General features: G+C 32.1%; 11 protein-coding genes and 1 pseudogene across 17 annotated transcripts; 3 read left to right on the top strand and 9 right to left on the bottom strand.

The window, feature by feature from the left end:
- Positions 1-5,204: 5,204 nt before the first annotated feature.
- LOC124847947 (cellulose synthase A catalytic subunit 6 [UDP-forming]-like) lies at positions 5,205-11,661 on the bottom strand. The gene is made up of 14 exons (XM_047325544.2): positions 11,065-11,661; positions 10,187-10,382; positions 9,862-10,094; positions 9,653-9,755; positions 9,387-9,567; positions 8,768-9,034; positions 8,284-8,629; positions 8,051-8,188; positions 7,695-7,820; positions 7,391-7,603; positions 7,026-7,299; positions 6,728-6,924; positions 6,285-6,635; positions 5,205-6,201 (listed from the first exon to the last, which is right to left on the bottom strand). Exons 1-14 carry the CDS (start codon positions 11,143-11,145, stop codon positions 5,614-5,616), a joined length of 3,294 nt encoding a protein of 1,097 aa, XP_047181500.2. The 5' UTR covers positions 11,146-11,661; the 3' UTR covers positions 5,205-5,613.
- A 15,356-nt stretch (positions 11,662-27,017) lies between these two features.
- Positions 27,018-30,589, bottom strand: LOC124847937 (Transducin/WD40 repeat-like superfamily protein). The gene is made up of 8 exons (XM_047325535.2): positions 30,333-30,589; positions 30,011-30,113; positions 29,310-29,417; positions 29,115-29,224; positions 28,850-28,957; positions 28,730-28,775; positions 28,377-28,508; positions 27,018-27,713 (listed from the first exon to the last, which is right to left on the bottom strand). Exons 1-8 carry the CDS (start codon positions 30,539-30,541, stop codon positions 27,630-27,632), a joined length of 900 nt encoding a protein of 299 aa, XP_047181491.1. The 5' UTR covers positions 30,542-30,589; the 3' UTR covers positions 27,018-27,629.
- Positions 30,590-32,809: 2,220 nt separating this feature from the next.
- CAD9 (cinnamyl alcohol dehydrogenase 9) lies at positions 32,810-36,185 on the bottom strand. The gene is made up of 5 exons (XM_047325525.2): positions 35,966-36,185; positions 35,739-35,852; positions 34,170-34,683; positions 33,442-33,595; positions 32,810-33,178 (listed from the first exon to the last, which is right to left on the bottom strand). The coding sequence occupies exons 1-5, from the start codon at positions 36,070-36,072 to the stop codon at positions 32,976-32,978; spliced, it is 1,092 nt and encodes a 363-aa protein (XP_047181481.1). The 5' UTR covers positions 36,073-36,185; the 3' UTR covers positions 32,810-32,975.
- Positions 36,186-53,481: 17,296 nt separating this feature from the next.
- Positions 53,482-56,721, top strand: LOC124841574 (Transcription elongation factor (TFIIS) family protein). 5 transcript variants are annotated; one of them, XR_015783276.1, is made up of 10 exons: positions 53,482-54,070; positions 54,145-54,213; positions 54,294-54,376; positions 54,513-54,583; positions 54,709-54,758; positions 54,861-54,894; positions 54,978-55,075; positions 55,294-55,368; positions 55,507-55,653; positions 56,416-56,721. XR_015783276.1 is itself a non-coding variant. In XM_047317867.2 (10 exons), the coding sequence occupies exons 1-9, from the start codon at positions 53,750-53,752 to the stop codon at positions 55,614-55,616; spliced, it is 921 nt and encodes a 306-aa protein (XP_047173823.1). In that variant the 5' UTR covers positions 53,486-53,749; the 3' UTR covers positions 55,617-55,653; positions 56,416-56,721. The 5 variants fall into 5 exon arrangements, 4 of the variants coding, with proteins under 4 accessions (XP_047173824.1, XP_087959487.1, XP_047173823.1 ...); XM_047317867.2 differs by having other exon boundaries at positions 53,486-54,070; positions 55,294-55,378; XM_047317868.2 differs by lacking the exon at positions 56,416-56,721 and having other exon boundaries at positions 55,507-55,814.
- A 24,673-nt stretch (positions 56,722-81,394) lies between these two features.
- On the top strand, positions 81,395-85,576 carry UMAMIT21 (nodulin MtN21 /EamA-like transporter family protein). Of its 2 annotated transcripts, none has more exons than XM_088111141.1 (7): positions 81,395-81,670; positions 81,773-81,835; positions 82,055-82,171; positions 83,888-84,137; positions 84,226-84,384; positions 84,484-84,635; positions 85,192-85,576. In XM_088111141.1, the coding sequence occupies exons 1-7, from the start codon at positions 81,498-81,500 to the stop codon at positions 85,322-85,324; spliced, it is 1,047 nt and encodes a 348-aa protein (XP_087967267.1). In that variant the 5' UTR covers positions 81,395-81,497; the 3' UTR covers positions 85,325-85,576. The 2 variants fall into 2 exon arrangements, with proteins under 2 accessions (XP_087967267.1, XP_047173833.1); XM_047317877.2 differs by having other exon boundaries at positions 85,184-85,576.
- Positions 85,577-91,430: 5,854 nt separating this feature from the next.
- LOC124841583 (uncharacterized) lies at positions 91,431-95,736 on the bottom strand. The gene is made up of 2 exons (XM_047317878.2): positions 95,341-95,736; positions 91,431-92,779 (listed from the first exon to the last, which is right to left on the bottom strand). The coding sequence occupies exons 1-2, from the start codon at positions 95,527-95,529 to the stop codon at positions 91,814-91,816; spliced, it is 1,155 nt and encodes a 384-aa protein (XP_047173834.2). The 5' UTR covers positions 95,530-95,736; the 3' UTR covers positions 91,431-91,813.
- A 5,380-nt stretch (positions 95,737-101,116) lies between these two features.
- LOC124841578 (Plastid-lipid associated protein PAP / fibrillin family protein) lies at positions 101,117-102,877 on the bottom strand. 2 transcript variants are annotated; one of them, XM_047317872.2, is made up of 7 exons: positions 102,528-102,877; positions 102,309-102,424; positions 101,973-102,095; positions 101,754-101,852; positions 101,623-101,667; positions 101,434-101,507; positions 101,117-101,263 (listed from the first exon to the last, which is right to left on the bottom strand). In XM_047317872.2, the coding sequence occupies exons 1-7, from the start codon at positions 102,787-102,789 to the stop codon at positions 101,176-101,178; spliced, it is 807 nt and encodes a 268-aa protein (XP_047173828.2). In that variant the 5' UTR covers positions 102,790-102,877; the 3' UTR covers positions 101,117-101,175. The 2 variants fall into 2 exon arrangements, with proteins under 2 accessions (XP_047173828.2, XP_087959485.1); XM_088103359.1 differs by having other exon boundaries at positions 101,117-101,507.
- Positions 102,878-103,677: 800 nt separating this feature from the next.
- LOC124841579 (BolA-like family protein) lies at positions 103,678-106,219 on the bottom strand. The gene is made up of 3 exons (XM_047317873.2): positions 106,084-106,219; positions 104,131-104,153; positions 103,678-104,023 (listed from the first exon to the last, which is right to left on the bottom strand). Exons 1-3 carry the CDS (start codon positions 106,144-106,146, stop codon positions 103,828-103,830), a joined length of 282 nt encoding a protein of 93 aa, XP_047173829.1. The 5' UTR covers positions 106,147-106,219; the 3' UTR covers positions 103,678-103,827.
- A 5,545-nt stretch (positions 106,220-111,764) lies between these two features.
- LOC124841576 (carbamoyl phosphate synthase small chain, chloroplastic-like) lies at positions 111,765-114,300 on the top strand. Its single transcript, XM_047317870.2, has 10 exons — positions 111,765-112,014; positions 112,214-112,346; positions 112,440-112,528; positions 112,610-112,670; positions 112,765-112,832; positions 112,940-113,068; positions 113,141-113,247; positions 113,347-113,694; positions 113,769-113,934; positions 114,032-114,300. The coding sequence occupies exons 1-10, from the start codon at positions 111,915-111,917 to the stop codon at positions 114,112-114,114; spliced, it is 1,284 nt and encodes a 427-aa protein (XP_047173826.1). The 5' UTR covers positions 111,765-111,914; the 3' UTR covers positions 114,115-114,300.
- Positions 114,301-114,402: 102 nt separating this feature from the next.
- LOC124841577 (histone H3.2) lies at positions 114,403-115,070 on the bottom strand. Its single transcript, XM_047317871.2, has one exon. It carries the CDS (start codon positions 114,986-114,988, stop codon positions 114,578-114,580), a length of 411 nt encoding a protein of 136 aa, XP_047173827.1. The 5' UTR covers positions 114,989-115,070; the 3' UTR covers positions 114,403-114,577.
- A 6,410-nt stretch (positions 115,071-121,480) lies between these two features.
- Positions 121,481-122,480, bottom strand: PSAN (photosystem I reaction center subunit PSI-N, chloroplast, putative / PSI-N, putative (PSAN)). Its single transcript, XM_047317869.2, has 3 exons — positions 122,055-122,480; positions 121,855-121,980; positions 121,481-121,721 (listed from the first exon to the last, which is right to left on the bottom strand). Exons 1-3 carry the CDS (start codon positions 122,349-122,351, stop codon positions 121,632-121,634), a joined length of 513 nt encoding a protein of 170 aa, XP_047173825.1. The 5' UTR covers positions 122,352-122,480; the 3' UTR covers positions 121,481-121,631.
- Positions 122,481-124,802: 2,322 nt separating this feature from the next.
- Positions 124,803-125,954, bottom strand: LOC124841580 (RING-H2 finger protein ATL78 pseudogene; annotated as a pseudogene).
- Positions 125,955-144,179: the final 18,225 nt, after the last annotated feature.

Here is a 144,179-nt window from a genome sequence, read left to right as displayed (position 1 = left end):
TAGAGGACAAAACAAAACTTCTACTATAAAACTAATAAGTTAATACTTTTTTCTATTCCTACTCCGATATATTTTTTAAGAATAAAATCATGACGAACAAAATTTTAAAGTAGATAATATATTGAATGTGTGATAATTAGCTTTAACAATATTATTCAACCTACTTGATATCAGAACAAAGCAAATGTAAATGTTCAGTATAAGAATTGAGATAAGCAATTTGAAAATGTAATAATGGTAGTGATGGTTTCATAACCATGCAACTATGGCTAGTAATGGTGTGGCCCAGTATGGAGAAATTATAAAAAAAATAGAACAATCACAGAGAAATTTTGAAGAATATCATATTAGAAAGATATAAATAAAATTTAATATGTTGATTTGAAGAACACCTATTAATTCAACAGAAAAGTAAATATAACTGTAAAGTAATGTAAGAAAATTATATAAATTATAAATCACATTAAAGTAATAGGTAAAATTGTAAATAACATACAAATAGTTTGAAAGCAGTGAAATTGTTGAAAAGTAAATAAAAAGAAATATAAATATAAATATAAATCTAGATCTAAATATCATAAAATAAAAGCTATTAAAGATAAACTAAAATAAAGAAATCTAAATGATAGAGTGTACTACTTTAAAATGAAAAATAAAAGCAATAAATAAAAGAACAAAGAAAGATTAAAGTGGTTAGTTATAAAAGGAGGAGTTAAAGAAGTTTATATAGCTTACGTAGAATTAGTATAGTCCTATTTACTTTTATAAGATTATTATTGGGGATTATTAATCCTAGTAGATATAAGATGTGTTCCATTTCAATGTCAAAACTTATAATCTAAATATGTAAATGTTTTATCATTTAAATAATTTATTATTATGAATCTAACTTATGATGGTCGGAGACAGTGTTTGGATTGTGATATAATCTTTTGTATGTGTTTGAGTTATGTCTCGTTATTGTTGAAACTCTGAAACTCATGTGAATCTCCTTCGAAGACGAAGGTGTTAATGAAATTGCAAAAGCTTAAGTGTAAAATGAAGCTTCTAATAATTACACTCAGAGAGCAGGATCAAAGTGTCTATCTCCGTCAACTTTCATCACTATGTATCCACTCTTCATAACCCAAATTTCTAAACCCTTAATTTACATTTTGCAATAACACAACAAACTAATAAATCACTACTACCATGATTTACTTTTTAATATTTTGAATTTATTATAGAAAATTGAACTAGACTTAATATCTATTTCTTTAATTGATATTTTGTGCATAAAACAAAACAAAAAAACAGTTGATTACTATCAGAAGGAGCTACAAAGTTACGTTAAACATTCATGCTAGTGAACCAATGTGATAATATGAAACGCAAGCAAACAGATAGATGAGTACATTATAATATGCACAATCTGACAGAACGCCTTGTTAATAGATTTAGGAGATTTCAGAATGAAGTTGCTAGAGAAGCTTTTCTACAAAGAAAAATCTGGGAATGACCCAGTTGAAAATTATTAAAAAGAAACCATAACTATTTCTCAAGTTCAAATTTTTACTGTCACTTTTTCATCATGCCTTCACCCTTGTGTGATTTGCAGCATTAACATTAACAGGTCTTGTGACCATGTAAATACTCACAAGAGATCGGTATCTTCGTTGCTTCTTCGTTGGAAAAACCTCAATATCATTCCCGAAAATCTCTTGTATTTTCGCCATTATAATATCACTTAAACTTTCATCACCCTTGCTTCTGCTCCGCTTGCTTCCTCTAATGCTGTTGCTCTCCTCTTCACCGCCGAGCTGCATAAGCTTCTGCTCTGCGTCAACCTCAGACTCAGTCATCATCATGTTATGATCCTTCACGCTCGGCAAAGAAGAAGAAGAAGGTGATTCTGCCATTGGATTTTGGTGTCAAACCCTTTGAACTCACTTAACAATTATATACATATGCGTGTGTTTTATGCAGCTCGACAAAACAAATTATATTAGCGTGTTTTGTGGGTACGTGTTGTGTGAGTTTTAATTTAGAAAAAAACGATACCACCTAGACAGAAACCACGAGGTTGGTTCCATGAACCTGGTATTCTTATATTCTTCACTTTAATGCATCTTTGACCGTTCGATTGCTCTCTATCGTCTCATCTTTGACTTATCAGTAGTCGATCCAACGGTTACTAGAATTAGCAAAACTTGGTCTGTAAGGGTTTCGTTTGAATACGTGGAAAGTCCGAAACGGTTTGAGACTTTACTATTTTTTTATCATTGCTCTGTTTGGATTGACCCAAGTCAAGAAATCAGACACACATTAATAATAGTTGCTTCTGTAGAATTTGGAGCAGACTTTGATGGAGATATATGGAATTTATCATTCATATGATTTTGTCCTTTTTTACACAAAAAATGTTTTTATTTTTCTCAGGAAAGAGTCCTCTTGGAAAACTTCAAATCTGTTCAAGTTGTTTTCACAGATAATCCAAATGAAAAATGCCAGATATTGTTGCTTTCTTTATCCAAACTCTTAATTACTTCAATTATGAATAAATCTAAATAAATGAGTATAATGATATTTTCGACCTAAAATCTTAATGTAATAAGTTCTTAGGCTTTTCATGTTTGTATGTTTCTCCTCAGTAATTTATAGTGAGACTTTTACTTTTACTTATGTTTAGAAGAAAAAAAAAACTTTGACGCAATAATTGTTTATGTTCTGGTTTCGATTGTCTGAAACCATTGACTAAGTAAACTTGTTTTCTTTATATAAAAATAATGAAAAGGTTAATTTATGAACAAGCTCTTACAATTTTTCTCTCTCTCTCTCTCTCTCTCTCATTCACTAAACGCGCTTTCATTGGAAACGAAGCCTGTACGCTTATGCAAGTCAGAGAATTTCGAACGTAGAAGCAAAGCAATGGTGTAAAACAATCACGTCACCATTGCTCAGCTCCTTCAAATTCCCTATGATAAGTGTTATACAACACCAAAAATATTTATTTTTGCAAGGAACTTATATCATCGTGTGAATTCAGCATGCCCACAATGTGTTTGCGAAAAGTTTTTTTCCACCATCTCTAAAACTCATCATTCCCCAATTCATACATATAAAAGGTAGTTCGTTTTTTACCTTCATTACATATAAAAATTAACCAGACCGACCAACAATAGTGACAGTATTAGTAGTAATATATAATAACGCTTTCCTCAATATTTATAAAATTATGTAAAATGAAAATGTTATATTTTTGTGATTATTAACTAAAATACTTCAACTGAAAATAAAAATAAAATGGGAATCAAGGGTAAATCAACGTTTAATAAACCAGTTGAACTGATAATTCTTTTATATTTCCACATTTGATCGTTTCAAAATCTCTTCGAATGGCAATCGGTTTGAATTGACTTGAAATTCAAATACGATGAGAAATTGACCTTTTTTTGGAAAATATGCACAATGCACAAGTTTCATTTACCAAACAGCTAAATTGAATAGATTGAATTGCAATGAAGAAAAATTAAAGTAAAAGTTTCGTAATTGAATAGAAAGAAAACAGGAAATTGGGAAGTAAGATTAAGTTGACAACCAGAATGTAAAGAATACCGTTAGAGTTTGTACCTTCGTTAAATACTAAAACTAAAAGAAAGAAGAGTGAATATAGCATTTAGGGAGTGTAAATTGCAAAATGTTTAAATTTTATTCCGGGCTTAACTAGGGTGAGTGTTTTGAGAGAGTTACTCCTTCCACCACCACACAGTGCTATCAACACCTTCTCATTCATCTTTTACTCTTTAATAATATTTAAACGGATATGAATATACGTTAAATTCTTAAACGAATGTCAACATTCGTTAAAGCAGAAACGGATGTCAACATCCGATTCAAAAGCCTTTTTTATTGTATGAATAAGTCACGAGGGAGGGTGCATCAATCTCTAGATATATGCTCAACGAATATCCTGGGAAACATTGGGAATGGTAGCAGCAGTACCAGGAACAGTAATGTCCATCTTTTATTAGTTTTACTTTGTTGACAAGTTTTTCATTAGTTAGTTTTACTTTGTTAATTCCAGTTTAAACACAACTCTTTGTGATACCAAAGAGGAAGAACTCTGCAACGGCTTTCGCTTGCTCATGGACGTGAACAAGGGTCTCGTCACCTTCGAGAGCTTGAAGATCAACAATTACTTGCTAGGTTTGGACGTCAGAGACGATGAGGTCGTGGGCATGCTAATGAAGGGTGATTTGGACGGAGATGGTGCTCTTAGTGAAATGGAGTTATGCATTCTCATGTTTAGGGTCAGTCCTTGTTTGATGGATTCACCTTAAATGTGCAACACTCAAGTTGGTGCAGGATCCATGCTCATGTATAATGTAAAAAAAGTGCTACTTTTACTACTACTATTAGTCTTAACACTCCTTCTTGTTTTCATATTTCTTGAATATGGTTGGACGGATGGCAAGATCCGTGGACCCTCAATTCTTAAATGGAAGTCAACATCCCTGGACGGATATCAACATTTGTTTATCTTTCAACGGATGTTGATATCTGTCTACGGATGTTGACATCCATTTAAGAATCCAATATCCGTCTACGGATGTTGACATCGTTTAAGAATTCAACTCATGTTTACTTCTGTTTAAATATTATTGAAAGACAAAAGAAAGATGAAGAGGTACAAAGAGTAGTATGTGATGATGGAGGGAATAACACCCAATAACAATCGGAGTCATGATTCCACACACATAAATAAAAAGGAATGGATTGTGTTATTTTTCTATTATCCTTTCTCTTTTTACACCCCTTGCTTGCTTATTCTCGTATGATCAGAATTTTATGTTTTGTTTGAAATAAATAAAATAAATAAAAACTTAAGTCTGTTCAGCTAATTGAAGAAGTGATGATAAAATATTTTATATTACTATAATTTTTTTATTCACTTATATATAAAAAAAATATTTGAAAAAAAATGATAGATCCCAAGATGTGGTTGTAATAATTGATTAGGTGATATTTTTAACTTCAAAACTAAAAGAACAAATCATATCAATTATTTTTGTTGAATTGATTATATGAATAAAATCGATTATTTGCTACTCAGTCTCAGTTTTCATGTATCCTTAGGACAATGATCTATTCCTTGGAAGTTATTAATAGGAAATCCAGAAGACAAGCGTGATGAAAAAGACAGGAATGGTGAATGTGGAATGATATAAGAGAAAAAGAAGACATCTGAGGAATAAGAATAAGAATAAGAATATCCATAGTTGACGGTATTACAAATGACGAAAAGGTTTTGAAGAAGAAGAAGCATACCTTAAAATATGACAGGTGATTGTTGAGAGTGCAGATCCCCCATGTTGGAGAGGGAATAATTTATCATTCAATGCCTCTTTCTTATAATACATGAAACTGGAAAGAGAATAACACTAAAAGCCACAGAAAATATAATGAAAGAATAAATGAAAAACCCCTATTACAAGGTAACAATGTGTCAGCCCCCTCTCTCCCCTGCTTCCTCTTTTATCTCTACACACCCGAAAAATAAAAACTTCCATCCCACTGTTTCTTCAACAACACCAGTGTACCTCAAAAATAACTAACACCAACCTTTTTCTTTATTCACGACTCATCACAATTCAATCCACAAATTTCTAACACAGGCCCATCCCTTGACACAAACGGGTTGATTCTGACCCACATCAGAGTCAAGATCGATGCCAGAAGGATTGACCAAACCAATATTATGGTTGGCATTCTGTCTTGTTTCCCAAGCAACCCCTTCAGGAAGGGGTAGAGATGAATGATCACCCACAGAGCAAAGAACAATCTACCAAACAGCGGTCCCCATGAGTCATATCCATTGTTTATGGCATCTGACACTCCAACAACCACCCCGACAATGTTCATTATTAGTAATGTCGTTGGAGGAATCAACAGTGATGTCCACTTGAAGATGTACAGTTCTGAGAATGCTCCATCATCTGCTGCTTTTGATGTCACCGTGAAGTTTGTGTTCACACCGGCCAACACCTTCAGTAAACCCTGAAATAGAGCAAATAGATGGGAAGACACACCTCCTATCACCCAAAACTGTTCGTTCCTCCACCAGTCGTCTATGGAGACACCGCCCCATTGCATCTCCAGGATGCCGGTTGCTGCAATGGATATGAAGAGCCCCATGAACACAAGACTCGCATAATTGCTAATCTGCATTTCAGACGGAACATTTTATGTCAGTAACAAGTTCTATATCTTTCAAGTGCTTGTTATTATAGTATATTGAAGCATACCTCGGGTACAATAAATTTTCCAGTGAGAAGGCATATGGCAGGTAGAGTACAGTAGACAAGCAATGGGAGAGAAGTCCAGGGATATACCACCGAGTTTATGTAGGAAAATCGTTCCAACCATTTCAACCCACCACCATAGCCATACCAGATTGGACAGTGTCTGCTGAAGAAAATCTCGACGGACCCAAGAGCCCACCGAAGAACTTGGTGCAGACGATCCGAAAGGTTGATAGGTGCTGACCCCTTGAATGCAGGGCGCTTCGGGATGCAATACACAGACCGCCAACCATGGCAATGCATTTTAAATCCGGTCAAGATATCCTCTGTCACAGAACCGTAGATCCATCCAACCTGATAATAACCCAACAATTATGAGTACGAGGAAGTTATGCAAGACAAGAACAGTTTTCAAAAACGATTTACCAAAGTTTAATAATACTTACTTCTTTTCCCCAATCGGTTTTGTCTTCATAACCGCAACTGATAACTTGGATGGCTTCTTTTAGAAGTGATGCAGGACTGACGCCCTGTGGAGCACCACCATTTTCCAAAAGTGTTGAGGCTACAAATACTGGAGACTGTCCAAACTTCTTCTCCAACTTTGTTTGAGTCAAATTGGACGTCTTCTCATTATTGGCTCCTAAAGAGAATTCATATGGTATTATTATATTAAGGACATTTCTCACAGTATACATTTTCATTTGTATTTGCAAGGACAACCACATGGTTAAAAATTCTAACCTTCGTTCCCTGCCTCAATATTTTCAAGTGCATGTATCTGCTTTGATGCTTCGCTGTGCTTCACCTTCCTCTTTTTCTCTTTCTTATTGTTGACATTCTTTTTCTTTCTAGAGCCGCAACACAGGCAGCACCACTTTGGCCAACAGTTACAAGTTTTGCTCGGTGGTTTCTTCTTGGCAGGTGCATCGTATCCATACAGTGCATACCTTCTGAAAACACATCCAGTTCCGACATATATTGGACCTTGGATCCCATCCAGTCCTTTCATGTTGATCTGTTTTCAGTTGGTGATTTAGCAATTTTCATACTAAAGGACTGAAAGAAAAACACTTAAACAGGCAAAAATAGGGGAACACAAAACTTACATCGAAAAATACAACGTTTCTGTTTGAGTATCTATCATGTCTATCGATTCCATCAAATCTCTGAGGAAATTGCACATAGCAAACCTTTTTCCCAAGTTGAGGATCCATCATAAAACACATAGCTTCTCTAAGTGCCTTGCTATTGTTTATGTAGTGATCACAATCGACATTCAGAAGATAGGGTGCATTTGTGATAATTGCTGATGCCCGTACCTTCAAATAGTTATTCATCACAACATAAGTTATTAAGGCCAATGGCCCATCGATTGAGAATGAACCAAAATAAAAGTGACTCGATACTTACCAGAGCATTCATTGCCCCAGCCTTTTTGTGGTGATCAAAGCCAGGCCTCTTTTCTCGAGAAACATAGACCAAGCGTGGAAGCTCGTTTCCTTCAACATCACGAACACCATCCTGCCCAAGGAAAACCTGTAAAATAAGAAAGAATGTCAGCATTTCTAACCCAGAAGTTAGTGAAATTTTGGCGACTAGAACTCCAATTCTCTAGCCAAAGCAGGACAGTGGCATAAAGTAAATTAGTTTGAACATCACTCAAAGGAATTTGTTTAAACAAGGAGGACATCATCTCACCAGAAACTCGGCAAACATCATATGCAAAAACTAATTTTGGTCTGTTAAAAACTGATATATCTTCTCACCTGAATCATGCCAGGGTGATCCCTCACATTATTCCCCGGCCAAGGAGTTCCATCTTGCATGGTCCATCCATCCTCAGGAACCTTCTGTGCAGTTGCCACCAAACTGTTAATCCTCACCTTAAATTCTTCATAATCTCTCTGCAAGAACGAAAATAAAAAATGACCATTAGCAGAGTCAAAGGCTTGCATCTTTCAGCACAACAAGCAAATTTCGTAATAGAAAAGGTTGATACCTTCATTGCTCTCCTTTCCCTGACAAATGCTGGATGAACTTTATTTTTCAGATAGTCCATCTTCTGACCAAAATACCACTCTGGTGCCCGTGGCTCAATATTGTATTTCTTAACAAATGGAACCCATCTCCTAGCAAATTCAGATGTCTCAGACAGTGCTTCAAAAGTAAGCATAGCAGCACCATCATCTGACACATAGCATGCCACTTTGTCAACCGGATAATCAACAGCAAGGATAGAAAGAACAGTGTTTGCTGTGATCAATGGAGGTTCTTTCATTGGATCAACAGTACTGACAAAGACATCAATGTTGGACAGCTCAGATGGCTTCCCTTCTTTTTCATACCTGCAGCATTGTTAAAAAGCAATCTTGAGCAACTAGAATTTAAACATGAAAAAATAGAATGCGATATACCTGGGTACAGAATAAATGCAAGTGACGAAATAAAAAAAATCATCAGATGTGGTTGGTAAGCACAATTACCTGAGTGACAAGCGATCAAGATATGTTTCACGCTGTATTGGGTACCACTTTGGAAATTGATCCATTATCCATGATACAGCAAACCATATTTCACAGATGACTGATGTCAACCACAATCCATATGCATCATTAACTGGGTGGAGAATTCTATAATGGAAAAAAAGCCCAAGGATTACAAGACGGAGTACTACAATCATTCTGTAAGGATTTATCTTGCTTGAAGGGATGGGTAGCTTTCGAGAAAGAGGTTGCCTGCCTTCATCCATCCTGGTACAACATATTTATAAAAAATTGTTAACACACAATGCAAAAATATATGTCACAATTAGAGAAATGTAATTATTCTATTCTAGTCAAACTTTCATTCTGTTTCCCCAAGTGAACACACATATACTTTAATACCACACAAATAAAACAAAAGATTGCATGGATATGACGCATGCATGAATCCAGCAACTGCTTATTGAAAGCACATTGATTTCGAGTCTTAATGTCATCCAAATGCAAAACGGATTGGGTTTGATGTTATAAAAAGAGGTGCTCTAGCATCCACTCCATTTATGTAGCATAATAAGAAACTTAGTTAAAGCACATATAAAATGTTGAGTTCAAGAGTTACATGGGCAAATCAGTATCCTCAAAGTCATCGCCAAAACCTCCATCATTGCTCCCTTCATGCTTCACCACCTGAAGTTTGTCACTTTGTCTTTTCTTCCATTCTTCCATGCGGTCTTTCCAAGCCACACTTCCATACCCATACACAGCAATATCTTTCTTGGGAACCATGGGTCTGGGTTGCACTACATAATAAAAGAAACACCAGTTCACAATACGACACACAAGGCAATTTAACAATGCAGAAGTAGACAATTGTAAAGCACTTACATGGAATAGATGGATCGCTATAAGGCATTGGATGGACTCTATTTCCATGATTCATATATGGTGGAACGATTAGCGCATGTCTATCCGAAGATATCTCAGGATCCTATAAATGTAAAACACGGTAATTCATTAGTCAGTTCCCCGGGTGAAGTGATCCCCACTAGAAAGACAATCAGACCCGCCAAGTTGAAAATTCAAAGATAAACTACCTCCTCCCCATAAGTTAGGAGCGGTATTTCAGAATTGAGAGGGGCTGAACCATGCTCCAAGTTTGTAGCAATGCCAGATACATTATTAGAACCTCGTCCAGTGTTAGGACGACCAGAATACAAGGATTCCGACATTGGCTGTGTGCCCAAAGCATCAAAATCCCCATAATCAAACTCATTATCCAAATCATCAGCACCATCTTCATCTTCATCACCTTCAACCCTGGGACTACCTGCAATTCATTCATCGGTAGTTATGTAAAAAAAATTCAACAGCGGAAACAAGATACCAGAGTCAAGGCAAGGAACACAAAACCAATCTCACCTTTGATACGTTTGTATCTAGTCTTGCACTGAGGACAAGCCTGATTTCCTTCGCGCCTTTCGTACTCATAACAAGGCCTGCAAACTGGGAAAGCACACTCATTGCAAGCAACAAAGGGCTCCCCATCCACAGTGACCTCTATCTCATCCCCACAAATCTGACATATCTGTCCACTCAGCTCTCGAACAGACTTAATCTGAGCAGAAACAAACAACGAAAACAAGAGTTCAGTGTCATTAGCGCTTGATTTACAATCCCTTGAGAAACTAAACAACCCGATTGCATTTCACATTGACAAAATCCTACCCAACTAAGGTCGTACAAATCCAAGTCACAGTCGGGGAAAGAGACAAGTTAATTCACATACACGCCATTGATCTTTTCAAAGCGAACCATATCAACATCAAATCTTTAAGTTCAAATAACTGATAAGACAATTGGTAATTGTTCCACCCTCACTAATCAACCAGTCTTCAACTGATATAAGGAGAGAAACTACACACAATAAGTGTAAAAATGTTCACACATTGTGGACACACTCCAGAAGGGTCAACCCTCAAACCGCACCACGATCAATTAAATCTGAGGTTCATCACCCAAAACTCCAATTTTCAATTCACAATTTGTTGATAAAATGAACCCACTCTTCATAAACTAATAGCTTGAAACAAGAACAAGATAACCTCAGACGCGGCATTAAACTGTTGCAAGAGACCACCGACAGTGAGAGATACACGAAAGATGGACACTTTTAGAGGGAGAAAATGAGATCGGGGGGAGAGAGAGAAAAAAACACAAAAAATATAAGGACCAAAAAGTCCTAAAAACCCTATACAGTCCATACGAGATGAATGAAAACAGAGATAGATAGAGATTACCCTTCCATTCTCATCGGCATTGATGAGCACAAACTCGTTCCTGTTGTGGGAACCAGCAACGAGTCTACCTCCGGTGTGCATAACTGTCTCTTGAACTCACAAGTGTTCTCGTCGTTCTTCAAATCCACAGAACCCTCTTCGCTTCAGAAGAAAAAGATTCACTCTTGCATTGCTCAACACCCCCACATCACACCCACTTCCCCCACACAAAACCAAAACCCAAAACCGGATCCAAAATCCCTCCTTTTCCCCCCACAGGTAATTCCCAATTGCGGGCAAAAATACAAAAAGAACACCAAAACACAATTCCTTTTCTTTTAAATAGAGCGAGAAAGAGAGAAAAAGAGAACTGCGTTGGGGTTGTGCGTGCAGTGTGCACTTTGATTCCTTGAGAAGATAGCCACCGTCGGCTGGTCCTAATCCGTGCCAATGCTTTAGAGAGAGAAAGTGGTGAGAAGAGGATATAGAGAGAGAGAGAGAGTGTATGTGTCTGTGTGTGAGTCGAAATGAAGACGCGTAAGAGAGAAGGAGATACAACACAAGCGAAGAGAGATGGAGGGGGGACAGAGAGACAGAGAGATCGAGAGAAAAAGTAATCAAAGCTGGGATTATTAAAAAGAGGAAAAAAAACACACAGACACCGAAATTATAATAAAAAACAAATAATAAATAAAGGAAGAGAAAAAAATGAAAATGAATGAGTTAGGAGTTGGAGTTAGTAAAGAGTGAGGTGGTAGGTGGGGCCAAATTCGGGGTGGTGGTGGCGATGGCTGTGTCCCACCGGAGTTTGGTGAATAACGCTAAAGCCAACAAATTTATTACATTAAAGCGTAATTTGCATTAAAAAAAAAAAATCGTCGGCGAAGGTGTGTTTGGTTTAGAATTGTGGTAAAATTGGAAAATCCAGTCTCTTAATTTTTTAAAAAAATTAATCTTGATATTAATAATATTATTTAATTTTGTAATTGGGGTGAGATCAGAATTGACTGGCATTTGTTAGATTGGAATAGAAAGAGAGAGAAAAGGGTTGGCAAGGAACTGGCAAGTAGGATTATCTCACGCGGTTCTTCTTTACAACTATACACTCCACACAACACAACAAAACAAAACAAAACACTCTCTCTCTCTACACATGATGAAATTGGGTTTGTGTATGTTTCTGGTACGAAGAGTCAAACCATGTTGTTACTACAATTATTTACTTAAAAAATTAATAAACTTCATTTTACATTGTTTATCTTTATATTCTGTCCTTAAATTCAATTCTGGAACGTATCTTATAAGTTAACAAAAATTCAAAAATTCAAACAAGATTTCTCCCTTATGTGTTTCTGATATACCTTTGTCGTAGAACATAGTGTTTTGTCTGTGTTGTGAATGTAAAGGACCTTCTCTGAGCTCAGTCCTTTCACTTCTGATCTTCAGTTCCACATTTTCAGTTTTTCATTCATGCTTTCAACCTTTTCCTACTTATTAATTTATACCTTTGCAAATTAATATTGTTTCTCTTATTAATTTATTATTTACTTTAATGATGTTTATAATATTGTAATTTTTGCATGTTACATTGAACTAAATCTACAAGAATCCCAACCTTCTAATTAATAATAATATTATAAGTATTATGTTTTCCCCACTACCAATAAAAAATAATCGATTCATCAACTATGCACCAGAAAAAAAAATGTAGATTTTTTTTTTCATCCCAACACCTCAACAAAAATCAATGTTTAAAATATTTAATAATCTGAACTCCTGAACCATAGGAATCATTTTTACTTTAATTATTGGCTAATTCTATACGAATGTAACTATTTCATTTTTCTTGCACAAGCTATGGATCGTGCTTCGTATACTTATTATTATTTATCAGTTTGGCAAACTTACATTTACTATATAGTGTGATGTTTGAGATCATAGAAACTATAAAGTATAAAATATATTAATTACATCAAATCGTAGAATGGCAGAGATTAATATAAAATGAAGCATGGCAATAGTTTATTGACCCCTAACATACCATTTGGACAAGAAGAACATGTCAACTCTTTTATTCCATTCAACATGCATGTGCAGTGAGAAGAAAATTAACCTAATTGCTGTCAAAAGAAAAAAATTAATTAGTTAATTAATTAAATTACTGCAACTTGACACAGAAACAATAAGCCTTTAAGTGCGATTAACACAAACCAGAAATGCAACACTCTGTAGTTGACATTTTCGTTTTACTGAAATCAAATACCAACTGCAGCACATTTTAAATTGCAAAGTTATTTAACAAAAACATATACAATGTGCTTTCATTTTATTGCTTTTTTTTTTCTTAAAAAATAATTCCACATTTATTGTCAAAGCTGACTCATGAAGCAAGTGAACACTTGCTTTGGGATCTCAAATATAAGGTTAAAAATGCATTTATTCTTTACATTATTTTCTCGAAAAACCAAATTAAAAGTTCTTACTTTACTTCATAACATTTGTTTAAAATTTTCATTTCTAATTAGCAAATGTTCTATCTTTCAATTTTACCTTTCAATACTTATCGTTATTGATTGAATATACAATATAAGAAATTCGATAAATCACAAGTAAATGTTATCATCAATGTCAGTAATGATTTATTATCAAATAAAAATAATTATGATAATGTACCAGTTCATTTTACGTATCAAAAAGACTAGTTCAAACAAGACTAATAACTTGGTGAATTTCATTGAAAAAAAAAAGAATAACCAAAATGAGTATTCCACAAGGCAATTAATAATTAGACTATAAATTGTTGGTATTTAGATTTTTTTTAACATATAATAATAATAATAATATATATAATAATTTGAGTGTATATCGTGTAGTAGAAGGGTTGGAGTTGTTGGGTTAGATGTATGTATTTGATTGACTTTGGGTCCATTGGCTAAACTTAATTGTTAACTTTTTAGTTATAATTTGTGTTAAATTCTTAACCAGTAACATGGGTTAGCCAACCCATTCATAATTGTCCTTCACAATATTCTCTTTTCAACTTTTCTTATATGACTTCAAATCACACATAATTTCCAGCTGTTCTTCTTCACCAAAAAAAATAAACCATTTATTATTGCTTTTCAATCTCTGGAAGTCTTGGTCATTGTGATTTTTTCTTCTTCTTTCTATCATTGTTCTGTTTTATAATATTATTCTAATTAAAATCGTATCTTAATATATATTTTATAGTGTAAAATTTCTTAGGCAGTTAAATAGTAAGAATTTAACATCGCTTTTTTAGATAGATACTATCAAATTCAATTAACTAATTAATAATAATAATAATTAATGATATCAGATCATTTTAAGCTTTTTTTTTCTTAGAAAAAATACAAGTTAAGAAAATCAAATTAAAACACGATATAAAATTATAATTATTGTCTTCTAAAGATTACACTTATTTTTAACTAGACGGGATCAAGTCGAACAAATATTTGGCATCATCATATATTTATTACATGATTTAGTTGATACAGTTGTATATTTAATATTTAATTTAATATGTTATAATAATAGTGTGTATGTTGATTTGCATGTTGGGTGGCAAACTGTGAGTATAAAAAATTTTGAAAAATAAAAAACAGTAATGTTTTAAAATAGTTACTCAATATAATAAATATTACTTAAGTCTATAATTATATTATCCTAATAGGGTAATCTGATTACCTTAATTATGAAAACTCATATTATCCTAAACCGGTAATGTAATTAATTGTGTTATGGAATAAGGTAATTGAGTAAAACAGTGATCCAATGTGAATGTAATGTAAAACATGTCTTTTTTGGTGGAGCAACTTAATTACTTTCTTTATTTTAATTAATTAAGAAAACACAACAAATTAAATTAATAATTGGCATAACGTCACGGTGGTATCCTCTTATTTTATTTATTTATTTATTTTATTTTTTTACTCTTTTTATTAGAATATTTGTTCCTACTTTTATGCCACATGGGCAGCTTCCCCTGTCGGTGGTGATATTTTAATAGAATGATGAATAAAAGATAAAAAATAAATTAAAAAATGTCGTTTTCCTGATTCATAAAAGGTAGTCCACGTCACGAAAAAACAACTGTGATGGTGATTTTGGTATGATGACTCTCATAATAGTGCCATGAATCAGTATTATCTGCTTTTATTTTATTAAATATTAATTATCAATTGAAAACATGATATTTTTATGTTTTTTTTCCAACTAATTAACAATATTTATTAATTAATAAATCAAGGTTTTGTTAACTGATATAGTAAAGTCAAGTCCTATAGTCGTACCCACTTTAAAGTTAGCGTCACACTCTGCACGAAACCTACATCTATTTAATTTTCCTTTCACCTATCACACTATTATTATTAAATTTATAAATAAATAATGATTTGATAAAAAATTATAGCTGCATTTTTTTTAATATTTATTATTTTAAGGTAAAACAATTTCTGTTCTCAGGTAGTTAAAATTATTTTAGATGTAAGTCTTAAAACTATACTTAAAATATTATGAAAGTATAAAAAACTGATGTTATTGTGATATTCTAAATAAATAAATATATATATATATATATATATATATATATATATAAGGTTTATTACTTTAAATTATTAGCAATTTTTCATTCTTTAAATCTTTTAATAGTACATATGAATCACTCATTATAAATAAAATTTTATTAGGTTGTTACATAAAAGTGATGTGATATATTGTTTCATTACAATGTTAAATGAGCTAGAGTGGTGACATAGACATACTTATAATATTAACTAAAAGCGTTTTTATATAATTTAATGTGATTATGTACATGTTAGGGTCTTTATAGTTCGTCAACATAAAAATTAATTGCAATTTTATGTAGATTTAGTATAAAAATTGTATTAAATTAAATTGTTATTTTTAGCTTTGGCTTGAATACTTTTTGCATAACAAGATTAACATTTTTAATTAAGAAATATACAATTGTGGAAAAAATGATTGGGTTTATTTTGATTTCATTTAGATTGTTAATACAATTTATTGAATTTTGAAAAAATAATGAATAAATCATTAATTATCCATATAATTACATAAATGAGTTTGATATTATCTATTTTTTACCTTTCATAATGCACGAATATGTTTATATATAAATCGAATGATAAATAAATTATTTTTGGTGATTATGCAATGATTTCTTTCAACGAATATAAAATGAAATGCCTTGTTTAGATGAAATACCAATAATAAAGTCATGTGACATAAAAAAAACATGTAAGATAATTCAGTGAGAATTTTATGTTTAAAAAACACTTAAATTTATACTATAACAATTTCTCAAACTAGAAAACATGTTTCCAATTTCTAAATTTACTCTTTTTCTTAAATCTACATTGTATGTATTATTCATTTAAATAATTACATTGTTCTAAACATTTTATTTTGTTTTAAAACAAATCAATTAAAGTAAGTGTTTGTTACAATATATATTGTTTAGACTGTAAATTTAAAGTTGACTACTTATAAAATAATCATAGTAAATGCTATAACAAAGCACCAAACAGAGTATAAAACAATCATAAATTAACCCTTAAAACAGGAGAACACGTGACATTAGTTACTGTATATTCATGTCTTCGATAAATTAATGATTAATGTAACTTCATTACATGTTTCGATTACTAGAATAAGCTGTTGCTCTTTTTAACAAGTTTCATTAAGGTATTCTAAGCATTAAAAAAATAAAGCCAACCCACTTGTTTATCTTAGCTTATCACAGTATAGTTAGAGTGAATCACTTTTTATTTCTATAAAATTTACATAGATTAGTTTAATCTAACATAGGTTGATAAGTGAATTGTGATACTATTCTTCTAAGCTATACTTTTTAATAGATAAAGAATAAAATTATATATATAATTTTTATTTATTTTATTTATTTCACATCTATTTTAATTTTTCAAAAATATTTTTTATGTATGTTTTTTAAGAGTGTAAATATGATAAAACATTTTGATAAAGAATGCATGAGAATAGGTTTATCATAATGATAAAGGTAGGTAAATTATCATTTATTTACTCCGGTAACAAAGTTTTGTCTTCCTCTATTTGGAGATTTGAAATAGAAATGTGCTACCATATCTCATTAAAGTGAGATTTTTATTGTATAGATTAATATTTTTAAAAATATGATTTGTTTTGGTATATATTTAATTTGTTGAAGTTAACAACAATTTAAATTTATCTTACTAATAAAAAAACATTTTAAGTCTCTCAAAATTTAAATATGTATACAAGAAAACAAACTTAAAAAATAGATATTGATATTTTTTAAAATAAAAAATAATTATTTAAGTTTTTTATTCTGAAAACATACTTAAACAATATTTTTAAGTCTGTTCTTGATTATAATACTTAAATAGTTATTTGTGAAATATGTTTGAAGACTAAAAACTTAAATAATTATATTTTAACCTATGTTAAACTTTTAAAAATTTAAATTGATATTTTTAAGTATGTTAGTTTTATAATAGATTAGATGTTTTTTTACCCTTTTTTAAATTTTCACATTCATGATATTCCATACACAAATAATAGATTTATACAACACATTATCAACTACTTTGTATGCATAAGCAGTTGCGAGTTACATTTCCTTCTTAAACGGTGACGTAATGAAGAAATACCAACATGAATATTAGTGTTGTCCTTAACTGTGGATTTGAAATAATTATATTATCATGTTTTTTTAATATGATTACTTTTACATTTTATTGGTATTTTTATTATTGTATTTTTCAATTACTTATTAAATAATTTTAGAAAAAAAAATATTTTATCTTTTATTGATATTTTTATTATATTATGGTTAGATAATTTAGATTTTATTTGATAATTTTGAAAAAGATAAATATTTAAATTTTATTAGTGGAATAAGTGAAAACTTTAGAAGAACGATGAATATATATCAAATATATGAAATTTCATAAGATTAAAAGATATGAATATAAGATATTCAAGTAAAATTCATTTAAGTATAAATTTCATGTCAAATATAATTGAACCAGATTTAGAAAAACATTAAATAGAGTGAGTACATTACAAATTTTGAAAAAAATATTTTGAGAAATATGGAGTTATCCTTAAGGGAGGGACATAAGAAACACATTATGGAGATTGTCATCGTCATTATTTTGACCATCTATCAATTTTTTATTTTTCATAATGTTTATGAGTAACTAATTTTCTTATTCATTAGAATTGGATGTAAATATATCTTTACTTCTGATTTCTATCATTAATATACTTATTTTTCCTACTCTTGTGTTTCATTCTCATTTTTAACTACATGATTATTGATTGCATATTTGTTATATTTAAATTATTGGAAAATAATTTAGAATCCTGGATATGATAGAAAAACTAATTGATTTTGCATCTAGACATAGAGCTTAAAGATTAGTCATTCAAAAAATCCAAACTTAATGGAAATCTTTGGTATAAACACCTAAAGAATTGGGGTTTTTATTAGTAATCTTTAGACTTTTCACTAATGAATTGGGGCTTCTTAACTTGAGGTGTGAATGTTAGAGTTAAATTAAGGCTTAAATGCTTACTTGGTTCCTATGTTAAGTGGGTTTTTCATTTTAGTACCCAGTTTTAAAAGTGCATACATTAAGTCCCTAAGTTTTCAAAATTGTATAACTGAAGTCTTGCCCCTTAAGTTGGTAGTAACGATGTTAAATGTTAATTGATGTGGAAAAATACATATCCAACGTGGAAAAATTTAAATACTTTTATTTATTTACCTTAACCAATTTAATTATTAATTTTTTTTCAATTATGTTATAATTTCCTTGATGCAGTATAGGGTATGGCATCTTTTTCATCAATTGTTACCATAGTTTAGTCAGAGCCTCCTTTTTTCAGACCCACTCCTCCTGCTCCTCCCTTGGCATCCACACCATTTTCATTATCTACGTCACCGGGCCAGTTTAACGACCCCTTAGTGCCTCCTCCTCCTTCCAATTCCCCACATGTTGCTGGACCTTTCCCGCATTTTCTGATTGCACAGTTCCCCTGGTAGATCCAGGTCAAGCCAGATCGATGAGGAACCATGAGAAGCACAGCGAAAGACAGAGAAAATAGACAGTAAACCCTAGATTGAACGTTTATTTGGTGTAATTTCTAGGGTTGAGGATTTGGGATGTTTTAATCGATGCAAAACCCTAAATGAAGCAGAGACCATAAGATGGACCGATTAAATGGTGGGAAGAAGAGATTGATCGGAGGAAAACCTTTAAATGGAGTACAGGAAGATTTAAATGGTGGAAGTGGCTAAAATCTGATTTCAATCGGTGAAATGGAATGTAAATGAGATTCTAATCGGACAGAGATGAAGGAAATAAGATCTAAGGGAAGAATGAGGTGCAAAGTCGAAATCAATCGGTGGATTGATGACAAACCTGATGGAAGAGACTGTCCTTGGCTTGGATTTGTGATGGATTCGAGATTTGGTGAAGGCGAAGCCAACAATGGAGGTCGTCGGGGAGAGAAGGAGCTGGAGAAGGCGATGAAAAAGGTGGACAAGAAGGCGAACCGGGTGTTGATACCCGTGTTGAAGGTGTCGAAGGTGGAGCTAAGGCGAAGACGGGAAGAGGAGCAGGCGGAGGAGGTGAAGAAGCGACAGAGTCGCACTACTGTAGAGGATGAGTACAAGAGAATGGGGATTTATTTCCCAATTAAAAACCCTAAACTTTCAATATACACGTAACATAAACTATGCCTGCCACGTCAACTGAATTTAGGTCAACTACATGCCACGTCAACATTTCTTTCACAGCTCACATCCACAGTCACTTCAACGTTATCAATTTTAACACCATTAAACGGATACGACTGAAGTTAAACAATTTTTATAATATAGGGACCCAATGTCTACACTTTTAAAACCGGGTACTAAACTGAAAAGTGCCACTAAATATAGGGACCAAGTAAACATTTAAGCCTTAAATTAAAGGTATATTATTTGGTGTTTTTACATTGAATTGATGTATGAAATCTAATTTCAGTGAAGTCTCTACCATATAGTTAATTTCATGAATTTAATTGATTTCTAGAATTTAGAATTATTTGATTAAAAATCAATATTTTTCATTATTTCAAAGTTTTTAGCCTTTGTCAATAAATAATCATAGTTTTTCTGAACAAATGTCAGTCTTTTGGAAAAACAATATCTGGAATTTGCACTTTATGATTTATGTGATTTGGTACACTTGCCAATAATTAATAAAAATATGAGAAGAGAAGAAGAAACACAATTTCAAACCTTCAGATCTCACAAAGAACTATCACAATTCTGTTTGGGACTAACATTGAGGTTCCAAGCATGTAGCACAACAATATTGATGGACGATAAGGTTTGCCAAGGAGGTACGATGATTGTGAAGAATAAGCCTCAAGCGAAGAGGAGGTGCCACACATGCTTCTAGAAACTCCAATGACGGTGGCAGTTTGATTATGAAAAGTTAACAACGACAATGAATCAAAGAGGAATAAGGCATTACTTAGTGGTCCAATCTCGTGGAATGAAGAAGAAGAATCTCGTTTATTTTGGGGAAGAAAGTAAATACATGCGCATGAGGAGAAAATAGTAAGCCATATATGAGATTTGCTTTATTTAGAAGACTTACAATTTAAGTTTGTTAGTTAATATACTTAATTTAAGTTTGCTGAATCTAAGCATGTTCTAAAACATACTTAGAAAGCTCAAAATAACAAACTTTAAAAAACATATTTTGTGGTAGTGTTTTTTCTCTCAATCATTTCAATCATATTTTAAAGATAGAATCATGACAAAACTCATAGTTCTTAAAAAAAATAATACCTCAAATACCATTAGTAACGTTTGAATTCAAAGTGTGAGTTTAAGTCTCATATTGCATAAAAATGAGAAAGTAGAGCACCATATAAGGTTGAAGATCCATTAACTCGTTACTTTAAGATTTTGTGTAAAGATTAAAGTTAATGTCTTATGTGGTTGGACTCATATCTCATTGATAACGGTTGAATTTGTCGTTATTTGTGATGCCATTTTGATACAAAATAATCATTTTTTACTTTGAAGCTTGCTTAAGCTCTTGTTTTAGTTGAATTTGGTAAATAAGTGAAGAGAGATTATACTTTATGATTTTGATCACTAATTCCCTCAATTTTGTAGGTTATTGGTATGATTGAAGATGAACAAAAGTATCAAGGACTTGAAACCCAGAAGGGACAACAAAAGCACCGAAAAAGAAGGCTGAAGAAGGCTCATAGGGCGCTTGATTTCCCATTAGGGGCGTTGAGCGCCACTCACCTCGTAAGCATGCATGAGCTCCCTCTTTAGGGGTGTTGAGCGTCAGTTGATTGTCACGCAGGACGCCTGATTGCCCTTAGCGAGAGCACTAAGGGTCAGTCTCTTCAAAGTCAAGCCTGGTTGCCCTTAGTTGGGGTGCTGAGCGCCAGCGATGTTGGCCCATGATGCAATCTTGATCTATTTAAAGGCTTATACACACTAGGGTACACATCTTTGAACGACTGAAGCAAGGAAACACTATTTTCGACCCTTTGAAGGGAGATTGAGCATGCAGAGCTTTCCTTCTCACTTTCTAAGGTTTCCATTTTTTCATTCTTCCATTGTAAGCCAAGGTTCTCCATGACAATGAAGAACTAAACTCATTTGTTGTTGGGGATGGTGTAACCTCTAAACTTTCATGTCTTTGAATATGATTTAAACATTTTATGCTTCTTTCACTGAATGTTAGTGAATTTCTCTTATTCTTAATGCTTGTTATGTTTTGGCCATTCATGACTTGATGTTTGATTTATTTGAGTATTGGAAAATATCTTATGAATCATCATCTAGAGGACTTCACCCAAAGAGAATATTGTATAGGGATATAGATAGGACGTTTGGTTGTCTTAAGCTTGTTTTCTTAATGCGGAATTAATTATTAGGGACTCAAGGAATTGAAGTCTAATAATTAAGACTAGGCTTTTTACGCCGAGGGATCAGGTTCTAAGTAATTTCGTAAGTGACATTAACATTCCAATGAAGAAGATGAATTCTAATATGCATGAAAATGAAGTAGGTGAAATCTAACCCCAACAACATCATCATCTCATATTATCAACTTCATCCATTCATTCTTGTGTCAAGCCTCAATTGATAAATTTGCATTCATGTTTACTTTTGTTGCATTTGCATTTAAACACCAACAAAATAACTTTTAAGTCTTAATTAAGGTATTACACAACTGTTAATTAACATGAGTCTCTTGGGAAACGATATTTGGTCTTACCATTTGATATTACTTGATACGATTTGGTACACTTGAAAATGAGTTAACATAAGTCTAAGTCCTATATTAGATAAAAAATAAAAATGAGAAAGTAGAGCACCATATAAGGCTGAAGATCCATTAACACATTGCCTTAAGATTTTGAGTTGAGATTGGTGTCAATCCCTTACATTATTAGACTCAGGTCTCATTGCCGTTGTATCTCCTTAGTAAACGTCCTCCCTCATTAACGCAACAATTAATCCTAATAATATCATATCTTATTCATTTCTCTATAATTTCTTTAATCTCTTATTGACTTCAACTTTAAAAAATCCATGCAAGTAAATGTGTATGTGTGATACACACAATTGGAGTTTTACTAAGCCAACTTTAAAAAATCCATGCAAGTAAATGTCTATGTGTGATATACACACAAAATTGGAGTTTTACTGCAAAACACATGTTAAAAGGTTTGATATTAACTTAGAGACCAATTCAAAATACTTATTTTGTATTTTTTACCATCAAAACATTTTATTAAGTGGTAATCCACTTTAGATCATTTTAATCTTAACATTGGATCATGGAAACACATAATTTGGTCACTTAAACATTGAGAAAGGAGTTTTCTTGATGTTTATACAACTCAATATATTACACAATAAGTCTTCCTCCTAAAGGTTGTGTTCCTTTTGAGAGATGGATTTGGCAGAGAGAGTGAATGAATTTGAGGGGATTTGAGAGTGAGTTGATTGTTATTTTTTTTTAAGGGATTTAGAGGTGAGTAAGGGTGAATTTGGAAGTAAATTTTGTGAAAATTAGTATATAATTTGACCGATGTGACATATAAAAGAAATTGTTTAGTTGGTAGAAATTGAAGATTATCAAAATATCCTTAATAGTATAAGTAATATAAAATGATAATTAAAAAATAATTTTTAACATGAAAAAGGAATATTATTATTATTATTATCATTATTTATTAACTATTTTGGTTAGTTGATCTTAGCTGAAATTATAATTTTTAGGTGAACATAGAATCAAATAACATATTCCAGGAACTGAATATGCTTTTTGGAATTGAATAAACCACTATATGCAGAATCTTACTGGAATTGAATATGCAAGTAGTGAAATCAAATACACTTCCAATATGTTTCGTTTTGCTTAAATCAAATATATTGTCCCCAAAATTGATTCCACCTACAACTCCACGCTTTAGAACTTCAATTTTTTGAAGTAAATACGAGGGTTATTTGGACATTTCATCCTAAGTCACTGCAAATTTGAGCAAAGTGACAAGATTTCAAATCTCACCCATCTCTCAAATCTTCGTTTTTGTGCACCCTCAAATCACACCAAATGAACACATTAAATCTCGCAATTCCATATTCATGTATCAAGGTGCACAACATCATCTATACAAATGAACAACTTGACACTTTATGTGTTATTATGATCTTTTTGTAGATATATGTCGATGAATTTCTCAATTTTATTGATTAATTATATCCCAAACGTAGAAAGGTTTGTAAATTAAATTATTATAAATAATTATAGTGAAACACCTCGATATAAAAAGCTTAGAATAAATACCAATATACTTCTAATGTGATTTTGTTATAATAACATTTAAGTGGAATTATAAAAGTCAACATAAATGTGATATTAATAACTTATTTTTTGTTATACAAACATTATTACCCGTGACATTTACTTACTACGACAATTCTGAAGATTGAATTTAAGGCATGATGTACACAACATACATTTTTATTTAGAAATTAAACACAAGATCCAATTTAACTAACATTTTACTTCATCCGAAACATTTCTTAAAAACCAAAGTCTCTCTCTATGTATAATGCACATTTCAAAAGAAAAAAAAAACAACCACACAAATAATTGAAATAAAGTGATAGTATATATAATTTTGAAGATCTCCCAATATTAATTTTGTATATAGTTAAAAGTCAATAATTTTTATAATGAATTACTTTAAAGTGAAAGTGACACGTAGAATAACTTACTTTTAATCAAGGACATATAACTCTTTAAACAAAGGCGCGGCAGCAGAAACAACAGAGATTTTGTTTCATAAAACTTGCTCCATCCCACTCTTAATGAATTTGTCATTCGTTTTTTGTTTCAAAATTTTAATTAATGAAACGTTAATTTGGGAAAACGCAAGAGGGCATAAAGGTCATAAAACGGGGTCGTTTTCATGCGTAGAAAAAAAGAAAAAAAAAGTCAAAATTCGAAGGGGCTCCTTTTTTGAATAAAAGAAAGAGTTAATAAAAAGAAGGCGAAGAGGCATTAGTTAATAATAATTGAATTTGAATTTCATTTGTGATTCAAGCATGATACACGATACATGATGATATATTTTTTCACTTCAATCAAACTTTTATGAAACTTTTAATCATTTGTGATGGCTTGAGGATGATATTAAAACAGGTCAATCTTTAAAGGAAGTAGGAAAAAGTTACGAAAGAATTCCATATTTCTACAACAGGATTATGAACATTCGTCCATATTTGACATAAGCTTAATGTGTGGGGAATGGAAAAAATAAGAAAAAGGTGATTAGAATTAGGTTTGGATTAGGGTTAGTGGATGGTGTAGTTTTTTGTAACATAATAAGAAGGCACGTTAAAAAGCATGTGAGGGAGGTGGGGCCAAGACAACCTAGCAAGTTCCAATATCATAATTTAATGTGGGCCCGTGAAGAACAAGAGATTACAGCTGGCGATGTTGTGTTGTGTTGGGTGGAAAGTGAAGTGTGAACCACACGATGCCCTGAACACTGTTCATTAGACACTACCGCACCAAATCTATACCGCTTTAAACAAAAACTGGGGCACTATGTCGGGGCCAACATATTTTACATTTTCAATCTCATCAATCACTCCACCGTAGTAACTTAGCATTCTACATAAATGTTTTTTTTTTTTTTTTTGTACGAACTTTGGCATCAATGCCATGGTACGATGCTTTCTTTCCTATAACTGCAGCCCCTGCTAGAGGTAGCCACTACTGAAATAAGAGTTAAGGCACAAAAACTGGGTATTTTTCTTTATATTTATTTATGAAGGAAATTGATTAATTGTTATTATGGAATGGACCAGGGATTGGATTTCAGCTATATATATATATAGATAATTGGTTGGACGCTGGCTACCTATCAAAACAAAAGTGTCGGTGCCACTTTCTTCTTATTATTCTCTCTCTCTTTTGTTTTATTAAAATATATTTTGCTTTGTTTGTGGATTTTTTATTTTTATTTTTGTTGAGTTGCTTTAAATAAAAATACAAAGGTTCTACACCACAACAAGTAAAGGGTCTTCATTATTATAATTGGACAACTCCATATACAAGTCTACCTGGTTCATTGAAATGTAAAATTGGACACACCACCTACTTTTTAGAGTATCTCAATACTCAATTCAATATATACTACATTAGATCGATTGGTATTACATGTCCATCAAACTCTATTTTATCTCTGTTGACCACCACCAATATAACATGCATCCAAATCAACCCTCCAATGCCTTTCAGCATTTCGCATACGTCATTGTCATTTTTCACCAAATAACTATTCATTTCACCACTCCGATTCCAACTATTCCATATTTTCTTCAGAAAATTAACTAGTATATTACATTTGATACCAAAGCATCGAATACCCATCAGAAAAATATCTTAACGAGATACGGAAATTATACGCACTACATAATTCTATCACCAGCTGCATCAAAACAGTACGGTGGCTCCAGGCATCGGAATAAAACCAGCAGCATAACATAATCGGTTAAAGTTGCCAATATGTACCAAAACGACGATTGCGACTAACTCCTTTTTCTTAACTATTTACGTTCGTGAGAAAGATAAACTTTACCTAAACAAATTGATGTCTAAACCGTGTTCCTTTGACATCTCGATTCTGAAATATGTTTATATTCAATATAAAATTTGATAAATATTTATTTACAAGATGCAATCATGACCATGATAATGACCATAACTGCCTCTATTATCATTATTGTTATAATTGCAGGCCACATGAATAAGAGAATCCTTCTTGCAGGGAAAGTGTGACAGCCAGATTAAAAAAAATTAATCAAAACAAGAACAATACAAGTTTATATCTTTTTTGGCTGGACAAAATTAGGATCACGTTCGCCCAGATGCAAGAGCAACTGTTTTAGCTCTAGCAATTAGAGATTTTTAAGTCCAGAGGTCCAGTATTTTAAGAAAAATTGCATTAGGGACTTCAGCTTCTTTTTTCTTTTCCTTTCTGTAGTAAGACTTGAATCCAAACATGGGGCACAAGTCGCCGAATTCCTTTGCTTTCAAATACGAACACAAAGCACACGTGTTGACTAATACCCACCGTGCCGGTTGATTTATACATAAATTATTAAAAAGAGAGAAGAAAAAATATTGATAAGATTTTAGTGCTTAGATCCATTGTATAGTAAAAGGATTCTGGATGTCTAATCATGTATCGTTTATTTTGTCAAAAACATTGATATTACGAACAAGTTTATTGACTGGAAGAAACATGACAAGCGGAAGAGACAGCTAAGGTTTATCATTGAGTTTAACTAACAGAGCCTTTATAATTATAATTAACAAATATGAAAAATGTTACATGATTGTAAATGAAATAAACAGTCCAAAACGTCTACATCAATAACTTGAGCGAGTGTCTTTTTCCCTAGTTCAAACGAAAAGCCCACAAATAAGAATAACTGTGTGCAAGTCTCATCTATCCGCTTTCACCTTATAAGCTTTGTAAGATCACTGGAAAAATAGAAGCCACCGACTGGCTTGATTCAAAACATAGATTTGTTGCCACGTAACAGCATCGCAGCCTCTTTTGTTCACCGACTATACCACTAAAATCCCAAGACATAACGGATAGAATACAAACTCATTTTCACAACGTAACGGATATAATACAAATTGTTTTACTTTTATGGACACAAGTGAATTATACGATACCCTGTCCCCTTTCAAGACAAAAAAGTCAAAAACTTTGTGCGATATGACCATGTATCAGAGAAGCTGCATTCAACAGCTCACCTTGCTTTTACCATCTTCAACATCAAAAGCACATGTAAGACACATCTGCTGAAATATATATAAATTGAAACGTTGTCTCTGTTGGGCTTCAATTGTAATTGTACATGCAGTCTTCAGTCTTCATTATGCTAATCACGAGGTAAGCTTCGTGATTGCGTTTAGTTATTATGTTTTCCATACTCGAATGGTGCCATCCACTGAAGAAGTTACCATGCAGTTTTCCTTTGGGTGATAACTAACACTGGTTACCTGACAGGAAATACAGATGCATATATCATTCTCACATCCTTAAATAAGTAGTTAAATGAAAAAAAAAAATTATAGACAAGGCTTTGCTCGTCTATAACTAAAACGACAATTATATTATGAAACCAAAATCCTATCTGCCCCAGTAGTAACAGGCAGATATTTTTGAAACAAAATGAATCTCATCCCACAGCATAAGGCAATGATGGCATTATCATCAATCAGACTTGAAACTGACGATGATAATAAAATATAGCATAATTTGCATTATTCAAAGCAATAATAAAGTTCCTGTAAATATAATCAGCGGAAAACCTAAGTATTATTAAGAAACTGCTACAGAAGTTCCGAGAGAGAGAAAGTTTGTTTAGAACAAAGTTACTATAATGTTTTGAAAAAAAGTGAGGAATCACTTAAATCATACTGAACTAGCGTGATAAGTCATATATGGTTTGCATGAAAACCCATTTATCAGACAACATTTTTTAAAGGGTCTCAAGCCAACAGTTTTCCTTGGTTGTGGCTAAAGGAGAAATTGAAAATTTGAAGCATCCATAATCATGAATCCTTTCAAATTGGGAATGAAGAAAGGGTCTAGAATGTTCTTTTAGTATCATACTTTTACAGCTTTCTTCCAGAAACAGTAAACTAGTGAGAAGAAATTACCACTGAGGTATGGGCCCTGAATCTTGAAACAACAGATGCCTCTACGAGATCCCAGAAATAAATGAAGCCATCCTCAGACCCACCAGTTATATGAGCATCGGTATTGGTAAGGCAGCAATCCAATTTGTACGACTGAGTGTAGGTCAATAGAAATTATAAAAATTTCGAAGAAATGAACAGTAAAAACATTAGAAATACACTTAAGAGTGAACAATTACAGTAACCAACTAATAACAAAAAAATGAAAATGCAGATATATGGACCTGGTATCAACCTGTATCGTTAAAACATGCCATGCAGAACATTAGAAAATAGGAAATGATAAAATCAGGTTTAGGCATCTGCAGACTAACCTTATTAGTGTGTCCTTTATATTCTTGTAACAATTCACCAGTGGACCTGTCACAAAAAAGTACTATGAAGCTTGCAAGAATAGAGACCAATAGTGACTTACCAAAATGTAACAAACATACCTGTCCAAAAGACGCAAAGTAGAGTCTAAACTACCTGCTAGAATGCAGTTACCATCATTTGACATTGATACACAGTTGACGGGTTGCCCCAAGTTATCGGAAATTTCTCTGGTAGGTAGAAGAAAAGAGAACGTCAGTAGAATTTCATAGTGCAAATAAATTTTACGGCAGCAACAAACGTGTCCAACGGCAGTGTATTGCTTATCTCATATATTTTATGTTAAAAAAGAATAAATAATGATCTGGAAGTTATGCTGCAAGAAACCTGCCAATTCGAATGTCAAATGTCCGAACAGTTCCATCAACACTTCCTCCAATAATTTCAGTTTTCGTTAAACAAATAGACATAACACTATCTGCAAATGTGTCAATAATCTGCATATCAATGGTGCTATTAATAAGCCAGTAGAAAGAAATAGAGCACAATGCATGTAAGTCGAAAGAATCACACGGAATCCACCTGAATCGGCTCGGTGCTGTGGGATCTGCAGTCCCAAGCACGCAACGATTGATCATAGCCTGCTGAGACTACAACAGATGAATACTCATTGAATTTGACGCCATTTACCTGCAGATAAAATATGAATAACAAAATAAGGTTCAGTCAATATATATCACAATAACAACCATCAATAACTCCAAACCATTTTAACTCTCAGTGATAATAATTTTTTATTTCCATATTAATTTTATCACTACGAAAATTAAAAATGGATGGAGCTTTCCGAGAAAATAAACTTTAATTACGGTGGTTATTTTGTTCAAGGTGTTGACATAGGTCCGAACCGGTGCCCACATTTAGACCATGTGTAGATAAACTTTTGAACCGAAACTAGCAGAAGAAAAAAAAGAAGGAAAAATGAAAATAATTCACTCCCGTAAGCTGAAAGTAACTCATAAAGTTAAAAACTTGTGGAGAAACTAATAAAACAAAGCTTCTACAAATAAATTAAGTAATTCTAACTTATGCAAAAGGTTTATTTTACTCTCCAATGTACATATGAAGAAATTTATCCAATCAGAACCTAGTGTTATGTGTTAGAGTAAAAGACAGAGACGACATTCAAGCAATCAATAGCATAAGAGAAAGATTACAACGAACTAAAGATAAATTGTGGAAAAATGAACATGTCATTACAGAAGGAACGGAATGATACCTACCTCACCATCATGACCACGAAATTTCCTAATTACACGTCCAGTTGCAACATCCCAATAAAATATTTGTCGATCACCACCACAGGAACATAACTTGGAATTGTCCCTACAGTAACAACATGTAAATAATGTATTGTGAACTGGCGTTGAATGCAGTCACATCTCATGACAGTTCAAAGTTCACATTACGAAACCCTACAAATTGAAAGGTGTTTGAATTTTGAATATGCACACATTTCAAATTCAGTAAGAAATCAAATGACATTCTGAATATACAGATATGATAACTGAAGAAATGCAATTGAGAGAGAGAGAGAGAGGGTACGGTGTGACGTGGACATCGCGAACTTCACGGCCGTGGGATTTATAGGTCTTGATATGGATTCCACGGTGAGGATTCCAGAGGCGTATGGTACGGTCTTTTCCGCAACTCAGACAATAATTGCCGTCACCGTTGAACCTCGCGGCCAACACGGCACCCTCGTGACCTTTCAGCACGTTAACCTCTTTCTGCGGAAGATCTTCCACGCTCATCTCTTCTTCTTCGCTTCTCGGGACTGAACCCCCTTCTTCACCACCACCCTGCGTTACTTTAGTCTCACTTTACTCTGAACCTCAGCCCAATCTGAAAGCCCGTTTCTGTTTAGAGCGACTGGGCCAGCTTTTAAACGGACTAGGCCCAATATTTAAAGATAAGAGCAGTCTTTTGTAGGCTTTCACTTCCTGTACCCCTACAATTTCTTCACGCACCCCATCAAATGTTCAAAATAACAATTTTGCTTCTCATAAAACTGGCTTTCGGAATATATGTTCTGAAAATCTTTTAAAACAAGTTTTTTTTTTAAAAAAAAATTAAATAAAATTTTCGAAATAATTTTATTTTTACGCTTAATAGTTTCATATTACCTAAAAATTAAAATGACGTTTAGACTACGTTATGATGAAGATAAAAGGAATTATAATCATAAAAAAACTTAAATTAATAGTAATTTAATTACTTTTGGAATTTGTAACCGTTAATAAAAGTGAATTTATGGGGGATATAGTTTATCTACATATTCCACTGCATTCAGTGTGCAGTGCAGTTACAATTGTAGAAAGACCCTTTGTTTTCTCGAATTAACCGTTGGAAGGGCTTAATTAAAGCAATAGGTTCTATAAATAAAGAAAATGGTTCGAGAAGAAGGGAAGTGACAGAAGGCTGAACTTGATATATCTGATGGCTCTGAAATATGGAATGGTGTTGTTGATAGTCCTTGCATGCTTTGATGCACATGGAACAGCAACCAGGGACAACAACATGGTGAAGTGCTGGAGCAACCTCGTTGAGCTAAAATCATGTTCCAATGAGATCATGCATTTCTTCATCAATGGTGAAGCTGATATTGGCCCCAACTGTTGCTGTGCCATTACTGCCATAACCCACAATTGCTGGCCCTCCATGCTCACTTCATTGGGCTACACTTACCAGGAAGCTCTTCAGATTCTTGCCTACTGTGAGGATGCTGCTCCACCTCCAGCTTTGTCTCCTTCTCATCCAATCTTCTATTAAATAACTATATATCAATCTTCACTACAACCCTTTTCTGTATCTATGGAATAAATTCACCTTCTTCCTCCAATTTCACACGTATAATTATGTCAGCTTATATTCCATGGTTACTGGAATAAATAAACATGTTCTTCTACGATTTTTGTTATGTTTATCGTAGTTTTTATTAAAAAAATTCTCCTTGCTTTACTGTGTAGTTTATATAATGGTGGATGTTTCATTTTGTAAGAAAGAAAGAGGAAAGAAAATGAATGAAAAGTGAAGTAACAGTAGAAGTGTTAGATTTAAGATAAATAGGTAAATTAAAGGAGTATGATTTTGAAGTGATGTGCATGGAAGAAAATTCTAATATCACCAAATGACATCAATAATTTCAATCTAATATCACACTGGCCATTCATACACATCTAACCTAGAATTCAACAACCAAATACATCATAATCACACTTATTCTAATGAAAGAGTTATTAAATAACTAAAATATATTTAGAATAATTATTTTTCTGTTGATATCAACTATATTTTTTATTTATGTCGAAATGAATTATTTTTATTCAAATTGTTATGATTATTTGTTAATGTTGTTTTTATAAACTAGTATTATTTCTCATTCTACGAGTTTCATCAACTAATGTGAAAATCTTAATTGTTGATCGGAAAATTTGTCGGTCAACATTAGCTTAGATTTTTTTTAATACCAATTGAGAGAATTTTTCAGCTAATATTGATCATGAAAACGGCATATAAACTTATCATCGTAAATATTAATGAACTTTGACAAGAAAGATTAACTAAAAAAATTATTTATATTGATATATTAAAATTATTTGCAACGAAATCATATTTAAATATATTTTTTGAGTTTCTGACAATTGAAATATTTTATTCCATCTAAAAGATTAAATTCTAGTAAATTTGCAATGGTCTAATCTAAGCAAACTCAATACTTTTTTAAGAAAATAAAACTAATAATGATAGATTCATAAAGAGTGGTATATAGTTTGTACTTATTATTCTTTTGAAATACAAGTAAAGATAAAATATGTACACCAATATTGAATGACTTTATATACTGTTACTAATTATATATATATATATATATATATATATATATATATATATATATTAGTTAAGAAACTGAGACTAATATTATAAAATTATAAAACCTCGAGTGGCCAATTTTAATTTTTTTTTTTCCAAAAGTGAAACTCGTAGTCTGCTGTTGATAAAGATAATAAAGGAACATAATATAAATTGGAAACCCCAAAAAGGTAATATTATTGAAGAGAGGATGTTCTGGAACAAGGCCAATCTTAACTATTCTTAAGATACCAAAGCCAATGTTAATTATTCTTAAGATACCGAGACAAATCTAAGGTGCCAGACATGTAAGGTGACACGCTTGCGCATGTTCTTCTACAAACTTGAGAAAGAGTTGGCCACATCAATCACAAAGCGATATTTCACATCACCTTTTCCAAGCCTTTCCATGGCAGTGTTGATTTGGTCCATCTTAATCAGCTCGATATTTGCAGTTATGTTGTGCTTTCCGCAGAAATCAAGCATTTCCTGGGTTTCCTTGATCCCTCCAAAGTTGCTCCCCCCTACAAGCTTCCTTCCTACATGCATATGTTACATAACAAAACATTTCTTTCATTAGTCAAATCCATGTACTATTGTTTACTGCGAAAGGTGGCCCTGCTCAAAATTTGGAAAATGTTGACTCTACAATGAATTAAAAAACTCCCTCTTCCATTCAGCATCTTGAGAAAGATTTACAGTCCAAGTATCTTTGACTCTACGCTACTGTGAGGTATATAACTTGTGCCTAATAACATACAAAAACTACATAATACTAGTTTGGAGACGATTGATGGCTCACCTGCGGCTATTTGGAAGATAGGCACCTCAAGAGGCTTGTTAGGCAACCCTACAGTAACTAGCTTCCCATTCAGCTTCAGCAGACCAAGCAGTGGACTCAGCGAATGAACAGCAGAAATTGTGTCTATGATATAGTCCATGGTTCCCATAGCAGCCTGTATAGAGTCCCGGCAAGTTAACAAATACGTCATGAGAAATTGCATGACCAGTCAATCCATTGTTCTACTAATGATTATTATCATGGAGAAGCAGATTAAAAGGTTCGTTATTATATTCTAAAGTGCTTGGATAGTGCGTAACCCACTAACTTGATCAGCAGAGGAGGTGAGGTTTACTCGTCACTTCATGGCTAATATTGACAACAGCTGCAAAGTCGCTCAGAATATTTGTTGTACTCAAACATACTTTATTTTCAATCAATAGGGTAATGATGGTCTCATATCACTCAATTCCACACTTTTTTTACCTCTCTAGGTTAGTTAGCTTTAGATCTTGCAAGTAACTACTATTTGATAAATAACTTTTGAATATGGCAATTATTATAACCTAATTTTTAAACATAACTAAAAAACTATCATTACAAATGAGAAAAATATATCAACGCATCAAGCATATATTAGTCGCTACCCGAGACGCCCAACAGTAGCATAAGAATATCGTTATCATTGCTAGATTACTTAGGAACTGTATTATTCCTTTGAATGCTTTTCAGTCCTGTATCTCAGTTACCTTCATTTTTGCAGGGTCTGAGGAAAGAACGAAAGAATCAGCCCCGAGTGTGTCAACTGCCTCAGCTTCCTTGTTTGGAGATCCACTAATGACAGTAACTTTCAGCCCAAAGGCCTTACCAATTTTGACTGCAACATGGCCTAACCCACCCAGCCCTGCCACTCCCAGATGTTTGCCAGGCTCTGTCATCCCATAATATTTCATAGGGCTATACACAGTTATCCCCGCACACAGCAGTGGAGCACCAGCATCAAGGGGTAAGTTGTCAGGAAATCGAAGCACATAACGCTGGTTGACAACCACAATGTTAGAATAACCACCTTGGGTTCGTGTCCCATCATAATAAGGAGAATTATACGTATACACAGGGCGGGGGCAGTAATTCTCTAAATCCTGTTGGCAACATTCACATTCCTTGCAAGACTCCACCATAACACCAACTCCCACTTTATCACCCGCTTTAAAGTATTTCACATTATTTCCAACTTTTGTCACAACACCAACAATTTCATGCCTGAAAATAAAAAAATACTAAAACGTCAATGCAAGGTGATCTCAGACGTTCTGATTTTACCTTCAAAAGAAAGTATTGCTATCTGCAAGGGTTGGCAATTGCACAAACACGTGCAAGCCTTAAATACTACGTACAACTCACGAAGAGAAACCTAGAAAGGAATAAAGACAATTAATTTACTTAGATATATATGACAAAAGAACATTACATCATCAAAACCAAAAACTGCATTAGTCAGTTTGATTCTCTTCTCAGTCTGATTTTAAAATCTGTTTTCTAAAGCAATTTCACAGCGATCAGCAAGCAATTTCTCATTCAAAAAACATTTGTTTTTAAAATTATTTCCAAAAGTCAGAAAAGGCAAATAAACAATTAGAAGATATATTTCATCTTCTTCACTCTCCATCTTATCCAACCTTCTTTCAACATCACAAGCTGCTCAAAAACCTTATGTAATCTTCGTCCCATTTTGAAATCGGAAAAGTTTTTGTAATTAGAAATAGAAATCAAACACACCCTTAAATTTTAGCAATCATTCATGTTATGTTAGGATTTAAGCAGGATAGCTCAATAATTGGGAGAATTTATAGATTCAAGTATAATATAAAGAATTTATTGGACTTCTAACCATTGTTGCTTGCATAGTTTCCAACATGGTCAAGTTAATATGTACACTGATCACACCAAAATTATGTAACACACGTCCGATGTAAAATGAGATAAATATAATATACAGCCCATGTGAGGTGATGTAAAACAAAACGCGCGTTTTGGATGAGGAGCTTATTTTACTAAAGGTTTGGTTTTTCCTATTATTAAGTCAACCGACAATTGAGATCGAAATTTCAGGCCCCAACTGTGCTCGATTGAAGGATGGAAAACAGCGTTGTTTTTATTTTAAGTGTCCCACCAAATTCAAACTCAATAATGACAGATGACATATTATATAGTTTATATTACGATAATCAAATCTATGTTTGGGGATAAAAAATTACACTGAGGAAAAAGGATTATTTAATTAAAAAGGAAAAACGATTGCAGTTGAAGGAAGGTACCCTGGAACGACAGGGTAAGTGGTGAAACCCCAATCGTTTTTGACAGTGTGAAGATCAGAATGGCAAACCCCGCAAAACAGAATCTGGACGGTGACGTCGTCAACGCCGTTTTCCCTGCAATGATAACGTCAAATGAGGAGGAGATTGGTCTCAACCAGCATTGATCTCGCTGAGAAATGGAGCAAAATGTTAAACTAAATGAGAATAAAAATGGAAAAAAAAAAAACCTTCTGGTAAAATGAAAGGGCGAAAGGGTCCCAGAAGTGTCTGTAGCAGCCCACCCAAAAGCTCTGTGAGGAAGTTCAGTTTGTGGAGATTTTGCAGATTCTGCCATGATTTCTTTTCTTTTTCTTCTACTCTCAAGCTCTTCCTCAACCCTCTTCTTTACTCTTGGACCCTCGTCGCAGTGACGTGACACCTTGCAGAGCAGTGACACCTTGCAGAGTAGTGACACAGTCTATATATATATATATATATATATATATATATATATATAATGATTTTCGAGGTTCGTAAACTTAAAAGTCTTATAAAGTTTCTTATTTATTTTTTATTTAATTAAAAATTATAGGAATTAGATCATTTCATTAGTTCCTTACTAATACTTTAAAAATTTCATTCTAACAGATAAAGAAGGTGTCCCGAGTTAATTAATAGATTTTTTTGAATTTTTAAATATTGTTTGTATTATTTTTATTTTTTATATAATTTTAAATTCTTCTTTTTCTAAATAAAAAAATATTACGTATCGATAAAACGTGACAATTATTACCTCTCTCATTCCATTAGTTTTAGTTTAGTTTTTATATTTTTATTTTGTTTTAATTTAGTTTTTAAAAATTAAATAATTTTTTTTCTTTATATTCAAACAAAATTTAATTTATATAAATTTTAAAATACTTTTATTAAAATTAATATTTTTATATAATTAAGTTTATTTATATTTATATTTAATTAATTATATAAATATTAATTATGTTATTTAAATATTGTGAGACCCTAGAAAATTAGCACTGCAAATCCCTGTTACATCACCATTAATACACGCCACATCACGGCTCAGGGAAATTAAAAACCCACTTTGCACCGCATGCAAGCCTGCCATGTGTCATTTTAGAACCTTAGGAAATCTGTAGTGGGAAACAGGTGGCAGTAAGTGAGAGCAGGACCGTTTGACGTGGGGGGAGAAAATGATTTCTCTAAAAACACTTCCTCTCACTCTCGCCACTCACCTTCTTCCTCACGAAGCTCACCCCTTCATCTTCTCCAACTTCTCTCCAAGAACCTTCACCTCCTCTCTACCATTACTCACTTCTTTCAACTCCAATCAACTTTCTGAAACCGTAGAAACGTTCACGGGCCAGTAAGCTCCATTTTGATCCGAACCTCTTTTGATCCTGTAACCGGTAAGTTACCCAGCCATACCTTAGTTCTGGAGTTACTATGAACGCTGTTTCAGTTGCATGCAAGGATAAAATCTGAGTTTCTGAGTTTTTTTGGTTAGACTTAGTTAAGGAGCGTAAGGAAGAGCTTAACGGGTAGAAAGCCATAGTTGGACAGATTCAAACTATACTGTTAAACGTTCACTGCTATCCAGGTAAGGGAAGCTTATATGTTTAATTTATACTGTATGTTCTATATTCTGATTTGCATGTATGATACCTCTGAAGTTTGAGCTGCTATGGAAATTTACTGATATGAATTCTGGTTGGAATGATCTGTTGTGAACGAACACTGCTCGTATGTATTATATGTTGTTGATTTTGATTTAAATGCATGATTGATTTGATTATGTATGAATGGAATATGATTATTGTATAGTTGGAATTATTAAAATGTTGAAATCTGTATGATGGTGAAGTTGAAGGTGGATTAAATCTGGAATGAAAGTTATAAGGTTTATAAGATGGAAATCTGGAAAATTCTGTTAAGTTTGTGAAATCTGAAATTTTAAATCATCCCCTTTGCTAAATGACGCTCGTCACTGTACGGTCTTAGACCGTTCGGTTTTCATTAAATAACTTAGATTGGAATTCTTTCATTTGGAAAGAATTCTGCTTGAGAACGAGCGTCCCCATTATTAGTAAATGAGCGTTCGGTTCAGCTCAGTATAGATAAATATTTGAAACTTTATAAATACGTGACGTTCGGCCTTAAGTCGAGCGTTCGTCCTCAATGACGTTCGGCCTTAAGTCGAGCGTTCGTCCTCAATGACGTTCGGCCTTAAGTCGAGCGTTCGTCCTTAATGTCGTTCGACCTTGTGTCGAACGTTCGTTCTACAGAGCGTTCGGCCTTATATTGAACGTTCGTCCCAATTGGCGCTCGGTCTTATACCGAAGTGTTCGTTCTGATTTGTGCTCGGTCATTGACCCAGCGTTCGTCCAAGTAGGGTTCGGTTTTATAACTGAACGCTCGTCCTTATTATTGAATTCTGAGCGAACGTATCTGGCGTTCGTCCACGGTTATTTATGGAACGTTCGGTCATTGACAGTAAGTGTTGTTTTCTGATTTACAATTACTCTGATTGTTTATCCAAGTCATTTTGTAAGGTATCTATCCTATTTATTCAACATAAAGTTCTTGTACTCCAAATCTTCTAAGTATTATACTGATCTTCTAAATTCAATTTCATTTAAATATGTTAGGTTTTCTTAACGTCCGTAAATGGAAAAGAGTTTGTTTCTTTTGTTCAGAAACGTGTGGTCAAACAAACTGGAATAATTTCGTTTTAATTGATTAAAGGATGCATGTTGTTAATGTTAAGGGAATGGAGCACTGAATGAAAATGTGAATAAAGAGAACTGGTTATTATGGGCGAATGATATTTTGAATGAATAATTGGAAGTGGATTTTAACGAGCGTTCCAAGGAGGAACGTCTCAGATGTGCTGAATATGAAATATTGAATGGTAAAGTATGAACCTGGATAAGTTAAGCCTCGCAGTCCATCCTGATATTCCGTGATACGCCTCTTCAAGTAGAAGGGGGTATTCATGCGTGGGAATGGCAGGAGACCCTAGTCCATTGAGTACTTCGGGCAGATAGGGTTAACCTCGAGTGGCAGCTGGGAGATTTGATCAGTTACTACACCACTCGGGTGCAAGGACGCTTGTAACTACATGGTTCATACAGTCCGGACGGTCTGTCTTATATTACATTTTTCTATGATTATTATTTGATGAATCACATGCTGTATGTGTGTTTTGAAATGTAAATGTATGTGTTGATTGTATAAATTAAATATTATAAGCTTACCCTTGCATTTCCATTGTGTTGTCTACTGTTCATGTATATCCGTCTTGTCCAAATGCAATGATCATCCGTTGTGGATGTGAGCAGATGGTGGTGCATCCCTTGAGCAAGTGCTGGAAGAAGAAAATTTGGATGAAGCCAATCTGGTAGAGGTTGAAGGGAAGGCCGAGCCTTAGAGGCGCTCGTTAGAATAGGAATTGTAAATGTTAGTGCTTAAAGAACGTTCGGCCAAGTATTTTGTAAGGCCGTTCGTCTTAATCATGTATCCCCCTATTTTGCGTACGTTGTTTTGTGCATATAAGAACGTCCGTTTTGGGTTTCCTTTGTATGCGTTTATAAGCGTTCCCTGTACTGATGCCGTTTGGGCTTTTGGGAATCTGATTTAATACAAAGACTGTTTGTGATTACTGTTAATTGTAATTAATTCTGATTTATGGTGATTACTGTATTTTGGGATGTTACATTAGTGGTATCAGAGCAGTTTTGTTCCTTAAGGAACACTGTAGGTTATGAGCATACTATGTTTGTGCTATGAATAAGGTTATCTAATGATTATTTTCTCTGCTTATCAGAGGGAACAAATGGCACCAAGATCACATCCTCAGCCTGCCGAGAGTGATGCGTTTGGCCACATCAGACTACTGGAATCCGTAATAGAGGCGCTTCAACAGCAGAACGCTGCTTTGATACAGCAAAACACGGTCGCCTTGCAGAGTTTGGAGGCTGCGAGGGCACACTCTGAAGCTACTCAAAGACAGTTGATGGAGATCATAGAAATCACTAGGAATATTATAAATTCAAGGAGGACTAGGAGGACGCCTTACGTTCGTACTAGAGTACCATCTACTTCTAGTGGGTCTCAGGCGCAACCGTTAGCTGCTGCCAATCGGTCTGGACATCAAGGGGCAGTGAAGTGTTTTCAGTGTGGAGGACCACACTACCGATCATCATGTCCTAAGTTGTTGGGAGTGAAGTTATGCACTCGTTGTAGGAGAAACGGTCATCTAGAACGCCAGTGTAATATGGGAGGACGAGCAGTGATGACGCCTCTAGATGCTGAAAGAAATCAACCAAGGGGCGTGGTCGAACAAACAATCGGTCGGGATTAGGCCATGACAGGCGCTGGAACAACAAGTTTAGGTACATTCAACAACCACACTTACTTATTGTATGAACGGTCTTGCCGTACATGGTTTTAAATTGTTGTGATAAGGGAGTCGTTTGATCTAGGGATGAAAGTACTAACAATTGAGTTAGTTGGATATCTAACCTGTGAAATAGTTGTTAATTATTATTTTAGGGAGTGTTGTTTACTGGAATTGACTGATCTAGGATATACTCCATAAAACTGGAGTGTTGACGCTCGTATCTATTAAACTAGATCGTTCGGTAGTAAGGGGGTAACAGAACGGTAATGATAAACATTTGAATCATAGAGTTCTCCGGAAGAGACGCCCAGGCTAGCTAAAAGTTAAATCTCTTTTTGCGCTAATACCATATGTTAGGTTAACATCAGTAATTTATTGCAAAGTAGCAATTGCGGAGTGGATGGAACTCAATAACTAATTTAATTGAAGCGAACATTTCGTTATATAGTACTCTCGTTTTCTTGGTATACAAGATGGATGAGTCAGAGTGAAACAGGTGAGAGCATTGCTAGGAATGTTAGGAACAATAAGAGCTAAGTGTAGAATCGTTCGAAGTATGAATTACTGGATAAACAATGTGCAAACACTAAGACGGGTGTAAGCAGTGATAAATCGAAATTTGGGTCTCGTTGAGAATTTCAGGAATTAATATTATAAGTAAGGATACAAACGTTAGTATAGAGAGTGAAACGTTCGGTAGAACCGATCGGTAATAATTCTAAGATACTACTAGATTTACTGAGAGTAGATTGAACAAGAATTTTCGTTTTATAGTTATCAGTTTGAGAAGTTAATGATAAGGATTGGTTTCACAGGACAGCCGGGAAGTGGTTGGATTGTTTAGAATACAATTTAGTAGCAATCCAGGTAGAGACTTTCATTTCATCTCTTGGATCTGTGCAATCATCTAAGAGTAAGTTGGGTAACCAGTTTAGGATTCGTTCAACTTATTACTTCAGACGAACGGCCAGACGGATAGGACAACCCAAAAACATGAAGACATGGAAGTATGCTCATTTTGAATCGAATAGGGGTCAGAGATGAAGTCTATTTTTCTCCAATAACCACGAAAATCCACTCTCTGCCTAAATCTAAAATGTTTGATACTTCCTTTAAACCACTCGGGAATTCCTTATATTCCCTTCTTCAAACAGTAACTGTCATTTAGGATCAGCCTTATATTTTATTCATTGCGTTTCTTGTGATTAATCGTTCGGTTTTCATCTGACAAACGTTCTCTTTCTTCTAAGCGTTCGGTTATGAACGAACGTTCAGATCTTTTGGCTGCTCGGCTTCGTTCGTTTTTTTAGCACTCGTTATTTATGTCCTTTATTTGGATTAACTATACAAATATATATAGTTCACCTTATCTTGTTTTCATTAATAATTCTATTCCACGATATTCATATTATTCTTTCGGTGTTTCTCTTCTCTGTCTCGCTGTTTCTTCTGTTTCATTGTTTCACACTCGACTACAATAGAAACCAACTCCCATATTAATTCTTTTCCTCTTGAAAGACTTGTAGCTTTTCTTAATAGTGTTTTTCTCGTTCGGTATTTAGGTTACCGATCGATCAACCGTTCAAAGCCATGATTTCCTTATTTAAATGTTATCAACCGTTTACTTACTTCAGAGTTCTTTTGTAGTTCACTCTCTTTCCATAACCATTCAGCCTTACCAAAATTTTTCCGTTCGGTATAGTTGGAACCAGTCAGCCTTGAATATTTACTAAGGACGCGCGCGGGTAGGTAGAGCCGTGTGCCTTAAAAGCTGTTTCTCAAATTCATTAGTATTATCAAATCTTAAATAGAATCTGGCGAGTTGAGTATGAAGATATCATTGCCTCCTCAATTAGCGAATCATCATCTAGTTTTCACGCATCACCACTCTGGAAGTATAATGGAGACTCGTCTAATGTGCTAGAGCTAGAAGATGTTCATATTTAGGGATACCGAATTGTATAGATCCAACCAGTACGTATGGGAGATACCCCAACCAAGTGTTTCAAGAGAAAATCCATCAGATGGGTGAGAGTGGTCTAGAACGAGAAGAATGACGACATTACGAGAGAAGTTGAAGATTTGCAAGCAGAGACAAAATATTCCCGTATACCCTTTAGTATCCCTTAATTTTCGAGGACGTGTGTTCTATATCACATGGGCGTTTGGGATGAAGTCTTACTGTTAGTAGAGTTCACCTACAACAACAACTCCCAGTCCAGCATTGGAATGGCTCCCTTCGAAACTCTGTACGGATGTAAGTGCCGCACACCACTTTGTTGGTTCCAGGAAGGAGAGAATGTGCTAACTGGACCTGAGCTCATCCAGCAAACTACCGAGAAAGTGAAGTTAATTCAAGAAAGGCTGAAGACGTCCCTTAGCAGGCAGAAGTCGTGTGCGGATAGAAGAAGAAGACCTTTGGAGTTCGCTGCAGGAGATCATGTATTTCTTAGACTCAACCTGAGCACTGGAGTAGACCAAACCGTTCGTCCAAAGAAGCTATCTCCCAAGTTTATAGGACCGTACCAGATTTTGAGGAAGATCGGACCAGTGGTGTATGAACTAGCTTTGTCTCCTCAACTATCAAATCTTCATCCAGTCTTCCACGTTTCCCAACTCCGGAAGTACATAGCTAATCCTTCTCATGTGTTGGAGTTGGAGGACATCCAGTTACGTCCAGATCGAACGCTGGAGTTACAGCCAGTCCGTATTGAAGACGTTCGCACAAAGCTACACAAAGGGAAGGACGTTCGGTTAGTGAAGATAGTGTGGGACGCTAAGACTGGTGACTCAACTTGGGAAGTGGAGGATGCTATGAGAGATTTGTATTCCCACTTATTTATGGGTAAGTTTCCAATTTTCGAGGACGAAAATTTTTGTAGTTAGGGAGAATGTGAGACCCTAGAAAATTAGCACTGCAAATCCCTGTTACATCACCATTAATACACGCCACATCACGGCTCAGGGAAATTAAAAACCCACTTTGCACCGCATGCAAGCCTGCCATGTGTCATTTTAGAACCTTAGGAAATCTGTAGTGGGAAACAGGTGGCAGTAAGTGAGAGCAGGACCGTTTGACGTGGGGGGAGAAAATGATTTCTCTAAAAACACTTCCTCTCACTCTCGCCACTCACCTTCTTCCTCACGAAGCTCACCCCTTCATCTTCTCCAACTTCTCTCCAAGAACCTTCACCTCCTCTCTACCATTACTCACTTCTTTCAACTCCAATCAACTTTCTGAAACCGTAGAAACGTTCACGGGCCAGTAAGCTCCATTTTGATCCGAACCTCTTTTGATCCTGTAACCGGTAAGTTACCCAGCCATACCTTAGTTCTGGAGTTACTATGAACGCTGTTTCAGTTGCATGCAAGGATAAAATCTGAGTTTCTGAGTTTTTTTGGTTAGACTTAGTTAAGGAGCGTAAGGAAGAGCTTAACGGGTAGAAAGCCATAGTTGGACAGATTCAAACTATACTGTTAAACGTTCACTGCTATCCAGGTAAGGGAAGCTTATATGTTTAATTTATACTGTATGTTCTATATTCTGATTTGCATGTATGATACCTCTGAAGTTTGAGCTGCTATGGAAATTTACTGATATGAATTCTGGTTGGAATGATCTGTTGTGAACGAACACTGCTCGTATGTATTATATGTTGTTGATTTTGATTTAAATGCATGATTGATTTGATTATGTATGAATGGAATATGATTATTGTATAGTTGGAATTATTAAAATGTTGAAATCTGTATGATGGTGAAGTTGAAGGTGGATTAAATCTGGAATGAAAGTTATAAGGTTTATAAGATGGAAATCTGGAAAATTCTGTTAAGTTTGTGAAATCTGAAATTTTAAATCATCCCCTTTGCTAAATGACGCTCGTCACTGTACGGTCTTAGACCGTTCGGTTTTCATTAAATAACTTAGATTGGAATTCTTTCATTTGGAAAGAATTCTGCTCGAGAACGAGCGTCCCCATTATTAGTAAATGAGCGTTCGGTTCAGCTCAGTATAGATAAATATTTGAAACTTTATAAATACGTGACGTTCGGCCTTAAGTCGAGCGTTCGTCCTCAATGACGTTCGGCCTTAAGTCGAGCGTTCGTCCTCAATGACGTTCGGCCTTAAGTCGAGCGTTCGTCCTTAATGTCGTTCGACCTTGTGTCGAACGTTCGTTCTACAGAGCGTTCGGCCTTATATTGAACGTTCGTCCCAATTGGCGCTCGGTCTTATACCGAAGTGTTCGTTCTGATTTGTGCTCGGTCATTGACCCAGCGTTCGTCCAAGTAGGGTTCGGTTTTATAACTGAACGCTCGTCCTTATTATTGAATTCTGAGCGAACGTATCTGGCGTTCGTCCACGGTTATTTATGGAACGTTCGGTCATTGACAGTAAGTGTTGTTTTCTGATTTACAATTACTCTGATTGTTTATCCAAGTCATTTTGTAAGGTATCTATCCTATTTATTCAACATAAAGTTCTTGTACTCCAAATCTTCTAAGTATTATACTGATCTTCTAAATTCAATTTCATTTAAATATGTTAGGTTTTCTTAACGTCCGTAAATGGAAAAGAGTTTGTTTCTTTTGTTCAGAAACGTGTGGTCAAACAAACTGGAATAATTTCGTTTTAATTGATTAAAGGATGCATGTTGTTAATGTTAAGGGAATGGAGCACTGAATGAAAATGTGAATAAAGAGAACTGGTTATTATGGGCGAATGATATTTTGAATGAATAATTGGAAGTGGATTTTAACGAGCGTTCCAAGGAGGAACGTCTCAGATGTGCTGAATATGAAATATTGAATGGTAAAGTATGAACCTGGATAAGTTAAGCCTCGCAGTCCATCCTGATATTCCGTGATACGCCTCTTCAAGTAGAAGGGGGTATTCATGCGTGGGAATGGCAGGAGACCCTAGTCCATTGAGTACTTCGGGCAGATAGGGTTAACCTCGAGTGGCAGCTGGGAGATTTGATCAGTTACTACACCACTCGGGTGCAAGGACGCTTGTAACTACATGGTTCATACAGTCCGGACGGTCTGTCTTATATTACATTTTTCTATGATTATTATTTGATGAATCACATGCTGTATGTGTGTTTTGAAATGTAAATGTATGTGTTGATTGTATAAATTAAATATTATAAGCTTACCCTTGCATTTCCATTGTGTTGTCTACTGTTCATGTATATCCGTCTTGTCCAAATGCAATGATCATCCGTTGTGGATGTAAGCAGATGGTGGTGCATCCCTTGAGCAAGTGCTGGAAGAAGAAAATTTGGATGAAGCCAATCTGGTAGAGGTTGAAGGGAAGGCCGAGCCTTAGAGGCGCTCGTTAGAATAGGAATTGTAAATGTTAGTGCTTAAAGAACGTTCGGCCAAGTATTTTGTAAGGCCGTTCGTCTTAATCATGTATCCCCCTATTTTGCATACGTTGTTTTGTGCATATAAGAACGTCCGTTTTGGGTTTCCTTTGTATGCGTTTATAAGCGTTCCCTGTACTGATGCCGTTTGGGCTTTTGGGAATCTGATTTAATACAAAGACTGTTTGTGATTACTGTTAATTGTAATTAATTCTGATTTATGGTGATTACTGTATTTTGGGATGTTACAAATATACTTATAAAAGTTAAAAAACTAGTATCATAATATATTGGTGTGAATTTTATTAGTTTGAATTTTTCAATTGATTCAGTGAACAAAATATTAGCGTGAAATTTTACTTTTTTAAAACAAAAAATTTAAGAAAATTTTCGTAAAAATAGTAATTAAATATGATTTCTTCTTTTATGATTTTTAAATCTTTATAAATATATTTAAAAAAGATAATTAACATTTATATATTTAAACCTTTATAAATTTAATTTTGTTAAAAATGTTTAATAAACATATCAATCATAAAACAATTTGTTAAAATTTATATATAAATTAAATTTTGTTTGAATTTGAAGAGGAACAAAATTGTTTAACTTTTAAAATTAAGATTAAATTGAGATATGATGTATACCAAAATATATTAAAAGAAATTATTTCATAAATATAATTACTTTTAAAATTACTATTTATTAATTATGAACAATAATTATAAAAAATTAAATGATATAAATTAATTGTGCAATCATAGATGTCAACAAACTACCCGGAATCATAAGAAGTTCAATAAATTGTGACCATAAACATGGTATGCATTGAAAAGAAGGATGGAAATGTAGTTGAAACTATAAGTATTGGCTTCAATAGCCTCCACCGATCACCGCTTCCCACTATTTCTTCCATCAATGCTTCGCAGGAGCCATTAATTCAATCAACCTAATAAAGTTTTGCGAAACAAAGTTTTCACTTAATAGTATTTTTGTTCATAATGATTCAACGCTTTCTTTTTATTTATTTATTTAATTATTATTTTGGTCTTATATTTTGAATTTTTATTAGGTTTCTTTCCTCTGTTTTTTTCAATAAAGTATAATTAAATTGATTCAATGTAATTCAATTTAAATTAAAGTTTATAATTATTTAAAAAGTAATCACATGCAAATTTAATAAAAAGATTTAATTATTTGATTTTTATATATATATTTTTTATTTTTATATTGTTTAAATATAACACTATAATATCTTTCTTGAAATTAATATTAAGGTGATCATATATAAGTTAAAACCTTCATATTTTTTTAAAAATATTTTTATCCAGTGACCAACCCAACCAAATTTGTCTTAATTTAAATTTAATATTGGCTCCTCCAGATCCAAGATCACAGATTCAGTATTTTGTGTATGATGTCTTTCAAGATGGATATATAATCCAATTGTGATTTTTGGATTCGTTTATATAATTTTTTGAGGAGATCACTGACAATATGTAAAATATAAAGGAACTCATCAATTAAATTACAAGAAAAATATAAAAATCAAACTACTAACTAAGTCTTTTGTTAGATTAATATGCGATTATTTTTCAAACGAATTAAATTAATTTAATATATAACAAAACTTAATTGAATAAATAACAAATATTATGATTAAAACAAATTAAAATCCATAATACATTAACTAAGTTGTAATTAAATCTTTTCTTTTCTAATCAATATTTTTTATTTATTTATTTTTAACTTAATGTAGTCTTTCTATTTTTTTATTTTAAGAAAACACAATTTGCTCCTTCCTTTCTATTTCAATTGTGTTAATATGATTTTTTCATGTTTATGTATATATTATATAACAAACATATAAAATTAGTGAGTTATTATTGTGAACTCATCATCTTCTAAATCACATTAATATAGGAAAGAAACCAATTGGACTCTTTAAAAAGTTTAAGGACATGACTATTTTTTTTTTTAAGTTGAACCAATACGAAAAAAACAATGCATTACAAATAATGTATTTAAACTAATATTTAGAATATTATAATTTTAATCTTTATTTAGATTCACTTATTTGTTGTAGACACTAGTGTAGAAAGGGTTTTAGACGTCCGTTCTTTTAGCCTTTTGACGTCCGACGTTTCCTCGACGTCTTTGTGGGTGACGTTACTCAGACGTCGGGGGTTCACATCGGACGTCTATATAGACGTCCGTTGTGTCAGGCCGGACGTCTATATAGACCTCCATTGTGTTAGGTCGGACGTCTATATAGACGTCCGCTGTGTTAGGCCAGACGTCTATATAGACGTCCGACTCCTCCCTCCCCCCGATGTCTACCTGGCTGAAGGTTGGACGTCCGTTTGTGCACTACCAGACGTCTATAGATGTCCGACTGTGCACTAACCGACGTCTACTGGGCGTTTTTTTTTAAATTAATTTATTTTTTCAATAAAACCATACCTGAAAAGCAAAAAAATGTCCCAGAACAATTTTGCAATAATATAAATATGTGTTTCATATAAACAAAGTTCTACTTAATGTGGAGTTCAATCCACTACCAAAACTATCAACATAAAACTTAAACTAAAACTAAAACTAAACAACGTTCAACAAGAAATAAAACTATTCCTAACTCCATCTTTGCAGAAGATAAGCGGTCCACTCCTGCCTTATCTGTTTAATTGTGTCCTCTAAAATAGGCGATGCATTCTTGAAGCGCTGCAAAATTCAAGAAAGATTCATTATGATTTCATATATGTTGAAGATGAATTTGATTTGTAATGTATTGAATGTCTACATCATTACCTCATTCCAGTCATCTGTAATGACAGCTCGAATGATGGTCTTAATCCAACACATCACATAGAAGCCACATTCACATGAATCTAGCTGCTGGTTACACTAAAATCACAAACTAAATAGTTAAGAATTTAGATCATTCAATAACATAAAAAATGAATTAGAAACTATAAATGACTTACAACCTTTGGATACAAAATTTGAACCAGTTGACCACGAGATTTACCAATAACTCTGTACAGATTAAAACCACAAAGTATAATTAATATGATTATTTTATCATAAAAGTTGAAGGTGAACATCAAATTCAAAGTCATTTTTGGAGAAACACTTACCCTTGAAGCATGGTTCTCAACTCATTTTTCATCCTCCTGTGCAACGAACAAAACCATATAATTTTACATTGTTTGGGAACGGCCTAAAACCTCGCCCAAAAACAGTCAAAGAAGCCGCCCAAGAACACGCAAGAGACTGCACAAAAACGAACCGAAAACAATTTTTAATCGGTTCAAATCAAAGATATTTCATCACAGAGCAATGTAATCGGATTGAAAGTCAATTTAAACGGTCCAAAAGAGAGAAAACGCACCTGGTAAATCAATGGCGCAGACAGCGTTCGCGGGGAAGACGATGAATAGTGAGCGTACTGCTCGCGGGTTCGCGTTTCGCATATTAATACTGTTAGACGTCCGGTACTCTGGGGCCCCGACGTTTATAATAGTATAGACGTCCGGCCCGTCACTAATATGACGTCTTTGGGGATTTAAAATTGATATTCGCGGGGGGTTTTAGACGTCCGTGGTGGGGGGACGGACGTCTATAATATTATAGACGTCCGTGGGAGGGGGACGGACGTCTACTAGGCTGAACAACTGAACGTTTCAACTCCCCATGTCAGCCCCTTAAACGTCCGCCCTGGGAGGGGCCGGACGTCTATAATATTATAGACGTCCGGGCCCTCCCCAACGGACGTTTAGGGTGCTGACAGGGTGGTTGGAGCATTAATTCTACAACCACCCTGTCAGCACCCTAAACGTCTGTTGGGGAGGGCCCAGACGTCTATAATATTATAGACGTCCGCCCCCCTCTCAGGACGGACGTTTAAGGAGCTGAAAACAATTAATTCTCCAACCACCCTGTCAGCACCCTAAACATCTGTTTGGGAGGGGGCGGACGTCTATAATATTATAGACGTCCGGGCCCTCCCAAGACGGACGTTTAAGGACTGACATGGGGAGTTGAAGCGTTGATTTGTTCAGCCTTGTAGACATCCGTCCCCCTCCCACGGACGTCTATAATATTATAGACGTCCGTCCCCCCCCCCCCCCCCCCCCCCCGACAACGGACGTCTAGAGTTTCACTTATTTACGAATATGCCACCGGTCAATTACTTGCGTTGGGGCTTTTGTAGGCGGACGTCTATGGGGAGACGTTAAAAGCTAATTTTGCACTAGTGAGAACCTTAGAAGGTAGCAAAGATATAAGTTATTACTTATATTTGATCATGTAGATTTATGTAAAAGATAAAGGTTTAAACCCTCCCTTGGTCCTCAAGTTTGTATGGAAATCTCAGTTTGGTCATCATCTTTTTTTCTGTCTCAATTGGATCATATTTTTTGTAAAAATGAGCACATTGTACCATAACCGTTAAGTGGTGTGAGACGGCGTTACAATTTAACGGTTAGGGTAAAATGTGCTCATTTTTACAAAAAATATGATCCAATTGAGACAGAAAAAAAGATGATGACCAAACTGAGATTTCCATACAAACTTGAGGACCAAGGGAGGGTTTAAACCAAAGATAAAAAAGAGGGAGAAGAGAGAAGGGAGAGATATTTGAGGGTGTGTTCACTTGGAGTAATGAATTTTGGGAAGTGAGAGTGGATTAATTTAAGAATATTTAAAAGAAAAATGAGTGTTATTTATTTGAAAAGATTTGAAAGTGAATGAAAATAGATTTGGATGTAAAATTTATGAAAGTTTATGTTGGATTTGACTAGGGATGGAAACGGGGCGCGTTGGGCACGGGTAGTGCCTATCCGCAACTCGACCCGTCGGATAAAATTGTATCCGTTACCCGACCCGTTACTCGTGCGGGTACCCGTTTAAAAATACCCGCGAGTATTTTAAAACCCGCGGATACCCGCAAAAGAAAATATTTAATACATTTTTAAAATAAAATTACAAAAAAAATATATAATATAATATAAATATAAATTAAATTTTAATTTTAATTAAATTTAACATAATAAAATATTATTTTATTTTATTTTTAATTAAATTTAATTAAAAGATATATAAATTATTAAACTTTTTTAATTTTTTGCAGGTAATGGGTAGTATACTACCCGTATCCAACCCGTTTAGAAGCGGGTATTAAAATACCCATTATCCGTTACCCGCGGGTAGTAAATACTCGCGGATAGTAACTATCTGCCGCGGATTTTACCCGCTGATACCTGTGCCTCCAGTTAAAATTGTCATCCTATATTTGAGTCACGTGATTAATAAGAAAAATGTTTTAATAAATAGAAAATAAAAATTACTAAAATATTTTTAATGATAAAAATAATATAAAGTGACATTTATTAATATAATTATCTGTAAAAGAAAGAAAAAATATAAAAAGTAATTTAAAATAAATAAATAAATCTGTATTAAAATAAAATGAAATAATTGTGTGATATTTAATTATTGCTATTAACGAGATGTTTAATTAAATGAAAATAAATTCCCGTAATTCGTAATTATATATTTCATGTCTTCAATTAATTATTCACTCAATCCTAATAAATGAAATATTAATTTAGAATAATATTTGAACGCATTTAAAATATAAATTAAAATTTATTATTTTCCTTATAAAGTACTTCTTGAATGAATGAAATCTACTCAGTGTTGGTAAAAAACCTAGGCACGTGGCATAACAACAAAGCCAGGGTTTTTCTTTCACCGTCCAATCTTACATGGCACTCTATAGTCATGCAAACAAGACACTGCCTCCTCCACCACATCATTTTAACAGTTTCCGAATAATTTAAACGCGATACCGAAAACCTCAGGACGACACACTATGATTTTAACAGCTTCTACTCTTTAGGCACGCTTTCCTTGCCATCTCCTACCGTCGTCTTTTCGTCACACACCAAGGCTCTCGAAATCGAGTTTTTCACTTGAGGACCTTGTCTTTGTGTCTACGTCTCCACCCGCGACGGTGTCGTGGCTTCCGGCTTGCGAGTCTGTGAGACATTGCACATGGTGGCGGTGGGGGTGTCGCGACGGCGTGGTTTTGAAGGAGGGGGAGGAGGAGGTGAGAGTGACATGGAACACAGTGCTAAAAAGGCGGGGAGGAGTTTTCATGGCAGTGAAATACAAGGGGAAGGTGAGGCTGGTGGGTGATGGAAAGGGGTGGTTTTGGGTGGACCAAGTTCGAATCAATTATTTCAACATTTGGAATCGATTCTACATCTTCTTTGTAGTACAAAATGAAATGGATAACGTTATATTTGGCTTGAATGACAGTGAGTAAATATAACATTTTGACATAATTCATTGGGTTAGAAAAAAAGAATGCATCTCGCAATTCCTCGTTCTCCCTTTATTGTATATTTGAACATCACAATTCTTATAAATCTGTCATGAGTCTTCCTAAACAGGAAAATCACCCATACAAACACTATCTAAATGAGAAGAGAAAAATAAAATATTATTAGATGGCAACATAATTGATTATATGATGAGATATAATTATTCACAATCAATTATGTCTGTTTTTTGTAAAGAAAATATGTATCATTTAGTTTCATTTTGATCAAATTTAAAAACATAAAATTATTCTATTTGTTTATAATAAATTTTTATCACTGTTTTTTTTATAAATTAGATGAAGTTATTCAATAAAAAAGAATTGTTATATAGTATTTGAAACAACAACACCTCATCTACATTTAAAATCTTATAAATAAATTAATTTAACACCTCAAAATATTTATTATCATTTAAAAACAAATCTTAATAACATATGTCTAATAATATTTTAATCAATTTGTTTAAATTAGATCATGAATTTGAAGGAGTGAAAAAAATATAAATTTGAAAAGAAAAATGTAAAAATGATGTGTTTGGATTAAAAAAATAAAAAATAATGAAAAAAAATATTTATGATAATTTTTGAATTTAAATTGATATAGATGATAAAAAAAGTTGTTTTTATTATTATTTTTAATAATATTAATTTTTATTATTATAATATAATACTTTTATATTATTTATATTAATAAAAATACATACACGGACAATTTTCCCTCTTTTTTTAATTAGTTTTGTCATAACACCAACTCCTCTAGTTAATTGCTCATCCTTTTCAAATATGATTTATATGTTATTTATGACATTGTCTAATAGCATGGTGGTGAAATAGAATCTTCTTTTTTATCAATTAAAATCTTTTTTCAAATTGTACAAACTTTTTACGAAAGCATTCAACTTTCTGAATGTAGACAATATCTATATAGATTAATTTATATATATATATATATATATATATATATATATATATATATTTTCATGATAATAAAAAATAATAAAATTATTATTACTATTATTATGGTTGGTTTTATCATTATTATAAAATTAAATATAAATAATTTTTATAATTCTTTATAAATAGTGTTTATTTATTCTATAAGTAGTTTTATAATTAAAAAATAGTTAAGCTTAAAAACCACCAAATTAAAAAAAAAACAGTTAAATTTGAAGAAGGGACAAAATAATTTTTTAATTGAAAAACAGTTAAACTTTTAATTCCTCTCCTTTATTCTTATATCCTCTGTTGCTTCCCTTTCCATCATCCCTACCCCATCCGAATAACAAAACATTATAATGAAGAACTTGACAAAGAAGAACCCAAGGCATATGAGAGACTAGATAGGGTGAAGAATTAAATATAGTTATTTTTTTTATTTTATGAAATTTGAAGTGAATATGATTTCTGAAATTAAAAACATTAAATTTAAGAAAATGACATCTTCATCCCACAGTATCTTCAAATATCTCACATTTGAGAATGCGATAATTGAATGCGAGGGACCCATGTAATAAAATATAAATTGTTCAACAGATTAAAGAAAATTAATATTTTTTAACACTTGAGGTCATATTATCTCAATTCTCAAATTCATTCCCTCCTTGTACCTTTATCTCTCTCCCACGGCCACACAACAAACAAACAACCCACGCATGAAAATAATAATTAATTTTTCCCAAAATAAAAAAATAAAAGATTTATTGTGGAATATACTTTATAATTTTATTTTTGTTGTTTTGTTAAGTTTCCCTTGTAAAAAAACGAGAAAGAATAGATGCATTGGTTTTGTCTGTTTCTGTGGTGGATCTGAGTAGTTACATAAAAGAAATTGGTTAGGTTGATTTTGTTTTTTGGCTGGAAGATGGATTCTAACGATTTTCGATCCATATTGGAGAGCGCGGGCATCGACATTTGGATGTTGATGGATGTCGCCATCGCAGTGGCGTCTGCTGACCACAGTGATGAATTGAGGCGTCGAAGAGACGGAATCGTTGAGCGCCTCTACGCGACGAGTTTCTTGTCATCGTCGCGGTGTCCAAATTGTAACATCGACGACGTTAGAGAAACCGAGATGCAAAGCAATCCCTCCGCGGAGGAGGAAAAGGATACTTGCGAAGTTTTATTTGACGATGAACAAAAGAAGATTCTAGAGATTAAAGAGCAACTTGAAGATCCTCACCAGGTCTTTGTACTTTCATTTTTCAATTTACGACCTTTTATTAGATTAGTATCTGATAAAAATATTTATTTCTGTAGTCCAAAGATTCGTTGTTGGAGTTGTTGCAGAATCTAGCAGACATGGATATTACATTCCGAGCCTTACAAGTAACTCATTTTATCACACTCAGTTTGTTAATTGTTTTTGTTTTTTTATATTTTAATTTCATGTAAAGCTGATTCTGTAGGAGACTGATATTGGGAGGCATGTGAATCGGTTGCGGAAGCATTCGTCTAATGACGTTAAGAAATTGGTGAAGTTGCTAGTCAGGTTTTGAATCTTTCTACTTTCTGTTTGTTTTTTAAAATGTGAATTACAAGTGTCAATTGATATTTGTGTGCATTGCAACATTTTAATGGATGAACTTTCCCGAACATTTGTTTTGTTACTTTATGCGTTTATGCAGGAAATGGAAGGAGATTATAGATGAGTGGGTGAAGTTGAAGACGCCAGGAGAAGCGAGTACTACTGTCATGGGTAAAACTAGTCTTTGTTTGGGAAAATTCATTAGTGGAAATGAAAATGTGTAATGAAGGACTCTGTCTTTTATTAAGTTGAAAATGTCGAAATTCGTTTATTTATACATCTTGTCGGCATGTCAGCTGACGAGGACTCGCCACAAGATAAAATCCAACAAAATGAACATCGTCAGGTTATAGAAATCATTTTGACCATTCAGTGTTTTTCCATGAAAAGAAGATGAGGTTTTTCTTTCTTAAAAAATTGTCTTTCTAATGTTCTATTCCTTCCATAGATTCCTGATTTTGCAGACTCGCCAAATCTACACAGTGAGTACAGTATTAGATTTAAAGCTTCATTTGTATCTCGTTTGGATTTGTTTGATATCGTAATATGATTCCTACTCACACAGATGAAAGTTTTGGGTCAGAGCACAACAACATTGAAACACAACAACGAAAACCAAAAGCAATTCCTCACAAAGAATCTCCCCTAAAACCATCGGCATCAGTTACTACTCCTATTCTTGCACCTCAAAACGCATAGATATGAATTTATAACCTTTCTGGAGTATCTGTTCTGATCCTAAATGTGGCTACTAAATGTTGGAGGTCGTTGCTTCAAAATCACGCAACAAGTTTAAAACCAGACTATAATAATAAAAGCTCCATTATGCAGTGCCTGTACAAGATCATATTGAGTAGTCCTGACTTGTTGAATGATTGCAGAGACAAAGGGAGAGCAATTTTGAGTTGGATAAACTTGCTTCAGCGAGAAAGCGACTCCAAGAGAACTACAAAGAGGTTGCAAATGGTGAAAACTTTACTTGATTTAATTTTCATTTTCGTATTATTACGTATTGTTTCTTCCGCCAGTTAGTTTGAAAGCCTACTAAGAAGTTATATACTTACTACCATCTTGTCTGTCTGTTGTGTGTCTAGCCAAAAAGCAAAGAACGATCCAGGTGATGGATCTCCATGAGTTGCCAAAACCCAAGAATGCCTACTTCGGAAAAGGCAAAGGTGGCACCAGTCAGGGAAGACACTGGTGACTACGTGCCCAGTTGCGTTTGAAAAGGCTTTTAGTGGGTGAGTGATGTGGCATTATCCGAAAATCGATCCCAGCACAAAACGATGATAATCATTCAGCTATATCTTCATTTAATATACATCTATTAACTATATATTGTTTTATCTCTACTTGTCTTATTATTATATTATGTATATCTAATAAATCTATTTGTCCTCTATGTCTAGGCATGCGCCCTCCCCCCCCGCGCATATATATATATATATATATATATATATATATATATATATATATATATATATATATATATATATATATATATATATATATAGGGTTAAATATGTTTTTAGTCCCTAAACTATTGGCCGTTTCTGGTTTTCGTCCCTCTTTCAAAGTAAGGTACAATTTGGTCCTCATTCTTTTCGAAACGTTCGTTTTAGTCCTCGAAAACTAAATACTGTTTAAAAATTTGGTTCTCATTCAGCAAAAATTGAGGACTAAAACTAAAATTCCGAGGACTAAAACGAACGTTTCGAAAAGAATGAGGACCAAATTGTACCTTACTTTGAAAGAGGGACGAAAACCAAAAACGACCAATAGTTTAGGGACTAAAAACATATTTAACCCTATATATATATATATATATATATATATATATATATATATATATATATATATATATATATATATATATATATATATATATATACCTTGACGTGCATAAAATATTTTTCATATAAAATTTGTTTTTTTTTTCTTTTACTTATTTAACATTAACACTGAAAAAATATATCATAATCTTATAATATTTGTTGTCCCAGACAATTATTATATGTAATGCTGGTTAGGTGCGGAGCACATGATGCTTTTAGCTTCTGAATGAAGAGGAGGGAGCTGGTTTATTTATTTATGTATTTATTTAAACCCTTTGTCTTTTGTGTTGGAGCCTTATGTAACTGTTTGCTTCGGTGTTTTTTATTTCTCTTATCTTAATTCAGCATTCAACAATTCTAGCCAGCCGAATTCAAGAGTTGAATATTTTCCACAAACATTATTGTAGCTATAACTTACAACATTAATTGTTGATTACTGGATTTAATGGGTTATATAGTTTTAATTAGATTTTATTTGAATACATAAATCTAGTTGTTTTTCGTATGTATACAAATTATGAATAAATTTTAAGAAGAATTGATTGAACCCACTTTCATTTGGTTAAAGGTTCTGCTAGATAACAAAATGACATCACTAATAAATTTCAAGTTCAATTTTTTTATATTCCTATTTAAACATTTGTTTTCGAACAATTCAGTCTTGCCATGAAGCACAGTAAAGAGCATGATGGAAAGTAATGTTTTCACATTTTTTGTTTTTTTCTTTGCATATCTGTAAAGATTATTATCTCCCATAAAAAAAAAAAAGTTGTAATGTTAAGAGAAAAAAAATAGAATCCTAATGTCAGCTATTTATAGCAAATTACATATTTAAATTCATCAATTTCTCTAAGCCTTCGTATGAACGAAATATAAGCAATTATATACTAGCAATTAAATGGCCATTTAGCGTGAGTTTAAGATGAATTTGTTTTTTTAATTGAATCTTAGAAAAATATGCTATCCATACTGTCACAACTGAAAATTAGTTTAAATGTTATCCTCTGTAACATAAATCTAGAAGAGAGGGGGGTTCATTTTTGGCATGGTATGTGCTGCAGTGAGGAGAGGGAAATGCGTGATTTCTGGTTGGAGGCTATCAAACCTTACTGATTATTACAATTCACAGGTAACCATAACTATGTTTACAAAATATGAAATGTAAAGAAAATCTTTATTTAAATCTTGTTTTAACATACTTTTTTCCAATTACAAAATTATTGATCAAAACTTTACAATAAAGTATTTATAATATTTCATTATCAATATATAAAACGAAAAATTCATTTACATACTTCTAAAGTCATGTTATACATTATTATTTAATACGAACTAAAACTTCAAAAAATGGTATTTTATAAGTGATGATAGATTAAAAATAGTGAGATTCAGTTATTTTAATACTAAATGATTTAGTTATAAATAGTTTTGTTATAAAGGAGTTTCATTATTTTAAAACTTACCATCTTTTTAGAAACTCTTTTTCTGGAGTTTTCTACTTTATTTCTAAGACTTTTAACTCCTTAGTTATTTCTTTGACGATCAGGAGATGTCTAGTTGATCAAGGCGACAAGTTTACATTTCTAACAAATCAATTTTCGTCATAGAGCAAGTAAGTTTCTTCCCCTATTTCTGTTAAATTTCAATATGTGATTATGTCCAAGAATCCTTCCTTGCATGTGGCTTTTATGTTTCCCCTTCTATTCTTGGTTAAATTGAGGTCCTAAGGACTTTGTCCGACCATCATTCGATGTTTTGTAGGTTCGTCTATAGTTTTCTTGCATTTCAAGCGATCGGCAAAATGTCCTTGAGTTTAGCAGTGGTCTTGTGAGGTAAGGAAAGTTAGAACCTTGTTTTAGATTGTGCTTGTACTATAAAATTAGTATCTATATGAGTAATAAATGAATTTTTAGAAAATTGTTATGTTTGAATGTATGATAGTTATGAAATTGATGATTTTGGTAGTATGAGGTTGGTATGTTTGGAATGGTGTGTTTGTGATGCTTAAAATTGTCTTAACTATGTATAATGAGGTTTTTTTGGTGTTTAAAACTGAATGTACAGTTGTTGGAGTAAAGATGAATCAATGTCTTTATTCCACAATTTTATGTCATTTTTCAACTTTTTCAAATTTTCTTTCATTACTACCACAAGATTCCCAATATCTTTGTACTTTTTCCACCATTGACTTACCATATCCTTAAACCCTGACATTATATTCCAAACATTTAGGGATCTAAACAGTTTGGGTCCCTAATCAATTGATGTCGTCTTTAATACCATGGCACCATGTTCAGACACTTGTCTGTTCTTAACATATTGTTTACAATCCGACCACGGCTCCAACCATTCTAAGAATACTTCGCGCCCAACGCCTTGAAGCTCTATGAAATTAAATTTTCAGATAGTAGTATACTTAACTAATGCCAATGCTTAAGACCACTAGATCTCTTTGTAACTTAAATTCCAGATAACATCCTATGGTCTCCTACTACCACCCACCAATTATGAGATTCTGCTCACTATCATATTAGATTTCCAAGTTTCAAGAATGTGCATCAAATTTATTTATTGATCTATATATTTGAGTTATTTTTACTCTTTCTAAGCATTAAAATGGATATATTTTGGCTTTAAACATTCTAACAAGTGCCAATTAATCAATTTGATATCCATATAACTCAAATTCAAACATTTCACAATTTTAGGTTTTCAAAAACTAACAAATCATTATTTACCCAAACATTTAAAAATTTCCCACACCAATCCAACAATTTCACCAAATCCATTCTACTTCAAACCATAAACAAAAATCTAATGATTATAATTTACCTATACCTTAGTAACAGAGTTTACACTAATAATGGCTCCACTCCATTCAATCCTCACATGTAATTCTAATTATACAAAAGATAGATGAGACAAATAATTTGAACAAATCCTCGTAACAAAAAAAAAACAAAGATTCATATGAAACTACACATGCAACCAGAAATGATAAAACGACTTAAATTTAACAAGTTAGCCCATCCAAAATAGGATGGGAAGGGTTGAAAATTTCAACTCGTAGTTGATTTTTTTTTAAATAAAAAATAAAAAATTTAATTTTTTATACTTTTTAAAATTGCACAAGTATTATAATTTAAATCATTAACACTTATAAATTAAGTTTCAATTATTAGTTATAACATAATAATTTAACATATAAATGTAATAATAATTTATTTTATCTAACTAAAAACATTAACTAATTAATTAAAAGTATAGAAAATATTTTATATGATCAATGCTTTTAATAATAAAAATTGAAAACAAATTAAAAAAGGTTAAAAAAAAAGTGGTAGCCTAGTTCGACACAGCCTGTTACCCAAACATGGTCCGCTAGCCTGTCCTATGCGATACAGGTTATCACTAGTGACTCCTTTTGTCCATACATGTAACTTAGCACAACAAACTCAATAAAGAAATGAACTTATTTTATTCACAAAATTAACGAGTTGGTTGTGTTTTCTTCTATACCAAGAGTATTATGATAAACATGAATATTTAAAAAGATAAAGAATGAGATGAGAATATTAGAGAGTTTATAAGAATCATTTAGAGAAAGAAATTTATAAAGATAAATGTTTTTTTACAAAATAAAACTCATTTTCATAAAAAAATTATTTATAATTTGATTTTTTTCATAATAAAATATTCTAGTAACGTTTATAAAATCATATATAATATTAATCAATTTTCTAAATCTTTACATGCTGTATCATCTCCTTTGACAAGAGTTATCACATTCAGTTTTAATTTATTTCTCTTGGTTTCATTCTAAGTTTTAATGGTTGTACTTAATGGTTTCCTTATAACTAAAGATTTTAAATTTTGTTTCACATAGTTTTAATTTTGGTTCTACTGTAGAAATGTCCTTCGTAAAATATGAAAGTGCTCAATTACATTCAAGTCCAATTGTTTTATTCAAAATTATACTGTTTTTAACTTACTTTTTAGATATTTTGTTCTTATTTTATGTGTTGAAATAAAAATATTTATTATCTTAATTTAATTTTGTCACGTCTCATTAATTCGGTGATGATTCACCTCTCTGCTTCCATAAATGCACCTCGCCACACGTGCACCTCCATTAAAACGCACTCACACTCACTCTGCATGCAACGGCCAGATGTCATTTTTGGAATGTTCTAAAACGTTAATGGAAGACATGTGGCAGCAGAGGAATGGACGCGAGTCCTGCTTGGGAAGAGAAAAATGAATTCTGGAAAACTCTTCCCATTTCTCTGCACACTTCATCTTCTTCCCCAGAATTTCTGAATCCCAAATTCTCTATCTTCTCTCTAGAAACCATTCTCCTTCTCTCTTCTGCAACTCACCATTCTCTACTCCGTTCACGTTTCAGCGCCGTGAGAACAACCACTGCGACGTGAGCTCATTTTGGACCGAACCACTTCCAGTTCTGGTAAGTTTCCTTGGGCGATCGTTTCTGGATTTACTACAAACCCTGATCCAGCTGCATGCATGGGTGTAAACTCAATTCTTTCGTTTTCTTTTTGTTAATTTTTAGTTGAAGAGTTTAAGAGGAACATTGAGAATAGAAAGCCACCTTTGGACGAGTAGAAACAACTCACTTTTAGAACGTTCACTACTGAATCCGGGTAAGGGAAGCTTATTAGATTTAATTAATGTGATTTTCTGTACTGTATGTGCGTTTATATGCTGCTTGAAATATGATTCATGATATTGGACTGTTTGTATATGAAAATGATTTTGAAATGATGTATGAAAATGATGCAATGTTATATGGTTTGATTTAATTGGAAAATGAGTTGTATGATGAGATGATGTGTGAAAATTCATGGATTTGTATAATGATTTGAGTAAATTGATGTATGAAAGCTTATACTGGAAAATTTTGTATACTGTAAGATGAGTTTGATTAATTAAGTTTATGAAAATAAACGTTCATTATCGATTCGGTCATTGACCGTTCGGTATTCATAGTGAATTACTTGAAATAGTCGAACCCTTTTATTTGGAAAGGATTTCCCTTTGAGGACGAACGCCCTCTTATACATAATTTACGTTTGAGCGTTCGGCCAAACGTAGATCTCATGAGTGTTGTGTGAGGAATTGAGAAGCTTGAAAATCTACCATTTTACACTTAGTCAAATTGTTAAAGCATGAACTTTAAGTATCCCATATTATGAAAATTCCAAATTTCTATGATTTTGAATCAGCAACTAAGTTTAGACTCAAAAGCGTACGTCCTAAGTAGCGCTCGGTCTTATACCGAACGCTCGTCCAAATGCGTATGTGGTAAACGAACGCTCGGTCATATACCGAACGTTCGTTCCTTCCTTAATTATCAACGAACGGTAATAGTGTTCGTCCTGAATTGAAATAGCGTTCGTCCATAAATCTAAATAGCATTCGTCCAATAGATCTGGTAACGTTCGTCCAATACCTCAGTGACGTTCGTTCAAGAATTTCATAAAACGTCTATTTTCGCCCTCGGTCATTGACTGGTGGGTTGTCTCCTGAATTAAATCTTGCCCAGTTTATTTATCCAAACAACTTGTGATTTTACCTATCCATTGGATTCGCACAAGTGTTACTGAACTTAGATTTTTCTAGGTATTATTTGGATCGTACTAGAATCAGTTCATTTAACTGATTCAAAGGAGTCTTTCTTGATCTCACTCTTGACGTTCGTCCTCGTTATGAAGAGGATTGAGCGTTCGTCTTTTTATGCAAGTGGAACAAAGAATGAAAGTGTTAATAAGAGGTTGAATTAAGATGTGCGAACACTATGAGAAATGAGATTGTGATTGTGGAATTTGAACGAGCGCTCCAGGGAGGAACAACTCTTGGTTGAAATTGGAGATTTGTAAAGTATGAATGTGGTAAGCTTAGCTGGCGGTTCATCCTGATATTCCGTGAGTGTTTGTTCTCAAGTAGAGAGGAGCATGTCATGTGTGGGAATGACAGGAAGTCTTAGTCCATAACTGTAACTTGGACAGAACGGACTAACCTCAGGTGGCAGCTGACGAGTATTCCAGCTCTTCCACCTGGGTGCACGGACGTCGTAGCTACACAAAATTCATACAAGTCCGGACGGTCGGTCTAGTTCCAGGAATTTGATTGATTTAATGGTTGAATTGAATGTATGTGTTGTGACTTATTTGATTGTGTATTTGATATGTATGAAAAGTATGTTTGACTTGAATTAAATTCAATAAGCTTACCCTTGCATTTTCCATTGTGTTGTCTGTATATGTATATTCGTCTTGTCCTTGCAATGATCATCCGTGTGGATGTGAGCAGAAGGTGATACTTCCCTGGAGCAAACACTTGAAGAGGAAATCCTAGCTGAGGAGAATCTCGTTGAAGTGGAAGTGAAGGCCGAGCATTAAAGACGTTCGGTTTTAGTTAGTAAAATTAGAATAGCAGGTCGCTTATGAGCGAGTGCCTTTTTGTTGGTTGTAAATAGTTGGACGTTCGATCATTGTTTTGTAAACCGTTCGTCCTCATGCTTTTGTGAACGCTCGTTATTTTGTGTGTATATGTAAGGCCGTTCGGCCATTTTTGCACACTGCTCTATTTAATTGTAAAACTGTTTTATCATATTAATACATGTTAATATTCTATTATATAGTTGCTGACTGTATAATTTTGGGATGTTACAAATTTTCAATAAGTTTAAATTCATAAATTATAATACTAACTTTTGTGATAATGTTTTTTTATTTAATCTAAAATTTAAAAGAACATAATTAGAAAAATTAAAGTATAAAATGAGTTAGAAAAATATAATTTCAAGGAAATATAAAGTATAGTTTATAGTGTAAATTAAAAGAGAAATGGAATATTTTTTAAAAATTCGATATAAAATAGTCTTTCATTTTTTAAGCACTACGTATGAAAATTATGGCTTACAATTTTTTAAATGTAATTAATTTACGAAGTTATAATTTTAAATAAGTTCATGGATTTTCAGAAAGACATTAAAAACTACAATAATCAATTAAACGCGCTTTAAAATTTGGATTAAGAAAAATAAAATCAATATATTTTTTAAAATATTTCAATAGCCAATTAATTTAATTTCATATAATTTTTAGTCGTCCTTTTACTTTCGAGTTTGAATAATAAGTTTAAAACTATGGTTTTTATTATCTATGAATAAATAAAAAATGAATTTTATTTATTGGTTCAACTGAGAATTCATAATGATAATATCATTAAAAAAAAGTTACCAAATTGCATATGAACGTTTACATGACCTTTAATAAAGAGATAAGATATTATATGTGATTAGAAAAAGAATTCTTTTAACAAACAATAGAAATAGAAGAAAAGAGATAACTAAAAAAAGTCTCAATATAAATGGTTGGAAGAGATTTCTTCATCTTATTAGAAAGACATATCTTACAACAAATACAAGTAGAAACTATAGCTGTCAAAAGCGGGTTATTTGGCCGACCCAGCTCGATCCGGCCTGACCCATCAGTGTTTAATTAATTTTAAAAATAAAAAACTTAAATAAATTTTTCAAACAAAAATAAAATAATAGATTTTTTTTATAAAATTAAAATTAAATTTTTATAAAATAAAATTAGGTAGATGGGTTGGTGGACCAACTCGGCCCATCACAGATTCAACCTGCATGAGTCGAATTTAAATGAACCAGATTAAAATCTAACCCGCATAAAAAGATATAATTTTTTCAAATCTAACCTGATACAAACCCGTACTAAGTCAGATTAACCCGCGGATTGTAACCCATCTTGCAAGCTCGAGTAGAAACCATCAAAATCCCTCTTTGAAAATAATTTAATCAAATTTGCATGTTTGGATATCGACAAATTTTTTTATGCGAACCTTCACACCAGTCGAAATTTTTATTTCCATTTCAGAATTATTATTTTGAAATTTTCATTCAATAATTTAATATATTAATGAAATAATTTAATTTAACATTTTATTATTATTTATAGAATGAATGTAATGAACAATGTCAAAAAATATTTTTTCATTTTTTATCTGGTCGGAAAGATTAAAGTTTTGGTCTTTTTGGACCACAATGGGTAGCATCTCTTTGTATATCTATTTCTTTTTGGTCAAATTAAAAAAAGTTATAAAAGTGACTTTGGGTTCAAAAAGTTTTAACATATAAGATGAAATTATCCACAGTCCACTTTCCACGTTCTGTAATTTCCATATCCAACACGTGTCCGTTTCAAGTCTGTTTATACATATTAACATTTATTCAAAATATTATTTCTTTAATATTATTACTAGGTTACTGTTTCCGATGAAGTTTTTAGATGAAAATAAATATTTAATGTAAACAATTCATATGAACTTTTAATATAATAAAATAAAACAAATATTCGTATACATATATTCTTATTATTTATATTTAGACTAACAATCTTAAAGAATTTCGACTTTAAATATAGTATATTCCTGTATATAAAGTATAAATATGCAACTATTAATTTCAACATTTTATTAAACCATTGTAGATATGTTAGTTATTAAATCATTATTCATTGTCATAAAACAATTTAATTTCACAACATCATGTTTAGAAGACATCCAATAAAATAACTTCTAAAGGAGAGGTTACTCTTTTCTTCACTTTGAGAAAGTAAAACTTCAATAAAAGTATTTTTGTTAAAAGGTAAGGTATAAATTAAAGAAATTAAACTTAAAATATTAAAATAAATTTAAATGAAAAAAGATGAAAGTTAAATGTAGAAAAATAAATAAAAAATGAATGAAATAAAATTATCAGCAAGGAAGTAAAAAATATGAAAATTAAATGTGCTATCAGTTACTAAATTCCTGAAATATAACCTACATTATGAGTGTCATTCCATTCACTTGTTACGTTTTTTCTAATAATTAGTATCACTTTATGACCTGTTAAATTATGAATTACATATTCATAATTAATGAGCAACTAAACTTTCTCATAAAATAAAACAATTCTTAATTTTTTTCAGAATAAAAAAAATAAAAATGTATTAGAAGGATTGAACATTGAGAAGAGCATAGACTGATAGCCGATATTTCTTTTACAGAGCTCCTTAGGTTTGCGGTCAATTTTCTTTTTTGATAAAAATGAAGAGAAATAAACTTATGATTATGCTTAGAGATAAGATCATGATTTCTTTAATGTATATTTTTCAATTATTTTTTTTAAGTTTTAATATTTTAATTTGATCTCTCAACCAATTAATGATATCTATACAATAAATCTTTTATGACGTATGTAACATCTCAAAAATACAGTATAAAACGATATAAGAGAATAATCACATATTAACAATATCACATATCCGTTCTACACTTAACGAGATACGATTAGGGCCGAACGACCTTACATAACCGTAGAGAAATTAAAACTGTACGCTAGCTACCACTAGACCGAACGATTTACAAAATACACTATTACCGTACGATCTTACAAAAGATAAAGCCAACATCATACCGAACGTTCCTAAGGTTCGACCTTCACTTCCGCCTCTTCCAATACTTCTTCTAGCAACTATTCTCCTTCTGCTCACATCCACACGAATGATCATTACAACAGGACAACAACCGAACGCACAACACGGACACAATGATAAACAGGGTAAGCTTATGTAATTTAATTAATTCAATAACAACATACAACGTTCATGATTTAATCAACACCACCCAAATCATCATTCATATATCATGGCATGCAAAGAACGACCACTTGACTCTGACTGTCCGGACTGTATGAATCCTGTGTAGCTACGACGTTCATGCACTCGGGTGATGTAGTAACTAGGATACCCTCAAATGCTGCCACCCGAGGTTGATCCGTTCCGTCCAAGTTAACCTTATGGACTAGGACCTCTTGTCATTCCCATACATGACTTACTCCTCTTTACTTGAGAATGAGTAATCATGGAATATCAGGATAAATGTCCGTTAAGCTTTGCCCACATTCATACTTTACCAATCAATAACCACTTTCTGAGATATTCCTCCCTGGAATACTCGTTCATAATCAAACTATTTCATTCACATCACATTTCAAATTCTCTTACACTTCATCATTAATACATTCAACTGAACTACGATCACTCTCTCTCATCATCTTAGAAACTAACATGACTGAGCGCTACTTATCCACTTCAATAAACAAACCCCTAAGAGTTAAAACCGGACGCCACGAAGCCTAGGCCGAACACCTTTTAAAGACCAACACTGTTTGACACCCAATACTAATACTGATGAGAAATTATGAAATAACGAACACTATCGAATTTGGCTGAAGACTCTTATTCTAAAAAACGGTAATAATAGATTACTGAAAATGAGACCCAACGCTTGGTTTAAGACCGAGCCCTGTAGAAACCGTACACTATTGAACGAGTGCTGGTCCAAGACTGATAACAGTTGAAAAACTGTTATTTTCATGCTTAAAATTGATACTAAAAGCAACCTTTAACACTTAGAAACTAGCTTGAAATCATGCTTTTGGTCATATTTTTAGAAATAAGAGAGCTGGACAGGTTATGCTTTATTTCAGTGTTTTTGTGCAGGTTTTAAGGTGAATTTGGTGAAAGAAGTGAAGAAGGATAGAGATGGAATCAGAAAAGACATCAAAAAGTGCAAAAGGAGAAGCCGCAACTGCCGCTGAGCGGCAGTTTACCGCTGAGCGGCACTCAGGCAGTCACGTTGGATCGCTGAGGGGTGAAAAGGCCGCTGAGGGGAGAAAAACAACTCCCGCACTTACCGCTGAGCGACACTATTTTGGGGCTTGGGCCTAATTTTCTGTATTTTTAGAATAATATATAAGCTTTAGGACGTCCTAGGGTTTGTATCTTTGGCAGAGACGAAACAAACACTCTCTTTTCCACCCCTTGAAGGAAGATCTTGGATGCTCAGGCTACCTCCTCCTCTTTCTAGGGTTCTATCTTTCATTCTTTCATTATTGTTCATCTAGTTTCACCATGAATATGGTGAACTAAACCTTGTATTGTTGTTGGGGAATCAATGTAGTCTTGTGAAACTCTCATATATGGAATTTGATTTAATGTCTTATATTAAGATATATGCTTTCTTTCATCTTTAGTTAGGGTTTTTCCTCTTTGCTTATTGCTTGCTTTTTTTAACTCATTCATTGCCATGATTATTGATTTTATCAATACGGGAACGTACGTGGAAGTCTAGATCCGGGGAATTTCTCCCAATAGCATATTGGTTGCCTTTAAGCTCTTGCACTTTAAGAACTAATTACTAGGAATGCTAGGAATTGTATGAACTCGTAATTAAGGATAGGCCTTCTTGCAAGGTGATTTAGAGAGTGACATTAGCATTGATGATAAGAATGATGAATTCCTAAAAGTATATGAGAGTGGATAAGATGAAATTGATAACCCCAACAACATACTCATCCATCTAATTCATTGAAGTGTTTGTATTATGTTTTTCTCCATTGATCAAATTCATGCATACATATTTAATTACTGTCTCTTGCATTAAAACCTACAATCAACTTGTTCTTAAGTCTTAAATAATCAACAAATCATATAGCTAAACTAGGCCGTGAGTCCTCTGGAAAAAGATACTTGGTCTTACCAAGTTTATTACTTGATACGATTCGGTCGCACTTGCCGATTGTTAAAACAAGTTTGTGGCGCCGTTTTTCGGTGTTCATAAATTTGTCATCAAAGACCAAGTACTTATCAGGAACGAACGCTACTGAGATCGAACGCTTGGTCCAAGATCGAACACTAATAAACTTACATAAAACGAATGAATATATATATATATATATATAATTACGCCACACTTATTTTTAATGAAAAATAACGATAACGTCTACGACTTTAAGTAGTATAGAATACGTTAACTAAACTGTTTAGGAAACCTAAAGAAGGACTACACTTAGGCCGAACACTCATTTACATATATCTAATAATATAAAACGATCTTCATTAACGACATCCTTTCAGACAGACGCTCAAAGGGAAACTGAACGGTTAATACTAACTCTTGGTCACAGTTTACCTAATCCTACAGAGTATTACAGGCCAACTCTTAGAAAATATCCCTAAAGCATGAGAAATCAGTTACGACCATGCACATCCATGAAGAATCGAACGCTCACTAATGATGCTCGACCATATTATCACCTTTACTCAGAATACTACAGTTTGAAGATCAAAACCAATCTCAACTCAGTTCACACAATTTATCAATCATCCATCCACACATCCAAACAAGCAGTAACACACATATTTCATACTCATCAAATAATCAAACATCGTATCATGCACACATACAAACGTTCAAAACAAGAATTTTAATCAAATTATATGAGCTTCCCTTACCTCTATACGTAACCGAAAGCTCAACGATGCAAAATAGAGCTCCCTACTACCAAAGACTTTACGTTTGACAGTCACATTTTAGGAATACTGAACCAAACAGAAAACCAGAAACACTCAGAATAATACGACTCGCTCAGGCGACCAGGAATAGAGGTTTGCATGCGAGAATAAACGAACGTGCTAAAGAGAAAGGAACTCACCGACTTAGAACCACCAACCGATTGGTTCAAACGAAAGCTCTTGATGCCGGGAGTGTTCAAACGGTGCCTGAGAGGTGATCGGAAGAAGAAAATGTGAGATTTTCTTAGAGAGAAGGTGGAGATTTTAGAGAGAAGGAGGAGAAAACGTTTTCAGCAATTTGGAGAAGAAGGAAAACATACAGAGAAATGACACGACATTTAAAATTTGGCATTAAGTATTGCCGTCACCCAAAATCGAACGACCACTCTCCTGTAGCCACCTGTTTTCCACTAACTGAAACGCTCACTCACTCCTTGGCACATGGATCCAACTACTTGGGGTTTTTAGTGGGTTTTTTAATGGGTCGTTCTTAATCACAATTAATTAATTAAATTATTTTATAAAATTAACTAATAAAATATAATAATTCTAATATATTTAAAAATTTTAATGATTTGTTATATATATATATATATATATATATATATATATATATATATATATATATATATATATATATATATATATATATATATATATATAAACGATCCAAATTATTAACATAATATCCATTTTGTTTCTCGATTTTCATACACTCTTTTTCCCTGATACAACATTTAAATCTAGAAAGCCATATTTAAAGACTCTTTTTCATACATTAAATAAGCAACGACTCTTATAGTAATTTCTACGATTGAAATTGATTTCCTTGATATAACATTTAAGATTTATCGCACTAAACTTGCTAATTAGAGAATTAATTATTGGAGTGAGTGGATAAAGTAGAGAATTAAGAAAAAAAAACAATGAAGAATGAAATATTTAATTTCTATCTACATTTTTCTCAAATAAATTTTTATTTATTCTCCATTTATTTAAAAACCCTTTTCTTTCAATTCTATAAAAGATGGTTCTTTGCAAAAAGATTGTAAGATGTCCTTTTATAATTATTATGATATTTACTATTTTAAATTAAATTGATTATTATTTTTTTCACTATATATTTATATATTAACATCAAACTTTTTTATACATAAAGAAATAACCTAATTTATCATTTTTATTTTGACATCAGTCTATAAAACGTAAAAAACACCTGGATTTCACGTCGTGTAGATTACCAATGGCTTGAGAAATAATTTTAAATCATTTTAATCAATTCTATTGAACTGTATCAACAAAAATATATTTTCAATCATTTTTTCTTTTATGTTCTTTTACTTGAATCTTTAAAGTATATATAATAGATCAAATTTTTTATTGGGTTAATTTTGTGCATGACTATTAATTAATATTGACTGACAGATATTCTTATAGTTTATCACAAATCATCCCGTTGATTTTGGGTTAATAGTTAACACAATGAGAACATCAAAGTGAACTTTAAAAAAATCAATTAAGATACCAAATTAAAATAAATAAACAAAAGATAAAACAAATGCATTTTTTCTACTATAAAAATTGTTTGTCTTTTATCAACCAGTGTAAATAAAATCATATCTATTTTTTTATTTTATTCAAGTAAAACTTTATTTGTATCATAAATGTGTTTTGTTTCACTGTCTTAGTTGGGAATGAGTTTATTTTTCTTACTATTGACTTCATGCAAAGACCCTCTTAATGTGAATGGATTATATAATAATTGAAGTGTGGGTTTTAGATTATGGAGTTGTTACACTAATTCTCGTAGCCGCAAAGGTATATAAAGAAAAAGCATATACCATAAATCGTAATTTAAAACCCTACTTACTATATATAGAGCAAATTGTTGATTTATAATTAATTTGAAAAGGAAGTGCAAAAACTTTAGCTTAAACAATAGGTCAGTGGAGTTAGTTTGTGGAGAAAAGTGGTTTTTGAGTTGAAAGAATTAGTTTTAAAAAGAGGATGTTCATTGTAGTTGCTATCGTGCTCAATTTTTATGTATTTGATGTTAACGGGTGACAAGGCTACTTAATAATTGGACTTGCACGTAGTTTTGCTTCGATTTTTAATTGTGTTGAGAAGGATAGTAGGACCAGGAAAATAACGAATATTAGAGTCTAACTCAACCCACACAACTGATTTGTAAGGTGAAATTTACACTTCACTTATATATTATAAATTGATTTTATCTCTACTTGATGTAAGACTTTCAACATCATATCATGTGTTATTATCAATGTTGATAATCATTATTTTAATCTTAATTTGGTCTATACTGTTGGTTTGATTTATTTTGATCCCTTATTGTTTTTGGATTAATTTAGTTTTTCATTTTTTTTTAAAAAAAGGTTTAATTTAGTTTTTTGTTATGAAATTGACATTAACATCTTGTCCATATATAATACAGCAATTTGTGAACTTTTTTTAAATTTTTAAAATTTTTGTAATTTAGAAAAAAAAAAACATAATCTGTGACGTGTGAACCTAACCCTCCTAACTAGTAGATTATTAAGCCTTAAACCAGAAATTAACATGATAGACATATTAACATGTTTGTTTGGTTGAAAAGGGTTGTGAACTCAACTAAAAAGTATGATTTGTCATGTGTTCCATGTGCTTATATGTGGCTTTGTCCTTTTTATTAGAACTTGAACGAATGGCTTAAAATTAACAACTGAGTATTAAATCGGTTTAATCCTTTTCGATATCCCTATTTGTGTATGAATGTCTGAGATAGGTCCTCGTTTTCTAAAGTGTATCAAAATGGTCCTTAATTTTGAAAATTGATATCAATTGAGTCCTTTCCGTTAAGTTGGCTGGACGGCGTTAAAAAAATTGATGAGTGGGATGCTGAGATGACGAACGAACGTTCGTTCGCTGGTGGACGAGCGTTCGTTCAGAGGTCGACGAGCGTTCGTTCGCTGTTCGTTCGTCATCTCAGCATCCCACTCATCAATTTTTTTAACGCCGTCCAGCCAACTTAACGGGAATGACTCAATTGATATCAATTTTCAAAATTAAGGACCATTTTGATACACTTTAGAAAACGAGGACCTATCTCAGACATTCGTATACAAATAGGGATGTCGAAAAGGATTAAACCTATTAAATCTAAAGTTTTTGTTTAAAAGGTTTTCCACAATTGTCACATATGTATAAAGGTTTTTCACATGTACCATAATTCGCTTAAAGCGAGCGTGATATGAATAAAGGAACATAACAGGAATCCTAAGCTTTGTTTCTGTTCTAATCATTTCACATGAAACCGACATACAATGAAACAAGTTTTGTTTCTTTGATTGAGGGAGGAAAAAAAATCCATTTTTATCTTCATTTCAAATGAAGTTATCTTATCCTTAAAGCTTAAAATTTATGGGTAATAACCTTATTAATAGCTTTTAATCTAGTTTTCTTTATTTAACTATAAACTAGAAGTTGTAATTCAAATTGAAAAATAATATTTCACCAACATCTAACAAGTTGGAGTCGATTTTAGACTTAGGTTCCAAAAATAAAATTTGTATTTTTAAATCCCTTGGATGGAAAATTACATTAAAAAAATTCAAAGGATTTCCCTAAAAGTTAAAAATAGATAATTAATTTTTCATCATATATTAATCATTGACGAAAATTAATAAATATTTTCTCATATATATATATATATATATATATATACACACTTACGAAACTTAGATGTTAAACATATTCTAATTTTAATTAAATATTTTTTTTCTATTCATTTACACTACTTTTACATTAATAGCGTTGTTAACAAGTTATCACAATAGAAGTAACATCTATATATTGAATATTCACAAATATATATATATATATATATATATATATATATATATATAATTCTAAATAAAACTATTTAAATATAAATCTTATAAAATCACGTAAAAATTATTTTTAAAACATAATTTAAATTAAAATATTATAACAAAATATCAGTACAAATAAACTTACTCTTTTTTAAAAATAAATTTATACAAGTTTTATAGAAAAAATAAATTTTAAAAATTAATCTTTTTAAATATTACAAATTTGGATAAAAAATATAAATATATAAAATTAAATGCTAAACAATTTTAAAATAGTTAATATTTTTTCACCAATAATTTTATTTTAATCATTTATTTTTTTCAAAATATTTAAAGTTTCACATACTTGAAAAGAAAATCATTTTGCATATAAATTTAATGAATTCGGTGAGATATAGAGAGTAGTATCAATGATATAATGTCATGCCTACAATAGGTTTCATCTATCTATATTTCATGAAATATACTATCTATATTTCATGAAATATAGGATATTTTTTGTTTTATCATGAGTTTGATGTACTTTTCCATGTTTTGTATTCTTTAATTATTTAAAATTTTTATTGATAACAAATTATTGATATACTTTGGGATATCTACTTGATGTAAATGTGGAAAGTGATAACTATCATAAATAGGATAGAAAAATGGATCAACCCGATTCGACTTTGCTCCATCAAAATCTGGCCAGGTTGGACTAGAATGACTTGCCACTTAATAATGTATTGACTTTTACAACCCAGCTCCCGAGCAGCCAGCCTGCAGGATTGGCTGGGCTGTCGGATTGAAACAGGTTCATGTCGGGCTATCGAGCAAGATGCCATGTAGGTTGCTAGGTTATTGTTCGACTCCCAAGTTGCATTTAAATAATTTATCACTTATTTGAATATAACATCCCTACTTATGTTTGAATTTTCTATAGTATATAAAAACATGTTCATATATTAAATAATTTTTGTTCACACAATTGTTCGATTACTAAAATACTAAAAAATTAAAAATTAGTTCCATCATCATTTCTTCGTTCAATGCTCATCATTTTCCTTTCTAGGGTTATTAGATGAAACATTAGAAGAACCCCCCTCCTCCATTCTTCCATCTTCATCAACATCATCATCTAAATTACGAAACTCATACTTTTAGGTGGATGTACTAATTATTCCTTCAACATTTTTTGATAATAAAAGACTTCTATACTTATTCAAAATCTTTGAATCAATGTTGAAAGCATATTCAAAAAGAAATGTACTAATTGGGATACTTAGCAAGTCTTTAGCCATGATTAACAAATATGAAAAATGTTGACAATAATTACTCTTTCACCATTCAAGAACATTAATAATTGGGCTGACTTGCCAGACTGGACTGGATGAAAGCGAGCTCCTTATATTTAGTTTTTTTTTAATGATAGATTGTCGGGTTGGTTGGGATGAGCGATGACAAGTTCTTTACATTCGGTTTGTTTAATGATGTTAAGTTGTCAGACTGGTCAAGCTGACCTGTTGGATTGTCTAACTGGCCTACTAGACTGTCGAGCTGAGTGAAATATATTATACCAAACTGTTGAGTTGAAAATATGTCTTGACTCACTTTTTTTGACCAAATTGCCACTGATCCATTTTTTCACCACTAATTATTAATTTATTTTGAAATAATTAATATAGCTCTCGTCTTGCAAACATCCTTTACAAATTTCTATTTGGTATCGAATTTTTCAAACTAAATTTTCTTATATGAAAGTTGGTTTAGCATGTTTTGAAGATTGTCATATATTGTAGGTAATAAAATGATTTAGATATCTTATCTTATTGTTTTATTTTTCTCTTTTTATCATATTACATACTATATAAACTTATCATTTTGTTTTCTCTCTAAATATATCTTAAGTGTAAATATAGCGAATGAATTATTATTCATGGTGGGTAGCATTGATAGAAAAAGTAGCCAATCTGGCTATGGTTAGAATCTGTGTATAGATTGGTACAGATTTAAGCAATTTTGGGAATATCCGTTTCAAATGAAGAGAAATGGTCCCGTAAGATGCGCATTGAAGCTTTTTCTGGTATAAAATTGTGTCATTTGATAAATTAATTAATTTTATCATAAATAATATTTTGACATACACAAATTTTTTATATTTATTTAATATTAATTTTAATATAAAATTATAAAAAGTAAATTTTTAATAATATTTTATTTTTTATAGTGTAGGTAAAATAAATGTAAATATAATTTATGTTATATTACTTTAATTTTATATATCTGCATTGAAAGCAACTAGGCAGTTATGACGTATCACCATCTGTTGCTTTTGTTCTAAGTCCAAAAGCTACTTCACAAACGTGTCAAAAACACCCAATAGCAACCTAGTTTACACTCGTGGCTGAATTTGCAAGAACTAAAGTAGCTACGTCCTCTGTCTTTTTCCCTTTCTTTTTTCCTGCAGGATTTACGACCCAGCAGTGTCTTTGTGGGGGCTTTTCATAAACTATTGGACCTAAAATCAATTAAGCTTAGACCTTGTTGTTTTTCAGTGGATTTGAGAAAAATGAATTTGAGAGAATATTTTTGAGTGAATCTGAGGAAGTAGATTTAAAGAGATTGGAGAGGATTTAATAAAAATTTAATGATTCGACATCTAATTTAATGATTATGTCCGGTGGTTAAGTTATGCGAAATCACTTTATGATGTTTTTTTCGATAAAAAAAACTTAATGAGTTTTAAGAGGGATTTTGTTTTCTCACAATGATATCAGAATCACCTGTTATGTCGCAAATGCTTGTTAGAGAATCTAACCTACCATCTTTAATGATTTTTTCTATATTTGAAGACAAATTTCAGACTACATTATTTCCAAGAAATTGTACAACTCTTTAACTATATTATTGTTCTAGTGCATGGATGCACATTTTACTCGTTGAGTGACTAATTGCCAACTTTTGTTCTTTCAAAAAAGTTGGTGCTGATTTACTCATTTAAAAAAGTTGGTAGTTTATATAATAACTTTTCTGACACGTTCTTGTCGAAGATAATAAAATTAAATATTTTTTACGACTTTAAATTAATCGAGGCATTAGTTAATTCGAATAATCTTTTATTTATCTTTCTTATAACTACTTGTTTAGATAAAAAATTTCAAAATTTTTAAGAAGTTTAAATATAATAAATTTGAATTGTTTTTAACTTAAAATCGACTATTTTTGAAATCTTTTAATTTGATCAACAACTCAAATTTGTTGAATTTTATTTTTTTATTAAGGTATTTGTCAGGACTCATTAAAAACCCATTAAAAACTCCAAGTAGTGGGAGCCAAGTGTCAAGGAGTGAGTTAGCGTTTCAGTTAGTGGAAAACAGGTGGCTGCAGAAGAGTGACAGTTCGGTTTTGGGTGACGACAGTATCTTATGCCAAATTTCAAATGTCGTGCCACTTCTCTGCATGCTTTCTTTCTTCTCCAAACTGCTGAAAACGTTTCATCCTCCTTCTCTCTAAAATCTCCACCTTCTCTCTAAGAAAATCTCATTTTCTCTTCTTTCGATCACCTCTCAGGCACCGTTTGAACACTCCCGACGTCAAGAGTTTTCGTTTAAATCGATCGGTTTGTGGTTCTAAGCCGGTGAGTTTCTTTCTCTTTAGCACGATCGTTTATTCTCGCATGCAAACCCCTATTTCTGGTCGGATGAGCGAATCGTATTATTCTGAGTGTTCTGGTTTTCTGTTTGGTTCAGTATTCCTAAAACGTGACTGTCGAACGTAAAGTCTTTGGTAGTGGTGAACTCTATTCTGCATCTGTAAGCGTTCGGTTACGGTTAGAGGTAAGGAAAACTTATATAATTTGATTAAGATTCTTGTTTTGCACGTTTTTATGTTTGCATGATATATTGTTTGATTTTTGATGGGTATGAAATATGTGTGTTATTGCTTGTTTGGATGTGTGAATGGACGAGTGATAAATGGTGTGAACTGAGTTGAGATAGGTTTTGATCTTCAAATTGTAGTATTCTGAATAAATGCTATAATATGGTCGAGCATCATTAGTGATCGTTCGATTCTTCCTGAAAGTACATGGTCTTAACTGATTTCTCATGTTTTAGGGATATTGTCTAAGGGTCACTTTGTAATACTATGTAGAATTAGGTAAATTGTAACCGAGAGTCAGTATTGACCGTTCAGTTTTCCTTTGAGCGTCCGTCTAAACTAAATTCTTCTTCTAGAGAGAATTTAGTTACTGATGATCGTTTTATAATATTAGATATATGTAAATGAGCGTTCGACCTAAGTGGAGTTCTCCTTTAGGTTTCCTAAACAGTTTAGTTAATGTATACTATACTACTTAAAGTCGTAGATGTTATTGTTATTTTTCATTAAAAATAAGTGTGGCGCAAGTGTGTATATATATATATATATATATATATATATATATATATATATATATATATATATATATATATATACATTCATTTTATAAGTTTAGTAGTGCTCGGTCTTGGACTAAGCGTTCGGTCTCAGTAGCGCTCGTTCTTGATAAGTACTTGGTCTTGGACCAACGCTCGTTCAATAGTGTTTGGTTTCTACAGGGCTCGGTCTTAAACCAAGCATTAGGTCTCGTTTCAGTAATATATTATTACGGTTTTTAGAATAAGAGTCTTTAGCCAAACTCGACAGCGTTCGTTACTTCGTAGTTTCTCATCAGTATTAGTATTGGGTGTCAAACAGTGTTGGTCTTTAAAAGGTGTCCGGCCTAGAGTCTTAGTATTCGGCCTAGGCTTCGTGGCATCCGGTTTGAACTCTTAGGGGTCTTTTTATTGAAGTGGATAAATTCGTAAATAGCGCTCGGTCATGTTAGTTTCTAAGAAGTGTTATTCCAGTCGTACTTGTGCTATGATGAGAAAGTGTGATCTTATTTCAGTTGAATATATTGATGATGAAGTATAAGAGAATTTGAAATGTGACGTGAATGAAATAGTTTGGTTATGAAAGAGTATTACAGGGAGGAATATCTCAGAAAGTGGTTATTGATTGGTAAAGTATGAATGTGGGCAAAGCTTAGCAGGCGTTTATCCTGATATTCCATGATTACTCATTCTCACGTAGAGAGGAGTAAGTCATGTGTGGGAATGGCAGGAGGTCCTAGTCCATAAGGTTAACTTGGACGGAACTGATTAATCTCGGGTGGCAGCTGTTGAGGGTATCCCAGTTACTACATCACCCGGGTGCACAAACGTCGTAGCTACACAGGATTCATACAGTCCGGACAGTCAGAGTCAAGTGGTCGGTCTTTATATGCCCTTATGCATGAATTATGACTTGGTGTTGTAAATTTAGTTATGAACGTTGTATGTTGTTATTGAATTAATTAAATTACATAAGCTTACCATGTTTATCATTTTGTCTGTGTTGTGCGTTCGGTTGTTGTTCTGTTGCAATGATCATCCGTGTGGATGTGAGCAAAAGGAGAAGAGCTGCTGGAAGAAGCATTGGAAGGCGGAAGTGAAGGCCAAACCTTAGGAACGTTCAGTCAGTTGTTGGCTTCACCTTTTGTAAGACCGTTCGATAATAGTTTATTTTGTAAACCGTTCGGTCTAGTTGTAGCTAGCGTGCGGTTTTAATTCCATACTATTATGTAAGGCCGTTCGGCCGTAATAATATCTCGTTATGTGTAGAACTGATCTGTAGTATTATTAATATGTGATGATTCTCGTATATGGTTTTATACTGTATTTTTGGGATGTTACAGTATTCTTTATTAAATATGAAAATTTATTTAAAAAATATTATTTTATAATTAAAAAAAAATAGTAACTGATGTTTTTCTATCAATATTATTCTTTAATCAAATTTCACAATATTTTTTAACTCATAGTAAGAATTATTTTATTGACATTGGTGAATATTATTTTTAAGTGACAATGTCTTAGCGAGAGAATCCAATATTAATTTGCGTTTTAAATTTTTAAAATAGTGCCAAAGCCTTCACTTTTTTTTTTGTGTGTGAAATTTATCATTACAAAAGTTAAATAACGATGACATTAAACTCTTATGAAATATCATTCCATGTTAATGTTATGGTGCTTATTTGAAGTTAAACTTTTATTCCTTTTTATTGCATTTCGTATTAAGATTAGTGTTATTGTTGTGTATCCTAAAGTTTATCTTTTTATATTTTTGTAAAATTCATTAAAAATAGTTAGATTATTTTTGACTCAAATTATTTTTGTGTTTTATTAGGTTGTATTTGAATGTAGAGTGTTCAATTATTAGATATTGGTAACAAACTTAAAGTTGTGAAGAATTGGTAGTGAAAATTTTCAAATGATTATACCTCGTATAAAGACACTTCAAAAATGAAAGTTGTTCAAAATTGGATGACAAACATGCTAGCTAATTTTTGAAGGGGATCGAAGTTCTAAAATTTTCAAATATCCATCGATGCTATTTTTTTCTTAGTATTTTTAACGTCTATTAAAGGACAACACACTTAATTTGACATCTCTATATATGACATTAGACTTTTAATAAATGTTAAAATCCCAAAATAACAAATTTTTTTATGTTAATGACAACACCTATATCTTATTAGTTAAAGAGAATTAAGATAGAAAAAAAAAAGAATATGGAGAGAAAATTGATGTTTGGTAAAGTATATAAAACTTTTTAAATTTTTACATTTTAAGTGAAATTTGAAATTCTATCATTTTAATCAATCAAATTACTTTTATAATTTATAATATTTTTAAAAGCTAAATATTTTAAAATTTCTATGAAAGTAGAATACTTTTTATTCAACCACCTTATTGTCAAATTAACATTTAAGTCGGTCTATTTAATTACTACAATATCTTCTGGTCTTGTGTCATGGTTCAAGAAATATACCAACAAGAATAGTTTTACAGGAAGTACTTTACTCACCCAATTAGGAAGTAATATTGTTTAACAAGACACACTTTGTAAGTTAGTGCAAGACCTAGGTCAATATATATAGTCATACTTATAGCCAAGACAAACTTTTTCTGCTTCAAGTTATGAAACTCGGATTTAATAAACTGTTTAGGAAAAGAAAAGTAGGTAGTGACTGATTTTACATTCAAGTATGTGAAAAACATGATTTTAGATTCACTTTCACTGTAATTGACAGATGTGCTGTCGTAAAAACAGTAAAACTTTCAGCTATGATCCTTCTGTATTTACAATTAAAATGTCTATATCTATATCTATGTATAATTATATGTGTAAATAAGAAGTGATTGACGACCACTAACAATTAATTATCATTATGCAGATGTTTATAAAGGGAAAGTCTATCTGTTCTAAAGTTAAAGTTGCACTAGTTGAATTGAATGATTGATCACTGTGATCAGTGACATAAACCGGATAAATTCACAAAACTAAGAAAATCATAAACTCAAAAATAATTTGTTACAGGTAGTCTCGTAGATCAGTAATGTTTAATCTCTTGCAAGGAACTAAAGGGTCGTGTGCTGATTATTTAATAATAGAAACATTCTGATGTTATTTAAACAGGAGAAATACACTAATGCCTATATAAACACCATTGAAGACATGTATCACCACATTTAGCAACGTGAATGTTCATGTATGTTCATAACGGAATGAACACTCAATATATATATTTGATAACATCTGAAAAAAATATCGATTAAATGTTTAAAAGCTGTGAATTGCTCATTTTATAAATGTTTAAAAACGGAAATATCATAGGTTAAGAAATGAATTTTAAATTTAAACATATTTTATAAAACTAACTTATTAAGGTTTAAACACATTTATGTTTTGTAAACTAGTCTGTCGAGACTTTCATGGCAAAATCCTCTTATATGATGCAGCTTGCAGTCTACTGGAATCCAAATTTTGGCAAACCTTGTGTGTTTCAACACACCATACCAGCCATTGCTGGGACTGCAGTTTTACCAATTCCATTCCTACTGCTAATTTTTTTTCCTGTGAATATCAATTCTGTGTTTAATAAATTAATACTGTATTTGATTATTTATATCTCATTGATAAGTTTTCTTTTTTTCGTGTGTATGTATCTCAAAAATATTCTCTTAACATAGAAGTGGATGACGAAATCACAGCAGTGATATGTTTTATACCCTGTCAGTTGATCTGTAAGAAAGAAGTGTAAATTACCCTTTAAGAAAAGGTGAGAAAAAAGTGTATATTATTATTTGATTTGGGTAAGAAATTGAAAAGAAAACAAGAGTTAAAGAGCGTGAGTCCAAACTTAGTCCACTCTTGTGTATCCAATCCAGCCAAGAAAATTCAAAGAAAGTGACCACATACAGCTTTTGTTTTCCGTTCGTGCCCTTCTGAGAGACAACAAGAAATTGACGCTGTAGAATTACATGAGTTAAAAATGATGTCTGAAAACACACACGCACACACAATTTCATTCAATTTCTATATCTCACGTTAAATCAATTACTTTACCAGTTTAACAGAATTACTATATATTTTACCTCATGAGATACTGTTATTGTTGAAAGCAAACAATCTTTAGTGCTACAGAAAAAAGTAATGAATTAGAGTTACTATAGATGGAAAGAGAAGTGGCACGTGACTGAAAACAGACAAAAAAATATGAGACTAATTAAATTCTGCTGATACTACGAGGTGTAGCAGTAAGTACGAAATTAAATGCATGAAGGTTTGGCAGTGTAATAGTAGAGAGAAAGGGTGGTCCCCAGACATGTAAAGAAGCTTATGATATTCACCACACAAGTCCCATAATAGAGAGACAAAAGCCAATGGCAGTGTGCGTGCTCCTCACTACTTTGAGCAATATCTTGATTGACCATAAAAGGTGGAACTTGTGCTCAAACATCTGTGTCATCAACTGTGAAGCATATCTTCATTCTCATCGTCACTTCCATTTGGACCCTAAATTAGGTCACAGATCGTAACAGAAAACACCATGAAAGGAAACAAGCCTTATCTAGTTGTCATCCTCATACAAGCCATCTACGCTGCTATGTTTCTGCTCTCAAAAGCAGCATTTGACCATGGCATGAACAATTTCATCTTTGTCTTCTACAGACAGACCGCAGCCACCATATTCCTCATCCCTTTCGCTTTCTTCTTTGAATGGTATGCACAAGACAGCTTATCACATATGGATATATATCTAACTACCCGAGTTCAATCTCTTTTTCTCAATTTAGTGATGCGTTTTTTTGTTATTGAAACCAGGAAAACTGCACCTCCTTTGTCTTTCGTGGCCTTCTGCAAGATCTTTTTACTTTCTTTTCTGGGGTATGTACCCTCTCAATATTCAGTATTTCAATTAAACAATATTCAATCGATGCTATTATGATTAGATCCTATAAAAGTTGAAGAGTACTGATACGTATATAAAGCTAGCTAGGTTTAAGCTTTACGTTATATATTCAATTGAAATATGATTCACGTGATGTTATTGCCTGGATTTTCTTTTTTGAATTGATTAAAACTGTCGGTGATTATAAATTTCAGGATCACTGCCAGCTTGGACATATATGGTATTGCCCTTGTTTATACTTCTGCTACTTTGGCTGCTGCTATCACAAACTGTCTCCCAGCCATCACCTTTTTCTTAGCGTTACTGCTCAGGTAGAATATTACTCATGGAGTTAGCCGTTTTCGGTGATTATGGTATTGGTTCAGATTAACTATGGCTGAAAGCAATAAGTATTGTCTTTTGTAGGATCTAGCTCATCATATAACACCATTTACTTTGTATTTCATTCAATTCAACTAAAGTTAGTTTTCTCACCAAGTTCAACCTTAAATCGGACTTTAAGTCTCTCAGAAAACCGAAATTTATCAAAATGGGTGAGTTTTTGCTGATAAAATCCTAAAAAACCTGATAGTATTCGATCACTGGTGGAGATTTTCCTGGTGATTAAGATTCACGGGTTCTTTATGATCAACACACTTGAAGCACCTAAAAGCACCTCTTATTTATTTTTTTCTCTTGTTCAGATAGTTAAAGCAGTAGTAACCAAATTTGTCGTATGCAGGTGACTATATTTAACAGATCTAGAAGGTATATCTTGTATAATAACCAAAAACTAGCGATAAGAAAATAAGTTATAATCCTTAGCTAAAAGGAAGTATAATCGGAAGATTAATGATGATAGATGAACCCCTCTTTATTTAAACACAACAAAAACAGTCATTGTTTTTTTAAATCTTTCTTCTTGTCACATATCACACTTATTATATTTACATTTTCCCTTTCTTGTTGTTAGGTGTTGAATAGAGTTTGATATTTTCTAAACTTTTCCTAATGCTGGAATGGAATTCCAATGAATTTCAATAATCTCTTTTAAATGTGTCAAAACAATGAGAAATAGGTGTGGGTGGTGATTAAAATATTCTGGGTGAGAAAAACAGTTTAGAAAATGCCAAGCATAGGGAGAACACATGTACTCTCTCTGATTAAAAATATCTGTGTTGTCTGCTAAAAAGAAAGAAGCCCAATGTTTTGGTGAGGAGATTTTTTCCCTAGCAAAATAATGCATTATTATGTACTTGTCGTGAAAAACAAAGGGAAGGAACAGGTAGGGGTTAAAAATTACGCTTTCTTTAAAGTACCTTCATGTCGGATGATGAAAACTTCAAGGACAAACGACCCTTCAAACTGTACGACATTTTTCATTGAATGCATGGGCCTTTTTCCATTTCTGAAATAAGAAGTTTGGTGGTCTTATTTCTCCGAGAAAACTTTTGTTGTGCTTGGTAGGTCATATATCAAAGGAAGAAGGATGGATTCACAATAAAGTTAGTGTCATAAAAGAAAAAATAACAATTTTAAAGCAAGAAAATATACTTTTTTTTAAACTTTATTTCTTATTATATTACCATTGATCCTTTTCTTTTCATCGGCATACTACAGTTTGTGACCTGTTCTGACAAGGTCTCAAGCATTTCCAACTGGAAAAGTGGAGTTGCACTTATTTTCATAGTTTAGCTTTTGGAATGTATTGCATGAAAGTGGGTAACTTTCAGATTGGACCAGTCAGTAGCAGCAAAAAAACAAGGACCATATTTGTGATCAGGTTTTGTAGCCACAGTATCCTTTAATGCATAGCTGTCCAATTATATATGTGCCTTTTTGTTTTGAAGAGAAACAACACTTTCACAAAAGAAAAAGTCTATGTTATACATGAGCACGTGCGTATATAAACATATCTATGTCCATGCAATACGGGGTATACATGATAAAGTGGCTGAGCGTGAACCATGGAAAAATGGTTGAATTTGAGCTGGGAAAACTTTGTTAGGCACTAAACATCTCTCACATAAGAGTTTGGTTTGTTTCAGGATAGAAGTTTTGAAGGTAAAGAGTGCTCCTGGCGTTGCTAAGTTGGTTGGAGTAGTGGCATGCTTAACTGGAGCAGCAATCCTTGCTTTCTATAAAGGTCCTCATTTGGAGCTTTTAAGCCATTATAACCTTTTAGGGTACCATAAAAGCCACCAACACCTGGGTCATGTTGCATCTCGTTCATGGATAAAGGGTTGCTTCCTCATGCTCCTCTCCAGCACCTTTTGGGGAATGTGGCTTGTGCTACAGGTAAATTTTCTTCCCTCTCAATTAATATTCTTCTTATGATCATAATTATTCATATTATTCTTCAATATTTTTGTTGGTAATTGACCAGACTTTTGTCATAAAAGACTACCCTTCAAAGCTGCTCCTCACAACTCTTCAGTGTTTCTTAAGCTCCATTCAGTCTTTGGGCATTGCCTTGGCAGTAGAAAGAGACATTGAGCAATGGAAATTAGGGTGGAATGTCAGACTCCTTGCTGTTGCTTACTGTGTAATCCTCTAAATCTTCACAGAATTAAATTGATGACATGTTTAATTAGTTGTTGTTTCTCAGCTGATGACTAATTATGGAATTAACTTATTGTGGTAGGGAATTATGGTGACTGGTGTAACATATTACTTACAAGCATGGGTTATAGAGAAGAAAGGACCAGTGTTTCTGGCCATGGCAACACCACTGTCTCTCGTAATGACCATCATCTCCTCCACGTTTATCTTGGGCGAAATAATAACTTTGGGAAGGTTATTCATCAATCACCATCCTCATCCCAACTTTTACTTCTCTTTTCCTTTCTTATGTGTTTCACACATTCACCAAAATCATAGTTTCACACTCCAATACATACTCCCAATAACGAAGAAATCGAAAAATTGGAAAACAAACAGAAAAGTATGTGAGAAAAAAGGGAAAGAGAAGGCTAAATATTTAGTTTAATAAACTTTAAAAACTCCAACTTTTACCTCAAGTGAACAATTTAAGAAACATAGATGAACTTCATACTGTTATTTTTTAAAATATATTCACAAAAAGAAGCAAAAGGTTATAGGTAGAAGAAGCTCTTCAATGGACAACGGTATTGCTTCTGTAAAATTATCTGAACAATGCTAGCTTAATACTTAAGAGCACCCGTGTTTGAGAAGGTCTAAAAAGAATGTATAAAAGACATGCTCAAGTATAGCTAGTATTATCTTTCAAGTGCAGAAACTTTAATTTTGCTTCTTCTTTAATTGCACTTTGTTAAGTAGCTATTAATTAATTAATTATGTGGATGCTTTTGATGTTTGAGAAGCATTTTAGGCAGCATCGCTTTGGTTATTGGACTTTACTGTGTGCTGTGGGGAAAGAGCAGAGAGCAAATGCCAAAAGCTTCCTCGGATTTGGAGGAGGCATCATCGACTTAGAGTCATTCACAAATCACAAACTTCTATGACACGTGATATGTACTACTTACAGCAGCAACACTTTCTTCAGTAACCTTTTTCCAATACTTTTTTATGAGAATCATAAAGCAGTATTAGAGAAAAAAATATGTGAGAGAGTGTTATCATATATACTTGAATAGTATATTGCTTGGTAGTATTAATTTCTATAATGTATGGTTGTAAAGTCGTGTATTAACTGTATGTAGTTTGGAATAGTGCCCAAATTCTGTTTATAATTAACACGTTTTTATTATAAAGGAGCTTCCAGCGTGCAACATTGTATTAATGGTTTCCAAAGAACTTGTATGAGACAATTTTGGTGATCCTTTCCTACGTAGAAGATTCATAGCAATATTCATATATTTGACTTTATCTAGATCTAATATATATGTTTAACCTTAAATAGACTTAATAATTCATATATAATTTTAAAACACCAAACTTGACTCTATTCACAATCTATTGAGGTTCTGAACGCCACACTAGGGCAAGGTATTTTGTTTTCTAGGAAATTCTAAATTTTAAATTAATGCATTTTTTTATGCCAATTGCTAAATGTGAGATAATTATAAACAATCTACTACCATGAGATATTATACCTTCTTATAAACTCTCTAATGTCATTAAGACTTTGTTCACTTGAATGGATTTGGGAAAGAGTGATTGAATGGATTTGAATGTAAATTTTTTTTATTGTTTATTTGAATGGATTTAGAGGTAACTGATAGTGAATTTGGAAGTAAAATTTGTGAGAATTAGTTTAGGATTTGATTGATGTGACAGATTAAAACAATTTATTTCAAATCCACTCTCACTTACCTCAAAATCCACTCAAATAAACAACAAAAAATTTACTTTCAAATCCTCTCAAATCTCCTCAATCATCTCCTCCAAATTCATTCAAGTGAACAAAGCCTAAAAGACAACAAACAAGAGTGTTTTAATGTATTTGGTAGAATCAAGATGAAAAGCTATGACAAAAGATGAAACACATTTAATTAAATTGTCATTTTTACAAGAGAGATAGTTAGTTAAAGCATTATTATGTTAATACATGTCAACATGAAATTCCAACTTGTTTTGACTTACTCATCAAAGCTCTTTCACAATGTTATTACAAAATTATTGGCTAAGAACTTATGATCAATAAGTAACTTTTTCTTTTGCAATTATATTTGGTTACATATTTATTTGTTTATCTATATCTATATATATTCTTATTAATGCTCAAGTAACTAAAAAAGTTTTGAATTTTTAAAGAACTTTTATATATTAAAAAAAGGATACGAGAGAGAATTGTGTGTATTTATTAATGAAATAATATGTGTATTTATTAATGAAATAATATGTGTATTTATAGGGTTTTAAAATCTCATAAAACCTGTTGTGTAAAAACTGATAAAATCAAGAAAATATTAAATAATATCAAGAAATATAATTATTTAATATAAATATATATATATATATATATATATGATAATTAACATAATAATAATAATAATACAATATTTTATCTGATATATTTTGTAAATATATGATATTAAAAAGTATCATAATATAATCAAAGAGATTTAGTCACATTTATAATATATGAATATTTGCATAAAAAATATATATCAAAATATGTTCGAACCATTTTAGGCCAAAGTTGAACGAACCTTGACTACATCACTTAATCTATTTGTTGGATTATATATATATATATATATATATATATATATATATATATATATATATATATATATATATATTAAAAAATAAAAGAAACTTTTATCTTTCTTTTTGGTGGAATGTGATGTATAAATAATATGATATATAAAAGTAATTTACGATAGATATAGTGTGATTCTTAACTTTTTCTCTCGTATAATGGTGTTGATATATGACAAAATTAGTAACGGTGTAGTAACTATAATAACAAAGATTTATATACGTATTAGAAATAGACTTATAGAATTCCAATTATGAACTTATGTATTTTTTTTCTTGAATATTTTCTTTTCTTTTATTGTTCATTTTTCAATTTATTCCCATTATTTTTAAAGGTCTTGATTTGATTCCAACTTTATTTGAAAAAAAAATAAAGAATGTGATATATTTTGTTAAATCTGTGTTGATGTTGCACACTAAGTAAACAAAATAACAATTGATATTGAATTTTAGAATGTCAAAGTATGAACAAGGCATAGTTAGAAGTAAGGAGGAGTCTTGTCAATATAGAATGTTGAAATTATCGCTTACTATATGCTTTTAAGTGTTTTTCTCCCGTAACACACCTAAAGAGCCACTCAAATATATATCGGCCAAAATATTTCAATCAACCCTTAAGAATTTGTTGCTAACTAAGTGAGTAAATGAGAATGATGTAAGTTGGGGAAAACAACTTTGGTAATTTATTGCTTGAACCTGGTAAATGCCTTTTTCTTTTTCCATGCATATACAAGTGTCAATATTTGTGAAGTCTTAAAGAATCGATTGAGAATAGAAAATGATTTTATAATTGATACATGTATAAATTTATTATTAAAAAAAACAATTTGTCAATAATTATAATTTTCAATATTATTTAAACGAGTTTATTTTTTAAAAAAATATTCATTTCTCTAAATTTGTTAAATTTTCTCTTTAAGATTTTACCTCTCATTTCATCTCCTTAAATATTCGAGTCCATTGTAAAATTTTTACAAGAGCAACAAATCTATTTGATGATGTTTACTTATAGAGTAAGTTTTCTTTTCTATCTTTTCTTGAGTCCATTCTAGTTTTTATTGGATGTAACCTTTGAGGGGGTTGTGTATGACTTTAGGTAACTCTAATTGATTATTTACTCTTTTATGGTCATAAAGGTGTGTTAAGATTATTAATTTAATTTTTTTTTGTAGTTAGAGTTACCTAAGAGTTTTGGTTTGTGTGGACTTAGTGAGCAAAGACTCTTTATATGAGATAATGGAAACTAGTTTATTTATAATGATTATATTGTTTTTAAATTGATGTATTGAGTATCATTATGAAATTAAATTGGGGTTTTAACTGTTAGATCTGTTGTTTTTGGAATTATATTCGTCTGTGAAGCTGATATGATTTGGTTAGGATTGTCCAATTTGCTCTATCTAAAACAAGGTATGTTAAACTAAAAAAGAGCTAAAGTTTCAGATAGACAAGTTAGACAACCTATCCTAGTCAAATTAAAAGTTGAAACTTTAATACAACGTCTGACGATACCACTAAATCATTGGGTGTCACTCATAAGAATTAAGTTAGTGAGCTCTAGTGGTCCAGGGCACTAGACATAACTCTGGTACTGTTGGGCTCTCACAAGTAAGTGAGTTCTAGGGGCTCAGGACACTCACTTTGGGATTGTTGGACGCTCACTTGACAGTAAGTCCCATGGATTTTAGCACTAAGTGACGTTGAAGGCCTCTCATTGGGAACCACTTGGAATTCAATTCCAAGGGCCCTTAGAAAACATGGTGTTGGGTGCCTCTATTTTTTCCTAGGTACCCACACTTTCTGCATGTTGGAATAAATTTTTCACACACACATACACAAGCACACACACGCACGCATGCACACACACATACACATACACACACACACACATATATATATATACACACACACACACACATATATATACTATGAATGATGGATGAATTTAAAATGAAATTTAATACATTTGATTGTATGGATGAGGATAGTGTAGAGATTTCCATGGAGAAAATGCTACATTAATCTTATGGTATTGAATGTTGATTATGTAAAGGAATTATCTTGACTCTGCTAGAATCCTACTCACATAGTGAAAGATGTCTAGTTGTGAGACCCGAAGGAGGTTCATATTTGGAGTTTGGGAGTAGGATGAACTTGCAAATATAGAATTTACCATGTCATGTTATGTGGAAGGTGGATTGCCCGACTATTGATATATAGGTATAGTCCTTGTGAGGCTAGGGTGGAAGATGACAAATGCATGACATCTAAGTCTACCTAATATATGTTTTTCGAAAGTATAGTCAAATGTCAGTATTGTATGAGTCATTGTGGGCATGTTGTGTGGACATTTGATTAATGATTTGTTTGATATCATGATGACTGAGTTGAAGAAAAAAGAATTGATTGTGCTTTGTTTTAATTTGTGTGATATGGATTATTATAATTACATTAGCTTACTCTATTTTTGTTGTTGGTTTGTGGTTTATCCACTTGCTATGATCATATGGTATACGTGAGAAAATGATGTTGTATGAAGGGAAGATTGACAACAATGGGACTGATAGAGAGTCGTGGTAGGATAATATTATATATGTATATATATTTTGAAGAACACTTATACATATTTGGTTTTATTTACTTCATATGTTTTAAAGATAATGTATGTATATATTTGATTTGATTTGATTGTGCTTTATATATTAAATGTTGATTCATATATTATTAGTTCTTTGTATGCTAATTTAAAGTGTTAAATTTTGTATATCAGAGCAAAGTCAAACTTTATGTGATATGTGGGAAGTAGGGTTATTAGAATTGTAGAATTGTTCTTAGTTTATAATAGCGAGGAGTTGTTTATGGTTTAATAGTTTGTTCTAAGTTTGTCTTTTGTGTTGCATCAGAAATGACTCTTAGATTGCCCTCTTATTCTCAACCTTATCCAGATTTTTATGCAATAATAAAGTATGAAGATAGCTCATGCTCATGAATATACAACAATAGGAGACGTTTAAAATAACAACCACAAATATTATAGATTCTTTTTGTCAAACTTAGGAGTAGCCAAACTGAGTTTATGAGATACAATCCTCCTAAATTCAGTTATTATTCTACTTCTAAATAGATTTATGCGTAAATAAGGAAGTTGAGTAAGATATTTTAGGTAACCAACTATCATAAAAATAAGTTGTTGAAGTGAAATATGAAATTAAATTAAAAATTTGAAAATTTAGGAAAAAGAAATTCTCCAATAAATGTTGAAAAATGCATAACTTGAAACTATAATAAATTGTGTTGAGTATGCATAAAGTGTTACTTTTTATTATAATAAAATAAATCATTTATATAATATTATTAAAATAAAAATAAAAAATAAAAGATATTTTGTTCCCTCATACCTTTTATCAAAGATATTCATTTTTAGCATACGTATGTTATATTTGTTAGTAATATATTCTTTTAGCTGTGTGTTGATTTTGTGTAGTTGAAAATGCACTTTGATTTACATTTTTATAATTAACAATTAATCGTGAGAATTTAACCTCCGATTCAGTTGACTATCGTGGATTAGTACAGATTATTCCTCGTTCTAATACACAAGGGACAATATTTCATTATCTTTAATTATTCCTTAATTTGTATATTATTAATGTTGGAAGTCCCACAAGATAAGGTCAAATTATAATATATAAGTGAGGTGCAAACCTCACTTTACAAACCGGTTTTGTGGGGTTCAGTTAGGCTTAAAAACTCTCTTTCTAATAATTAAGTTTTGAAAATTAGATTTTCACAAAGATTCAGTCTTAATTAACCGTCTAGATCACCATTTTTGAAATAATTCACAGCATTATATCTCTACAACCACAAAAAGCATTCTGAAAATGCTGGTAAATGACAAGGAACGATTAAATTTCGGAATGCTTAGTGCATCTGCCTTCGTCTATGCATACAATCACTAACACATAAAACAAAGTCTTTGCAACTGTTTTTTCCTAATTATGTATATTCAAAAAGTAGTATCTTCTTCCCAAAATCATATCTACATAATACTAATATATTCCTATTATATTATTCTTAATGATCACGCAAAGGCTACAATTAAGAAAAAGCTAATAAACTTGTCAATTTAATAATTTCAATCCCATAATATATATTCCCTCTCTTTTTTTCAATCATTGCTTGTTACACTTAATACATTACCTCCCCCTCCTCCTTCAAGTAGAATTTTTGTCTTCTCAATATTTTCAAATTATATTATTATTTTTCTCTATTTACATATATATCTTTCAAGACATCATAATTAAAATCATTTATTATAATTACGAAATTAATTTATAGATTGATTTAAATATATACTTATTGATTTTAATTATATAAAAAGAAACATTTGTCATAAACAGTGTATAAAGTAATATACTAAACCCTTAGATTTATAAACCAAAAATAACTAGTTTGTTCAGCTTGATTCATGTAACATTTGTACACTACTTGTAGTATTGCACAAAGTTCCACGGGATTCCCACTTGCAGATCACAACAAAATTACAATTTACATTGTTGAACTTGACCTATCGATACAGATAAGAAATGATAGAATAGAAAAAACAAAAAAAAGTGGATTGACAAGAACAAAAATTGGTTCTTCAAACTATATATATGGAAAAAAAAACCACAATGAAAATGTAGTTGGAAAATCTCACACAATGATTCGGTTGGGATGAAACAAAGAACAACCTGAAACTCTGCCATGTTTCTAGTTGTTGATGATTCTCATTCAGATTTCAGGTTTCAGGGGTTTTCAGTGTCAGCATCAGCAACCTTAGTTACGTTCTCCACAGACTTGGCATCGGTTGGAACAACTTCAATTACTTTCTCCTCAGGAAGAGCTGCTTCCGTGTTTATGCTCTCTTTTAAAGGGGTCTCGGGCTTTTCAGCTTCTGAAGCATTCGTCTTTGATTTCCCACTTGGCTTTTCTGTTTCTGATGGTTCGATGATAAGCTTCTCGTTGTGTTTGATGGGTTCATTGCTTCGTGGTTCCTCTGAAGATGTCTCTTTAGTCTCTATATGTTCTCCCTTCACTAGCTCGCTGCTTTGATTCTTTTCCTCCGAATCTTTCTCGGCTTTTGGTTCTGGTTGCACTGTTTCCTTAGCAGGTTCATTGGGAAGAGTTTCCCCTGAAGGTTTCTCAGCTTCTGATTCCAGTTTCACTGTTTCCTTGGCTGGTTCACTTACAATAGTTACCTGTGCAGGTTTCTCGGTTTCTGATTCTAGTTTCACTGTTTCCTTGGCTGGTTCACTTATACCAGTTACCTGTGAAGGTTTCTCAGCTTCTGATCCTAGTTTCACTGTTTCCTTGGTTGCTTCACTAACACTAGTTACCTCTAAAGGTTTCTCAGATTCTGATTTTAGTCTAACTGTTTCCTTGGCTGGTTCACTTATACCAGTTACCTCTGAAGGTTTCTCAGCTTCTGACTCTAGTTTCACTATCTCCTTAGCTGCTTCATCGATAAGAATTCCTTCTGAAGGTTTCTCAGTTTCTGATGTTTCTATCTTCACAGTCTTAAATTCTTGTTTTGGGGATTCGTTACTTTGACTTTCCTCGGACAGCTTCTGCTCTGGTTTTGGAGATTCTGGTTTAACTGTTGGCTCATTGCTTTTAGCATCCTCAGCAGGTTTTTTGCCGTCTAAGGCTTCTTTCACAGTCTCCTCCACTGTGGTTTTCTCATTTTCTGTGGAATCCTCAGAATCTTTATTCTGCAAAACACACAAAGTTATAAACTTGAAAAGATAAGAAAGAGCTAAGGAATGACAGTGTGGATAAGCTGCTTGCAAGAGTTAAAAATAGTCTGTTTAGAATGGTTAGATAACGATCAAGTACGAACTGATGCAGAAATTTTATTACATTCCTTGTTTTCTTCCGTCTTTTTCATTTATTGCAAATCAAAACATAAGTTAGGCACTTGCTCTATAAGGATATTATAAAACAAAAATTGATTTATGATGTTAAATTTGAAACTTAGTGGGATAAATTCAATGTTCTTACTGGCTTTTGTTTAAGGTTGGTGATAATTTCTTTTAGTAATGCAGTTCTAAGAATTGGTTCTGATAATTATGCTTGAATTCAGGGAGTGGTGTTGGGTAACTGAAAATGTAGAAGAGTTGAAGGGTATATAGGAAGATGTGCTTCCAAATTTCACCTTTGTTTATTGAAACAGTATGTACTCAAATTTTGAACAATGCATTAATTAAATTTACTAGCAATGATACATAAACAAAGCATGGTTCAGGACATGAATAATTGGATATGTAGTATTTCATCCCTGGCATCAACACTTCAACCAAGTTTCACAATGAAGTGGTCATTTTTAACCAATATAAAACAAAAATACTCAAAACAAATTAAAGAGAGAAAAATGTCACATTTACAGTAAACAAAATACATATTTTAGATTTTCTAAGTTTGTGATAATGAGTAATACCACACTTCTATTTATATTTTTTGTGGGTGAAAAATATAGGTGCAGACACTTTTCATAGTTCAGTGTCTTACTTTGTTTGGTTCTAGATTCTGTGTACTGCAAATTAAATAAAAGCAAGGCCAACGCAGTAAGGGCGTGATTAATTTATGAAAGAAAGTGAAAAAAACATAAAAACAAAGATAAGTCTACAGAGTAATATATATTAATTTTGTGGATAAATATAAATGCTCTAGAGTAACAATCTAAGCCATAACTTAGAATTTTATATTGGAAAGAAACATTTTTTTTATTCAGAATTTATTTTCAAAACACACATAAATAAAAGTTATTATAAAGCTTTATTATTTTAAAAATACTTCATAGCCCACACTTTACTTTTCATCTTTTTTTTTTCTCACTTCCTAAACAACCTTAAAAATCAATTTACTTTCATTTCCACTTTTTTCTTTTCCAAAAAAGTAAAACAATAGTATTGGCCATTGGGCCTTGATTAAATAAATACCCCCAAATGAGTTTGGGAAATTCAAGACACCAAATTTAGGCGCAAAACATGCTAAAAACTGACTTAAGGAAACCCATACTCTAATTATATTACCAAATACGACATGCTACAAAACAAAACAAGTTTAGATCCATGGTTTACACCAGGCATTATTTGTACGACATCCACACCGCCAATCATGCACAGATATACACGGACATTACAACATTTCTAGGTCCATTTGTTTTCCGAGGCTCCACTTCTGTAATAGTCAAACTTTTGACCTTCTATTATTTTGTTCTTCTTCAAAAAGCAAGACAGATAAATTCATCACAACATTTCAAAATTAAAAAGAAAGTTGTGTACTTTCTTACTTATTTTGTTCTCAATCATAAAACTTCACTTTATTTATTGTTTCAAATTATAACAGTTAGTTGTAAAATATCTTTTTTTTTCTGCTTTATTGACAACATTAAGAAATATAAAATATAGTTTCTGAATCCTAATTTTTATTGTTTCAAACAAATACAATCATAATGTGTGCTAGGAGACTCTGTCCCAGTTTTTTTGTTTGCAATCATTGATGTTCTGTTGAAAATAGACACACCAATTAATTACTATAATGAAAGCATGAGAACGATGATAGCGGGTAAACGTGATCAATTCGATCCAAAGGGATGGCACGTTTCTTTGTCATGTATTCTGTGTCTGACTTCTACATTTGAAATTTAGTATGATTAATTTCAAAAAGTTTAGTTTAATGCGTAATTAAGACGTGTTCTTAAATTAATGTTGATCATTACAGTCCGTTAAAACACGAATTGATTAATTTAAAAGTCAGTATCATGATTTTTTTCATTTGGGATTCCTTAAATTTTATTCTTTTTCACAGAAATATTAAAGCATTTAATTTTAACTGGGAAAGTTTGTAAACGAATGAGAAGAGGAGTAGGTGATGAAAAGAAAAGAAAGGTTAATAAATAATTATGAAAAAATTGCATGATTGGAATAGCTACTACCCTAAAATTTTTGCCATTGAACCGAGAAAACGGTGATTTTGTTAGGCAAAGGAGCAAAGTGGACCAAGAATGAGTACGATAAAGTAGCAGTGCATGAGTTAAAAGGTGTAAGTAAGTGAGCATTTCCGAATGGAATTACACGACAAAATCTGTTTACCCAGAAAAAGAGCAAACAACCAAAACAATTAATTCTGCCACTATTCTCCATTTCATCATTTGTTTGAAAAATTCAATGAAAATATTTCATACAACATTTTGGGGAAATTTGACCAGGTCTTTCTTTTAGACATAAAATAATCAGAAATTCGTAAAAGAGGTGTTGGTTTGTGTGCGTACCTCCTTGAACAACAAGCTGAGAGAGCGTCGTTTGTTTGCTTGGTCTTCGTCGACGATGTCGTTGACATTAAGGTTGTCTTGGGTAGGAGGTTTGGTTTGGAGAATTTCAGGTTCAGGTTGAGGTTCGGGTGGGGGAGTTTTTGAGTTATCTTCCAAGGAAACCTTGGGCTTGGTCGCACATCCTCCCATTGGTGTGGTTTGTGAGAGTTATTCGTTTTGTTCGTAGGTTTGGAAAGAAAGAATGGAAAAAAGAAGAGGAGAGGAAGGTGCGGGGAAATGAATGGCAGTGAGAGAGAAATAAAAGAGAAAGAAAAGAGAAAGAGAATTGAAGATCATGCGGTGGCTGAAAAAGTTGAAGCAATTTAAAACCATAGTCTCTCTCTGTTTCTCTTCTCTGTTATGTTCTGTTCTGTCCCCACAGACCAACCACGCACCCAGTAACAAAACCCTGCAAATATAATAATCATAAAAATAATAAGCAAGGTCTCTTTCATTTTTTTCTTTCGTTAAGACCACATTATTATATTTTTTTATAAATATTACCTAAAAATAGAAGATAAATAAAATCACAATTTAAATTTAATTAGTTTTACATTTAAATTAAAAATCACTTTCTATCTCTTCTTTCTTTAAATGAAATTATTTTTCTGATATTTTTTCTTTCCATACATCATTAATATTAGTGGTGAGAATGAGAAAAGAGAAATTCTATTAAATTCAGCGACTTAAAAACGTATCAGATAAATTAAACATTTATTAAATAGCTCTAAGTTTTTAACTATAGATGTCAGATCACGTTAAATCATTAATGTTTCGAGACTTTAATTAATTAACAGTATTTTGAATCTTTTAATGGGAAACTATCATTTTAGTGAAATTTCACTGAAGTTGTTAAATATTAAGAAATTCTAACAAAGAGAAGTGCGACAAAACAATAACAACGAAATGATTTTTTTTTTATTTAATTTTAGGTTTAAGCATATTTTAAATACTAAATCATTAATTTATCGATTTAATTTTTATTTTAATATTTAAAAATTGTAAAAAGTGATTTCAAGGTACAGAGAATGATTCAAATCGTGCCACGTTTTAATGCAAAAATAAAAAAAATGAAATAATTAACTATACCTAATTAAATTAAAAAGTTAGTTGAATGTATTGCCAGTACTCAATAGGTATGACTTTACATTAATTGATTCCTATCTAAAAAAATAATTTTAAGATAGATGTTTTGAAAAGTTTCTATAGCATAAATTTTATAAAAAAATAAAATAAAATAATTTGATATATAAAGTAATGTATAAAGAAATTTGAATATATATTTTTGCTTAATTAAGTTTGTGGAAGACGTAAAGCAAAATTTGTATATATTTTGTAGAGAGTGAAAGTGATTCCAGCTAGATGGGAGTTGGAATGACAGGTATGAGGTGGAGGCTTTTGTATTGGTTAGTTGGTGTCACGTATTGGTATTGCTTCCCACTCCACAAATTAATGAACATAATACTAAACATTTTCATATGTATGCAGAGCCTAGTTATTATAATCATATTGGTGACATCTCAGTGTTAAATCTTACTTCAATTACATCACACAACCCATATGCTTCAAACACTTCTTAATCATCTGAACTTCACTTCACTATCATTGCAAATGTGATTAGTTTCTGATGAGACATCTTCAATATCTTCTCCACAACATTGTCCATCTTTCTTCACACACAGTTCCACAAAACATCTTCAACACATTATTCTTTTAATTCATACCAATTTCAAATTTTACCCAATTAATCAAACTTTTTAATTGTTGGACAATTTTTTTATTCACTTATATATATATATAATATGATATAATAACATAAGCCTCATTATACAAATGAAATTTCATATTTTTAAGTAAAAATATTTATTATATAATTATAATGTTAACTTTTTTATACATAATTAAATTCTAAATTTACATGATAATGTAATCTTTATTAACTAGCAATCAACACAAATATTCTACTCTAGAAAAAACACAAGCAATATTGATAAAATAATCATTCTAGACTTAATACAGGAATTATGCATTGAATTAGACATAATAGGTCTTGCACTTGTCATAAAACCTCTTAAGTGATTATAATAAAGGTCCTATAACTCCACTTATCATAACAAGATGATCAAACTCCTCCTGAAAGGATAAGTTACTTATGGCTTCACCAGAATACGAGTCTCACCCCAAATCACGCCATAAGAACCTTTTCAAGTCTCCCTATAAATATTACATTACTTTGTGTGAGTTTGTAAGCTTATTAGATTTTAGGATTACTTTTGACCAACATTTATCCCTAGTCAATGCATAACACTAGCAATCAAGTATTTGCACTTCACCCTTAGAAGCATAAACCTCATACAATTAAATAATTTTCATTTTTCCATTCCATTCCATTCACTTTCAATATCTCAAAACCATTACACTTCCATAGAATAATGTTTTCTTAACATATTCTCCATGATATCAAACCACAAATAGGTACCTAACATCCAACCACATCAAAGTAATGATTTTCTTCAAAATTGAGAAACCAAGAGAAAAGTAAATATAGAGCAATCACGAGTGATTAAGTGGTCTAACTATAGACCTTAAATCACATATTTAACGGTCAAAGTGAAGAATCACATGTTTAAGGCCATCTATAAATTTTCCTAAGATGACTCGGCCTAGAAAAACAGGGTGTCACCTAGTCAAGTAAATGGCCCTTGGTCAAGTAAATTTGAGTTTCAAGTGGCGCCTGATAGTGCTAAGCCGATGACTATCAATTTTAATGAGTGGAGACCACAACAAGGGCACGCCTCTAGTGAATTTCAATGTCAAAGGCATGTACCGAATAATTAAGTTTAGTGTCAATTGTTTTGTGCATGTATATTCATTATATTTTATCCATGCTTAGTTTGTATTTTATATGATTTATTTGATATTAGATAACTCTTTTATACACTAGTTTATCTTTTTGTGTGTTTTGTATTTGGTTTTCTTTTACAATGATTACTTACCAGTATAGGTGAGAAAATAGGTGGTGAGGTGTCTTTGGAAGAAAGTAGTGATACTAGGAAGTAGTTTTATAACGTGTAATGGTTCCTATTGTTTTTAGTTTTTAAAAGTTTCACATTCTCTTTAGTTTCTTTGTATATATTCTACCGTTGTGCTTATTATTTTAAAATAACTCTATTAATACTATATGTGACACCCGGGCACTGATAAGAGGGCGGGGAGTGACGCCGGTGCAGGGAGCATGGTGCAGGGGGCACAGACAAGGAGCGGCTCCTGGCAAGGCTTCCGGTGGAAGGGACACATGGATGAATCGAACATACACCGGAATGAGAGGGATCTGGAGACTGTGTAGGTATGGGACTATACAGTTGAAGGATAGCTTAAAGGAATTGATTTGACTACTCATATCACCAAAAATGCATTTACTTTTCGGTAGCCTGACTCATAAGAACTCCATGTATACATATTCTAGTTATATATTTTATTTTATCCATCTTATAATGTCATTAGTTTTGTATTATTAAATAAAATGTTACACTATCTTATATAATATATATTTTATCAATTTATAATAATAAAATCAGTTTACATATAAAAAAGATGAAAAATAGCGTTAAAAGAAAAATAATTAAGAAAGAAAATTAGAAGAAAAAAAACATAGAAAATGATGAGAATAAAAACAGTAAGAAAGAGAGAAAAACAAATGCAACTATCTAACTTTTATTTAATATTATATATTAATTAATACAATTGATTGATTGATTTTTGAAGTATTATGTTATAATGTATTAATGTTAATATAATTAAAGTCATAATATATGATGGTAGCAATATTAATATGTGAAGGGAAATTATTCCAGGCTAAATTATATAAACTAACAATTGGTTTTGCTAAAGATAAAGAAAGAACTTTAATAATTGAAGATTAGCATTAAGTATTTGGTTGTATTACTATGTTATTTCTGCCATTAGACTTGTTTTCGTCATTTTCTTATTTAGTTGGAGTTATGATAAAATCTTTTCAAAATGTCTCTTCTAATTTGGATTTTTTCTTATTCATTAGAAGAGGTTGGGTTGTCAAATCATTTGACTTAATGTTTCGTGCAGGTAGGCGTTACATGCTTTTTATTTCATCATTTTTTTCTATTTAAACAGAATCTTAAGCAAATTTATAAAGAAACTCAGTTTACACTTTTTTCCATTCAGGCCACATAAATTAAACTTTATTCAATTCTAAATATAGTAGTGATCGTACAAATCCTTAATAAGTATAATCCAATAGTAATTATCTTTTAATCAACCCCAATTAACAAAATTAATAAAAATTAAAAATAAATAACCAATATCTCGTACAAAATCAACGTGATATGATTTATATGTCTTTTTGTCTGACCTAATTTTTTTGTGTTGAATTGCAGTTGCTTGACCCATTCAAGCCGTCTTTGATATAGTTGAATCTTCTTTTTTATAACTAAAAAATTAGACGGCATAAAAAAATATATGTGATCTATGAGGAATATAGTATATTGAGTTGAGTTGAGTTTTAGATTCCTTCAAGGAGTAATTTAAAAATAAAATGTTTTATTAAAAAACTTAATATAAATATTTTTAATATTTCTTAATAATTACAAGACAATGACATTATTTACAATCCATGTATGAACGTACTCATATAATAAAATATAAATTTATTTTTATGATAACATTATTAGATAAATAAGATTTTGTTATATTTTTACTACAAAACAAGATTGAGTTAGCTCGAATATAATTCATTGAGTCTGAAATTCACAAACGTGTTACCCAATCAATTTTAATTAAATGTACTAAATAAAATCAACTTAATTCATCTAAAAAAAGGCAACTTGGATTTAAATGATTATAAAAAATAATATTAGTGTGTCTGTAAGTTTTATTTCTACATAATTTTAAAAAATAAATATAAAGCAAAAATAATAAAATCACGTGATTATAAAAAGTTTGTCATTTGATGACAAATATAGTAATTTATGCTCTTTAAAATTCCGACAAATATTTATACAAAGATAACGCTTAAAAACACATTTAAATATTTTTTCCAAAAGGAGAACACAATTATTTCCATAATAAAGTATATAATTTCATCATATTTATATTATGTTTTAAAAAATAATAAAAAATTTATAAAAAATTAACTGTTATTATTTTAATATTAAAGAATAACACACATTGAAAAATTAATTTATGGGAGAAATACCTACTCCTCGTAGTAAATTCGTTCTTGTTCAAAGAAAAAGTAATTAATTTTTTCTATTCATTAAATTTTAACAAATACTTCTTCGTTACTAGGTCTCTCTAAACTATACAAATAGTATATAAATGCTTCCAAAGTTAAAGTAAGCTATCAATAAACCATCATTAGATACTTGGATTAATGTAAGAAAAATGTTAATTTTTTGCTGCTATCTGCACCCCTCTTTTAACTTTTCACACTCCACTTTTTTTTTTCAATTTGTTTTCTCCTTTTATCCTTATCTTATTAAAGATTTAATTATGACTTCTTCAAAGGTGATAAATTTCCGAAATCTTTTTTCTATATTTTGCAAAATTCAAGATCCGATCATTTACTTTTTTTTATTAAAATGGGTTCTTGTTATCGAGAGAAGGATCTCTTTGCCTTCACGAGTGTACAGTAATCACTAATATAACATTTTAATGAAAATGTGCTTCGAAAAGCTAAAAGGGATGAATAAAATTGTACAAGTACAAAAATGGCTGGCATAGTATTAATTTCGAACATCAAAGAGGAAGAGCAATAAATAGTTAGGAGTTTTTACTATCATCAAATTTTTCCAGTACAAAGATATTGCTTTTGTCGTCCCTTCCTATTCTCATCGAATCATCAAGATATCTATGTCATGGTAGACTTCAGAAACAACAACAAATTTCATCAATTAATAGCAAGAAACCATAGCTGTTTGATTTTAGAAAACTGAAACATCAAATAGGAGTGAGTGAAGACTTTTATAGGATACGAAAAAATAGAAAAAGAAAATGAAAATCTTGAAAGAATTAGGATACGTGATTTCCAGCCATCCCTCTGGGTTGAAGATGCTGAGCAGAAGATCATAATTTTTCCGGAACACATTCATCAACTGCCACGCAGGGAGGAAAAATGATTTAACTATGCAAAAGAATATTTTCATTTAAACATTTAATATATTGTTTTCATTCGACGAAAGGTAAGATAATAATGTATGGATAACATACCTGATCAGGAGTGATAGTTGAATTTTCGAAATTAATGTCAACTCTCTGTGAATTTGAAGCAGTAACTAATTAGGAAGCTATTTGGTAATGTTTTAAAGAAAAAGTGAACAAATAAGGAGTGGAGTTTTAACTGTTGTGGAAGCAATCTTGAAAGAGGCTTGAATACTGAGCTGTCCAGACAGTAAACTCAATCCCCTTGCACTGAACTTGATCATGTTAACTGCTTTGCTCTCCATTTTCAGATCACATTACCAAAGTTTAAACTCAGTACATTAGAAAGTAAAATTGAAATAGTGGATTAATTGAAAAGCCACATGATACATTAATTGAGAACTTCGTTGTCTTTTTACCTTGGATATATCAATAGTCTGAAAAAATTCATCCAGTGAGATAAAGTCTCTGAGGCCTAACTTTGTCCGCTTTGATCCCAAAATTGAGATTGTACTGTAAACAAGCCTCCAACACCCAGATACCTGCCCATGATAAAAGCATAAAAAATGTTTCAGGACACTCGTGCTAGAAGAGAGAAAAAGATTAAAGTGTGTGTGACGTGATGAGAAAAGAAAAGAAAAGAAAAATAGAGAGAAATTAGTTGTCAAATGAAGCGTTTGGTCTGTCTAAATATAAGAACTATGAAAACATACTATGTTAGCTTGTACATGTCAATGAGAAAGGATTGGTGTTACCATCTCAAGTTCTTGAGTTGGGTATGGAGTAGGATTCAGAGATTCTAGCTGCTGTACCAGACTTTCGATTTCAGACTTCTTGGCAGATGGCATTCCGAATATTCCCCTATTGATTCCTTGAAACACATTTGTTTGCAACCCGCTTCAATCGTATTACTCTTTTTTTCGAGTCCGAAATTTACAATAACAGAGGGAGATGAAAATAATACAAGTGTGTACCTTCCATCGCCTGGTAAAGCTCTCTTTTCTTCTGAGCAAGTGTTTCAAGCTCAACTAAGCCTGACCCAGAATTGTGTTCTGCAACTTTAAGGATTGTAACGGGTTTAAACCATAATGGTCTCTCACCAAATCTTGAGGTGCTTATTCTTGAATGATTTCTGGGTGGGCCAAAATTTCGAAGCTTCATGGCATTCATGGTTCTACAACTGAGAGGACTGACATGGGAATCTGTCATTGGAGGATGGACTGGGTTAGTGACCATTGAATCTTCATGTGGACAGAGTGGTTGCTCTATCTCTTTTGGTGATAAGGAGTAACTAGGCAGAAATTTTCGACAGAAGGGAAACTATGACACGTTTGCATTTCTTTTGTATAAAGGCTGTGCTGTGTGGATAGGTCTATCGAGACATGTGGCTTAGAAGTTCCCATTCCAAGGACTCGAGATCCAGTTGATAGATACCTTATTATTCGGTGGTTTTCTACGCAACCCATTGTCCCAACAGCAAAAATTTCAGCCGGGAAAGTGGTTTTCAACCATTATTCTGTTAAGTTTCTATAAAAATATACTGAACATTTACGAATTGGCTTTGGCCTTTCGCGCTGCATACGACATTCGTCTTCTTTTAGGAATTGATTGAGTTGGCATGCGACTTAGTTATAAAGAAAGTGCATATGTGCAAATACGTCTCTGAAGCTTGTGTGTGTATACCTGCTAGTGAGATAAGCAGGCACAAATATGAAACATTGGAAAACTGCAGCGAAAAAGATATCCAATTATATAACCTCAAGTGTCTCTAATACACAAGAGCTGGCAACAATTCGTTACACCTTGAGTTAAAACTCATGTGGCAAGTACTTCAATTGAACTAAATTTTGCAAGTGGACAATTTTCATAGAAAGAATGAGGTAAGAAATAAAATCTTATAAGAAACAAAAACGATTGTCTCCAGACACCAAAAAAGTATCATTGATTCATCCTTGTTAAAATAACAAAAAAGTTAGAAGTCATGATCACTGGTGGCATGAAAGGTGGGTGTTTTACGACTACAATTGATTTCAAAGTTTCTACTTGAAGGGGGTCGCTCAACAAAGTGTAGTTGATGTAAAAGTTTCTACCCAAAGAGGGTCACGTTACTTTATAACTAGGGGAAAGGAAGAAATTTTGTAAACTTGACTTTAGTACTACAGCTACAAATTTGAGTGTCGATAAAAGTACAGAGAGCTAAAATCCATAAACATTGTCAAAAGTCAGTAACACTGGATTTCTTATTTATAAATGACTATAACCGAAACATATGATCTAGGCAGCAGCATTTGATTGGTTGGCTTCTTGCTGTTGTTTCCACTGCTCTGGGGTAACAGTTTTCTTTATCGAGAGAGCATGAATCTCTTTCAGTTCCTCCTCTAAGGCAGCATTCACCATTCGATGCCTCTCCAGTAGCCTTTTTCCTTCAAATTGTTCTGATACAATCTCCACTACAAAACTAGCGCCGCACCTAATAGCCACAACACGGAAATTACAAGATTGTAAGATAAAAAAACGGAGGAAGTAAGCAGTGCTATAAGTAGAGGACACGAGGTCTGTAAGTGGAAAGAAACCTACCCTCCAGATGTATCAACCACTTCCTGAAACACAAATATAATACAATTAGAACGGAAATATTCAAGAAAAGTGAGTGTCAAACTCAGTACACCCGTGAAATAGACTCATTATCTATGGTGCATAAAATTTGTTCTGTTAGACGTAACTCCTATGAACTTAGACAAACTATGGCATTATTAAAAGAAGCTAGAATTAACAGACAATCCCTAAACCCTTATAAATAACCCCTTGAAGTTTAACAAATTTTCACGTTAATGCACAACAAGTTCCATATTACAGACCGCATGTGACACGCAAGGGGAAAGCTCTCCGTTGACGTACTGAAAGAAGATTTTGTAATAAAGCAAACCATAATGTTGGCAAAAGTAAATTTTTGTAACAATAAGATTGGACATGTGCGAAAGCTTCAAGATTCAACACTAAATCCAAGGTCACTGCATAAGTCATTCAGACTGTCAATATCTAAGGAAATTCCAAAATTGTTATATGGATTTCTGATAGCCATAGATAATAACAGGTAGCCTGTAGAACATGAAATTTTTAGATTGCATAAAATTTCAATGCATTATCTAAACAACCAAGATCCAACAGATAAGTAGAAGCACCATGAATCATCTACTCTTACGGAATTAAAATAAATATCAAAGTTAATAAACTTAGTAGGAGAAGAAAGTGTATATGTCAATGACTCTTTGATATGTAGAAAAGGTTGCAGTCAGATAAGAAAATGACTACCCTGCATGAGACAGCCTAGTTGGCGAGGGAGATAGTTTGCACAAGATCATTCCGCCTTTGTGCAACAAAAAATTGGAATGTGGATATAACTCGGGAAAAAATGTTACTAATGTTCATTAAAAGGAACAACGAACAAGAACAAAGCAGTATAACTCTATGGAAAAGAAATCACACAGCCAAAGATATATATATTCTGGCGGTACATGTTAAAGATTTGGATATGCTGCATGCCACTTTGCCAAGGACGTGAGCATATAATTGCTAGTTGCGGTACGCTTTTATACTTGCCTTGTGATGCAAGGGTTTCCTTCCCTTCCACACCCATCAAAGAGAAATACACAAAGATACAAAGAAATTGAAGAATTATTAGACACACTGACGTAACGATCCACAATCATCATCATTTGTAGAGTGCAATTGGAGTTCTTTGGGCATTTCCATTCCCACTCCCTCCCAATACTGCTGCAAACCCATTCTCCAGTTGGGCTGCTCCATTTCTCCCCTTCCCATTCCATCTTCATCAACTCCAAATTCCACCCATTACCCATCTTGACTACACTGTCATTTTCTTGACTCTGCAAGAATGGAACTGACACAATTCGCAGGTTAACCACAAATTGCTACCCACAAACCAATCCATTGGTTCTCTAGATAAACCAATCCATTCGGTATTTATGGCTATATAGAAAGTAAGAACCAGATTGGAGAAATTTCTCCACACCACTTTTAAGAGAAGAAATCAAAATTAGTTTCTCCACAAGCTCACAAAATTTTTAGAAATTAACTTATACCTGTATTAATATTAACTTAAACAAAAACTTATTTTAATTTCTATTTTATTTTATTTTTTACTAGAAATGCTTTATAGAAAAGTTGATCCAAACAAGTCTTCAAATTTCTAGGCTCCCTACCAATGCTACGAAAGAAACAATGTTCATAGAGCGAAACCATTCCTGGGATTTGGGTAAAAACAAGAAAGGAGAGCTCAATCGAATGCAGAACTTAAAGAACGGTGAATTTGGACAACTCTTGATAAAGATTAATTAGAACCCAGTAAAGAAAAGGGGACGATCAGCAAACTACAACCTTATTATGTGGCATAGCATGCAAAAAGGTTGAAATGCTTCTTAATTTGATAACTCAAAAGAACAAACAGAGAGATTGGGTTTGAGTGAGCGAAGAGCAGAGTAAGAAGAGGAAAGAGAAGGAAAGGCTTACAAGATGAGAAGGGTTGAGTTTGGCCTTCAAGGATGCTTCAACGTTTTCCTTCGTCACACCCATCTCTCTTCTCTTCTTTTTCGCCCTTCAAATTATTTTCTCTCTTCTTTCACTTTCTCCTTCAAGGAATCAATATATATATATATATATATATATATATATATATATATATATATATATCGCTTCTCTTCTTGCGTTCTCAGTACGCTTATAAAATGAAAGCAGTGATTAAAGTATTAATTTTTTTAAAATGTTCATAAAAGGTAATAATTTTGTGTTTTAGGCAAGACTTTCATTTTCTCCTTTTGAAGCATTTTTAATTAAATTTTGTTGACTAGGTATATTATAATAAATTAATTTTGTCCTTCATATTTTTTCTTGGCGCACATTAATATTATTTTATTCATAGCTTTGCTGGCTGCAGGAGAGTTTACATTTTCCCAACTGTTTTTTAATGTTTTCTCGTTCATAAAAAAATAGATAATTTGTAATAACTAGAATTTACACGTATTCAATTGTTTGTATTTGAAGATCGATTCATACGAATGAAAATAAAAGAGAAGTAAAATGAATGTTATATCTCGTACTCATCTTTAAAGAAAAAATTTATTATTGTTTTTATATTTAAATTGGGTACGAAATCTTTTATCGAATGAACATATAGAAATCTGATGGTTCTATAGAAAGACACAAGATTTGTCTAGTTGGAAAGGACTACACTCATTCATAAATTTCTTTGATACTTTATTTAGTATGACAACTAATAAGTTGTCAAATAGCTCGAAATCTCACTTTCTACGAGAAAACGAAACACATTGAAATTGATTCTTATGTGGTTTGTCAACAACTGCAACAAGGGCTTTTCTGTTAGGGTTCTTAATCCATATAAGCATATAGGTTTTCCCCTTTTTGTAATTAGACATACAAAATCAACAATAAATAATATTTTACTTACGTCTTCTTCCTTCTTTTTATGTTCAAAACTTTTCCTCTTCTAGTGTCACCATGGTTGAGTTGGAGGGAGGTTTCCTTCCAGAGTCTTGCGAAACCCATACGAATCAAACCAATGACAACTACCCAGTTTCCAATTGCACCACACGAACCCAACTTCACAAACTTAAAACCAACATTGTCTTTCAAAAGGACGACAAATCACAACCAAATGCACAACAAAGTTGAACTTTGCAACTTAAATACACCATCAACCACTTATTTACGTATTTGATATGAGTTCAAAACTTTAGCTACCATGACTTGGTTAATGCATGCAGGGAATCTCCATTGTCCATCACTATGGCTTCAAGAATCTCTTCAAGCATCTCTGCATGCTACAGATTCATGCCATGTACAATCCAAAAGTAACAAAATCGCACGTCATGCAGAGTACAAAAGTGAAGGCCAAAATTGTAATATCATATTATGTGATGTGGTTTTTTCCTCTATTCCTCCATACAAGCAAAGAGAACTCTTTTCTCGATCTCGCAAATCCTTCTTTGCACTTTTCTTTAAATCATTATATTTTAATCACAAAACGCATATTAAATCATTATATCTTAATCACAAAACGCATATGTTCTTCCATCCTTCACTATAGTATTAAACCCGAAACAAACGTAAACTTAAAAATTATATGATAGATTTAAATGTTTAAAATTATTATATGAAGTTATCTAGTAAATATGTAGAAATATTTGAAAGTAAATTCATTTAAATTCTTATATTGAAAAACTTCTTTATATAACTTTTATAATATTTTTACTTTTTTTTATCAAAGAAAATCTTGAAACATAATTTGAAGATCTAAAATATTGGTGAAGTGTAGCAAGGAGAGATTGTAAGAAAACCCACATATCTTGATTTAATGTTTACCACACTCTTTAAAATTATTATTGCATTTTAGTAGTAAAAAACTTATCATAAATGTGGTTTATGTAAAAAAAATTTTATCAAGGAATTATATAGTTTATAAAATGAGTAAATATTTTGAAAATACATAGTAATCAGTAGATAGTTTAATGTATAAACGTTTAGATTTAAAAAAATAAATAAATAACATTTTTTTTAATTCATCGTGCATATAAGTTGTGATTCAAGTAACTCTTAAAATGGTTTATTATAATCAAACTTTATTACAATAAAGTGTTTAATAGAAAAATTTAATGTTTTCCGATGGTTTTTTACTTTGAGTTGGTTATCATTGTTATGAGTTGATTTGGACGTTTTTGAAGTGCCCTAAGAGACATACTAGACCTATTACCAGATTGTATGGGATGCTTTAGATGGCATCAAAAAGGTATAATTCACAATCGATGATGGAACACTACACATTTAATTTCGTTCAAAAAGTTAAACCACTAATAAACACAAGATTAAGTGCACTTTAGAAAAGCTTTTTAAAAGATAAATTCACTTGATAATTTTTGTAATAGTGTCAAAATTCCAAATAAAGTATCGCGGGAATGTTTAAGACATCCGCAATATATAGTATATATTATATTCAAAATCATGTTCACAACAATTAAACTTGTGAAGAATTTAAATTTGAGAGTTGTTTCGGTAGATATTTTGTAGGAACGAGAGACTAACCTTTCTGACGTGTCTTCCTTCCTTTCGAAAGCTGGGATCACCTGAGTTGTTTGTCTTTCTTCTGTTTGAGCGTTGTTCGGTTGCCTTCTTGCTCCAAGGGGGAGGTACCTGCAAAAGATACTCGGACGCTCAAGTTAGGCGTGAATTTGAAGAACCTTGGTTCTTAGTTGAGTATTTAGTGAAGGATTATCATTATTGAATGTTTGGATGTTATGAAGTGTGAGTTGAACGTAAGTGGAACGTACTTGGCTTTTAGCCTTGGCCCTGTATTTATAGGTTATCACAAGCCTAATAAAATATAAACAGACTTACCTTAAAATACGGGCGGTTGCTCATAAACAGCTTTATGAATATCTTTAATCAGATATCTTTGATTATTTTAATTTATGATGGGCCTTTGGCCCAATAACAACTAAAGCGTTGGTCCAAACACCATTTGAAGCAGTTGATTAGCGTTGTGGGCTCAATTACGGCCCAATGCCCTTGAAAACCATTTGACCAGGTTAACTATAGCGGATGAACCGAACAGTCCTGAGTGGATGGACCGAACGGTGCTGAATGTTAACCGTTCGATCTCCACTAGGTACGATACATTATGCCCCCAAGTCCGAGTTAAGCGTTCGGCTTTAGCTTAGTTAACTATGAGACTTATGAGTTTGAGGGAGGCTGTTTTTAGTCGTTGTTCACTGCTGTCGAAATGGTGGACTTTATAACTTCTCTTTTGAACTTTTCAATAGGCCGAGCGGCTTATGATGGAAGTTTTTTTTAGAACTTGTTTTTCTTTTCCAAAGAAAAATAATGATCGAATTTGAAATGTCAAAAGAATGTAAATAATTAGACTAACCCATTTTATAAGGTTGAATGGCCAAGCAGGCGAGAGTGCTTTATTAAAGACGCTCAATTGAGAATGATTATTCCTCAGCTCTTGGTGTTCGACCTAGGAGTTCCTGCAGAACTTCCTAGTGAAAGGGCTTTACCTCTCGGCTTTGTGACTTTGACCTATGAGTTCTTCCTAGAGAACGGGCTTCACCATTCGGCTTTATACTAGGATTTCCTGGAAAACTTCCTAATGAGAGGGCTTTACCTCTCTACCGAGAGAGATTTATCTCTCGATCTTCAACATCCTCGAGAGGGATTTACCTCTTGGGCGAGAGGTATTTACCTCTTGGTCTTTGAGCTAGGAGATCTTCTTAGTAAGCGGGCTTTATCGTTCGACTTTATACTAGGAGTTCCTGGAAACATCATAATGGGAGGGTTTTACCTCTCTGCCGAGAGGGATTTACCTCTCGGTCTTCAACATATTCAAGAGGGATTTACCTCTCGGCCGAGAGGTATTTACCTCTCGATCTTTGAGCTAGGAGTTCTTCCTAGTAAACGGGCTTTATCGTTCGACTTTACACTAGAAGTTCCTGGAGAACTTCCTAATGGGAGGGCTTTACCTCTCTGCCGAGAAGGATTTACCTCTCTGCCGAGAGGGATATACCTCTCGGTCTTCAACATCCTCGAGAGGGATTTACCTCTCGGCCGAGAGGTATTTACCTCTCAGTCTTTGGTCTAGGAGTTCTTCCTAGTGAATGGACTTTAACGTTCGGCTTTACACTAGGAGTTCCTGGGGAACTTCCTAATGGGAGGGTTTTACCTCTCTGTCGAGAGGGATTTATTTCTCAGTCTTCAACATCCTCGAGAGGGATTTACCTCTCGACCGAGAGGTATTTACCTCTCGGTCTTTGAGCTAGGAGTTCTTCTTAGTGAACGGGTTTTACCGTTCGACTTTGGGACGTTGACCTAGGAGTTCTTCCTAGGGAACGGACTTTACCGTTCGGCTTTGCACTAGGAGTTCCTGGAGAACTTTCTAGTGAGAGGGCTTTACCTCTCGATGTTATGACTTTGACCTAGGAGTTCTTCCTAGGGAACGAGCTTTATCGTTCGACTTTGCACTAGGAGTTCCTGAAGAACTTCCTAGTGATAGGACTTTACCTCTTGGCGTTGTGATTTGCAGGATCCTATCACCTGCACTGAAGAAATATAACAACTCGAATTTTACATGGTGAGAAAAATAGTAGCCTAACAAACTATTGCATTAATGTCAAAATAAGTTGTTATAAGGTTGGTCGGCCAAGCAAAGAAGAGCGTTCGGTCTTTTGTTGAATGTTTAACGGTCAACGACGAGGAATTCATATTAAGATGTCTTGAATGAACTGTGGGTGCATTATGCTTTGTGACTGAACGGGAGAGAGAGAAAGACCAAGGTCTACTCGAGCTATACCCTAAGGCCATGGAAGGTCGAGCGGTTATGAGGCCGAATGGCCGAGTGACCTGATGCTTGAACACTCGAGGTCATGAAGGCCGAGCAGTTGAGGCCGAAGGGCCGAATACTTGTATGGCCGAATGGCCGAATACATGTGAGGTCGAATGGCCGAGGACCTTTAAGGTTGAATGGCCGAATACGTGCGAGGCCGAATGACTAAATACTTGAGATCGAATGACCGATTACCGATTACCTGTATGGCTAAATGGTCGAGTACGTGCGAGGTCGAATGGCCAAATACCTGAAATCGAATTACTGATTACCTGTATGGCTGAATGACCGAATGTCTATGAAATCGAATGATTGTAAATTCGTAAAAGCTTGTTGACGTTGATGGTTTCTTCTATAGTATCAATATGTAGGAGTGTGGTTGACATGACGATGATGAGAGTGTGCCCTCATTTGGTTCCTTGTAATTTTAAAGAATGTCCCTCGAGCCCACGTTACTAGATATTGCAGTAGACGTTAAATTTGTTAATTTTATAATAATTATAGTGAAGCTAATGAAATTGAGAGAATATTTTTTATACTGAATATAATGAAAACATAAGCTTATTTTTTAAAACTGAGAAGAGATTAACTAGAGAAATACTGTGTATAATTAATACGGAGTACTTGAAAAGTAGAAAAAAAAAATATTCTTTCAACTTGTTTGGACATTTATGGTGCAAAAAGATCATAGTCGCAGAAGTGCTCGGTGAACCACGCAAGTGGAATTTACCTTTTTCAGAAACCAAAGAAGAAAAGGAGAGGCAGACGGAACAAAAACATCAAAAATTAAAAACAGAAAAAAAAAGATGTGTATGAAAATGAGTGGTATCTGTTCTCAAAACGACAGAACAAGAAACATAAAAAGGACAGCTTTGATGGAAAGAAAAAAGAAAAAACCATAATCCGAACCTGAACAGAAGTGATTTCAGAACGGTTCGAAGTGGCAATGGCAGCAAAATCTTTGGGCGTCGGTGTGTCTCTGAGTCACCTCGTCGGTTCCAAGTCGCCACCTAGGCTTTGCGTCTTATCTATCAGATGCTTTGCTAGTAACCCTTCTTCATTTCTCTTCCATTTTCTTTACCGATAAACCAATTTCTTGTGCCATGATTTTTATTCGAAGCCATTTTTCCTTTTGGTAGTTTATGATTTGGTTGCACTTGAAAGTGAACACACTTTTTGCGTATACATGGGGCTTGAAGAAATTGATCAATTTTATTAATTTTTTTTTGGGGGATTGAAATGTAGAGAATGGCGAAAGACCTTGGAAAACTTCGGATGCTAGGCTTGTGTTAGAAGATGGATCAATCTGGAAAGCAAAGTCGTTTGGTGCTTCTGGAACCCAAGTGGGTGAAGTGGTTTTTAATACATCATTGACTGGGTGAGATGAGATGAATTATTGATCATACATCCATTAGGCCTGAATATGGATATATATGGATGTTTAAAGTTAACTTTTTTAAATATACTGCAGGTATCAAGAAATTCTAACAGATCCTAGTTATGCTGGTCAATTTGTGCTGATGACAAACCCGCATATTGGTAATACCGGTGTAAATTTTGGTGAGTATTTAAATTCAAGTCTCTTGAATCTTGGTTCTTGGAAGTTGTCTAAAACTTTCCTTTTGATGCTCTGACTGCCAGATGATGAGGAATCAAGAAAGTGCTTCCTTGCTGGTCTAGTAATTAGAAGTTTAAGTATCAGGTTAATTTACATGGTCCAGAAAAGATTTTCACTGATTGAACTTCACTTTTTACTATGCTTACTTCTTGTTTGTCCTTGTAATAAATCTATGTAGTACCTCAAGCTGGAGATGTGTAGAAACACTAGGTGATTACTTATCAGAAAGGAATATCATGGGAATTTGTAAGTAATCTATACGAATGTATAAACCCTGCAAGTGTTACTTCGATAAATTCCTTTGTAGCTTAAGGTTTTGGCTTTAACTTTGGTGATACTTTGTGATGCAACAGATGATGTTGACACACGGGCTATCACACGCAGATTACGGCAAGATGGCAGCCTCATTGGTGTGTTGAGTACTGACAATTCTATAACAGATGAGGAACTACTTAAGATGTCTCGTTCTTGGGACATTGTTGGTAAGAATATGAATCTGAGACTCTAAAAACATCTTAGATGTGGAAGCGTGTGACTGTTGTTTCATTTTTCAGGTATTGATTTAATAAGTGGAGTATCATGTGAAACTGTGCATGAATGGGTTGATAAAACAAAGCAAGAATGGGATTTTAGTTCAAGAGGGAGTGGAGAGACTTTCCATGTAAGTGTTAGAAAGAAGCATTCTTTAGGCACTTTCTCATTCCTTTTGCTACCCCAAAGCATGCATTGATTTATATATAATGTGGTGAATGAATCACAGGTTGTTGCTTATGATTTTGGAATCAAGCATAATATACTTAAGCGCTTGGCGTCTTATGGCTGTAAAATCACTGTTGTACCATCGACTTGGCCAGCAACAGAAACTTTGAAGATGAATCCTGATGGGGTGCTCTTCAGCAATGGCCCTGGAGATCCATCTGCTGTTCCTTATGCGGTGGAGACAGTAAAGAAAATTCTGGGAAAGGTGCCTGTATTTGGAATTTGCATGGGCCATCAATTGCTAGGTCAGGCTTTAGGAGGAAAAACCTTTAAGATGAAATTCGGTCATCATGGAGGGAATCATCCTGTTCGTAACCTTCGAACAGGTCATGTTGAAATTAGTGCTCAGGTATGCGATCTAATGAACTTTCTACCCTAATTCCGTGAACCTTATAGTAACATTTGATCTGAAAAAAATGGCAGAACCACAACTATGCCGTTGACCCTGCCACATTGCCAGAAGGAGTGGAAGTTACACATGTTAATCTTAATGACGGAAGTTGCGCAGGCCTTGCTTTCCCTGCTCAAAGACTAATGTCTCTTCAATACCATCCAGAAGCCTCCCCAGGACCCCATGATTCTGATTACGGTATGAAACATAAACTGCTGCTATTATTATTTCACTTACATTCGTTACAAATCTTATGAAATATCAAACACTGCTATTATTGTTGTTCATCATGCAGCTTTCAGGGAGTTTACGGAATTAATGAAGCAGCAGAAGACCAAGAAATCTGAACCCAAACCATCTACAGTATCTGATGCATAACCATTAAAGACAATTGATAATCAGCTCTCAAGAAACAAGTTTTAGTATATTAGTTAAGGTATGTTCAATTATTTACCCTCTAGGAGGGTGAATTAGCTTTCATGTACTCTGCTTCTGATTCAAGACCGAAGATTGTGTAATTATTTTAAACCAATAAAACAATGAGAAACAATTTTTACTCTGCCATCGACTGATAGCATAGAGAGAACCAGCAATTTGTTTTAATTCTTGCGACAAAAATTACTCAGAACAGAGAATTATACTTGGAATAAAACTAAAATTCGAAAATGCAAGAGACAAATATTTGAAAATCAAAATTATCTGACATGATTAAGTACACAAGGGTGTGTCATTGGAAGAAGTCACCAACTCCAGATTCTAAGATGCACACATAAAAACTACGAAGGACTGAAGAAAAACACACAAACCCTAAAACCAAAAAAAAAAACCGCGAGGTTTAAAACTAAGCCCTTTCGCCTCTGATTCTTCGAGCAAGTTGAATGTCCTTAGGCATGATGGTGACCCTCTTAGCATGAATAGCGCAGAGGTTAGTGTCTTCAAAGAGTCCGACCAGGTAAGCCTCAGCCGCTTCCTGAAGAGCCGAAACCGCACTGCTCTGGAACCTCAGATCAGTTTTGAAGTCCTGAGCGATTTCACGAACTAAACGCTGAAAGGGGAGCTTTCGGATCAGAAGCTCTGTGCTCTTCTGGTACTTCCTGATTTCCCTCAGAGCCACGGTTCCTGGCCTGAACCTGTGGGGCTTCTTCACTCCGCCGGTTGCCGGGGCAGACTTCCGAGCAGCCTTTGTGGCTAGCTGCTTCCGGGGAGCCTTGCCGCCGGTGGACTTGCGAGCCGTTTGCTTGGTACGGGCCATTTGGAAGTTCTGGAAGGGTTATGTATTGGTTAGTAGAAGAGCTGAGAAGCTTGCAAACGACTCTGATATGAATGAAGAAGCAGAGGGGGTTCAATTATATAGCTGAGACTCTCAAATTTTGGAGGGAGGAATTTTGCATTTAAGCGCTTTGGATTTGTAGTGATCCGTGTGCGACTGGATCCAACGGTCAACATTCCGTCTTGACGTATCACGCGGATTCATGATTTCCATTTTTTAGCTTTCCTTTTAGGCTTTTTTGCTCGAGAAGTATTATCGAGTTTTCGGGTTCCTTGGGAATATCGGTCCCTTTACTTTGGTAAAAAGGATTTTACTTTAGCCCGTAAAATTATTGAAATCATAACTTTAAGCTGGTTTAAATAAAATTCTCGAGTATTTTAATTTGTCTATGGTATAGGATACATATTTTTCTACATAACGGGCAGATATTTGAAATATTATATTAAATATATAATAATTAATTTCAATTAGACTATAAAGTTTTTTGTTAATTAATAATCTATTTAGTTTAATGTTTTTATATGTAAACAATATATCAAAAGGATAAATGGTTAAGAAAACAAAAGATAGATAATAATAAATAAAAATTGGTTTCAAAGGACTGTAAGAATAAAAAATTACTGAGTTTCAAAAGAAAAAATATTAAAAAATACAAAAACTTTATATTATGTTATATATATATATATATATATATATATATATAGTTAACTACAGAATGTTTGACAGAAGAGAGAAAAAATTATATTCAAAATTCTTAAAAATCGTAAATCCCCAAATTTTAATACTTCTAAAAGACAAAGTTATGTACTATTATTACAAAAATATTTATGTTACTGTTATTACGGAATTTTTATTTTGTTTTTAATTTTAATTATTTTATAAAAGTAAACTCGTATTTTGTTCATGGGAACTTTTATTCGAACTAGACAAGATTAATTTTCTAAATATTAAGCTTTTGACGAAACTTAATCAAAATTTACTCTAGAAAAAATATTGATTACTGATAAATGTTTAAAATAATTTTTGTATTCAAGACATTTTTTTTTGTTGGCATGAGTGATTAATCTCATAAAATTAGGAACATTTATTGTAATTGTTGTCAAATCGCGTATATTAAAGGATACACTTATGTTTAGCCAGGAGCATAATGAATGGGCTAGAAAAGCTCCTAAAATTCCTCTTCCCTATATATATTTATACTCTGTAAATGAGTCAATAAAAATACTAAGGTGAATAAAATACCTTCTGTTTTAACATGGTATCAAGAGCATAATCTTGAGACCCAAACAGCTCTAAATAGATGGGTGATTCATCCGAAATGGAGATTCTTCAGCGAATGGCGATTCCACGGTGCGGCCATCAAACGCTTCTGCTGCCGAGTCCATTTGGGAAAATTTTACGGCCAAAATGACGGAGGCTTTATCAAAAGCACAACTCACATCACAATCGTCAATCTCTGATTCTTCAACAATACTGATCAACATCAAGTTGGATGGTTCCAACTATGCCCTATGGTCTCAGGTGGCTGAGATGTAGATCTCAGGCAAAGACAAACTGGGATATATTGATGGATCTTTTCCTCCGCCATCGAAAACTGATTTCGCATTCCGTAAATGGCGAACTGAGAAGCAATAGTGAAAGGATGGTTGATCAACTCAATGGATCCTTCACTGGTGGGGAATTTCATCCACTTTCCAACCGCTAAAGAGGTGTGGGATGACATTGGTATGACATACTTTGATGGATCTAATACATTACAAGTTTATAACCTTCGACGGAAGGTAACCCGGATGTGGCAGAAGGGGGGATTGATTGAAAAATATTATAATGATCTATAAGGGTTGTGGCGTGAGATAGATTTTCGACGTCCTAATCCCATGGAATGCGCGAGAGATATACAAAAATACAATGCTTTGCTACAGGAGGAAAGAGTTTATATCTTTCTCGATGGATTGGACGACCGACTTGATAAGATTCGAAGTGACATACTCCAACTGAAGCCATTTCCCACGATCGAGCAGGCTTATGCATATGTTCGAAGAGAGGACACTCGTCAGATCGTGATGACATATGGGGTAGAGAATATAACAAGTGGTGAGGTTATGGCCACTAAAGGCTCAAAAGTTGGTCAACAGCCAACACTAGTGGCTGGGAAACACAACTTCATCTTGAAGTCAAAAGGTCCATTTGATGGAGGAAAGTGTACACATTGTGGAAACGCTAGACACGCTCGTGATACTTGTTTCAAGTTACATGAGTATCCAGAATGGTGGCATGAGTTGCAAGCTAAGAAGAAAAAAGAAACCACTTCACTAGAGGAAGGCACTGGTAAAGTTGCGGTAGTCACTGCCGAGTCTTAATTGTCGCTTATTCTTATGACCAGCTCCTCCGTCTCAATGGAACTAGGTAACTGCGGTCAAGTTTTTTGTAGTTCTAAGTCTCAGGATGCAAGTGCATGGATTATTGACTCTGGGGCAACAGACCATATAACTTTTGATCCCACGGGCTTCTCCCATGCAACCCCACCACGTAGGACTTGCATTGCAAATACAAATGGAGTTACATACCCGGTCACAAGTGGAGTTATATGATGCCATTTATATACAAATTCATGCCCAAGGAACCATATTTAGTAAAACTCATGGTAGAAAAACAACATTAGTAACAAAGGCAAAATAAGTGGATACTTCAGGTAAAATTTTTGCACAGACAGGTCAACTACGAAGATGACACTCATTTTGGAGTGCCTAATTAATTTCATATTATTTTTTGAACTTCTAGGTGATGTGGACATAATTATGATGCCATTTAAATAAAATTTCATGGCCAAGGAACCATATTTAGTAAAACTCATGGCAGAGAAACAACAGTGGTAGTAAAGACAAAATAAGTGGGTACTTCAAGTAAAGTTTTTGCACAGATGGGTCAACTACGAAGATGACACTCATTTTGGAGTGACTAATTAATTTCATATCATTTTTTAAACTTCTAGGTGATGTGGACATAATTATGATGTCATTTTTATATAATTCCATGGCCAAGGAACCATATTCAGTAAAACTCATGGTGCAGAAACAACACTGGTAGCAAAGACAAAATAAGTGGGCACTTCAGGCAAAGTTTTTGCAAAGACAGGTCAACTACGAAGATGACACTCATTTTGGAGTGCCTAATTAATTTCTCATAATTTTTTCAACTTATAAGTGATGTGGAAACAATTATGATGCCATTTTTATAGAATTTCATGGCCAAGGAACCATATTTAGTAAAACTCATGGTGCAGAAACAACACTGGTAGCAAAGGCAAAATAAGTGGGTACTTCAGGCAAAGTTTTTGCACAAACAGGTCAACTATGAATATGACACTCATTTTGGACTGCCTAATTAATTTCTCATAATTTTTTCAACTTATAAGTGATGTGGAAACAATTATGATGTCATTTTTATAGAATTTCATGGCCAAGGAACCATATTTAGTAAAACTCATGGTGTAGAAACAACACTGGTAGCAAAGGCATAATAAGTAGGTACTTCAGGCAAAGCTTTTGCACAAACAGGTCAACTACGAAGATGACACTCATTTTGGAGTGCCTAATTTATTTCTCATCATTTTTTCAACTTATAAGTGATGTGAAAACAATTATTATTTTAGGCAAATGTATTTTCTTTAAACTTAATGGACATTCAACTCATGTTGACGCATTCATTGCCCATTAACCCAATTTTTTTTCATCATTCTTTCTACATAGAACCTTATACGTACAAGATTTCATAAATAATTGCATCCAAATTTAGTAGGAAATGCAGTGCAAACATTTTAAACATTGATCATTCTGATCTTCAAACACCCCTTACAAAGTTTTTGTGACAATTTTTTCTCTAATATTAATTTTATATTTTCAGGTATAACAAGTTGAAAGAGCACTATATCAAATCCAATTTTTAAACAATTTAAGATAGGATATTTTAAATCTATTTAAATTGATAATAAAAAACTATAATTACAAATTGTAAGTTTTTAAACAAAAGTAAAAACACTTTTGAAAAAAAAAATTGGTTAAGGTTAAGTTACAACAAATTTAAAAATTTGTATCCAGATTTGATAATTATAACTACTATGAAAACAAAATTTGAATATAATATATTAGATAACTAAGAAAATTCAATATTTTACCAAAATAGAAAAGATAAACAAGACGTATAAGAAGTGTCCATACAGTGTATTTTAGATATTTAAGATATTTTAGTGAGTAAATAAAAAAATCAAAAATTTTTATATAATTCCACAAAGCCTCAACGCTTAATGATAATTAATTATTACACATTACTTTGTAGTCCATTACATATATAAATATATGTACCCACAAAAACTAATCACTAAAAGGACAAAGATTGTAAGCTATATCAAGAACATGGTACATCTATAGTTGAAAATTTCTACTACAAAAATGATTCTAAGACCTCATTTATTAGATTAATTTTTGCTGCAACAGGACTGTAATACGAGTGTTGATCCATGAAACAAAGAATTCAGTGCCTGACAATCATTAATTAACCAGCACTGGCTCAGTTCTTCTCAGCCTCATTCTGAAGCACTTTGAACAGCTCGTTATATGGCAGGTGTAGTTTTCAAAACTCTGATTAATAATCTGAGATTCAGAGAGCAATACTTAAGATTACCAATAACAGAAGAACCCACAATAATATGAGCACACAATATTGGTAGAGTTTCCTACATAAAGTTCGCAATAAAACTACTTACCAAGCATGAGAGACAACGTCAAATCAAAACATTGATAAATTCAGTAGGACTTGAGTTTCAAACTTGATTTATTGGTAGAGTTCAGAGAAAAAATAAATAAAATAAATAATAAGCCAAGTGAATAAATAAACAAAGCCAATATCCTGAGAACAATGACTGCTTGATGAAGTTAAAGAAGTTAAAGAAGTTAAAGAAGACATTGCATCTCTATTAAATCATTATGGGCACTGTTGATAATAAATCCAGTATGACCACTGGGTTAATTTTCTATATCTTATATCATATACAAGCAACCTTCATAATCCAATAAATCATGTTTGTATTCATGATTAATTACCAATTATGTTTTCAGGCAAAATATCTAGAAGAAATATTTTTCAATAACATATTATACCAATAGCAACATGTAACCTTCAAATAGAATATCAACAGAGAAAAAAAATGCCTTCATAGCAATATACAAATTATTATCATAAACATTTTCACTAAAAACGTTCAAAGCTTATTAAGTTTTTACAACAAATCAGTACCTGATTGTACCTCTCTTTTTTAAGTTTTTACAACAAATCAGTACCTGATTGTACCTCTCTTTTTTCCTTTCGGCCTGCGCAATAAAATCTTTAGTAAGAGATTAGAGGGTAAAAATACATAATAAACTCTAAAGCTAAAAAGCCTAATGGACAACAAAAAATGAGACACACAAAAGTGACGCTACAAACTACCGGCGACACTCTGGCGGACTGCAAATTATGACAACGGAAAGCGACGCTTCTGGGAAGAGGCACGAAAATGGTTGGGTGGGAGGAAGGCGCACGAACGTTGATACTGCGGAACAGCAAAAACGCGTCTTTTTCAGTGGCCGTTGCAATCAAAGCTTTGAACGATGTCGGTCACCGGAACAGACAATACTTCCTCAGGCGGCACTCCGGCGAACAACGAAAATGGGTGGATGGGAGGAAGTGGCACTCTCTCTAGGAACGACGACACTCCCGACAATGGGTGACTAGATGGGAGGAAGCGACACTCTCTCTACGAACGACGGCACTACAACGACACTTCGATATCAGTGGGTGGAGAAAAGATGGTACTTTCTTTAGGTTTCGCGCGCTCTCTCTAAGCTTCGGTTCTCTCTCTAACCAAGTCTCATATTCAAAATCTAAATTGTGAAAATGAACCCCAAATGAACCAAACCTCATATTCAAAAGTCTGCCCCAAATTTGTTTCCATGTCATTATTCTTTTTAGATATTGATTTCATGGGCACTGCTCACATTTAAACACTGTGTCCCATATCTAAATATTGTTAAAAAGTTGTTGTTCAAGTATCATTTTCCAAACAAATATTCCTCGTAAATATTGTAGAGATAAAACGTCTATTCTCAGTATGTGTCATACGCTTCCCATGTAAACTGTAGCATCTTGCACCATCAAAGGCAAAATTAGCGTCTGATTATGCTCTGTAAACGAGTTTTCAGCAATGAATGTAACTTGTTCTTTAATCGGGGAGGTTTTAAAGTATGATTCAGTATAATGTATATTTTTAAATTATATCCAAGAACACAAGGTGAACAACATACTGCAAAATGAAAAAAAAAGAAAGATAAGTTTTGATATCTGTCCCTGGAGTTCTGATTTGGAAACAAGAGAACAAAATAATCAGTAAAGTTATGAATTTCAAAAAGAAACAAAGAAGGCATTTGGAGTGGCTTCATGTAAACGAAAGAGGCGAGTAAGATTTAGTTTCTAATATTTTTACAACAAACAGAGATTATCATAAACTGCAGCAATGATAATATTAAGAATAATACAGAAAATTATGGGGCATTGTCAAGGAGAAGCTTGACACGGGAAAATGTTGTCCATTTCACCATTTCCAGAAAACATTAGAACCACACTTGTATTTGTCCTTTCCTTCACATTCTAGCTCCAAATCATCAGAAAGAAAAGGCACTTTCTGCGTTCATCAAAGGAAACCAGAGTAAAATTTTGAATCAGTGTTTGATAAAGATCACAGTAAAAGAAAAAAGTTAAAAATTGTTTTCTATATATACTGTTTAAAAGCTTACGAAAAGAAAGTTTAAAAGTACCTTTTGCTTAGCTAGATCTTGGCAACCGGTGAAGTTCTCAGGGAACTTGCAAGTGCCAAATTCCACAGTGTATGCTCTTGCAAAGTTGGCTCCAGTGGTGGCTAACCTTTTCTTGTCATTAAGTTCCTGTAGCAATTATCCATTAGAAACTAGTTGAATTCCGATGGCATGAAAAAGAGAAATTAAGGGTTTGAAAAGACCTTGTTGGTCTTGCTCTTTTCAAGGTATTCTTCAATTATTCCTGCATTGGCTGAAGAGTTGGAAGCAGCAGCTGCAGCAGTGAAAAGGGTAGCTGCTAAGTAGACAAGGGAACTTCTTCTTCCTTGGTTTGATTCAGATTCCGTAACCTTTGCTTGATGAGCCTTGATCACAGGCAACTTGAGAGCCGAAGCCTGTGGAGATGCAACAGAAGGCATGGAGGTGAGCTTGGCATTGAGGTCGGAGCATCCTGATCTGGCATAGTTACAGGCCAAGACACTGGAGTTCATGGCAGACATCGTGATGCAATTACTTTTCTGGTTTTGATCAAACTTCAAAAGAAAACCAGGTTGATTTGCAAGACCAAAAGCCAACTCAAATTGTGTGCTTCTTAATCCTAGTGGCTCTATTTTTTTGGTTTTTTTATTTTACTTTTGTTGTGTTGTTTGAGGCTGAGGATTTGTGATAAGGAGTGGATACGATAAGTGTAACGTAATTTAAGGTTGTGGTTGGAGTGTGGATAAGGTGCGATTGCCTCACTCCTTATTGGCATATCTTGCTTTTGTGACACTTCAGCTTCTCGTGGTTGGTATCTCTGGCCCCACTTCAAAATTCTCACCTCTTATCTAGTCTTCATGTATTTCAATTACTTTTATATATATATATATATATATATATATATAAATTAACTTACATAAATTAATTTTAAAATCTGAATATTATTTAAAAAACGTTTAAGAAGTTGTTTATATAGCAGATGTATAAAGAAGTGATTTGTTTTGTTAGGTTCCACAAAGTAATGGGGTTCTTCTATATTTTTAAACAGTATTGGGCTTAAAATCATGCCAGAAGCCCAAGACGAGCCCAAAGCAATTTATGATGTGGACAAACAAAAAGTTCCCCGGCCCATTTGTGCCTGCAAGAACCTCCATTATCATTTAACAGAAAGAAAGAGAAAGTGGGATTTTTGAAACCTATTGGGTGAAAAGAGTAATCCCGGTCACTGATACTCAAATTTATAAATAAGTTATATTTTTTATTTATGATAAAAAACTATTTTAGATAGTAATAAATTTTAGTTTATAAAATTATATCCTGGTTTATATATAATGATTAATTATTTGGATCTCTAAAATTATTAATTATTTAATAATATTTTTATAGTGATAGTATTACATCACTTATATTTGTTTACATAAATCTTTGTTTACTGGTTATCTCTTTCGAAGATTAAAGAGAGTTAGTATAAAACTTAACCCTTTTAATTGAATGAATTTTAAAACACTTTCAATTAACAACTTTACATCAGCGTAATCCGAATCAGGAATAGATAACATATTTTCAGCCCTAATAATTACTATTACTCATATATAAAGTGAAATAAAACAAAATGTTAAAAGGAAACATAATCCTAAACAATATCTATTTTAAAAACTTCTCTGAACCCATTTTTCAAAAAGCAAAAAGTTAAAGTATATTCACCAATTTAAATTAAACCCATTGCGATCTTAACCAATCAATTTGATCTGGCCGTGATTGCTTTAGACAATTAATCTCACTCATAGAACAAGTGGGATACATGCATAGAAACATACCTTACGAAAATAAATCTTACTTAATTAGTGAATTATTGTCATATTTAACTTGAACTTGCTTTTTCTTTATTTCTCTCTCTCTCTTCTATTTTATTTGTATGAATTTATTTTTGGCTTTCCCGGTTTTCTGGTTTTCTTACCCTCTGATTTGTTCTTACATAGTTCATAGCAAGAACATTCAATATATAACATATTACCCTAAAAATTTGCTACAACGCTGTAAAATGCTATGATCAAAGCATATGTCATGCGTTGAACTTCAACAGCAAATCAAAATCCAGCCACTTAGATGGTATATATGTATGTATGAGTTTTATGATACACCATTTCCCTTTTAGTGCATTTATTTGATTGGAACTTGATTAGTGGTTTCTGCATCAGCTTCCATTTATTTATCATTCATGCTCTATGAACTGGATAAAGTATGCAGCTTTCTGTTTTTCTTTACTTAGTTGTTAACAGCAACAGGACGTTTTCTTATTCACTTGTAGCATTTTGCAATCAAATCTAAATCCAAAGTGATTCTTAGATTACTGCCGCTAATTGAAGAACTGAGATTAAAGCAAGATCAATCGAATCTTGGTGGTTTAACTGTTTCTGAAATTTAAAAAGCATTGGTGTGAGCAGCAATGCCACTGGCAATAATCTTCTTGTGATTGTCCTACAAATTTTGTTGGCTGAGACAGATTAACGTGATGTTTAATCACCGTTTTATATGAATTTCAAATGAAACCCTTCCATTAAATAATGGACTAGAAATATTTGGTAGGTTGCTTTACGCACTAAAATATTGATATCAAATACTCTTTTCCACTTAATGTGTATTTTTTAATTGTATAAAAATGAAGTGGTGGAATGCATCTGCAAAATATTGCCGATCTGGTTCATTGGATTAAGCAATTATTGGTGAACTTCAGACTGAGAAAGAGTGTTCCATTTGTTTCATTCAACTTGGTTTTAGTTTATTAAACACTCGGTGTTTTAGTTAAGTGGAAATAATAATGATGAAAAAAGTTGGTGACCATAAAAAGTAAACACACGTGTTTTCTCTTATCTTGGTCTACAGTAATTCACTTTTACCTTTGAATTAAATTGCGTGAAAACACTAGAAATAAGAACTTGATAATATCATTGAAAAGAATGCAGTAACAAAAAATTAACTAGTATATCTTACATTTGAGGTCAAAACAAAGCAACAGAAAGTTTCAAAACATTATATCTGAGGATTGATTATGGTTGATCGGTTCTAATACTAGAGTAATTAGCTAGCATAGTTCCCTATAGTTACGCTCCAAAGCTTCATGTTCCAGTGGTTGGATCCTTACAATGGTCTGTGGCACTGGTGGCTGGGATCCAACAATTTTCTTACAAGTCTCAATGAGGCACTGTCTGCACTTGGGGCATGATGAGTGAGAGCTAAGCCATCTGTCAATGCAGCGAACGTGGAAACCATGGTTGCATTTTGGCAGAATGCGTAGCTTATCACCAGTGACAAACTCTGAGAGGCATATCACACACTCGGTGTCCAAACCTGGGAGTTTGAACTCTGTTGAGTAGCTGACGGTGGGAAAAGTCTTGAGGGCTTTCTTCTTGATTCCTGTGTTGGCCAAACGTGATGAAGAGTTGGTGACAGTTGAAGGGTCGTTGATGACTATGTTTGAGCATCTCAAGACACACTTTATGATAGAGTTCAAGCCGAGTGAGCAAATGACAGCACACAAGAGCACAGCGAGTATCATGACAACATTTGCATCGAAGTCACGACCTTTGAAATAGGAGTCTGTTGAGTTGTAAGTGATGGAATCTGAGGATTTGGGCAAGTCAGCTACGTTGATTGATTGATGAACTGGGTTTTGAAGGAGTAACTTTCTTGAGCTTGAGTCCATGAGAAGGTCATGAAGCAAATGTGAAGTAAAGGAAGCTGAAGCATACATGTTTGATGGTATCTTCAAGAAGAGTTAGTTTTTGGAGCTTGAGGTTGGTTATAGGTCTTAGGCAATTATAGCTATATATATAGAGAGAGACAGGGGAAGTTGGCACAGTAGGGTATAACATATGATTATGATATATCTAAGTAGTAGCTTTGTTTGATTAGAAAATGAAAGTATTTTTGTTGTTTGATGAGTGGGGATGGGTTTAGAATATTCCTAAGGGTTTTTGACAAGGAGTGAAAATTAGACTTTTTATCTTGGTTGTTAGAGATGATAGACTAGAAGCATATGATGATATATGGAACATCCACTGAGAGAGCCTTTTGTATATTATTTTATTTCCACTTTAGACCAAGTAAGATATGCCAAGTGTAACAGTGAGTCCATGAATGAGTTGTGAAGCTTGGTGAAGATGAATTGAAATAAGGTATCCTTCAAGATTTGATTCAATGTTCATATTTTAGGTCCTGAGAGAAAAAAGTGGCTAGCATATAAAAGAAGTTCAGTATATGGTTTTGTTTTCACTGGTCGATTTTCTTTGAACCAAATCTTGTTCAAAACTGATCTGAAAAAAGTTAAAAAATCTCTATTTATTTTATTACAAAACTTTAATTAAATTTTACAATATAAAATTTTAATTAATTTTTAAAAATGATATTTTCAAACACATGAAAAGAAGCATGGAGTTTAGTTAAAATATTATTAGATTAATTATAATAAAATTCACACTAATTCTTTTATAATTACTAAATATTATATATATATATATATATATATATAATTAAAGAGAAATAAATAATTGATATAATTTAAATCATAAATTAGAAAAAAGAAAATAAATAAACAATATATAATAAAAAAATTCATAAACTTATTTTTTATAAGTTTATTACTTTATGTCTGAAATTTTTACATAATAAAATTAAATAACTATTTTATATATTTTAAAATTATATTTAACTAATAAGAAAAATTAAATATGTTTAGCTGCTAAGAAAAAATAAATATTTTAGTCTAGTTAAGAATTCAACCTCCTATTATTACTTAATTGTCCTAAATAAACCACTAAATTTATTAAAAGAATTTATAAAATCTATGTTAATTGTGATATATTAATTGTTAATTGCATTTTTTATAATAAAATGAATAGTTTCTTTAAAAAGAAATTCATAGATTGATTTGGCTCTACGGAGATATTTTGGTCAAGTGAATTTTTTTAATTGAAAACTTTTTTATTTATAAATTTTTCTGACATTTAGACGAAGCCAAATCAAAACGAAATTGACAAGTCTAATCTATATTTTCCTTCAAAATTTAACCGACAAAATATCTAATAAACTAATCTTATTATGTTTAACATAGATGCTCCATGTGGAACTGACAGCTGATTTAATTTAATGCTGTCATTGTGGATGTGGCAGATGTTGGAGAAACCTCGTGTCTGGCTGGTCCTTTTAAGTTACACCATAACCCAAAAAGTGCAATATCTAAAGGGGATTGATTTTAGATATGATTATATGATACACAACATTTTATATACACTCCTCCACTCTGTAGGGCAAATATTAATGTCGGATTTCTGTCTACATTATACTCAATTATAGACACATGGAAAGGATACAAAGAAATAAGAACCAAATTTGATTTCAAACATGAAAACTAGTTTTGTCACCCAAACTTCCCAATTAAGAAAAGTGAAATATTTTTTCAAATTTTACCAATATAGAACTTGTATAGTTTCTAAAACAGCTGCACATTTTTTTCAAACTTTTCAAATATACATAGTTGTCTAATTTTATTTTTTTTTACTAAAAAACTAATCACTTCCACCATATCCTTTTTTCAGACTTTAAAACTTTCAAAGAGATTAAAAATATATATTTTATCTTTTATCTAATTTTCACTCTGTTTTCCGTATATATTTTTAAAAAAAGAAAATCTTTATTCTTTTGCTTTATTTCTTATTTATTCTTTCTTTAATTTCTACTTATTTATTATCTCTCTATTTTCGTCTCCTCTTTTTAAAATATCTCTACTTATAGTCTAAGTTTCATGATATGGTTAATATATGCAATTTGGTCATACTATCAACTAATTAAAACTCATTCTTAATACGCCTTTTAAAGAGCTCTGTTTATAACGTAGTCCATAAACTACCATATATAACATTTATAATTTGATAAAAAAAAAGCAAAAAAAATATTTACATTATACTATTCACTTTCAATTTATATATTTGAAAATTTTGGGTGCAATAAAAAGATGAGCAAAATACAAAAAATAAAGGTTAAATATTTTCTACGTGTATGAAGATATATAAATGGAATGATAAGAGAAAATATACGAGAAATAAGTTCAATATTGCTTAAATTATTTTAACCCTTTTCTATAATAAAAAAATTTTATATTTTCTCTTCCTATTAGTTATTTCGCAATCAATAAACCATAAATGATATAATTGCATAAAAATTTAGAATTTATCCCAAGGAGATATTTATAAAAATAGAAAAATAACATAAAGAAAGACATTGAAACGTGTAACATATAGAGCTATTTTAAGAAATGATGAATTATATCACTTTTGCTAAAGTTTATACTGATGGCAATATTTTCCTGTAAAAAGAAAATCACACGACACACTTGTAAAGCATTTTGATATAAAAGTCTTAAAGTAAATAAAATAAAACGAAAAGAAATTGTAATGAAATTATTATATAACCTCTTTCCTTCAAAAGCAAATCTATTTGGTACAGAATGAAAGTAGTTCTGAAAGTTACTGTAATATTGTTTTCTCACACCTCTTTACCCGACAGATAGCGATAGTGGCATTTACATTTTATCAAAGAATAATGCTACTTACCACCACATTTCAATCATAACAATAGCTGGTTCCTTTGCATGCGTGTGTTTCTGTTTCTGTTTCAATAACAACATTGTTAAATAATTTCGGGTTTTACTATGATAAAAGTTTCCATTTCGAATCCATAACAGTTAAAATTTTGATCTTGCGACTTGCAGAAACTTTATACTATATATATAACTTCATCTGTGTATATTCTGGTACATCTCTGATGCGTCATTCTTGTACATATATAATTATACGATGTTTGCGATATGTTAATAGTTATTTGGCTGTCGTATATGATACATATGTTTGGATAGAAAAATGGTCCCAATATTGTTTTAGAATCTTGAGAGATGCAAGTAGATATAGATCACAATCTGGTGGATTTAACAAGATGTGGCTCCTGATTAAAGAAGCTGGTTAATGATAACAAGTGATCAAATTGGCAACATGTTTAAGCTAAATTTGATCTCCAATCTGATTTTATTTGTCGACAAGCTGTACTTTTTAGGAGGAAAGTGGTTGATTAAGGGTTGGGGGTATTATTATAAATTTTTTAATGAGGTAACGTACGAGGAGAAAAGTGGTTTATTTTTTACTGTTTTTTTATTAACTTAGCCGTGTACTGTTTGTAGTGATTAAGAAATTAGAGTCGTGTACAGTAAATAAGCAGCGAAGAGAGATCACTGGGCTTGGGAATTTTTAAAGGAAGTGCTTTTGCTTTTGCTCTGGCAGTACTACAAGTACCACTACTTTGATCTGTATCTTGGTGGGTTGGATCTCACTACTCCTTTATTGTTTCTTTGGTCCCACATCGAGAGAGACAAGGGAATTACCGACAAAGGCAATGCTCTTTGGAAGAATATACATGGAGCACATCGTAATATATGTATAACATACTATTTAACAGGATATTAGATTATGTTGTGTCCATTTTGCTGTCCCATAATAATGCCCAAAAATTTTATGAACATGCGCTGTCGCACATGCCATGTCTTCATCAAGGATTACACATATATTTGTGCTGGGGTTCCACCCACCCTATCTGATGTTTAATATTCATCAATAATAATAGAGTATTTTTTAAAATATGTTTTTAATTTTTAAATTTACTTTGATACAAAATTGAAATTTATTTTTGTTCAAATTAAACTATATTTCAATCTCCAAACTTAAATTTAATTGTGTTAAATTTTTTATGTATCATTTTTCAATTGAATTAAAACATGTTAAATGATATAAACACTTTAAATTTTAGCATGAAAAATGTTTAATATATTAAAAAAATTTAATGTAATCAAATTAAAAGGACTATACACTGTAGTGCAAAAAATATTTTTTATAGCGATTTTTTATACCAATTGAAATTTACTAGATATAAAAAGTGGTAGTGACTAAAATATAATAAATTACAAATATTTCTATACTTATTTCACTCAAAATCGATATAGATAGTCGTTTTGTTGTACTAGTTAAACTTAAAACTACTATAAAAAGTAGTGCGATGGAAAAAATACAATATTGGAGAACACTTTCTACATGGGTTAGTCACAATAAGCATTGTAGAACGTTTGATATTCTTCCCTAACTTTTCTTTCGCTCTTCACTTTTTCTCTTTTGCATGCTTCTTCTCATTTCTTCTCGTTCTTGTTTTACTTCATTGTCTCTGTGCTTCACTTTATTTTGTTCCTTGCTTGTCTCATTCACTCTTTGCCCTGTTCTTTGCTTATGTTCTTTGTCATCACTGGTGGGTGATTGTTGTCATCGTGGTTGAAGCTCTAGTCTATAGTAGGTAAATCTCACGCCATGGTTGTTCCTCTAGTATGTCGCTGGTGTGGTGGGTTTGTAAGTTGCAGCATGGTGTGTGTTTGGACATTCTCAAGTGCGTGGTGTGCATTTGGTCGTTCTCCAGTGCCTTTGGTCGTTCTCCAGTGCCTTTGGTCATTGTTATGTGGTGTGATGCGTGTTATATTCTCTGCAAGGCTAACATTTCAACCTAATGTTTACGTTTTTGTGATGTTGATGAATCATGAATGTACATTTCAATATGAAATGTATGTTTGTGTGTTGCATTTTTGGATAAAGAAGTTTCAAGCTTCACCGTGGACATTGAAAATTAAAGAGTTTTAGAAAAAAAATTTAGAAATAGATTATTAATGTGTTAGTTTAAGGGTTCGTTTGATAAAAAATTATCATTCCTCTTTATTTGACCTCCTTAATTATATTGTATCTATATTTGACAATTGCATTTTGTTATTGGCTTCTTGAGGTAACACACAAGTTGTGGTGAAATTATGTTGTCGTTAATACCACTATCATCAAATTTCATGTTGAGCGTTAGGCTTCCAACAAGGCATTAAGCTTGTAGCTATCTATTCGTTGTGCTTACAATAAGAAACTGAAAGCACTAAAGCAAATATTTTAGTTTGGTAAGTTTGTGAATACAACTTAGTTGATGTGCATTCTATATGATCAGTTTTCTATCTCACATGCATTATGTGAATGCTTTGTTATGATTTCGAGGTAAGTCTTAAACTTTAATGAGCTTATGATCTTAAGTAGATATGAAATGAGTGAAGTCGTTCTTTTTAATGAAACATAATTTGTTATGATCAAACCAGATAGGTTTTCCAACAAATTGGAAACCTTTAATTGTGTCTTTAATTGTTTCCTAGCTCCACCTAAAAGTAAAGGTGTTGGTTTTTAGCGTTAATAATGGATCGGAGTTGAATAAAATTGATACGGACAACAAATGAATATGAGAGTGGTGTAGAAAATTTTATTGAATTTGCAAATATAGATGTTTCAGAAAATAATGGGAGATTTTATTATCGGTGTGTTACTTGTTTGAATAAGTAAAAACTAGAAACTGAAGTTATTCGAGAACATGTTTTTTATGATCGATTTCTAAAAAGCTACACAAAATTGATATGACATGGTGAATCGATAGACATGTAAAGTGTAATGGAGTCTCAATTAGAAACATAAAAAGTTGATTTAGAGATGAGTGATTGGTCAGAGGTCAAAATATGTGATGTTGGCCATTATTTTTTTTTTCAATACACTCTCATGTGTATGACAACTTGTATAGTGATGAAAAAAAACCTTTTGTTTCCATAATATATATACACACTTGTGAAGATCTTGCTGGTTTTCATCCTATCCATCACGGTTCCAGACACACTCAGAAGTCACAAGTGGTTGATTTAACAAGTGCAAAACTGAAAGGTTGCTTAACTTGTGTGTCCGTGTGTGTATGTATATATATATATATATATATATATATATATATATATATATATATATACCCCAACATGCATTAATATAGGGTTTTGCAATTGCGGCTACCAGCTCCATAATCGCAACGGATAATCCTTAATCTGTTACTGCTGTCTTTAATTCTTGGTCTTTTTTTTCTCCCACTTATTTATGGTGCTTCACACACCATGACTGGGACTTCCCAGCCACATGTCTACATTTTAAACGCCAGTTCTACTTTCTTCGTTCATACTAAACCCTAAACAGTGTGCCATTTATACATCCTCTAACATAAAATTGCAAAGTATATGTGTGATGTTAACAGAAGATGAGAAGGAGAATAGTAGTTAATGCATACCTGAGTTAACGATCTGGTCCAAAGATCTCATGTTTGATTTTTATGAAGCTTTTCAGTATTGAATTAGTATTTGAATGATCGCTTTTTGGCTTTGCTACCTTTCTTTTTTCTTCTTTTTGTTTCTGTGGTTTGGTCATTGTTGTTCGCCTTTATTAGATCATCCCACTTGATGTATCATATATAGTTTTATTTTACCATCCATGGATGGATAAACCTTTCATTTTCTTTAACATATTATTCTCATGCACACCGCATTTCAAATAAAAATGCTCATACAACCATTCGCTATATCCAACCTATCATTTTGCATTCTTTTTTCAAACCATCAAGAGTCGACCATTAAAAAATGTGGAAAGATGCTCATCACACTCATTTGCATTTTCTTTATTCAGAAATTATTCACCAACTAATAATACATAGCTAATATATACACTGACCTAAGTAACTTACCTACTACCAACTCATTTGTCTACAACTAAGTTATCTATAAATTGATCCATAAATAAGAATGAAAAAGTTATAAAACATTTTACATATATGATTATAGTTATACAAAAATATACTGATATCATAACATGCAATATATATTAACAACATATTAATCATTCTGTATCTCCCAACGTATTATTTTTATATTTACTATTTAAGCAAAATAAATATAACATGTCCAATTGACCACCTTATCCAAAATTATATTAGAACTAAGATATAAAAAGTCGTAAATAATGAACTTAGTCTTTAATACATTTGCCAACACATATCATTCTTCTTTAACTAAGAAGCTATTAAAATAAAATTATATTTTATAAAAAACGAAGAATTATTTAGTCTTCATCGCTTGTAAATTGTTGTTTCTTCATTAATATCGCCATCATCCATTAGCAGAATAAATCGAATCTCTAACAAGCATGTAATATTTATATACAACTTTTTCTATGATAATATTACAAAAATATTTCATTAAGTTTTTTTTTACAAGTAAGTTAAATCTGGTTAAAATTGCCTTGTATATTTTAATTATTTATATTAATAAATGAAATTTATTTAGAAAAAAGAATCTCAATATAAGAAAACGTAATATTGATAGAATATTTAAGTTATGATAATAAAATTTATCATTTTATGCGTTTGGAGGTTGTTTTTTACTTACATTACCACTAATCACATATTTATTCCGTGGATATTTATCCAAATGAAAATTTAACAAATTTATTGTAATATGAGTTTATGTAAGTTTACATGTCCTTTAACTTTAATAGATGACATGGACTACACGTAATGATGGAGTTAATATATATGCAAGTAGTAAGATCGTAATCTCGTACTCGGATTCCAATAGCAACCAATCTACTTCGTAAGAACATCTCTTTCAACAAAGATGCTAAAATCAAATCTTCTTGTCACCATGTTTTGATAAGAATTATGGTGGGAGAGGTTCTTGGAAACCACTATGTTTTTCTTACAAAGATCAGTGTTGTTGATTGTATTCACTAGTACAAAAACAACGTATAAAGTCACATATTTAATGTCCAACCACTGAATAGCTAACGTTAAAAATGAGCAGTGACATTTTTGTAAATAAATTCAATTATTAAATGTCGTTTAGAATTGTGATTCAACCTAAAATTTTAAACTTGACGACAAAAGGTAGTGAATTCAATAAAAATTTGAGCGGGAGATTGAAAATTCATTCACTTTATCTTAGTGCGCGATACCCTATTCTCTTCTCAAACTTTTCTCGAACGTAGTTTGACGAGCATCACATATAATCTTTATTTCATTTGATACAAATGCATGTTAATTAATTACTTTATGTATGATTTTTTTTTGTTTTAACCAATTATTTTCGTGCTCTTGTCATTCGTAGGCGTATTCTGTTTTCTCTCTCACTGGTGACGAAACTTTATTCCGACGAACCCACCTTTTGAAGGTTAGTTTTCGTTTTCATTTTGAGGAACTTATTTGTTGAACTTGTTTGTTGTTTTTTTGTTGAACTTGTTTGATGTTGTTGTTTGGTTGAACTTGTTTGTTGTTATTGTTTGATTGAACTTGTTTGTTGTTGACTATTATTGTTTGTTGTTGATACTACACTACACGTTCATAGTTCATGTTTTATAAAATACCAAAAACTGAAATTTGTTGTTTTTTTTGTTTTTTCAGGTATGTAGAGTTGTAAAAGAAGATCACAATTAATTAAAAAAAACAAAAAAATTATTAATGTCGAATATTGACAAAATTCGATGTTAAGTTAACGTCGAATTTTTTAAATTCGACGTCAAACTTACGTCTCCCACTATGACATCAAACTCAAATGCGTCATTAAAAGCCAAAAATATTAGACGCTGTATGCTTTTTTTACTAGTGATTTCACTATTTTTAATGTAAAAGTGTAAAATGTGTAGGTTTAATTCCACTTTACACTTACTGTATCTTCCGCATGTGTTCCTCCATTTACAATCAAATTAGTTAATCTATTTTTTTTTCTCCATCCAGTCATATACAAGTTATGTACGTATATTTTTTTTCTCCAAGCATTCTTCCAATGAAGTCCACTTTTTTCTTGAAAATTTTAAATTAATTCTGCAAATTCACTTTTCTACTGGGCTAAAGTTGATTTTCTAGTATTTTTTTATTTTTTATATTAATTAATTTTGCTTTTAGTCGGATAAAACTTATTCTTTGTTCTCAAAATTTAAATATAATATTTGTAGTACTTGTAATTTGAAAAATATTTATATTACTTTATCTAGAGCATATAAACATACCATTAACAATTATAAATCGTCTACTTGGTAACTTATTTTAGTTTTATCTTATTACTGTAAAATACTCAATTACATTTTATTTTATTTTTTAAATATTCTTTTTTTATGTTTGGATGAGGAACTAAAACAATTTTTTTTAAATTACAAGAATTAAAAAAAGAAAAGAAAAAACAGATTTAATTAAAATAAGCTGATATGTTAGTTAAAGTGCCATTAGAAATGTGTTATTTGTAATATTGCTTGTTAATTACAGGCATAAAACTTGTCATTTTTTTAGTAAAGGTATTTCCAATGTAAGTTATTAAGGAAGTTTTTAGAGTAAGAATTCAATTCTTATTTAACTTTGCATTAGAGAAATGACTCTACAGTCACGTTATAGGGTATATTATTATAATGATCCGTAATTTCTTATGAAAGTACAATCCATTGATGGTTTATTCCAAGTATCCCTTAAATGCAGTCACAAATAGTAAATTGATAAATAAACTAAACAAAAATTATAATTAAAACTAGAATGATAAATGTAATGACCAGAATTAAAAAAAATGTGGATCAAGTAATTAAAAGCGGGCAAAATTATAATTTAGTTAGTCTAAAAAAAATACATTCATCTTAATTCGTTAAAAACTTTATTATTACATGAAAATAATATTCTAGCAATTTACAAAAATAGGAGGGCGATGTCCATACACTAGTATTATTAATCATATGGGTGTTGCTCTCTCCACCACCACCCCATTCATGTTTTACTCCTCTCTTTATTTTTTCATTCCTATTTTACTCTTAGTAAAATTTTAGGGTTAATATTTTTTAACCTTTACCCACTCCAATCCTCTACATGTATGCAACGACAACTCTTCTTTCTCTTTATCGTTCATCCCCATTGTTTCATTGTTCTTTTATTCTTTTTCACGTTCCACTTCTTCCTCTCATTCTTTAATTGTGATAGGACTTTCATTAGCTGGTGTGCTTAATGAGAGATTGCAAGTGATGGTGGAAGCAATTGATCAGCCGTGCCAAGATCGGTGTGTGGTGGTGGTGCTTGAAGGATTCGTCATGAAGGTGCGTAATAAATCCTAAAAAAATAAACGTATAATCTTTAAACGGATGTGAACATCCCTTAGCGGATGTCAACCTCCGTTTAAGGGTAAATGGATGTCGATATCCGTTTTGCCTTAAACGCATGTTGACATCCGTTGACGGATGCTCACATCCGTTTAAAGTTACATGTTTATTTTCCAGTTTATTTTTATTAGTTTATTTCTTTATATTAATTTTGGAGATATTTTAATAATGTAATTTATGTTTTGATGTATTATTTTTTAATATATTTTTGATGTATTTTAATAATGTAATTTTGAAGATCTTTATTGTTATTAGTTTATATTTATATTTTTTTTGTATTTTGCAGTTATATATTATTAGTTTTTTGTTTTAATGTTTTGTATAATATATATTTTTTATATATGGTTTTTGTATTCTTTAACAATTTTATAATTATATAAAAAATTATTTATTAATTTAATTATATGAAATATATAATTTTATTATATTAATATTTTTGTTATTAAAACAAACGGATGTGGTGGAGTTGGGAGATAAGAATCTCAAAAGAGAGAGAAAGAGAGTTGGGAGGTGGGACTGAGTGAAAAGTAAAAATGGATACAAGGTTTTGAGTTTAAAGTAAACAAATAGAGTTAAAAGTAAAAATAATTATTTTTGTAATTAAATTTTTTTTTGCAGAAGATTGGAGAGGTGAAGGGAGAAGTGGTAGTGGTGGAGGGAGCAACACCCTAATCATATTGACTTCAATTTGAAGGAATAGTTTAGGGGTGCGAAGAGAAACCCACTAAATATGAACTACAAGAAAAACTGCAGATATCCAATTATGTCCCAAAAACCTTGTAGGGCCCAAGAAAGTTTTTGGTATCACTCCTTCTATGCAGGGGTTTCTTCCTGCACCACCAATTTTTGCTGCAATTCTATTTTACTCCTACAAAATATATATTAAATAAATAAATAGTATGTATGCGTGACATGGGTGGGGTGTATCAAATTCAGGAGAGAGACATTCTAAAATTCAGTTCAACACTCTGTTGGATTCCGAATTTCGATAAACAAAAACCATATAATCAGATTTTGAAATTTGATAGATAAAAAAATTGATATTTAATCAAATTTTAAAATATGATGAAAAAACTCAACACTTTACAAGATTTTAAAATCAAGTGAACAAAAGAATTTGACACTTAATCATTTCAAAATTTGTTGAAAAAATAAAATTTACACGTAACAGGATTTTGAAATCTAGTGAAAAAAGAAATTCATACATAATCGGATTTTGAAAACGGAAAAAACAAAAAAATTCACACAGGATTTCAAAATCTAATGAACAATAAAAATTCATACATAACTAGATTTCAAAACCCAGATGAGTGTTTTAGGTTTAGATTATGTAAAAGTGGATTTTGTAAATTAGATTATGGGTGTTTCCGAGCACCTCCTCTCCAAAAATTTACATGCACCCCCTTTTTATTTCGTCAATCTTTAATTGGATTTTGAAAGTCGGTTACGGGTTGAATGAATTTCGAAATTTATTAAATTCTTAATCGATTTTTGAAATATAGTTAAGATTTTACCGAATTTTGAAAGCTAGTTAAGGATTTGACGGATTTCAAAATTCATTAAATCCTTAATCGACTATCGAAATTCGTTAAATTCTTAACTGACTTTCGAAAGTTGGTGAATTCTTAACCAGATTTCGAAAGTCGATTAAGAATTTAATGCATTTCGAAATTCGTTGAACTCTTAATCGACTTTCAAAAGCCATCAAATCTTTAATCGATTTTTGAAAGCTGGTTAAGAATTTAATGGATTTCGAAATTCGTTGAATCCTTGATCGACTTTCAAAATCCGATTAAAAGTTCACCGACTTTCGAAAGTCGGTTAAGAAATTGACAGATTTTAAAATCCATTAAACCTTAACTAGCTTTCGAAAACTGACGATCTCTTAACATGATTTCAAAATATTTTTAAGCATTAAACAAATTTCAAAATTCGGTTATTAAAGAAATGTAGGGTTTTGACCTCACTTGAGCACGCACCTCACACCACGTAACACGAACAAATGTATAGCAATACCACCACCAACAAGAACAATGGCCATTGCCAGGCCACCACCACCACCATGAAGTAGGGACTATCAGAGCAACGCCCACCACATTAGGAACCACGAGAAAGACCACGAAAGAAGAAGAACGAAGGAGTAAAGGATTGCCGAAACGAATAATGGGGTGCGTGTAAATCTATATTTATTTATTTATATTAAATGAAAGGGCAAATACATCTTTTTGGAGGTGTAGGAAGAAGGGATGGAGGTGTAGGGAGAAACCCCCTTAGATTCTTCTTCATTTTTCTAATGCGACGTGCTTCCTTCATTTCCTCCATCACACACATCCACCCTTGCATCCCTACAAACCATTGTCTCCACCCTTTGTTGGTAGTTGGAATTTAACCTCCACATTTTGGTTTATGCTCAACTTAAATCTTTTTACTCCACATTACAATCGTAGTGGAGCTTACAGCTGTTGTTGATGAAGGATGTTGGGAGTGTTGTTGCAGTTGTTGTTGATGAAGGATGTTGGGAGTGTTGTTGCAGTTGAACTTGTACTCCTTAATACTTGAGACCTGGAACTTGTCTCAATGAACTTCAACATGGTGATTGTGGTGATGGAACATGAGGTTGGTGATGGTTTTGTTAGAGAATTTGTTGCATTTAACAACTTTGTGATTTGGTAGGTAGGGAACTTTTTCTTGTATTTAGTGGTTGAGCAAGACACAACTATGTGACTGACACTAAACTGATTATGAAGACCAATGCACAACAACTCGACTCCTATGTATTCTCGGAATAGGTTTGAACTTGGGGTGGAGATGGTTCTTGCATGGGTTGATGCGAGTAACACAAAGACCAATAAAAGGTTTAAAATTGACTATCACTGCAAGAAAAAGTTTTGGCACCGATTTATTTTGGATATCGGGTTTCATTTCATAATCAAAGCATATCAACACGAGATAAAATAGATTGTCTTTTTGGCTTCGGTTATCAACTGAAACATAAAGGTCCTTATTATTTTTTGGTTCTCTTAAAACAGAAACATGAAACCATAAATAAATAATAAAAGATATAAAAAGTGTGAATTAGGTTTCGATTCAAATAACAATTGAAACCTAAACTTTTTTTGATTTTTTTAATTATTTAATTTTAAGGGTATTTAGCCTCGATACTTACAAGAATCGAAATTTCGCCTCGATTATTACAAAAATTGAGGTTAAATATCCTTAAAATTAAATAATATTTTAAATTATAAAAGAAATTAGACTTTGGTCATTCCAAAAACGAATCCAAATACCATTTTATACTTTTGTTATGGTTATAACTAAAGCCTAACGCAAGCGTTTTTTTTAATATATTTTTTTTGTATTTTATCTTCCCACAAATTAAACTTGCAAAAAATATCACCAAACCAGCACAAAAACAATAAATTATATTTATCAAACTTAGAATAAATAAAAAAATTTATACAAGAATATGATATCCTTATAACAAGTAAATATGTCAAATACTAATGCAACATATATCAAACATAAAAAATACACATTAAAACATAAAAAAAAATACTTTAACATAAATATACCAAAAAAGTATTAAAAACATGTCTATAAAAAATAAAAATTTTCCATGAATGTAGGGGACAACACGAGTTGGAACTGAAAGCCTTGCAAATATTTGAAGTACTAAGTGACAAATTTCATCTAGTGTAAAGAACATGAACCAAAAGTTGTTGCATTAGTTTTTCAAATAAAAAAAAAAAAACTCTTGAGCAAACCTAGGCTAAAAAAGGTTAAAAAAGGATGCTTGACTTCGGTTCTCGTAAGAACCTAGGCTAAATACCTTTAAATTTTTCTTAAAAAAAATTATGCATCTTTCGACTTGGTTGTTAGGATAACCAAATCCGATTCTTTTCGCTTAGATAAAATAATTACAAGAATTTTAAAAATGTTTACTTACCTTTTGGTCTCAATTATCGAGGAATCGAAGCATAAAGGTATATTTAACTTCAGTTCCTTTGCAACCAGGGCCTACAAGTTTGTAAAATTTTTAAAATTGCCATTTCATTTTTGTTTCGTTTTCTTGAAAACAAAAACATATAACGCGATTTAAAAAACTAAAATTATATTAGTGTGAGACGATGAAATTTTTCATTTTTGTTGGAAAAGATTGAGTTTGGAGGCTATTAGTGTAATATGATTAGTGATGATGCTTCCTTAGAAACTTATACATATATAGAATGGAAAATGAAGAATGAAAAACTAAAAAGATTGGATGCATATGTCATATGCCTATAAGGTTGTTCTTTGTTTCAAAGAAAAAGTTGAATTCAACCATTTAATTATATTTGTTGTCGTTGATGCTTGATTTTATTTGTTGTTTACCAGACTTTTGTTTTATTGCATAACAAAAACAATTGATTATTGTTATTTGGTAAATTGTTAGATCTTCAAAACCAAACATGTAATCGACTTTTATATCTCCGCATTTTAAAATTTGGTGTAAAAACTCCAATATTTCTATATAAATCGGATTTCAAAATTTGCTGAACACAGTTAAAATTGTATTTTGAAATCCATTGATTCTTAACAAAAACCTATCTATTTTATACCTTATTAAATTTAAAAATTCTATAACACTTTACACAAACCAAATTTCACAATAAGGTGAACAATTCATAAATTTGATACACTTATCACCATCTAATAACACTTTTATTTCACTTTTATCACCATCGAATTTCCAAATCTGGTGAACCCCATTTATTTCACACCTAACTAGATTTCAAAATCTAATAACACTTAACACAAACTAAAATTTGAAATCCAATGAACTCATAAAACCAATTTTCAGAACTCGATACACCCATCACCATTGGATTCCCAAATTCGATTCAAAATATCCATTTTATACCTAATTAGATTTTAGAATTCGGTCACATTTAATACAAAAAAAAATTCAGTCATTCAATTGAATTTCATAATCTGATTCAACCTCTTCGCAATTCACACAAAACGAATTTCTAAATGCACTTAGAATTTTCAAACCTAAAACAAAATCCTAATAAATTTTTATGTACCTTTAAAGAGAGGAGATGGAGGCTTTACTTGTAAATGAATAGAGGTCTTTTGGTGTCTGTGGAAACAAAGAAAGAGGATATGCTTGCATAAATGAAGGAAAGAGGTGTAAGGAGTTGGGGGGTGTGGGATTGTCTAACTGCGACGCAAATGAAAAGGGATGTGAAATAGGATTTTTGACCTAATTAAGGTCAAAGGTTAATTTAGACATTTAAAAATTTGGAGACTCAGAAAGTAAACAATGGGAGTGTAGGAAGAAGCCCCTGCTATGCATTATTTTTGTCTTTATTTTTATTATGTAATTTTATTTTTGTTTATGCATCATTATTCTTCCATTCTTTTGAGAACACTCTTTCTTAGGGATGAAAATAGATGTAATTAACCATGGATATTTTTTATAATTTCAAATAAGAATATTTATAAATTACTTTTTACAGTATATGGTTAAATACAAAATTATTTTAAAAAATATAATCCAAATAAAATAACATATTAGAATATTATTACTAATAAAACTAGTTTTTTCTTTATCAAATAAGTTCCATGACAAAGCATAAACTTAAATAAAATCATTTTATTTTAAAACAACTTTGATTGAACAAGCCTACATTAAAAAATGAAAAAAGAATTAGGTGAAAGAATTGTGTGAGAAATAAATGAGAAATGACATCAGAAAATTAGAAAAGAATTAGGAACACAAAACTAAAAAAAGAGAGAAAAGATAGACAGGTATAAATGGGAATGAGAAGAAGATAAAAAGAAGACAGATAAGGAAAAAAGGAATGGGCCATAAGCCCGGGTTCTTATAATGGGTGTCATGCAAATGGTTTTGTTTTCTTGTTGTACGCCATTATTACTAACGGCATTCCATACTAATAGAAAAACAATTAACTTCCATCACTACACTACCCACTCTTAGCTGCTACCGCTAGTAACTTTTCAAGAATCGATACCCGAGCAATCAATAAATGATACCCACACTTTTTATGAGCTCGTTTCAAATCTTATTCTAAAAGTTTATGTTACATTAATATTTAAAGTTGATTTCAAGATTTGTCAGTTTAAACGTAGAGTTATTGCTATAAGAATGAGATTATCTAAATCATTTATTTAAATATAAGATTAAATATGATTTAAATCTCTTAAGTTGAAAATTGGAATTAATTTATATTTAGCCTCCTATTTTTAAAATGGTATGAATTTAATTTTTTTAACAAATTTAAATTTATTTAATATTTTAAATACTTTTTTCAGTTAACGTTTGAAACGAAAATGTGTATGTAAAAACTCACATTATCATAAAACTTCATATAAACCTACTAAAATATAATTAAAAAAATCAAATCTACATATTTTTAAAATTAAAAAACTAAATTAAATCAAAATTTTGAAATTTAACTATTTTTAATTTTTATTAAAAATTAAAAAATAAAAAATATATTTAACCTTTATTTATATATATATATATATATATATATATAAGTGAGAAAATATTAGTAATACAATAATGATATCTTATGTAATATTAATAATCAGCAGCATTTCATACTCAATTATTTTTGTAATTTTTATTGAATGATCTAAAAGTTTATAAATAAATATTCATTTTACTGATAAATAGTTTGTCACCACTAAATAATTGTTTTTCTACCTTAATTTTTTTCCATCGCCTTCTATAAGAGTAAGAAAATAAACGAGCTAATTTGAGAAAATCGTTTTGAAAAGCTTTCAAAAACCTATAATTTATATTAAAAAATTATTTAAAGTATATATTAGAAGACTTGTTAATGAATTTCATATTTATATTTTTTAGAAAATTGATTCTAAAAATCTTGTTTATAAAACATATTCCAGAAATTATAAAAATACATATTCTTAAGGTTTTTTAAAAATTATTAAGATATAGTTAGAAAGTAGAAAATCTTGAAAATATGTCTTGCGTATATAAATATGTATAAATATGGGAGGGACCCTAATAATCAGGGAAATGAGAAGACGATAGGCTATGACTCAGTCGGGCGTCAGATCTTGTTATTCACACATCCCCACAAATTCAATCATACCTTTCTTCAACTGTTTTTTAATCTTCAAAAATACAAACATCTTCTTTTTTTTTAAAACCTATTATCTGGTTAAAAAATAGTAACATGTTTTTAAAACAATGAGAAAAATATATTATAGTATTTTAATCCTTCATATTAAATATAAAAAGTATATCTTCTTTTAGATTTATGCTTTCAGATAACAAAATCATATAATTAGGATTATTCTTATAATATTTTTGTTTTAAATTTTCAACTGAATTCTTAATATATTATTAGGCTTGCAGTAATTAAAATTATTGTGAAGAAAGTAACTGATTAATTTTAATTCAAGGTGGTTGTTTTAAAAATGTATAAAATTAGATTTCAAAGTATTAAAACTATTAAAAATATAAAGATGTCTATTATATTTTGTTTAATTCACAATCACACTCAAAACTATTTATCGACGTTTTTCTTATAATATTAGTACTACCAATTTTCTTCTTAAATTTGCATAATTTTATATATTTCAACGGAAACCAACATTTTGACACAAAATCTTATCCTTAATCGTATGATTAGAAGTTTGATTATGAAAGAACCTATATATATATATAAACTCAACTTTTTTTTAAAAAAAATATATCAATATTTAGAAATACTAAACTATAGTTATATGCTAATTCAATTATATTTTGAATGACAGGGTTTTAAATTTTTTTTTATGGAATTCTAAAGAATGTTATGAAGGATTGTTCTCTTTTGATTTTTTTTATTACCAAATATTTGAAAGTATAATTTAAAGTTAAAAAGTGATTAAAAGTATAAATTTTAGGATGGTTCAACTAGATCTCTAATTTTGAAAAAAAGTTTCAAAATAAAATGAAATAAATTATTTTTTTAGTTTTTCTAATTTAACATGAAAGTAGTTTGAATTTTCTTTTTAGTTTTCAAATTTTAATATTTAGGTGAAGAGGAAGTATGTTAGATTAGGTCAAACTTTGTTAGTATTGAGTTTGACATTCTTTAAAAAAAAATAAAGTTTGAGTTTGACTTTTTTATCCTGGATTTCTTTTAATAGTTTAACTTAGTTTATTAATATATTTAAAAAATCATTTTGCTATAAAAAGTTTAAAAACGAGTAGGTTTATTATTATATCAC

This window comes from Vigna umbellata, chromosome 1 (assembly GCF_029865625.1).
Source record: "Vigna umbellata cultivar VRB3 chromosome 1, Vumbellata_1.0, whole genome shotgun sequence".
Lineage (NCBI taxonomy): Eukaryota > Viridiplantae > Streptophyta > Magnoliopsida > Fabales > Fabaceae > Vigna > Vigna umbellata.
The sequence above is the reverse complement of the archived record's forward strand: the minus strand, read 5'-3'. Positions and strand labels throughout refer to the sequence as shown.

Bases quoted from the DNA above. Each gene is read 5' to 3' on its own strand.
- LOC124841579 (XM_047317873.2), bottom strand. From the start codon at position 106,146: ATGGGTGTGACGAAGGAAAACGTTGAAGCATCCTTGAAGGCCAAACTC. The intron at 104,154-106,083 runs GTAAGCCTTTCC...TTTGTGTTTCAG, and splicing joins AACTCAACCCTTCTCATCTT to GAAGTGGTTGATACATCTGG. The intron at 104,024-104,130 runs GTAGGTTTCTTT...TGTGGCTATTAG, and splicing joins GTGGTTGATACATCTGGAGG to GTGCGGCGCTAGTTTTGTAG.
- CAD9 (XM_047325525.2), bottom strand. From the start codon at position 36,072: ATGGCAGAATCTGCAAAATCTCCACAAACTGAACTTCCTCACAGAGCT. The intron at 33,596-34,169 runs GTAACTGAGATA...GACTCTATACAG, and splicing joins CAGACCCTGCAAAAATGAAG to GCTGCTATGGGAACCATGGA. The intron at 33,179-33,441 runs GTGAGCCATCAA...ATATGCATGTAG, and splicing joins TATCTTCCAAATAGCCGCAG to GAAGGAAGCTTGTAGGGGGG.
- UMAMIT21 (XM_088111141.1), top strand. From the start codon at position 81,498: ATGAAAGGAAACAAGCCTTATCTAGTTGTCATCCTCATACAAGCCATC. The intron at 84,138-84,225 runs GTAAATTTTCTT...GTAATTGACCAG, and splicing joins GAATGTGGCTTGTGCTACAG to ACTTTTGTCATAAAAGACTA. The intron at 84,385-84,483 runs GTAATCCTCTAA...TTATTGTGGTAG, and splicing joins TCCTTGCTGTTGCTTACTGT to GGAATTATGGTGACTGGTGT.
- LOC124841577 (XM_047317871.2), bottom strand. From the start codon at position 114,988: ATGGCCCGTACCAAGCAAACGGCTCGCAAGTCCACCGGCGGCAAGGCT.
- LOC124847937 (XM_047325535.2), bottom strand. From the start codon at position 30,541: ATGAGCGTGGAAGATCTTCCGCAGAAAGAGGTTAACGTGCTGAAAGGT. The intron at 29,418-30,010 runs GTAGGTATCATT...TTTTATCTGCAG, and splicing joins TTCGTGGTCATGATGGTGAG to GTAAATGGCGTCAAATTCAA. The intron at 29,225-29,309 runs GTGGATTCCGTG...ATTGATATGCAG, and splicing joins ACAGCACCGAGCCGATTCAG to ATTATTGACACATTTGCAGA.
- LOC124841574 (XM_088103361.1), top strand. From the start codon at position 53,750: ATGGATTCTAACGATTTTCGATCCATATTGGAGAGCGCGGGCATCGAC. The intron at 54,214-54,293 runs GTAACTCATTTT...CTGATTCTGTAG, and splicing joins TTACATTCCGAGCCTTACAA to GAGACTGATATTGGGAGGCA. The intron at 55,106-55,293 runs GCATAGATATGA...GAATGATTGCAG, and splicing joins CTATTCTTGCACCTCAAAAC to AGACAAAGGGAGAGCAATTT.
- LOC124841578 (XM_088103359.1), bottom strand. From the start codon at position 102,789: ATGGTCACTAACCCAGTCCATCCTCCAATGACAGATTCCCATGTCAGT. The intron at 102,096-102,308 runs GTAACACCAATC...TATCATGGGCAG, and splicing joins CAACTCAAGAACTTGAGATG to GTATCTGGGTGTTGGAGGCT. The intron at 101,668-101,753 runs GTTAAAACTCCA...TCAAATTCACAG, and splicing joins TCAAGATTGCTTCCACAACA to AGAGTTGACATTAATTTCGA.
- PSAN (XM_047317869.2), bottom strand. From the start codon at position 122,351: ATGTCTGCCATGAACTCCAGTGTCTTGGCCTGTAACTATGCCAGATCA. The intron at 121,981-122,054 runs GTCTTTTCAAAC...TAATTGCTACAG, and splicing joins AAAAGAGCAAGACCAACAAG to GAACTTAATGACAAGAAAAG. The intron at 121,722-121,854 runs GTACTTTTAAAC...TGATGAACGCAG, and splicing joins AAGATCTAGCTAAGCAAAAG to AAAGTGCCTTTTCTTTCTGA.
- LOC124841583 (XM_047317878.2), bottom strand. From the start codon at position 95,529: ATGGGAGGATGTGCGACCAAGCCCAAGGTTTCCTTGGAAGATAACTCA. The intron at 92,780-95,340 runs GTACGCACACAA...TGTGTTTTGCAG, and splicing joins TCAGCTTGTTGTTCAAGGAG to AATAAAGATTCTGAGGATTC.
- LOC124841576 (XM_047317870.2), top strand. From the start codon at position 111,915: ATGGCAGCAAAATCTTTGGGCGTCGGTGTGTCTCTGAGTCACCTCGTC. The intron at 113,069-113,140 runs GTAAGAATATGA...TTCATTTTTCAG, and splicing joins TCGTTCTTGGGACATTGTTG to GTATTGATTTAATAAGTGGA. The intron at 113,695-113,768 runs GTATGCGATCTA...AAAAAATGGCAG, and splicing joins ATGTTGAAATTAGTGCTCAG to AACCACAACTATGCCGTTGA.
- LOC124847947 (XM_047325544.2), bottom strand. From the start codon at position 11,145: ATGCACACCGGAGGTAGACTCGTTGCTGGTTCCCACAACAGGAACGAG. The intron at 8,630-8,767 runs GTAATTGTGCTT...ACAATGCTGCAG, and splicing joins CTTGATCGCTTGTCACTCAG to GTATGAAAAAGAAGGGAAGC. The intron at 6,636-6,727 runs GTAAGTATTATT...GGTTATTATCAG, and splicing joins AAACCGATTGGGGAAAAGAA to GTTGGATGGATCTACGGTTC.